Here is a 143,120-nt window from a genome sequence, read left to right as displayed (position 1 = left end):
GAGCGGGAGAGGGATAATGCATCTATCCTTGCTGTCCTTGACCTTTCAGTGACCGTTGATACCATTGACCATGGTATCCTTTTGGGCCTGTTGTGGGATCTGGGGCTGGGCAGCTCAGTCTTGCACTGGTTTGCCCCCTTTCTCCAAGGCTTGTCCCAGTCAGGTTTGATAGGAAGCAAAAGATCCAGCCACTTGTTTGTTGTCAAGACTGCTAACATCGGATGTTCTTGCTTGCCATATATGAAGAAGCAAACCTGTTTTATTTAGCCCGTATAGCATTTCTAGAGTTAAGGCAGATAGCAGTAGTTTAAGGGGTGGGAAAGTATGCAAGTTAACCATAACAATGTCTGGGCACAGTGTGGCCAAGGTCAGCTCAGCTGCAACGGGAGGGGCACCTCACGCTTCACATTAATTGGAGAATGTGATTGATGACTGTAAAATGAAGGAGTGAGTTATGCTTTGTTACAGATGCTTGGGGGAGGGAGGATTCAGTTTCTGGCTTAACTTTGTTAGTGCCGAAGCTATGTAGAATAATAAAAGATTATTTTAGAGGAAAAAGCCTCAAAATTCTTTGAAAATCTGCTTTCTTTCGGAACCATGTCATCAAGCCAGAAACTGAATCCTCCCTCCCCCAAGCATCTGTAACAAAGCATAACTCACTCCTTCATTTTACAGTCATCAATCACATTCTTAGACCTAAGAGAAGCATACTACTGGGTGAGAATAAAAGAGGGAGACGAGTGGAAAACTGCCTTCAACTGTCCTATGGGGAGCTATCAGTTCAAAGTCATGCCATTTGGACTACAGGGGGCCCCAGCTGTATTTATGCAGTTGATTAATGAGGTTCTACATGATCACTTGTACAAAGGGGTTTTGGTGTATCTTGATGATATCCTGATATACAGCACAAACATGACTGATCACATAAAGCTAGTGAGAGAAGTGTTAAAGAAACTATTGAATGCCAAGCTGTATGTCAAATTGTCAAAATGTGAATTTCACCAAACCCAATTAGACTATCTTGGCTACCGAATTTCCAATGAGGGTATTGAAATGGATCCAGCCAAGGTAAAAACTATAATCGAATGGCAACCCCCAAGGACTCGCAAACAGCTCCAAAGCTTTCTGGGTTTTGCCAACTTTTATCGTCAATTCATCCCTTCTTTTGCCGAGATTGCCCTTCCTCTTACAGAACTACTCAAAACAGGTAAAGGAGGAGGGAAGCCACGACCGGGCCAACCACTAGCATGGACAATGAGCTGTCAAACAGCTTTTGAGAATTTAAAGAGACTATTTGCCGCTGAACCGGTTCTAAAGCACCCCTGCCCAGGGGAACCCTTTGTGATTCAAGCCGATGCCAGCGATGTGGCGGTTGGAGCAGTGTTACTTCAAAAGAACAAAAATGGGATCCTGCAACCCTGTGCCTACACCTCTAAGAAATTCACTGAGAGCGAGCGAAGATGGGCAATCTGGGAGAAAGAGGCCTTTGCAATTAGGTGGGCGCTATTGAACTGGCGACACTATCTAGAAGGGAGCAAGGTACCATTTGAGGTATGGACAGATCACAAAAACCTGGAGGCACTGAAAACTCCCCGCAAATTGTCACCAAAGCAAGTACGGTGGGCACAGTACTTTAACCGCTTCAACTTCACTCTAAAGTACATACCAGGAGGAAAGAACTTTCTAGCTGATGCGCTATCCTGGTTACCCCAGTACAAAAACGAACGAGAGCAGGTTAACAAGGCAATTATTCCCAATCCACAAACTGCCGCTCAACTTACGCCTCGCGGGGTCCCCAGTCCTGAAGACCCTGGAGTGAAGAAAATAAAACGAGAGCTCCTCACTGACCAATGGTTCAAAGATAATCAAGCATCCCTAACATGCAGAGATGGCTTGGCTTACAAAGGGGGGAAGTTATATTTGCCAGAAGCGCTCTGTCTTAATGCTCTCAACCACAGCCACGATGTAAAGCAGGCTGGACACTTTGGATATTTGAAAACCCTACACCTCACCCGCCGGCAATTCTGGTGGCCGGGGCTGAAAAAGGATGTGGAAAACTATGTAAAAAGTTGTACTGTATGTGCCACAATGAAAAGAATCCCAGGGAAAACTCCTGGGTTACTGCAACCAGTGGCAGACCCTTCTCAACCCTGGGAAGAAATAGCTATGGACTTTATAGTGGACTTACCTGAAAGTAGTGGAAATACTGTCATCTGGACTGTGATAGACCTGTTCTCGAAACAGGCTCATTTCATCGCCTGCAAAGGACTCCCATCTGCCCAACGCCTGGCCAAATTGTTCCTGAAACATATCTACCGGCTGCATGGTGCCCCTAAGCGAATAATCTCAGACAGGGGGGTGCAATTCACAGCGAAGTTTTGGAGAAATTTCCTTACATTGATTGGATCATCTCAAGGGTTATCATCTGCTTTTCATCCAGCCACCAATGGGGCCGCTGAAGCCGCTAACAAAATGGTGGAGCAATATCTTAGGTGCTACGTTTCCTACCAACAGACGAACTGGACTGATCTCCTCCCTTTTGCGGAGGTGGCGTACAATAATTCCATGCACAGCAGCACCGGCTACACGCCTTTCAAAGTAGCCACAGGGAAAGAGTTTAACCCAATACCTGAATATCCTCAGTTGCCCTCCGCCTCACAGACACTCAATGGGTGAGAGGGTGGGAAGGAGTTTGGAAAAACACAAAAACTGCTTTAAAAAAGACTTTTGAAACCTATAAAAAGCAGGCTGATCAAAAGAGGGCTCCCCAAAGAACATTCCAAGTTGGGGAAAAGGTCTATCTGTCAACTAAATATCTACGCCTCAAATTGCCCAGCAAGAAATTGGGACCAAAATTCTTGGGGCCTTTCCCCATAGTAAAGGTCATCAACCCAGTCACAGTACAACTAAAACTCCCTAAACTGTTAGGGAAAATTCACCCAGTTTTCCATTGTAGTTTGTTGAAGCCTTATCGGGGCTCCACTTTGAGACCTCCTCCAAAGAAGGCACCTGGACCCCTCGTAGTGGCAGGGCAGACCCACTATGAGGTGAAACGTATTCTTGATTCCAGAATCTTTAGAGGGAAATTACAGTACTTAGTACAATGGAAGGGATACCCATTGTCTGAAGCCACCTGGGTGACGTCCAGTGAAGTGAAAGCTGACAGATTAGTCAAAAAGTTTCATGTTAAACACCCCAACAAACCGAAAAATAACCCTTAACCTATACTTATGTTTATATTCCAGGGTTTGTTCTTTTTGTAAGGAGGGCCGGATGTCAAGACTGCTAACATCGGATGTTCTTGCTTGCCATATATGAAGAAGCAAACCTGTTTTATTTAGCCCGTATAGCATTTCTAGAGTTAAGGCAGATAGCAGTAGTTTAAGGGGTGGGAAAGTATGCAAGTTAACCATAACAATGTCTGGGCACAGTGTGGCCAAGGTCAGCTCAGCTGCAATGGGAGGGGCACCTCACGCTTCACATTAATTGGAGAATGTGATTGATGACTGTAAAATGAAGGAGTGAGTTATGCTTTGTTACAGATGCTTGGGGGAGGGAGGATTCAGTTTCTGGCTTAACTTTGTTAGTGCCGAAGCTATGCAGAATAATAAAAGATTCTTTTAGAGGAAAAAGCCTCAAAATTCTTTGAAAATCTGCTTTCTTTCGGAACCATGTCATTTGTTGTGTGCCGCAAGGCTCAGTATTCTCTCTACTCCTTTTTATCATCTACATGAAGCCTCCAAGATCATTCACCACTATGGGATGAAGTATCATCAGCTTTATATCTCCATTCTGGGTTAACCAAGTGTTGCTGTCGCTGCCCTCTTATGATGCCTGGAGGCTGTGGAGATGGAGACAAATAGGCTTTGTCTGAACCTTGATAAAACTGAGGGGTCATGGGTGCCTGGGACTTCGGGATCTGGGACTTTAACATCTGCAGACAGACCCCATGGGTAATTTTGTGGTCTTCCTAGACTCATAACTGCTGCTCAAAGAGCAAGTGGAAGTTGTAGCTAGGAAACCTTTTGAGCAACTTTGTGGGCCAGTTGTGCACTTTCCAGGATCATGAATTCCTGCACTCAGTCACTCATGTCCTAGTCACCTTGGACTACTGCTATATGTTGTACATGGGGCTATACTTGAAGAGCATTCGGAAGCTACAGATGACAGCGCTGCAGTTAATTCTAGAGGCACCTAAAGTGGTCATGTAATATAGCTGTTATTCAAGCTGCACAGGTTGCCAGTTTGCTTCCGGGTCCAAATTAAAGGTTATCACCTTTGAAGCCTTTTATGTCATGGGTCCAGGCTACCTGAGGAACCAAGGGAATTGGCCCATCCCACTCATTCCAGCAGAAGGGGCATGTTGTAGACCTGTTGGTCAAGGAATTCTGGCTGGTGGGGTCCAGGAGAAAAGCCTTTTCTGCCATGGCTCCCACTCTTGGTAATATTGTGTGCCTCAAGGTGAGATCTGTCCTTGCCCTCTTGGCCATCTGAAAGAGCCTCAAAACCTGTCTCTATCACTGGTGTGGGGCCCCAATGGGGATATTCCAGCCTGGAAGTGATTAGTGGGCTAGGAAGATCCCACCCTCACCCTGTTGTGTGCTGGTTCCTACGTTATTTAATTTTTGTGAATTTTATATTAATGTTGTAATGTTTCTGTCTCTGCTTTTATGATGTTGTAAGCCTCCCAGGGTTGCCTGACCATCAGATGGACCACATATACTTTTAATAAATAAATAAATAAATGAGGTACATAAGAGAGCCAGTTTGGTCTAGTGGTTAAGATTAAAAACTGGGCAACTGTGAGTTTTCTATTCTGGATGGGTGACTTAGGGCCAGTCATTCTCTCTCAGCCCAACTCACCTCACAGAGGTGTTTAGGCAATAACTCTTCAAAATCTTCATCAAATCGAGAAATAGTATCGCATAGGCTGGAAAAGGCTAAAGAGAGAAGTAGGGAAAAGAACGGCCACTGAAATTGACTGAATAGATTACTGGTGAAATCTTACCCTTAATTCAATGGAGACTGCCTACAAGGAAATAGGTCGGTCATTTGCACGCAACATACTCCAAAATTACTAAGAAGCAGCAAGAAATTACCGAAATCACCAAAGGCATTTGTGAACTTGACATAGCCACTCACAAGCTTCCCAACTGTGCTTCTGCACAATGGGTCATACTGCCTTTACTATCCCAGTCCTGTCAATCATGTCTATTTGGAGCAGATAATTCAGCAGCCGCTTCACAGTCGATTTGATCAAATGTCACACAGTGAGACACTGAAATTACCCGCTGTCAGAGGAAATGCCTCCCCCTCTTTATGAATCCCTACTCCACACAAACTTCCTTTCATTACTGCAACGTTTCCTTGATCAGCTGTATTTGCAAACAGCAGCCTGGGCTTCTGTGAGATTTGGCATTTGTTATAAAGATTAGCATTTGGGGGGGGAAAAGACGTTTGCCACCAAATTTAATTCTGAATAGGAGTGTCACTCTGCTTTCAAATGTTAAGTAGATCCTCCAGTTATGCAACAACCTATTTCATCCTAAATTTCTGAACATATTTTAATAGTGTCCATTTCTAAAATTTACACATAATTCCCAAAATAACCTTTTGTGAGAAATCACATCTAGTGAGCATATTAGGAGCACTTTCCTATTATCTTTTATCTGATGCTGCACCCTTTCAATGGCACATGAAAGGACCCCTTCATACTTCTATGTCTATGTCATCCAGGTCACAGTTATCCCAAAGGTGCTTTTTCACGAGGTCATTGGACTTCCCTGTTTTTCTCTGAAGACATTTCACTTCTCACCAAAAAAGCTTCCTCAGCTCTGACTGGATGGTGGGGAATGGAAGGATTTATATTCCTTGCAGACAGCTGGTTATTTGCATTCTTTTAGAGAGTCATTGAGGCCACCTGGAGGTTTTATCTATGTCATCAAGGTTACCTGAGTAGTGCAAATAGGTGTGGAATTTTCTGGGAACTGCTGAAAGGACTGTGTTGTAGACTGGAGATAGATGATGTCGTATCCCTCCCCCTCTATGGACAAGATTCAGCAGTCCATCTGCATTTAAAAGACAAAGGCCACTCTTTCAAAGATAGCAAGTCCACATTTTGGACAGAGAGGACCACTGGTTTGAAAGAGGGGTCAAAGAGGCCATCTATGTCAAAACTGAACAGCCCTCTCTCAACAAAGGGGGAGGGATACGACATCATCTATCTCCAGTCTACAACACAGTCCTTTCAGCAGTTCTAAGAAGGCTTCACACACATTTGCATTACTCGGGTCATCCTGATGACACAGATAAGCCTTCAGGTGGTCTCAACGATTCTCTAAAAGAATGCAAATGACCAGCTGTCTGCAAGGAATATAAATCCTTGCATTTCCTATCATCCAGTCAGAGCTGAAGAAGCTTCTTGGAGGAGAAGTGAAATGTCTTCAAAGAAAAACAAGGAAGTCCAGTTGCCTTGTGCAAAAGCACCTTTGGGGACTTCATACCTCCAGTGTCCATATGGAGATGTCCCTTAGATTAAAGACTAAATAAGATGGGCTAACTCAGTGGTGGTGAACCTATGGCACACGTGCCAGAAACGGCACTCGGAGCCCTCTGTGGGTACACGTGCCGTTGCCACAGCCCTGCCTCCCCCTGTGACCCTGTCCTCACCAGCAGCCTCACTGGAGGAGAATCACCCCCGGGTGCGGCCCACATGGAGCAGCGCAGCCAAGGACATAGCTGGGCAGCAAAGACACAACTCCACCCTTGCACCCCATAGCATGCAGATGCTGCAGGGTATGGGCGGAGGGCGTGGCTGCCATGGTGCTGCAGGGCTGCCTGGGTGATCTGCTGTGGGCCATGAAGGCGGTGCGTGTCCCTGCAGATAGGTGGGGCAGGGGGCGGGTGGGGGTAGAGCAGGCAGAGTGGGAGGCGGAGCAGGGGCAGGGGGCGGTTTTTGGGCACTCGGTCTCTACAAGGTTCGTCATCACTGGGCTAACTCATTAAGGTTCTAGTTTGGGAATAAGAGCTGGTTGATTAAAGAAGGAGAAGTAATGCAAATAGTATAAAACTAAAAATAAAACTAAAATAAACTTAAACTATAAAATTAAAAGTAATATAAAAGCTTGAGAATCTTGTTTATGGATGCTGACCATTTGGACATCCAGGACAAGTATTCCCCCCCCCCCACTCTGTTTTTCCTCTCCCTCCCTCTCTTGTTTTTTCTTTTTTATAAGAAAAAAATAGAATGTGGAAGATAATCTTTGAAGCAGGCTCATGAAACAACAGAGACCCTCATTAAATGCAGCCTTGGTGTGATGCTCTGAGACTAGACTTGTCCATAAATAGCATCCATCAACATGCCATGTGAAAGACACTTGAGGGTGAAAAATATGCTCAGTTTCCTGAAAGAAAAAAAAAATGGACAACAAGCTAAACAATTTTATAGCAGCTTCAGTCAACTAATTGGTTTGAGGCTAAGCTCAGTGGTACTTCTCTGCATGCGATGCAATTACATTTGCATTTTAGTGGAATTATCGTAATGGACAGAATTCTGCTCTGAGATTCCCTATGGTCCTGGTGAGAAATGAAATGTAATAAGTAAAAGAACCGTTGCATGCCAATGAGTCAGGGGAGAGGGCAATCCATTCACTCGCTTCTGAGATCATTAAAGAGTCCCTTGATCCCCAAAAGAGGAACGATGCAGGGAAAATGTAATCGGGAGAAAAATCAGAGCATAACCATTTGGAAAGGGAAACAGAAATGCGTATAGGTGCACTAGCTTAATAGTACATGAAAATTCTGCAGGTACTAAGCAAAATTTCATTTTCTAACATTTTCTCTTGCACCCTTAGCACGGTTAGCAGCCCTTTTCTTCTTTTCTGTGGCCACTGTGTTATAAAACCAGCCTTCCCAAACTGATGTCATCCAAATGTGTGGAGCCTCAACTTCCCAAATCCTCAGTTTGCAAGTGGAAAAAGGGGTAAATAAATCATCACATGTTTATAGGGGCAAATGAGTTTGCTACCACCATCTTTCACTAGATGGAACTAGACCACCAATAGCTGCTAGACAATTGCAATTTGTAACAGCAGAACTTAAGCTAGGTAGGAAAACAGATCCAGGAAGCTGCATTGTAATGGCAAAACACAGAGTACTTCAGAACTCAAGCAACAGGAAAGAAAGGTGAAAGAATATAGACACCTCATATATTTCGAGTATAAATGAATCATTATGAACTAATGTAAAATTAATAAATGTGGACTAGGTGTAGCTAGGCTATTATGAGTGGCAGGAATGAGACTAACATTTCAGAACATGTCTGAGTAAGGTTATGTAAACTCATCTCCTGTATTAGAGAGATAGGCAACATGATAGCCATGAGCACCAAATGAATCCAGCTGACCTGCTGCAAAGCAAACTCAGCCTTTAGCATTATCTTTATTTACAGGAGGCATCTGAGCTTCATCTCACCCGCTAAGTGAAAGCAATTGGAGGTTTAGAATCCTATGCTTTGTTTCAGAGCATGCTGACCTATCCAGACAAAAATCCAGTTTTATTCTGATCGCATTTTCTAGGCATGTACCGAAAGAGCCAATAAGGCAGGAGTAGGCATTCAGTTGTTCCTGAATTCCATATCCTGTATCCCTCACTGTGGTAGCTAGAGTGTCTTGAAGTTGTAGTTGAGGAACATCTGGAGGGCCAAACACGTTCCCCACTGTAACAGGCTGGAACAGTCAAAAGAAAAATCAATAACTAGAGATAGGAAGATCAGAAGAACTATGGGAACTAGTGTTGCCAATGGATTGTACAAGTTCAGAATGTAAGTTAGGTCATTCGTACAGTTGCACAAACTAGAGAAATAACAGAATGCATGAAATCCAAATGCCAAGATCTAAAGGTGGTTTTTCTAAGTGTATTATGCATGGCCGTCTGTAATATAAATGGGAGAGCTTTGCATAAATAAAGGGAACTGAAAGAAATGAAAGGCTTTGATTTCCAAAACAAGGCTCTTCTGGCACTGCATCTTTTTGAATCTATTTTCAAAAATATATTACATGTCAAAGTATTTTTAAATGGAAAATAATCCACAGCAAATCAAAGTTGGAATCAAAGTTTTACTTTTAATTTTGGAAGGCTTAGGTTATCCAAATCGCTATAGCATTAACAATTTCAAGTTTATATGGTATCATACTGCTGTATCCTGCCAATATCTACATTATGTAATGCATTATTTGCATCATATTATAATAAACAACTTGGGGAAAAAATCTGGAAGTTAATTTGGCAAGGCCAGCCCTAGAAATTTTGGTATTGGATGTAGAATAATTCAAATGCTGTCTTTGACAAAAAAAAAGAGAGAGAGAGAGAAAAAAAATAATAAATGTATGATATCCAAAATAACCAGTTGAGATTTATCCTCTCCTGGCCTAATGCTAGACTGAAATTTGAAGCCTTAGAATAAAAATCTAGGACGTTTGTCTGTATATGAGTAAAAGATTTATTTGCATAATACCTCCTAGCTCAATCCTTTAAATACATCTTAAAAACAATTTATAGAAATATATAGTTGGATACTCCCTGTGCAATGAAGCATATTAGCTGTAAAATCTCTCACTCTGGAATCATGCTGAGAACAAAGAAAAATCCATTAAGTGGAGGAATTGCATTACTTAAAAATACAAATAATATCATTCATCATTGCAGAGATATTTAAACTAGGGACACCCACAGCCTTGTCATTATACCAAATACTAAGTAAAAATAATTCTCAATTGGATACAACATTGGAAGTGGTTTCATGTGGCCCACGAAGCCATCCTGAAAACAGTGAAGGAACGGCCCCCACTGCCTTGGCCCTGGCCCAGGCCAGCTGGGAGCCAATGTACAATTTTGTGGTGGCCATCTTGGCACTTGCCCTGGTGGACCATGCCTTGGCACTTGCCCCAGTCCCACCCCCTTCTTCCAGAGACCCTCAGATCTATCCCACTCCTGCCCAGGCCCCCACAGGCCCCCTTGGCTCGAATGATATAGAACTTGCTATGCCCATCCAGTAGGCCACACCCACTCCACACCCACCCAGTAGGCTGCACCCACTCTGGCCACACCCACCCGCCCCCCCAAGGGCAACCGCAATGCTGATGCTGTTGAGTCCTCGAGTCAATAGCGAAAGAAGAGCACACATTCTGTTGATTCTAATAGCCTTTATTCTCAGCAGCTCTCTCCGATACAACTCAGAGGCTCGCAGGCCTCTCTGTCTCCTTTTAATAGAATCCCCGGGGAAAAAGGTAACAAACTGGTGTGCTTCTGCGCCTTGCGCATGCGCGCAGGCCGGCACCACTTGCAACAGCCCGGGACCATTGCAACGTCCCAAGCCTGCTTTTGCAGGCTCAGGACACAACAGATGCGGCCCTCAGTGAAATTGAGTTTGACATCCCTGATATAAAGCATGGCGATTCTACCCTTTGTTTTTTACATTTACAGTTCCTATGAGCCGGTGAGTATATGGATAAATTCATCGATTTCACCCTGCTTCCCCCTGCACTTTAAATGGGAGATAATCATATTTACCAACTTCATTAAGATCGCCATGGATAGCATCAATATTTTTTTTCTGTGGAAGAAGCCAGGGGATTAATATTACCCTGGAATTCTTCTTCCTTGCTGTCCTGTAAATCATAATCCGGGTGACATGACGTCCCAGGAGGCTATGGCAGGAAACGGCTGCAGTAGGACATGGGATTAAGTCTGGTGAACCCACAAAGGATGCAGCAGAGGGGGAGATGACATGTCAGAAAATCGTCTTAGTTACAGAAAGAAATCAGGAAGAAGGTGAAGAAGGGAGAGGGATTGCCACCCACAGGGAATCTATCATATTTTAGAAATATTTCAGGAAAAAATATGTGTGGCATCTACAGCGGGCAAATCTTGTTTCTCTTTATTCAGAGATATCAGTCTCATCCTGATAAGAATTTCTTTCTATAATCTGTCTCTATCTCATATGCACTATTACTGTACATTAGCAGAATGGTAGAGATTGGGAAAACCCATGCTGAGAAATTTTAGGGGGGGGGGAATATAGGCATCTCCAGTAAGTAATTTCCCTCTGGCAAGATAATGACTTGAGCTTTAGATCAGGTAAAGAGTAAAAGGAAGGAAGCAACCTCTTCTCATTAAAAAAAAGATGGTCCTGAGAATCCTGGCTACTGCATGCAGTATATTGCCATCATGACTAGTAGCCAGGGATAACTTCATCCTTCATGAATTTGTCTTAATTGCTTCCCTTTTAAAACCATCCAGAAATTCCTTAGGCTCACCATATGATCTTGAAGACGTCTTTCCTTTTATCCCTTGTGAACCGTACATGGATTAATTAGATAATTCTGGGCTCTAGAATTTAAGAAGAGAAAATATAATCACTCAAATATATAATCCCTCATTTTTGCTCCTCCACCTCAAACCTTTTTGTGGCCTATTTTTAGATTTTTAAACCTGAGGCCACACTCCAAAAAAAGAAAATTGGTGAGGGTCAGGACAAAACTACATTTGATTTCATTTTTATTAAAATTAATTCATTGTAACTGATTGTATATGTAAAGGTATGACTGATTAAATGTGAATGAAATGAGATTTCATTTTCTCTTGCCTCTACCCTCTACTTTTTGGGAGCACAGTCCCAATGTGCCACTCACAGGCCACATACAACCCCCTGCAACCCATATAGCATCATTACCAAATCCAAATTAGCTTTGATTTTATTCAAGTCAGCTTTGACTTCTGTCAAATCAGAAGGTAAGAAGAACCTGATTATTATAGTTATTTACATGATGGTCAAACCTGACCTGGAAGATTTTCAAAAGCCCAAGACATACTACTTGACTTGTGTTACTGTATTGTTGCTTAATAAACTCCCTCACAGGTCTCACTGTAATTGTCACTTTCCCCTTTAATTTCTATCACTGGGAAGAGCCAGTTAATAATACACAGGCCCTACCAAAACTCAACCTCAGGGGCCAAGGTCATAATTTCCAGAAAGTTTTGCCAGAAATCTAAGTAAGAAGCCACCTTGTTAAAGATAAAGCTATCACAAAGCAAGATGGGTGAAACAATGCAGCCAGAGAAGCCGATTCAAAAACCATTTCACACAATCCATCAGAATTTCTATCTGAGCTGGCAATTCATTAACAGAGTGGGGTGTCCCTTCAGTTTGACAGACCCATCCTGGTATCTTGTATTTCAGCTAATACTTTTGTTTTGATTATTTGAACTAGTTTGGGGGGAGGGAGGGGAAGAGAAAGTGAGAGATGCTCTGGCTTCATAGGTAAAACAAATGCTTTTACAGCTCAAGCTAAAGATAATAAGGAATAATGGATGGTGTAATTAGACCAGTGATTGAGATGTATCTCTGTGGATAATTTTGTTTCCTCTTCTGTGTAAACCCACTGAATCTAATGCCAGGTTCCCCTTTTTTAATCCAGCCTCCCTCCCCATCCATGTATCAGTAAGTGAGACAGCTGTCTCTTCCTCTGCTAATACAGTCAAATCCGTTTCCCAAACTCCTCAGCTGCTGGGAAAGCCAGAGCTTGCAACCCAGGTCGCAGCCAATATTAATTATATCCAGCCGAGTAAACATTGGGCCTTTTATTTTAATTAAGAGGGATGATTTAATTGTGAGGGAAAAGATGGGGAGAGGGAAGGTAAGAACATTTAGACAAAGTTTAGGTGATCCAAGGTCTCCTAGTGTGCATGGAGGAGAAGAATGGGCTGTAGAAGAGATCTTGATTGTTTAAATATTAATTCAACCCAGTCCCGATGGAAGTGGTCCTCTATGCAGTTCACAGAGCTGGTATGCAGGACTGTTAAGCCGAAGGAAAAGACTGGTTAAAACAGTGGTTCTCAACCTTTTTAATGCCGCGACCCCCAACCGGTTGTAAGTCGAGGACTACTCAACTGGTCGTAAGTCAAGGACTACTCAACTGGTGCAGCACTGTTTGCAGAATGGGAGTTTTGGCGGGCTCAGCAGGGCAGAGACAGCCTGGACAATTCCTATTGGCTTTTGAAAGCCAATAGAATTAGACTCTATTCAAGGAAAAGGTGGAAAAAAATGGTGGACTGCGTTGTTTGGCGACCCCTGTGAAATGGTCGTTCGACCCCAAATGGGGTCCCAACCCACAGGTTGAGAACCACTGGGTTAAAACAATACAGAACCATCACTCTTGGGTCCTACAGGTACCATACATTAGATCACAAATCTCATCAACCTGGAAGATATTGGGTTCTTCCTCACATCCTACTGTACTAATCAAAATACTAACCATTTTCAAAGGATATATCTTGATAATGGCATCTTCAACTCCTCTGACCATCTTTCAAAAGGTTGTTTTCCCTGATCCCCTAACTGTCTTGCCATATGACAGATCTACCTCAGTGAAGCTAGTGAGGACGCTGTCAGAGACTGCAGTCTTCTAGCCTTTATTGACCAGTTTTGGCTGCTGTGGGCATGCCTTCTCCCCTCTGTTGTCTGGGCACTGCTTTCCAGGTGCTCCCCTCTTTCTCACTAGGCTGACCCCTGTAAACAGCGAGTTACCCCTCCCTTGGAACTTTCTTCAGGCTGAGGCATGGAATGATGGATGCTTCCAGATAAAGGAGAGCCTCTTGAGTCCTGCTTTACTAAACAGCCTCAACCCAACCTGTGGGTTGGGTACTGCACCTGATCTTCTGGGGTGGATGCTGACAATAAAGCAGGAGAGCAACACCAGCTTTGATAGGCAGAAAGGATCCAATCTTGCAAGTCAGCTATTTTGAGATGAGGTTATGGCAGACAACCCAGGGGTCTAACCATCAGTTTAAAAACTTGCCTCCTCCTTAAGGAGAGTGATCGATAATTAATGTTTCTGCTGGTAGGTGATTCCTCAGGAATCTGCTAGGTGCTGGCTCATTGCTGGGGCGGAATATGCCACAACAACAAGGCATGCAAAATATGCCAACATAAATTGAGCTGACCTTTTTGACTGATGGAAAATGCATTGACACAGCTGTGAGGAACAGCCCATAATTGAAAATCTGGTAGTCCCTAGCTGGGAAGAACTGTTGTACTGTGAAAGAACAGAGCTCCAGGAAGTCTTCCTATACTTAATTTAACTTCTTGCTTCACTCTAGTACAATTATTTTGTTGTTTATGAGTCTTTATCATTCATTTAAGAAATCATCTACCCATAAACTGATTTCCCCAGTTACCAATTCTGATGTTCATGATCTGCCACAAAACAGTATGTGATCCAGGTTCTTTTGTCTTCTTACATCTAAAATGAGTTTTCAAGATGGGAAGTGTGAATGAGGGTAGAAGCAGGCAACTTTTTGGTAGTATTGGGATGCAATTAATTTTGGAGGAAGGGAGGATATTGGGGGGAAGGTGACAACACAGAGTGAGCAGGTGTATCATGCGTAAGGGCATGAACTTTTCTTTTGGGAGGAGCAAAGGAACTGGAAGTATTTATTAAATTTCTATGCTGCCCATCTCACTAATATAGCAACTCTGTTTGGCTTACGGGATAATAAAAAATTCAAAAGTGCTAAAAACAAAGAATAGAAAGATTAAACATTAAGGACCAAGTTGATGGCCAGCCTGGGGGTGAGAATTTTCTCTACCCCATCAGCCACTCCCAATGTAGCAGGCCCCTGTCAGGGACCTGGACCAAGTGGCAGAGACATGTTTTTAGGCTTTTCTGGAAGGCTGAAAATATCTGATGGGAGAATATTCTAGAGCAGTGGTTCTCAACCTGTGGGTCGGGACCCCATTTGGGGTCGAACGACCATTTCACGGGGGTTGCCAAACAAGGCTGTCCACCATTTTTTTTCCCTTTTCTTTGGCCACGCCCCTGGTACCCAGTGATGTATAAGTGGTTGGGGGTCACCACAACATGAGGAACTGTATTATGGGGTCGCGGCATTAGAAAGGTTGAGAACCACTGTTCTAGAGGGCAGGAAGCACAATGCGAAAGGTTCTTGTCTTGGACTCCACCAGCCAAAAATATTTTGCTGTCGGAATCTAAAGTAAGCCCTTTCTGCCAGAACAGGTGGAGTGAGTTAGTCCTATTGGGATAAGGTAGTTCCTCAGATACCCTGGACCCATGCCATAAAGAGTTTTTAAGGAGATAACCAACACCTTGAATTGGACCCGGAAGCGAATTGGCAGCCACTGCAGCTTATGTGCCAGTGGTTTCACATGTGCCACCCAAGGGATCTCCAGAAGTGTCTATGGTTCTGGGTTCTGTACCAGTTTGTAGCTTCCAAATAGTCTTCAAGGATAGCCCCATGAAGAGCATGTTGTAGTAATCCAACCAAGAGATGACTAGGGCATGAGTGACTGTTGTGCAGGGCCTCACGATCCCGGAAAGTATTAGGCAAATGCCTCAAAGTATGTCTCCTAAGGATATACTTCTCCTTCCAAAGTATACTCTCTTTTATTGATGTTTTTTAGCTTTTCACAGAACTCTTCCTCATGGTTATATTAAAGTTGTGTTAATGTATGATCCACTAGTCTTTGAGATTGTGGAAAAATTTGCTATTGGCAATGATGCCAATGCTGTCTTTGCAGATTTTATGCAGGGCAAGTTAAGGAAAGTGGGCTTCTTTGGTTTCATTTCTCTTCCCACTAAATATGGCCATTTTGCAAGAAAATATATCCACTAGTCACTCTTTTAATGTGGGATGGGGCCAGGAATGAGACCAGTGGCCTTGGCCATCTGTGTGGTGGACCAGTATAACCCTGGCCAGAGCATATATTAGCTTGAGATCTGTATGTTAGAATGTTTGGCATTTAAAGGGTTAGATGCTGTTTTCTTAAGAGATGGCTTATGGGTAATGTAGCTTAGCTAAAGCCAAACAAATATCACTTGTATTCTAGGAATACAAGTTTATTCTGGATAAACTTCTGGTTTATGCAGAAGTTTATCCAGAATATAGATAGCAATATAGACTCATTTCACAGGTAAATTGACAATGGAATTCCACTCTTCTGCATAAACCGTGCATTAATGTTTGAGGATTCCTAGAAAAAAAGTGATATTTGTTTGGCTTATTCCACCGAGTTAACTGTCTGTCTCAGCGGAATCCAGCAGCTTATTCTGTGTGGCACAGAATAATCTGTCAAAACCTGCTACCAAGAGAGCTGATCACAAAGTGGATGTAGGGTGTCCAAGAAAGCAGAAGAGGCTGTCCCCTTAGTCTCTGTTCTATAAATTGGTCTAGCCCTGGTACATTAGCTGCATAGTGGCATCATCCTTCACACTTTCCCCCCTCATGAGTCACAATTATGTTTGAGTTAAATAGTAGAATAAGAGACTAACTGGTTTTTTAAATTTCATGTATGGAAAAAATCATGGAGATGGAATTAAATATCCTGAAAAAAATTGAACCTTAAACCCTTCAGTCCGCACATCTTTATAGGCCAGTCAAGTGAGAAAAAATAAAATAAAAGCCACTCTCCATATTCATTTATACATCTTCTGAAATATATGGAAAGGATTGAGCTGTACACTTATCAGAAATAATACAAAATAAGAATTTGGGGAGAAAGAATGAATGGATAATTATGCAAAAACAGAATACCAAATAAGTTCCACAAATGGAACTATCCTAACTTGAACAATTCACAAAACTGTAGGCATAAGATTCTATCAAGCCCTACAAAAGAAGAAATGCTTCTAATTTTAGGATCACCTTTATATATCCAAGTATGTATTCTGAAGCCTCAGTCATGTACAGCCTCAAAATCTTTAAAGTATCTCCTCAAGTTCTCACTAAAATTGAACTTTAGTAATAAAAACAGACAATATAATGACCTATTTTAGGAATAATCATATGATTTTTCAACTGGGAACCAGGATCTCCTACTTTTTGACTCAGATTTTGTGGTATTCTCAGCTAAATCTTTATCACTACACCCCATTCCTTCCCAAATCTAAAACAAGTTTCTTTGGCTTACCTTTAAAGCTTAGATAACCTTGGACCAGTTTGGAACTTTTTCTTCCATTATATCCCTTCTTTTAGGAGCTTACATTTTCCATTCCTATTTCCATTTCTACTATATTCGGCTTACATCCTAATTGAGAGCGGTATGAATGGGGCTTATTTCCAACAAACGGAAGCAGAAATGTGCGTCGCAATACTCTTGGGGAAGAACAGGAATGGTTGTAAAAGAAAACTACCTTCTGTAAAACCTTAATTCTGTCATGACTTGTGTAGCTGAAATTCTTTTTCTGTTCTTGGTGGAGAATAAAAGAAGAATGGGCTCAGAGCTGAGAATCAGAAAGGCCAAGGCCATTGCTTCTCCTTTCTGTATAAAATAGAATTCCTTTAATAGTAAAGTAGAAAATAGTAAATTTGAATTTAATTGATACTTGAGACTGAAATCACTCATTCATATTCACAGGCAGAACACTTGTAGAATTGAAATCTTTCCATAGATTATTCAATAGCTGAGAATTATATTTTCCAATATTTCGGGCAAATTTTTTTTAAAAAAATATTTATTATTGATGTATTTATTTTGCTGCTTTTTTTTTGCTCCTTGAGAAATCTTGATCCAACAATTTAAAAGCCAAAAGTCATTCTTTGCGATTCTCTAACTCTTTATTTCTCTACCCTGCATTTTTTCATGGCATTCCCCACTAAATTATATTGCAAAATTGCACACAACATTAAACCCATCTGTACACTATATGATTTGGGGCTCAGGAGGATTCGGGTTTTGACAGATAGCTAGACTGGTAGGTTTGATCCAACAGTGAAAACTCACTCTGGCTTTATAGAAGTGTTTTGTGTGGCAGCAATCAAAGGGAGCCAAGTATCAACCCCTTTTTGATGAGAGTTTAGCATTAAATCTCTTTCAAAGGAAGCTGAATGCAAGTTCAGTGCTGTTCTAGAAGAGTGCTAAACCTGTGTTCAAAAGGAGACAAATTCACCACTCTTCCCAAAGAATGGTACATTCAGGTTCAAAAGCTGCTTAGCAGTACCGTATATTCCGGCGTATAGGGCGACCCGGCGTATAAGACGACCCCCGGGTTCGACGCCGGGTTGCAAGACGATCGACGCCGAGTCACAAGACGATCGATGCTGAGTCGCATGCCTAGAAAGTCGTCTTATACGCCAGAAACTACCGGTATTTCCGGCGTATAAGACGATCGACGCCGAGTCGCATGCCTAGAAAGTCATCTTATATGCCGGAAACTACGTTATTTCCGGCGTATAAGATGATCGACGTCGAGTCGCATGCCTAGAAAGTCGTCTTATACGCCAGAAACTACCTTATTTCCGGCATATAAGACGACTCGGCGTATAAGACGACCCCTGAGTTCGGAGGCTGTTTCAACACTCTCAAAAGTCGTCTTAAACGCCTGAATATATGGTACTTAATACAAATAGGAGAGTTGTGCCATGAAGCATCTGAGAGAAAGAAGCCTCTTCATGTTGCCCTCCACCACTGCTACTCTGTTGCTGCTCAGATTTATCCTCAAGCTGAGGATTGACTACATAATGTAATAATTATTATATTATTTCCAGTACTGCAGGAAATGCACTTTGCATTTCCTAAGAAATACTGCAACGTTATTCCAACTTTTTAAGTATTGGAATGAAAACCCGGCAAATATTACCGTATATGCCGGTGTATTAGGCGACCCGGCGTATAAGATGACCCCCGTCTTTGTCGCCGAGCCGCATTCCTAGAACGTCGTCTTATACGCTGGAAACTACCAGTATTTCCGGCGTATAAGACGACTCGGCATATAAGATGACCCCCGTCTTTGGCGCTGAGTTTAGCGCTTGCGGAAGTCGTCTTATACGCCGGCATATACGGTAACTAAGATTTGGCGGGGAAGGGCTTTTCTTACACATAATCTGACAAAGCTTGCCTCTTTTTCTACCTTGTCGCTCCAACAATTCCATTATTCTGCCCCCAACCGCTACCTCTGTTAGCTTAAAGTTAGCTTGAACTATTAATTTTAACTGGTGTTAAAATACTGTTATCTTCCTTTCAAATACAACCTTTCCCAGCCTGTCATTTTCAAGAACTAAGCACTGCTAAAAATGTCACATCCCATTTTTTTTCCCCTGCACCTCAGGAGGAAGCCCATGACATGGAAGCTGGCTGCAGACTGAACGAACAACTATTAGCCTGGTAAGCCCAGCATGTATGTTTCCTCTCCTCCAGTTCATACCAATATATTGCTGACACCTTTCCTATTTTTCCTTCCTTGAAACGGGCCAGCTTCTTGGCCTCCAACAGGCAACCTTCGTCATCTCACAGCAGAGAGCAAAATGCAAAGGCTGCCGGCCAGAGAGAAAGGAAATCAAAGGACAGGTTCTGAAGCAATCTTCCCTTAATCGATGCTCCTTTGCCCTGGGCACCTGAAGCACCAATCTTCCCAAGGACAGAGGGAAAACAACGTGGAGAAGACAAATGATTCAAAACAGTGAGAATTAGGGGCAGGAAAGCAAGGAGAACAGATGCTTGTCTTTTTTCACCTACCCCTTCTAAGTGAGAATAGCTATTGATTCCTCTTCCATTTAATGTCCCCTGAGAAGGTCTGATTAATGTCCAAAAAGCATCTGGCAATCCCTAACTAACTCAAGTTTGGGGATGGGCAAAGGCAAGCCCTAGTTATTTTGTCTTCTCATGCATTATATGGGATGGACCCAAGAGGACTGCTCCCATGACTCAGAAGATGCCCTTTGCCAGGAGCATCTTTTGCTCCCATACAGTATTACTAAAGACCATTCCCAAGGCACTTGCTTGAAAGAGTGAATTCTCACCTCTGATGTCTCACCTGGCTGCATCGTATCTTTGGGTCTTCTAGAGTTATCCAACCACTGCTTATGCTAATGTCACATCAACAATGGCGGGATGATGCTATGAAAATGTTATATGTCACTACCTGGGGGGGGGGAAATGATCTATTTTTGAGCCAAGATGTGGCTTCTTCTATTTGGCAACCAAAAAGTGCAGCCTAGTGGTCCAAGAAGGCTTTAGGGAGGGGCCATGCATAAATGCTAAAGGAGCTGCTTTGCCCACAGAAGACATGCATCTTTAGCTAAGGCAGAAGCCCCAGAACCACTCAGCATGTGGCAGTCTTCCTGTGACCAATTCAGCACAGTTTTATTACAGAAAAGTTGCCATTTTTTCCTATTTCACTTGTATTTACATTGCTTTTACAAGCCTGACCTCTTTTAGCTTCATTTCACAACAATCCCTGTCAGACAGATTTGTATTACTGAAGCTGAGGTTAAAAAGTCTTTTCCCCAACAGCCTCTCCATGGCATCACGCCCTAGATCAGGGCATTTCGAACTTTCAACATTTCCCAGAACCCCTGACCTAGAGGCAAAGCACCAGAAAGTAGAAAATTAGCTATGTTCCAGTCAGTTTCCCTTTCTTAATCTTTCATGCACAGAGATTAGGGGATCTTAGATTAAGGTGACATTCAGCATGGCTTTGTGAAACAACGATTTTCTGAGAGCCCACTAGCTATTACTTGACATGCTGGGAAAACCAGGTTATCCTTTTAAGTCATAACACATGGTATCCATTTGTTTGGCACAGAATATTATGTGAGCAGAGCAATGGTGTTGGATTAATTTCAGTTTAGGATTTAGGGAACTGTGTGTGATTCCAGTTCTTGATTGTAGACTAGGCAGCAGTTCATTTCTTCCAGAACCTCTTCTTTTTACTCATTGCACACTGCACATACTTAGACAGACATAGAAATCTGTCTTAAGCATCAGAACTTGGGTTTTAAACTAGCTGCTTTGCCGTGGAATAGCAAAAGTTCTTGAGCCATTCCTATGGCATATTTCCAGGCTGGAAACATCCAGAAGATGGGGGCAATGAAGCTGTCTGTTTATTATACTGTACTGCATTGCATTGCATTTATCCTATTTATATAGCCACCCATCTGTCTGAGATACTCTGGATGGCAACACAAATAAATAATTACATTAAAACTAAAACCACACTGAAGTTCAACACAAGCCATTAGACACATGCAGCCATGCTGCAGCTTTCCAATTAAAGTCCCCGATGCCTCCAATGTCTTGGGAAAGAGGCAGGACTTCACAACCTTGCAAAAGGCCAATAGAATTAGGACTGTTCATATTAGGAAAAATCTTTCTCATTCAGCCTTGAAGCTTTCTTGCTGGACCAGTCAGGTACCTCTTAGGCCAGTGGTGGTGATCCTATGGCACAAGTGCCAGAGGTGGCACTCGGAGCCCTCTCTGTAGGCACACATGCCATTGCCACAGCCCCACCTCCCCCCGCAGCCCCCTCCTCAGCAGCCCCCCAGGAGGAGAGTCACCCCCGGGTGTGGCCCGGGCAGAGCAGTGCAACCAAACACATGGCAGCTGGGCAGCAGATGATGCTGCAGGGTGCAGGCGGAGGGCATGGCCGCCATGGCACTGCAGGGCCACCTGGGCGATCTGCGGCAGGCCGTGGATGGCCCTGAGAGCGGGCAGGGTGAGGGTGGAGCAGGGCGGGGGGGCGGGCGGAGCGGGGGCAGGCTGGGGGCAAGGCGGTTTTGGGCACTCGGTCTCTAAAAAGTTTGCCATCACTGTCTTAGGCTAACCTACATCCCAGGATTTTGTCAAAAGAATGAAATAAAAAGGAGAACCGTGCAATTTTGAAGTCCTGTAGAAATAGTTGAATATAAAGATATGTATGTAAACATTTGTATAAATGACTGCTTCTTTTTATTATAACAAACCTACAAGCATCCATGTTAGCAGATTTGGTTTAAAAAATTACGTCACCATTAGGTAACATCTTTCTATCAATGAGGAAAAATTTCAAAAAATTTTCTCATCATTTAGTAACACTCGTAGCTACTCTTAATCAAGGCCTGGCCATATGGTAGTGGCATTTAGATTTTGATCCATTGCTTTTTTCCTAGGCTGACTCCAATGCATGCAATTCTCACTTATATATGAATCCATATTCTAAACATACTAATCTCTCCACAACATGAAGAAGTACACAACATGAAGAAGTACAGTTGTACACCTTCAAGCGTCTTACTTCTAAGTTTCCAAGTATTGCAAAGCATACAGAGAGGAGGGAATGTGGTGATGTGTATTTGCAGCCTTTTCCCATGGGTGTGTCGCACTGGTTTCTACCCTTCTTTGACCCAGCAGAAAACTATCAACATGACACTTGCTGTCCTATTTCCCATCTTTCTTTCCTCTCTTGTCTCCATCCCTAATCCTAACAGTGACCTGACATCCCTCCAAGGTAAAGAGAGACAAAAGTTAATTGACTTTGCACACCTTGAGTGCTCATTGGACGAGAGAAAATAACTTTAACGTCAATACAGCTAAGGATAACTGAAAATTACCTCATTCATAGACTTCGTTTGCAATGAACGAAAGAATCATCATGGAGGCAGGATAGAAAAAAAAGATGCCACCGGGAAGTGTTTGTTAAGTGCAAGTGTGGAAAGAGCTCAAAGGAGACTTCTCAAGAGGTTAGCAGCTAGGCCATCTCATTACGGATAAAAGCCCAGGAAGCACATACTATGGATCTCTTCAGGAAGCTGTCTTGAATCTAAACTTTTGCATAATTAGAATTGACAGCATAGCAGTCAAACTTGCAAATGACCAAATCACACCGATTAGTAAAACAGGGATGCATGGCAAAGGACTGTACAAGGGGCTTTCAGATTGGAGACTAAACAAGAAGGGTAAAGCAGGCCTGTTGGGGAAAACAAAACAACAACCGTCATCTCACTTTATACTTGGTGTCAGAGTGACATCACTCAAGGAGAGAATGAGAGAATGAGATGGAAGAGCTCAGGAGCAGGTTAACTATGACACGATCCAGCACATGGCTGCCTTAAAAAGGCGACATTCATTGTAGAATTTCACTAAAGAATCAGCTCAGGATCACCCCCTCCTCAATTTGCTGGAACCTGTTACAAAAACTGGCTTTGTGTATAGTTTGTGATCATATCTTCACAAAAGACTCAGAACTCTTCCTCAGAGCTGGGGAAAGCAACTTAAACAATCTGCAGGCAGTTGGAATCCTTCAGGAAGGAAAAGTTACAGCCTTTGACTCATTTAAAGTTTGAGGAGGAGGTGAGTGAGAGGAGACTGGCGGTAACAGCTAAAATTATGCCCGATGTGACAATTGTGGGGAAATTGGCAAGTAAGAAAGCCAGGCGGTTAAAGAAGACACTTCTATCTAGTTAAAATGAGGGCTCCTGAAAACTGCCTCCTTGCACAGCTCTGAAGGTATATTAAACAAAGGGCTAAACGATAAGATGACCAACAACGAGTAGTCATAAGAGCTATGAGCTATCTCTGATCCCCCAAATCAGGTGTATCCATATCCTTGACTTCTCCAGTCAGCAGGGGAGGGTGGAGAATAAGGTACCTGTTTGGGGGAAAGAGGGACAAAGGCTTAACTTGACTTCAGAGTAACATCTTAGGAACCACTCTTCAACACCAGTGGAGCAGAATAAAGACCTGGGCAGGCCCAGGACAAAAATCAAAAAAGGACTGGATATAATCAGCATAGAATGAAACTATTCAGTGCAATTGGTATAATTCCCATCCTTGTGTTTCATGCATCTGATGGGACAATTGGTGGCAATATTTAGAAGTGCTCTAGGAGCTGCCCGCAAAGCTTTGTGTGTGTGTGTGGGGGGGACTTCTGCGGCTTAGGCTCTGTGTCCCTGCACAGGCTGGCAGTCAATACGAAAGATGGCTTGGCTTGTGGCCCACAGTGAACCTTCAAACGACCTGCCTCTAAGATTTCCATGGGATCTCTTGAAGGCTGAATCATTTTGAGGGGGGGGAGAGGTTAGAGGCAGCAGAAATAAGTGCTGCCGAATTGTTGCATCTCCCCCATGAGCTTTAACAGCCTTTTCGCAAAGGGCAACTTGGAGAGTGATGGACTACCCGGGTCCTGCAGGCTGTAGAGTTATAGTTTTAAACATTTGGGTTGCTTGGCGAAAATCCGGGCAAATCCCAGGGGTCTCGGAGAAGGTGCATTCGCGCGCTTGTGCAGGCGCGCGCTTGTGTGGACATGCCTACACCTTTTTCCAATCAGAGAATCTTTGGGGCGACCAAAGGAAGTAAAAGTGGGGGAGAGGATGCAGCTGAAAGAGAGGCAGAGATTAGGGAGAGAGGAGAGGGGCGAGGGAGAGGTGGGAACTGGAAATGGCCAAAGGGAAAGAAAAAGAGCAGCATTCCTCTCTTCTCCCTCCCTCCCTCCTCCCTCTCTCGTCCTTAATGCATAGCGGGGGGAGGGTCTCTATCCTCCCTCCCCCCTCCCATTTGCACGCCAATCCTCTCCAAAGCCGGGTGCATTAAAGCGCGAGGATTTTCCGAGCGGATTTCCTTGCCCGTCCCTTCGCTGCCATCTCTTAATTCCCTCGGGCGCCCGCCGCACCGTCCTCCCCGGAGCGGGCGGAGATGCCGGGCGGAGAGACCCCCGTGTCCCAGGGGTGCCCAGGGGAGCCTTCGGAGGCAGCAGGCGTCTCCGGCATCAGGTAAGAGAGGGGAAGTGGGGTGGGGGCCGTTATTCCTGTCCAGGAGAGGAGAGTTGCCCCGAGCATCTGCAGAGGGCTTTCCCCGCCGACTTACTAAAGGGAACCCGAGCTCGCGGGAGGTTGCAACCGGCTTGCAACTCGGCTTCAAACCTGATCGGAAGGGCCCCCGTCTCGACGCGCCTGGAAGAGAAGAAGCGTTTTCTACTTGCAAGCTCAGGGGCATTCTCGGCTATTTTGCCTGCCAGGCTAAGTCTGAGGGGCGAAAGCAGAGCCCGCAAAAGTGGACGCGCCTGACTCTCCGCCCCCCCCCCCCGCCGCCCCCAGCCCAGCCTAGTCCTAGAATAAGGCTCAGCCCTAAGGAGCGCCGGCGGGCAAGCGGGTCTGTGGGGCGTTGTCGGGGGACCTGAAGAGGCGCTGATGGGATAGGAGGAAGGGAAGCAGCCAGGTTTGCCCCATGAGGACTAGCTTCACTCTGCCGACGCTCCTGGCCTGCTCTTTGCACACCCCGAGATGTAAGTGGGAGAAGAAATGCCATTGTCTGGCTTTCCCTGAGATTGGATCCAACCGTTTGGAGTGAACGCCGGCTCTCCACAGGGACGGCCAGATGCGACTCTCCCTCCCAATTGGGCTTTGTCTGCTGAACTAGTTGTATGGCCAAAGGGGATGTGAAGCAGACCTATTGCGGATTCCAAATGGACAAGTTGGTGCCGGGGAAGGAACATTAGCTTTTCCAAACATCTGGACAACGCTGGAGAAGCAGAGAGAGCCCATCAGCTAGAAAAGGGCTATCTGTTTAGAAAAAATAAATAAATCAAGAGGTGAGCTCCATTTGCATAGAAAGATGGTTATCTCTGTGCTGGTCACCCAGGAATGTTTGCATTAACTAAGTCTGAGGTCGTTTTGACCGAGGTTAAATAATTAAATAGGTTAACAAGACCTCAGCTTGCGCTGTTTGATTTTTATAGTACAACAGTTAATAGAGTTTGCAAATGTTCCTTGAAATCTAACAGTGAAAGTGACCTTTCATAGGGATCCAAGCAGTTTTCAAAGTTTGACCTGTCTTTCAACCTCCTTCTGAGGATCTCTAGGTAACATCTCAAGGCTGAGAAATCTTAACAGGGATAGCAACTGGTGGGTGTTGGCGGGCACGTCAGGAATTATTATCAGAGTTCCATGGGGCAATCCTAAAACACCTACATACCAGAAAGGAAGTTAATATGCTTGCCCCCCACCATCTCCTCTAGCAGCATAGGATGCACTGTTCCACCCTAGTTTTGATTCTTTGGGAAGCAGATAAGGGGACACCTTTCTAAACAAGCCATTTGATTACAGCAGTGTTTCTCAACCTTGACAATTTTAAGGCATGAGGACTTCAACTCCCAGAATTCCACAGCCAGCAATGCTGGCTGTGGAATTCTGGGAGTTGAAGTCCACATGCCTTAAAATTGTCAAGGTTGAGAAACACTGGATTACAGTAACTTATTAGTTTTATTTTCTAGCAAAAGTTATATGAAGCCCAGTGGTATTCTGATGGGAGGAGGAGGAGGGGGGGAGGGGAGGGGAGGGGGAGGAGGAGGATACCAAGAGCCAAGAAAAAGCATACCTTGGACATACTGATGCCCACAGACATTATGTTGCTCAAACTTGAGAAAACAGGTGATATATTTTCTGTGTAGTTTTGATATTTTTACTTTCATTGCATTCATTGTCATCTGGATTCAACCTTATTCTACCAGCCAGACCTTTTACAACTGCAGTCACTTTCTAGTAATCAGCTCACAATTTTTCTTTTGTTCAACAATTATAAAGACTCAGGAATCCGAAGAGATTCTGCAAAGGAATCAACATTCAACATGACAGGGAAAAAAAAAAAACATATTGCCATTTCAACTTTGAATCAACAGACCAAATTCCAGGCCAGCAGACAGTCCAAATGGGAAGCACTAAGAGAGGAAGCATCGTAGGTGGTTCAGAGGCCTGCATGAAGCAGGTCCCAGTTCAGTTTCTGGCTTCTCCAGGTAATGTCCTTCCTCTAAAAAAAAAAACAACCTAAACTAGCCCTCCTGACTTGGTTCCATTCATATATGTTAGGATTCTAACTCCCAGGCCATGCAGGCTTCAGATTGTCTTGCAAAGCATTAGAGGTGTGCAAATTAATTGTTAGAACATTCCAGAAAAGTCTACATCATTCTTTATCTGCCAGCCATTGCTGGTAAAGCAGACAGGAAACATGGGAAGATGCACTAAATCTATTTTGTTGTATCTGGTCAGATACACTGGGTGCCACACACACACCCCAGTCTCAACTGTCAGTACCTATCATCCATCCTTCTCTCCCCCCATCACAACTGATGAAATTTCTTGGATGAGAAATGAAACGTTTTGTTCTTCTTAAGGAAAAAAACAGTCCACTTGCCTTTTAAAAAGCACTTTTGAGACTACTTTATTATAAGGTTACACTAACAAAATCTTGCAAGCCTGGAGGCACAAACTTCCCACTACCACTTTTAACCATCTGATTAATTAAGGCGGGTCCTTCTTAAGTTTCTTTCTCTCCTCCGTCTTGTTCGCTCATTCCCTAGGCAGCACCTCTTTCCTCCCTCCCTCAAAGTCAAAGTCATATATTTCATTACAGTATCCCTCTGAAACATACCATTCTGGGGGAGTGGTTTCCAGAAGTAAATCCTCTTAATTAGAAGCAGGTTGAGGTGTTCCTCACACAATGCTCTAAAGCAGGGGTAGTCAACCTTGGCTCTTTTATGACTCGTGGACTTCAACTCCCAGAATTCCTGAGCCAGCTAAGCTAAAAAAAGAGCCAAGGTTGACTACCCCTGATCTAAAGGAAACAAACCTATTTCAGAACTGACACACCCAGAACATTGTGAACCACTTCCAGTTTGAAGGATTTACCTTTGCAAACAGCTGAATCTCCCGAACAGCAAAATGCGGGAGGAAACTCAGCACGGTACAGAGGGCAATGGAATTCTGAAGTTTTCCAGAATGTTCCATTCCCAGGTCAATGAATTTGTGTGCATTGCTATACCTAGGACATGGTACTAGAAAACTTGCCAGCCACATTTTAGCTTTGCAAGTTGTATGGACTCAGTTCAGCTAATTAATATGGGATTCTATAGATCATACACACCAACAAAATTGAGTTAATCGAGTAAACTGAAGCTAAGTTAACTAGAAGTTATCATCTGTAATTTAACACAGCACCGTACTTGAGCAAAATGGTTCAGATAAGATTGGCGGATGTGGGACTGATTGGGGTAGATTGTAGGAGTGAATACCGAAAAATAATTTTACCTTATTTTACTTGTCTATAAATTAAATTATTGTATTTTACCCCAATTTCATTTTAAATTGTTTTTATAGGATTGTATTAATATTATATGTTTGGAACTCTGTATTTTGATATGGCCTATGGGCTAATCAATAAACTAAACTATCTAATCATTCTGTATAGCACTACTATTATCTCAACAAATCTGGTGGATGCTAGATTGGGAAAGGCTGGGGAAGACAGTTAGGACCGTGGTCTGACTCTGTACAAAGCAGTTTCTTATAAGCCAAAACAGAGCCAATAGATGAAAAATCAGTGTCCCTCCATATCTACCCTGCTTTCATAACCAGCTGTTTCTCCTCTTAATCCTCTCCTTGACATCTACCCTGCCCCTCCCAGCCTGCTTTCATCAGATATACTCCCTTCTGAACTGCCCAATGCACACAGCGGCCTTGACTTTAGCACCTTCACCAGCTATATTCCGTCTGCATGGCCAGAGTCACAGAGGAAAATATATTACTTTCACTGCATCAAACCCTCCGGGACTGTATTCTTGTCCCTCGTTCCTCTTTCTCCAATTCTTCTCCCCCCCCCCACTTTCTCTCTTTTTCACTCCTGCTCTTCATTTCCAACCATTTGAAGCCATTCCTTCTGACCCAAGCCTCCATCTCTTCTACTTTGACCAGTGCCTTCCATCTGCTCTATAACCCAGGATTTATATACTTTTCACTGAGCTGCCCCATGAAGAGTCTTTTTAACGGAGAACTTCCTGGGCAACAATATTGATGGCAATCTGCCATTCCCTTCTTCCAAAAGATCCTTCCAACTTCCCAAGCTAACCTACAACCTTGTGGTCTCCTTGTGGTCTCCGATCCATGGAATGATCTTGGTCTCGGCTCCATAGAATAATCTTGTTTAGCTTTTGGGGGATCAGTCAAAGTCAGTTGCTGCTACTTCCAGTATTGCTACGCATCTTCTGGAGGTATTTCCAATCACAAGAGCCCTCTTAAGATAAAAATATCCAGGCATTCTGGACAATTTGTATGTAAGCGATTGACTTGCCAACCAAATCACACGACAAGTAGCAAAATTCTGTCTGGCAGTCTGGCAGATACAGCCCTGTTGCATGGAGAAGCAGGAAGTGAAGAAAGGGAGCAATTGAGATTGTATATTAATGTACTTTACTTTGATTTTTTTTGTGATTTCACGGAACTTGTATAGCTTTTGTCTTATTTATCATTTGAAGCAAAGTAATCACTCTTTGATCCTGATCTGAGGTTGTAATCAAGTTGATTGACAGGAGACAGAGATAGCACTAGAAAAGCCCATGCTTGTTGCCTGCTTCAAACCTCGTGTATATTTTTTGTATATAAAATCCAATCTTCCTTTTAAAAAAAAGCAAAATTAAACGTCTAATTCTTAGCTAGCCTTAGAGATAAGATGTAGGCAGTTCCTGAGAATATAAGCCAGCACAAGACATCCTGTTGTTTGAGGCAAACACTCTCATAATCCCACCATCCTCACATTGGATGCTAAGGTCATAGCTGTCTGGACTCTGGTCCTATTTCCATTGCCTCCTTCCTAAACTATTGCAAAAAAGCTATGGAAGGAAGGGGGAAAAATCTTCTCCTTTAGCTTTGGATTCCCCTGATATCTCTGCGACATTCCTCCTTTGAGGGTGCTTGAATCCCTTTCTTTTTATTATGCTATCCCTTTGCGTTCTGAAAAAAAAAAAAAAAACCGGGCAGGAGGGCAATTACAGCAAACATCAGCAGGGGAAGCTCCAGACAGGCACTTAGAGGAGAGCCAGATGGAATCCCAGCATGTCCAGGATAAGCTCCAGACTTGTCCTCTACAGGCTCCAGCTATAGGATCAAGCCAGCTGGTTCACCGGAGAATGGTAGGGAGGGATAGTTGCCAGAAAGGAGACTGAACCATCAGAGAAACAGCCATAGAATGCATGACAACACAGAAGGGAAAAGTCAGCTATTGTGTGTACCCAAGTAGATAACCTAAAGACCGGGAACATTTTAAAACCACAGGCTTCCTCTAGCACAATCTTCCTCAATCTAATATTTTCCAAAGGTAGCAGAGCACCCTTCCTTTACCTCCAGCCAGAGGACCCATTGGTTGGATTGATTAGAAGTGATGGGAGGTCTAGGACAACCCGTCGGATGTCCAAGGACTGGGGAAGTTTGTTTGGGTAGAACTGCCTTCCTGGCAAATCATTCCTGTATATCTATTCCTCATCAGAAGTAACAATGATAATGGCAATAATGGATCTCCTGACTGGGAGCAAAAGCTGGCTGTTGACAGGCACAAGTTCAAAGGTGGTTTTGCAGCAGATGTTAATGTATTGTATTCAGTGTGTATGTGTATGAAAATGACAACACGGATGCACCAACTTTGACTTGGCAGTAGTTTAGCTTGTTCAATATTTGTGCTTACATGTGAAGAAGAAACGACATATCTGAAGCAGAGGTAGAAAAGCTTATTTGCTTAAGAAAGCTATATAGAAGGTGGAATTATATATATATAGAGAGAGGGAGATGTAGGTATTTAGCAGTATTTTTCCTACCTTATAATGTCTGAATTTTCATTATGCCCCCAAAGAAAGATTTTTGTAAAGGAGAACTGTTACAATTTGGGAAGGCCAAAGCTGAATGTAGTCATCCTAGAACAGTTTGGCTGGCTGTAATTAAAATCCAAGTTGGTTATTGTTAAAATCAAAGAGGAGTATGAATTAATAATGAAAACTTAAATAATAAGAGTGAAATCAGGTATGATATATATACAATGAAACCTTATACAGAGAATTAATAATATATATGATCAGGGCTTTTTTCTCATAGAATGCCCAGAACGGAGTTCCTGCACCTTTTTTGGATGGAACCTTGTAGGGTAGGCAAGGTGGGTTGTATGACGTGTCTCAGTTCCAGCACCTTTTTCTTTTACAAAAAAAAAAGCACTGTATATGATCCAGATCAAAATAGCTAGCAAAAACTGCACTGCTCTATTGTTTAAGAGAAATGTCTCCAGTTATAAAATGTAAACGTGTAGTGCAATGGCCATCTTTAACTGATTGTCAATAAAGGACTGGTTCCAAGGAAGGAAGGGAGGGAGGGGGAGGGAGGGGAGGAAGGAAGGAAGGAAGGAAGGAAGGAAGGAAGGAAGGAAGGAAGGAAGGAAGGAAGGAAGGAAGGAAGGAAGGAAGGAAGGAAGGAAGCTTTTGCCATAGTAGAAAAGCAGAATAGAAAATTTGAGTGTCCTCACTATGAAAACTATTTCTGTGCTCCTGAAGAAAGTGTTACGGAATGGAATGGAAAAAGAGAACAGAACAGAACAAAATAGAATAGGCCAAGTGTGATTAGACACACAAGGAATTTGTCTCCGGTGCAGAAGTATAATAATATTGTAGTATAATAACTGTAGTATAATAATACTACAACCATACGACATGGGAGAATATACTTAGACAAAAGACAGAACTGTGAAGATTAGGTGTTCAGCAGAGTGATGGCCTGGGGGGGGGGGGCAAACTGTGTTTGTGTCTAGTTGTTATGGCATACAATGCCCTATAACAGTGGTTCTCAACCTGTGGGTCGGGACCCCATTTGGGGTCGAATGACCATTTCACGGGGGTCACCAAACCATGCTGTCTGCCATTTTTTTTCCCTTTTCCCTAGCTGTCCTACTCCCTCTTATTGGTGGCCACACCCACTTGGGGGTCACCACAACATGGGGAACTGTATTATGGGGTCACGGCATTAGAAAGGTTGAGAATCACTGCCCTATAATAACATCCTGAGGATAGGAGTTGAAACAGATTGTGTCCAGGATGTGAGGGATCTGTGATTATTTTCTCAGCTCTTCTTCTGACTCGCATAATACACAGGTCTTCTATGGAAAGCAGCCTGGTAGCAATTGTTTTTTCTGCAGTCCTAACTATCCATTGGAGTCTGTACCTGTACTGTTTAGTTGCTGTACCAAACCAGACAGTTATAGAAATACAAATGACAGATTCATAATTCCTCTGTACAACTGTATCAACAGCTCCTGGGCCAGTCTGAACTTCTTAAGTTGACGCAGGAAAAACATTCTTTGCTGTGCCTTTTTAATGATGGCTCTAACGTTAGGTGTCCATTTCAAATCCTGGAAGATTATAGAACCCCAAAACTTAAAGGATTCTACTACTGATACCATGCTGTCAAATATAGTAAGAGATGGTTGATTAGGAGGGCTCCTCCTAAAATCCAGTCTCATCTCTACAGTTTTAAGCATGTTCAGCTCCAAAGTGTTCTGACTACACCACAGGACCAGTAGTTCAACCTCCTGTCTATATGTGTCTTGGAACATATGTTTGCAAGAACATACTGCAAGTGCATAAGCAATGCCCTGCTGGACTGAACCATTGGCCCATCTAGTTCAGCAATCTGTCCTCAGAGTAGCAACCAATGGAACAAGGAAGCCCATTCACCTCCCAGCAGATAACCGTCTCATGTCATAAAACTTAACCACTGTTGAACTGTGGTGGAACAGTGGTTAAATTGCAGTATTGCAGGCTATTTCTGCCAACTGCCAGCAGTTCAATTCTGACTGGCTCAAGGTTGGCTCAGCCTTCCATCCTTCTGAGGTTGATAAACTGAGGAGCCAGATTGTTGGGGGCAATAAGTTAACTCTGTAAATCCTTAGAGAGGGCTGTAAATCACTGTGAAGTGGTATGTAAGTCTAAGCGCTATTGCTATTGCTATCCCCAAGGCTTCCATTGACTAGCCCAACTTTTTTAAAAGTCAGCCAAACTGATAACTAGCACCACACTTTGTGGTTATGTTTTATTATTTTATAAAATGTAGTGTTTCAATACTGTTTTGAAGAGTTGCAGGATGTATAACTGGGAGCATAGCGTATGTATACAGATAGCCCTCAATTTACTACCATATTTGAGTGAAATTATAGTTCTAAGTCGTTGTGGCCCTGATTACACCTGTGAATATTTTTGAGGTTACAGATCAACATTAGTAATAATAAAAAAGATTGATACGATTAATGTGCCCCAGTTTTTACCTGAGGAAAAATGATCATTCCAGCCCATTCTTATTTTTCAGAGGTTGATGGCAGCGAAAATGATTGCAGCCTTTTTCAAATTGCTTTTGAAGGACTTGGGAGTCAAAACGTCAATATCGAAATTCTTCCCCCACCCCAATGTTTTGCATCCCTATTCTTTGCAAAATGTCCTTAAATAACTTTGCAATATCAAAAGTGTAAAGTTATTCCATCTGCAGCAGCAGATGGACGAATGGACTTGCAATAAAGACCAAGAGGGGGTTTTCTTTTGAGAGAGAGAGAGAAGTAGTACAAGAAATTATTTTGTAGTTCATCACTAAAACCATGCATGCATACCATCGCTCTCTCACACACACAGAACGCAATTAATCCTTCCATGCAGACTCCATAGAAATAAAATAAAAATAATTACGCAGTAATAGGTGGAAGGAGTTTCATGAGACATACATGCAATACGCGCAGTTGTAAAATATTCCTTGGACAGGGAATATGCTGCAACTGAGAGAAACACTGCATTTTCCAGTGAATGCTGGAATTTCTGAATGCTCCAGAAATAAAGAGTGACTGTGGAAAAATAACACTTTCCCAGAGAAATCTTGTGAACCTGGTGCCATGAACAGAATGTGATTTTATAGCACAAAAGCCCTGATGAGGCAAGACATTTTCTCCCCTCCTTGCGCCTCTACACTTCAGGCTTCTTTTGTTTCACTATTTAGCTCTGCTCCAAAAGAGCCTGACCTTGTTCAGAGGGACTTCACACAGAGAACGATGCATCCATTACTTTTGTTTTTTCTCTGAATTTTTCTTTGAAGTTTGCACTGAGCTGCATTCACCTGTTTCTTCTTATCTCCAATCTAAAACAATTTGAATAGTTTTGCTAGCAATTTCCCTTAGTCTGGATGTTTTTATGTGCAGTATTTTCATTACAAGGTGCATTTTGTGTAGAATATCCATCCATCCATCCATCCACCCATCCATTTGTTCATTTATCCTCTGAAATTCATGCATCTCTAAATGTTGAGCTATATTGGTGTATTATTTTAAGAATATGTTTTTAAATCAAACCACACTAATTTCTCCCATCCCTGCCATGTCATATAAGGATTGCTCTCTTGAAAGCTGATATCCTGTCGCTTCCTGAAAGTGGCTTAGTAAAAAATATTTATTTATATTTCATGTTTCTAAATCACCCATCTCCCTCATGAGATCTGCACCACCATGAAGTCACACAATCAGAAAGGGGGGGGAGCTTTATTTTCTCTGCTTGTCATTCACTCACACATATTCCTGCATGATTAGCCCAAGTATCTCCTCCCCACTCTCCTTCATTGCTTCAGTGTCCTCACTTCCAGAAAATGAGTCACCATTCAGATATCACAGCCTTCCCCAACTCAAAGTCCCCCAGCTGCATTGACATGTCTAGCCCAGCAACTATCTGGAAGGTACTCAACTATCTGGAAGGTACTAGACCATCTCTCTCTCTCTCCCTCCCTCCCTCCCTCCCTCTCTCTCTCTCTCTCTCTCTCTCTCCCTCCATCCCTCTCCCTCCCTCCCTTAAAATCCCCAACCATTCTTATTCCCTGGTGTCCATGTGGCTGCTTAGAAGAATGTAAAAGGAGAAGGCAAAAATTCATAGCTCATTTGACAGGTTGCTTTTCAACACAGTTTCTTTCATGATGGTTGATATATTAACCCAACATTATGCATATCATGAGATTGTAGAGATTTTAGACAAAGAAAGGAACCTGACCTGGTTGTGACATGGAAACTCGTCTTGAGCAACTGCGGCTTATTAGTCACCAAAACATGGTCACCCCCCCCTCAAAAGGTTAAAAAAAACTATCCCTAACAAACCAAAGTTAGAGATATTAAGAGCTGAGGGCAGAAGCTGCAGAAGGATTTTGGGGTCTAGAAGGAAAGCAAGTTTTAGATTTATTGTGACTGTTTCACTCTTAGGGGAAAATGCTTTGGGATTTTTCACTGCCTCCAAAGCCAGGAGAACCTGATCAGCAGCTCCATTGTCAGTAGTCAGAAGTCCTGAACTGGATCCTACAGCTCCCCTCACAATTCATGTGCTCCCCTTAGGGAAGCGTATCATACAGAGAGAACTCCAGCCCAAGGGAATTACTATTTTTTCCCAGTTCAGGAAATTTAGTTAAACCTAATGATATTGGCCAACAGTTTTGTTAGAACAAAAGACAGAGAACCGATTTTTGGCCAAGGAATTGTAGACGTCCAGGGGTTACAGTTGAGCAAGGGAAGGATTGTACCATGATCAGAGTCTCTTTGAACATCTTGCTTGCAAGATGGCCTAAGAGATTAGGGCAAAAATGTTCAGAGGAGATAAAGGAAATACTGCTCTGTGCAGTCAGCCATTAAATGATGGAAGTTGTTGCCTCTGGATGTAGCAAGGCAATTATTGTGGGTTGTTTTAAGGAACCTGAGGAGAGCAACTCTCATTCTTAGCCCTAAAACTAGGAAAATAAACCTCTATTGACAGGGATAGTAAATTTATTACCTTTCTAGGTGCATTGAGACAAACAACAGGTGAATGTGATGCATCTCTGAATTGTGCTGGATTATTTGAGCGGCAGTTTTTGAAGAAAGCGTTATTCACATGTGGATTTTGATTTATTTATATATTATTTTGGCTTGTATGAAACTACTGTACATTTCCAAAAAGTAGTGGAGTAGAGCGTAAGTGCCTCTAAAGGAAGAACTTTTGTATATCCTCATTTTAAACAAAAAACCTTTCCTGGACATGCATCTGCCAATGATTTTTAAATGAAATATCCTGGGGATGGGGGAAAGTACTGTTTAACTTTTAATCTGCTCAGAATGGCAAATCTTAGTGGGTGCTGAAATGAGATTTGAACCCAACTCCATTCTATGTTTGCCTTCTTCTGTTGTAGGTTGTAGCCATCCCAAGTACTCAAAAAGACAGGAAGCCATCATGGAGTCTACTAACTTCCCATTGTTTTGGTTCTGGTCACTGTGGGCCTTAGGATCTGGCCCAGGTTGGGTACGTAGCCAAGCAGCCACCCAGCCACATTCAATCAAGATAGAAGGAGACATCACTCTTGGAGGGCTGTTCCCTGTGCATTCCCGTGGCCCAGCCGGAGTACCTTGTGGGGAGGTGAAGAAAGAAAAGGGGATCCATCGGATGGAGGCCATGCTTTACGCTCTGGATCAGATCAACAGTGACCCTGATCTGCTTCCCAACATAACTTTGGGAGCCCGGATCCTGGATACCTGCTCTCGTGACACCTATGCCTTGGAACAATCATTGACTTTTGTCCAGGCACTGATTCAGAAGGACACTTCCGATGTGCGGTGCTCCAATGGGGAGCCACCCATCATTGCCAAACCAGAGCGTGTGGTGGCTGTCATTGGGGCCTCTGCCAGCTCTGTCTCTATTATGGTGGCCAACGTCCTTCGCCTCTTTGCTGTAAGTAGAAGGCAGGCCTTTCACACGACATCATTTGGGGGAAAGGAGGTTGGTCAGCAAAGAGGTGATAGTAGCTACAGCTTCCTAGGTAACATCTGGATTCCTGTCTCAGGAGATGATATTTAAGATGGTGGCCGTCCTTAAAGGGTGCATTTGGAAAGTCGCTGCCTGTTTGGGAGGATACTGCAGGGCACTCAATTGTGGTTCTACAAAAAAAAAAAATGAAGTGTAAAATTTAAAGCACAGGAAAAAAAATATCTGTAGGAAAAATAAATATTTTCATCAATAAAGATGGAAAGAGTTGTATTCTGACCTATGGCCCAGAACAAGTTGGGTAAACTGGGCCTGGAGAGCAGAAAACACATGGAAGATATGATAGCATCATCAAGTACTAGAAAGGACCACAAAGAATAATAGTTCTCCATCATGCAAGCTTCCAGATGGGTTGGAAATTGTGATTTCCAAAATTCCCCAGGTAATATAACCACTGCTGAAAATTCTGGCTCTACACAAGACAGATTCCCCTGGGATTATAAGGGAGGGGAAAAAAACTCCCTAAGAATAGTTCAGCAGTAGAACCAGCTACCCAAAGACATGCTGGTTTCCCCTTCACTGGATGAGTTCAGACAGAAGCTAAATAGGCATCTATCTGGGATGTTTTAATCTGGATTCCTGCAGGAACCAAAGAGCTAAACTCAGTCGTCTCAAAGAGCCCTTCAAACTTAGAACAGCTACAATTTTATACTTAACCCGAAGTTTATTAAAAATGATTTTAATAGCAATTTCTAATTATTGCTAATAGTTAGCAATATTTGAGGCCAACTTTTTAAAAAATTATTGGGCCTCATCTGTCTTTTACTTCATTTACATTCTAATTTGGCATGGTGCATTTAACAAAGGGTTCTGTGCGTAAGAAATTCTTAGGAACCCAGCAATGGCGCAATCATTCATAGCATCCTAAACCATAATGTGGTTTCATTTAAGCCCCAATGTTTGCAGCAAGGAAGCTCTGCAGGGACATTACCAAAAACTGAATCTCCCTCCAAAATTGATGAAAAAGCAGGAAGAAAACTAGTCTGAGCGGACGACACAAAGGCTTCCAAAAGAGATAAAACCTTGAGGAAGCCTTCATGTCCAAGACTTTTTCCCCACTGGGGAGCATCACACTGTATCCATGGAGATCAGATCTCTACTGAAATTATGGAAGTGTCAGAGCTGCTCATTGTGGTTTGTGTGGTTTGTGTGTTTTACTCTACAAGCCAGCATGTTGCCAGAATAGAGCTACTGTTAAAACCCAGTTGGCTTTAGCACATGAGACAGGAGGAATGTCATCTTTTCTTGTGCTCATGAACACTTTTTAAATGCATCCTACTTCATGCGAAACAATGAAACCTTGAATTGGTACTGAGGCTGACTCTGATGTCCCCATCAAATGAAGTAAGGGAGTAGTTAACCAGAGAAAGGGACATTTAGCAATACATCCTGGAATTCTTTCTTTCTGGAAATATGTTGCATGCCATGCCTATTGAGCAGCAAAGATTTTTTAAAAATACTTTTAATATTTTAAAAATGATAGTATTTTTTTAATATTTCTGGACCTTTTAACATTTTGTGATTTCACTTTTGAATCCACTGCTGCTTATTTATTAAGATATTGTGAATATAGATAGATAGATAGATAGATAGATAGATAGATAGATAGATAGATAGATAGATAGATAGATAGATAGATCGATCAATCTTTGGTTATTCGGGTTTTCTCCCGCATAAAATTGGAAGTGTCTTGGCGACGTTTCGACGAAGTCTCATTCGTCATCTTCAGGCTGGTGCTTTCAGCTTCGAAGGAGCACAAAGCTGAAAGCACCAGCCTGAAGATGACGAATGAGACTTCGTTGAAACGTCGCCAAGACACTTCCAATTTTACGCGGGAGAAAACCCGAATAACCAAAGACCTACATACAAACACCCACGAAAACCTCAGAAAACAATATATATATGTATGTATGTATGTGTGTGTGTGTGTGTGTGTGTGTGTGTGTTGTGTGTTTTTCTTTTAATGCACATAGTTTTAAATGTTTTATCTAGTTTTGTTTTGTCTTTGTAATTTTTTGGGGGGGGGGAGTTTATATTTTAACTTTTTGAATAAAATAAAATGTAAGCGATAGAAGAAAAAGAAAGAAAAGGAAATAAGATATTGTGAAAATGGATCTAAGATATTTATTTGTACAGGGTAAATGTTGTCACACAGTTATGGCAATTATTGCTTTGTTCATGACTATTAATGGGAGCCATATAAATGCCATAAATCAGTCAACAAAGAAGCTTAAGCCTCACTCGGGTCATTACTCCCCATCTCTTAAGAGCATTTTTGCTTTGTAACAAAAAGCTACCATTTAGCCTTAATATTGTGTCAGTACTGGGAGGATTCGATAAAACACAATGGATTAAAATAAAAACAGGGAGGAGGACAAGATGTGAGCTTGGTGAGCCTTTGATGGTACAGTACAGAAATATTTTTACAAAAGAAATAGGTTCTGCAGAAGGACTAAAGGGATAAGGAAGGGCTGGAGAGGAAGGGTGGAGGCTAAGGATAATTCATCACTTTTAACCCGTGATTTTCTTCCACTTCTACAGATTCCCCAGATAAGCTATGCATCCACAGCACCAGAACTCAGTGACAATAACCGCTACGATTATTTCTCCCGTGTGGTGCCTCCTGACTCTTACCAAGCTCAAGCAATGGTAGACATTGTTAAAGCACTAGGCTGGAATTATGTCTCCACCTTGGCCTCTGAGGGCAACTATGGCGAGAGTGGGGTCGATGCCTTTGTGCAGATCTCCCGGGAAGCTGGTAAGAGGAGTTTGGGAAATGTCTGAAGCCAATGATGGGGGTCAGTAAAGCTGCTAATTTCCTGGAAAAACAGCCCATGAACAGACACATGAAAACTGCTTGAGGTTGTTCCATGTTCAGGGAAAGGGGATCTCTGCATGGCATCAGAGATTGGCTCGTATTTTTGCAGTGTGCAAATGCAATGAAAAAAAAAGTCCCACACCTGAGCCCTAGGCCAAGTCCACACTGAAACAAATGAGCTTTTGATTCTGGATTAGCTGTGCTCTGGATTGCTGCCAGTGGAGAAGGAGAGGGTATAGACAGACATGATGGAATGTGAGATCATGGTAGCTCAACAGGGCAAGTTACATGCAACATAAACCATTTCTTCCATATCTACTGTTCGATAGCTGGGTCACATTCATCACATTTTAATCTAAAGTAAAATAGAGTTGTGGGTTTGGGGTGCAGCATATCTTCTGCTTAGCCTCTAGGTCAGTGGTTCTCAACCTGTGGGTCGGGATCCCATTTGGGGTCGAATGACCATTTCACGGGGGTCGCCAAACAACCCAGTCCGCCATTTTTCTCCCTTTTCCTTAGCTGTGCTACTCCCTTTTATTCTATTGGCTTTTGAAAGCCAATAGAATAGATTCTCTTGAATAGAATCTAATTCTATTGGCTTTCAAAAGCCAATAGGAATTGTCCAGGCTGTCTCTGCCCTGCTGAGTCCGCCAAAAGTCCCATTCTGCAAACGGTGCTGCACCAGTTGAGTAGTCCTCGACTTATGACCAGTTGAGTAGTCCTCGACTTATGACTGGTTGGGGGTCACGGCATTAAAAAGGTTGAGAACCACTGCTCTAGGTCATTATGTGAACTCAAAAATATGGTCATTGGAGAGGTTATGAAAATATGGGCAATTGAGATTGGTTAACATGGGCTGAGCATTTGTATTGGTGTAAACCTGGTCACCCTGTGAGTTTTTGCTCTTTTTATCCCATGACTGATCCCTGACTGATATCAGTAGCAAACCACTTCTGTATTGTTACCAAAATACCTACAAGGACACATTAGTTATTGGGAATCAAGGTTAATTCAAGGAAGATGCTATTTTTATCTCTTACATACACAAGCCACTAATTTGTGAGATTCCTCCTTTCCCCAAATTATTTTTAGGAATAAACTATTGGTTTTCACACTTTCTGTTGGCAGCAAATATTTTGCAGATTTATTTGGCTTCCAGGATCCTTTCCCTCTCCCCACAGTGAGCATAATAGAAGATTTAAGGGTAAAATCTAACACAGTGGTATCTTGGTACTGAACTGCTTTGAAACTCATCAGATTTGGTACTCAATGCATTTTGACGTGACACTTTTGTCCTGGTACTCATTGTTTGTTTGATACTCAATGCACAAGTTAGAACTTGTCAGTGTCGGCTGCCTTGTGACTCACTTCATTATTCCCTATGGGGAAAAAATTGATACTCATTGTTTTGCTATTCATTGTGTCTCCCAGAAACAATGAGTACCACTGTATAGCCTTCAGGTGTTAGGTCTATAATTCCCAAATTCCTAACCAGCAAGGCTGTGCTGCATGAGAACTCAGGAAATAGTAGTACAGTATTCATTCATGGATAGCTTTCTCTTTGGAAGTACATGCACTCTGAAATTCATGAGGTATGTACTCAGACATCTTTCAACTGCCTATTGAAGATGTATCTTTTCATTCCCTGTATGAATGTTGTTCAAAAGATGAGGGGTGTTGAAAAATTCAAGTTGGCTGTTGCAACCAGGTGATCAAACATTCCATTTTAAATTGCTTTGAGATTTGCAGTAATATGAAGTGGCATATTAATAACAGGGCATCCCTGTGTATCATACAGGGAATGCCTGGGTGAAAAAATGGTCTTCAATAGGAGCTGAAAGATGTATGAGTACATACCTCATGAATTTCAGAGAGCAGGTGCTACAAAGGGAAATGAATGCATGATGTAAGATGACATGCAGTGGTCCAGGCACAGACAGTAGATGTTCTATCTGTATTAGTTTGCATTGTTTAGGTTGGGGAGTTGTTTAGGTTGGAGAAAGGGCTCAGTTTTTATCTGGGTACCTGTCTCCGTAGCTTAAATAGACTTTAGAAAGGAAGGTCATAAAGTAGACCATATTTTCCTTCTTGACAAACTGGAAAAATATGGGCTGGGTGATCCACTACCAGATGGATTCAAGGTTGAACAACCATCACCAACATGTGATCCTCAATGGGTTTATGCCCACAGAGAGTATGCAATGGGATACCTCAGGGTTCTGTCCTGGGCCCACTAAGTCTTCATAAACGGCTTAGATTAGGGAGTAGAAGGCATGTTTATAAAATCTGTGGATGACACAAAGCTTGGGGGAGGGGGGAATTGCTCTGAAGACAGGCTCAAAATCTTGATAAACTTGAACAAGATCCAAAACCAGATCCAAATGTTGTTCAGCAATGAGTAATTGACCAGATACAAAAGTCAATGCAGTTTTGGGCTGCATGAATAGAGATCTAGGCTCAAAATCACACAAAGTGATAGCACCCCTCTATACTGCACTGGTCAGACCACACCTGGAATTCTGTGTCCAGTTCTGATCAGCACAAAACAAAAAGAATAGTGAGAAACTGGAAAGAGTGCAGAGAACAGCAACAAAGAAGATAAGTGGCTTGGAAGCTAAACTCTATGAAGAGTGGTTAAAGGAACTTGGTATGCTTAGCATAAAGAAGAGAAGGCCAAGAGGAGACATGATAGCAGTCTCCCAATATATGAAGGGCTGTCACAGGGAATGAAGAATAGATTTAGTCTCTCTAGTGCTTAAGAATAAGACAGGAATCAATGGGTAGAGCTTTATAGTAAGCAATCAAAACTTGAACCAAGGAAGAATTTTCTGACTATGAGAGCTTAGCAATGGAACAGCCTGCCTCCTAGAGCTGTTGGTGCTCCCTCACTGAAAGTTTCCAAGAAAAGATAGGACAGCCATTTGCCCAAAATGGTATCATATTCCTTTGCCCAGTCTGCTGCAGGTTATCTTTCAGTGATGACAGGTTGGAGAGAGTATTAATCCTCCTCCAGTAAACACTTTACTCACTTTAAATCCCTCCCTCTCCAAGAATCCTCATTTTATCTCTGAATAAAGAAAAGCACAGGGGATATGTCAGACCCCATTTGGAATACTGTGTCCAGTTCTGAAGACCTCACTTAAAAACAGATATTGATAAGACTGAGCAAATCCAGAGAGGGGCAATAAAAATGGTGCACTGGAGAAATGGAATATGAACAGCCTGGAAGACAGAAGGGGAGTGGAGGACCTGATTGAAACCTTTAAATATATTAAGGGTGTGAATAAGGATCTAGAAGGCAGTATTTTCAATATTAAGCAAAAATCAAGAATACGGGCTGGGGGAGGGGGCATAACCATAAACTGATAGTTAGTTCAAAAGTAATGCTACGAAGTATTACTTCACAGAAGAAGTAGTGGAAGCTTGGAACCAGCTTCCAGCAGAGGTATTAGGTCAATCAACGATTACTGAGTTTAAATGTGCTGGGGATAAACTCATGTCCAAATAAAAAATAAAAAATTAATTAAAAAGAAAACAAAACCCACAAGAAAATAACCTCAAAGGTCAGGCTCAATGGACCACTAGGTCTTCTTCTGTGGTGAGTTTTCTCCATGTCTATATATGGTGCATCTAACCTAGTTTGGAGCACAGGAAATTCTGAAAAGCCTCTAGTGAATGTGAAGCTTTCTTGAACCCATTTTAGCAACCAGCATAGCTTTGGGCTGTGCCCAGGAATATGAAACATCAGCAAAGAATCAGGACAGAACAACTGAGAGATAGTTCAAAATAATAATCTTTGGGACTGAAGAACAGAATAGGAACGTAGGAAGGAGTCTTATTCCAGATCAGATTACTTGCCAATGTAGACCAAGGTAACATAAAGCAACCATCAGCTTTCAGGATCTCAGGCACAATGGAGCTCACCATGATCTGCAACCAATTTCTTTTTAAATAGGAGATGTTGCACCTTCTGTGTATAAGGCAAATACCCTCTAAACCAAGTTTTCCCAATCATTTCCTAAAACTTTTTCCTACCTGGCAGGTGGAGTTTGCATTGCCCAGTCCATCAAGATCCCACGGGAACCCAGGCCAGGAGAGTTTAACAAAATGATCAAGAGACTGATGGAGACTCCCAATGCCCGTGGCATCATCATTTTTGCCAATGAGGACGACATCAAGTAAATGCTCCATCTGCTTTTTTTCTTTTGTACATTTGTGTTCTGGCTTCCTTCCAAGAGTTGCGAACATGTTTCCTCTTCTGTTTCATCCTGACAACAGCCAGAATGGTGGGTTAATCTGATCCAAAATTATCAAGGGAACAGGATGGCTAAATCTGAGATTATTTTCATCTTAGTATGATATGCAAATAATAATTCAGGGAATGGTTAAATTAAATTAAATTAAATTAAATTGAAAAGATGGTTTGTTCTTAGCCTGACTAGTTCAACTGATATGCAAATATGTAGTCTGTTTATGGTTCCTAGTTAGGCCTGATTAGATCTTGTGGTCCATCCAAATCTCTTATCAATCCAGAGAGGTACACAACAAGAGTAGCTAAAAAGGAATAAAATCGAACCAAGAATTAACTAAACTATGATTAATTCATTCATGAGTTTTAGACTAGATCAAAAAACTTGATCAAAACACATCATGCAAAAAGTAGGCAATTTCAAATCCACAGTTGGCCTGCCAGCTCCTATTTTTTAGCTCCCAGATCACAGCAGATCATCCTGCTGAAATCTGTCAACAAAATCACTCATTTGCAACTACATAATTTTCAGCAAGTTTTCGTAAAATATTAACTCTGTCTTTAACTGATGCTAGATTTAATATACTCCCACAACCCTCAACACACTACCATTTCCCAGAGTCTTTCCACCATTAGATATGTCTCTTGCTTCCCCCCATAAATATGTAAATAAATTGCTGCTCACCTCCCAAGCTGGAAAAAAGGTGTCTATTCCTGACTCAGCGCAGCATGTAATAGTATATAGTCCTAGCCTAGCATTAACTGCATGATGACTTATAGCCTAAGTTCTGAATTCACTAGTTACACTTTCCCTGTGGCTGAGTTGCAGCAGTCTCCATTCAGTCTTGAGTTTGCAGAAGACTATTTCAGTATGAAAGTTCTTCTCCCCACTGAAGACCCCTATCTTGCCTTTAGTAATTTGGTTCCTAGTCCCTTGACTTGCCTAGGTAATGTTAGACAGAGCCTAACAGATTATACAGATCTTGAGGTTTTCCTGGCATCAGTTGGAATAAGGAGCAAAACACCGATATGGCCAAAGTAAACTCAAGTTTATCTCATGCAAGAGCTGGGGATAAGATGTCCATGCAACACAATATCATAGGGACACAGCAAAAAAAAAAAAAAAAAGGTGACTGACAGAGCATGTTTTATCTTGCTTAGGGATTAGTCATGAATGTCTCTCATTTTTCCATTGCACCCCTGCAGACGAGTGCTGGAAGCTGCCCGCTTTGCCAATCTGACAGGGCAGTTCCTCTGGGTAGGTTCCGACAGCTGGGGCTCCAAGATCTCCCCCATTCTGATGCAAGAAGAAGTGGCTGAAGGAGCAGTGACCATCTTACCCAAAAGAGCCTCGGTTGAAGGTAACAAAGGCTTAGACAGAGCAGAGGAGAGCAGCAGCGTGCAGTATGGGAGAGTGGAGAGAAACACGAACTGGCTGAAGTCACATGACACAGCTGGCCCACTCTGCCATGACTCCAAGATCCACTCTCTTTCCTGAGACCTGGTAGAAAATGACCAGCATTGCCCTGGGCAAACTGGTGGCAGATATCCCTCAGAATGAATGTCACTTCTGCATTTGTTATTCTTCCTGAAAAGACAGGGTGGGTTTTTTTCCTACCTATCTCTATCCCTTTTCTGCCTGTTTCATTACTCCACATTACTGATTAGATAGTAAAATAATGGGTGAGAGGGGACTCATATTAATACCCATTTTACAGGGTCACCTACATTGACCACCAGAGGAAAGTTTAACAAGAGCTGGGGATCAGAACCATAAAAATCACAGTCACCAACAGAGGGCAGAAAAGTAACTCTTGCAGCTGATGGCCAGTTAGAATTAGAGATCCTTAATCTCAGACTACATGGACAGACTCAACCACAGTTTCAACTGGGAAATTGTAAGCATCTTAGACCAAGCTAAATCTAAAACCACTAGGAATTTCTGAAAGTTTGGCATTCAGGCAAATCAGCCATCAGCAGACACATAGAAATAAGCCACATTTATACACCATTGAAAAAGGACAATAAAAAGGCTAAGAAGGAAACAAAAAGACCAGAATGCATCCTCTCCAGCAGCTTACACCCAGATAAGTAGGGATGAACACCAAACAATTAAGTAGAAAACAATATCATAATTAAGGGTAACTATCAAGGAGAAAACCACACCAGCAATGCTGGCAGGGCAAGCTGCTGTAATTAAACAGGGAGCAAACTCCGTACTCACTAGCACTGAAGAAGTTAGTCAAGTAATGAAACATCCACAAGCAAACAGCCAAGCTCAGAGAACACAGAGGATTCCATGATTAGAGCTTCGCTATCCAATATGGTGGCCTTAACTTAGTAGCATATGTGGACAAGCCTTCCCAACAGCTTGCAACCCAGATGTGACAGTCCTAGTTTAAACCAATAGTTATCTTCTTTCCTATGTTTGCATGACATGGCTATGCATGGGAGTTTAATTTCAAAGTGCCATGCTTGGTTTGGGTAAAACTAACCCTCTATAACTTACAGCTGGCACAGTTTAACAATGACACATATGTCCCAGTTGCATATGTGTCAAGCAAACAAAGTAGATGTTTGGAAAATGCAACCTTAAATAATTATTTTCCCTGTTCCTTCATTTCCTATTGAGCATAGCTGCATATTAATTCATTTCAAAAAGACATTTCATTCTTAAGCTCTGCTCTCTAAGAGCCTGTGAGGGTTTTAAAACGCATTATTGGCAACTAATCCATTTTAGAGTGATAGAGAAGCCATGATTTAATAGACTTAAAGCAACTCTTCAGAGCTGGGAAGACCAATGAGTGGGAAGACAGATGTCTTCCTTCCTGTTCTGCCCCAGACAGATACTTGTGCTTAGATATTTCAATCTGCTAATGACTGAGACCGAAAGACTTTGTTAATGTCTCTAAAATAAAAGGATACATTATGGTGACAAAATGTAACAGAGAATAGGATTCTCTCAAGGGAACGAATTCTGTAAGATAAAGTTTGACTGGCAGGAATGAGTAATGTTCCATTCTCCTGAAGTTTCTGCTTGATAGATAAAAATCACCATCTCTACATCCAAGTACTTGATGACTGGATGCTGACATACATTCACACACATCTGGCATGAGAAATAGCCACACAACATACTCCTTTGCTCTTAAAAGTGATCCACCCTGAAAAGCCAAGAAGGAAAACTTTTTTTCATATGGAAATAACACTGCAATTGAGAGATGAAGCAGCTGATCATGATTCAACTTCAGTAACTACCTTAAAAAAAACATTGACAGTTCTTTGAAAAAAAAATGACTGCGCAGCTATGATCCTCCTCCTTGTTCTTTTTCCAGGTTTTGACCAATACTTCACCACCCGCTCCTTGGAGAACAATCGGCGCAACATCTGGTTTGCTGAATACTGGGAGCAAGACTTCAGATGTAAACTGACCCGCCCAGGGTTCCAATATGATGAAGGCAGCCGCAAATGTACTGGTAGGGCTATTCCTGATGTGCGGAGCGAGGGAGGGAGGGAGGAGTAAAGCAAGGGGAGTTAATGCACAGAATAATTGCTCCAATGAATAATTCCCCAATTACACCCTAATCCCTGGTTTTGAGGTGATTGTGGTAGAAAACATCACAGAGCTTCAAGGCCTAGGCTGTTGTTCAACTCCACAGGAAACAGAGGAGATTAGACTTCAAGTGTCCCCCCTCTCCTTATGACAGAAAGAAAGCAAGGAGTCCCTGCCTCCTCTCCAGGTGCTGTTTTTTCCTGGAAAAATGTCCAACTCAGCCTCCTTTTCTATGCTGTTTTTAGTTGTTTTAGTGACTCCTTCAGTAGTCAGAATCCATTTGTTCCCCTTGATTTCTCAAGCCCATCTCCAAAGTTCCCCAGTATTTCCCACATCCACTTCTCTTCCACTGAACTGCTGGCAATTGAAGGTGCATGGTAAAGGTGCATGGCGCCTTGCCCAAAAAAAATTAACAAAAGTTGACCAAGAAAATTAGGTTCAGCCTCCCTCTCTCAACAACTGAGAAATTATCAGTCGCTACACAAATTGTTCAAGAAAGCAGACAGGCAAGATTAAAACACTGCAACTGCTTTGGAAAGAAATCCATCAAAAGTCAGGAGCTGGCAAAAAAGGAAGGAAGAAAAAAAAGAAAGGAAGGAAGGAAGGAAGGAAGGAAGGAAGGAAAGAAAAAGAAAGAAAGAAAGAAAGAAAGAAAGAAAGAAAGAAAGAAAGAAAGAAAGAAAGAAAGAAAGAAAGAAAGAAAGAAAGAAAGAAAGAAAGACCTGCCAATCTGGCTTAGCATCAGTGTCCTAAAGAGTGGGATGTGGAGAAGGAGGTTTTCAGGGTTTCATAGACAGCCTCGTGAATGGCTATTATTCTTTACATGAACTAAGGATATGTCTGTTTACAACGGTAAGCTTAGACATCCATAAGTACAACTTGCACATCACACATTGCCTTGATCGTGACATGTAACCCGACCTCCATTCCCATGTACACAGTTTGTACTGACAAAGGAAATCCTCTCCTTGACGTTGCCCTTGTCTCATCCCCATTTAGTGCGTAGGAGAGCTTTAAGTCCTGATTAGTTGTGCCTGTATGAAAGCAGATTTCCCCTCACTCTAAGACTCTCCAAATACATCCTCAAGGCATATAACGTTTGTCATCATTACTTGGATGCAATCCGAGGTTATGTTTTGGAAGGGTTGGAAGTGTTGAAACGCCTTCTCCTGCCAACACTAGCCAGCTTCCACCACAGCCATTTCTCCCCCATCTTTGCCTTCCAGATTTCCCCAAAGGGAGAGCAGAATTGCTCTATTTTAGGTGGGAAGAAGGAGAGGCATACATTTGCAAGGGATTTAACGTTCTGGGATGGTAAACGCACCACTTCAAATTACAGGTGCATTTGCTTACTTTTGGGGAAAAAGTTAAAATCTCTGCAAGTCACAAACCTAACCAAACAGCAAGTAGATTTGGAGGAATATGGAGATGGCCTGAAGAAGGTATTCAACAGCCATTATGCAAGCATCCAGCTCAGCCTAGGTCAGGGCTAGGCAACCTTGGCTGTTTTATGACTTGTGGACTTCAACTCCCAGAATTCCTGAGCCAGCCAGCCTAGATCAACAGGACTGGGGTGGTGAGTTAAAAAATCAGGATTGTCCTGCTTGGATTCTCGTTACTACAAGTAGTCCTTGACCTATGACCACAATTGAGCCCAACATTTCTGTTGTTAAGTAAGACAGTTGTTAAGCATGTTTTGCCCCATTTTACGACTTTGCTTGCCACAGTTGTTAAGCGAGTTACTGCAGTTGTTTAAGTTAGTAGCACAGTTGCTAAGTGAATCTGGCTTCCCCATTGACTTTTCTTCTCAGAAGGTCGCATAAGGTGATCTTGGGACATGACCTTGGGACACTGCCACCGTCATAAATATGAGTCAGTTGCCAAGCATCTGAATTTTGATCGTGTGACCATGGTGACCCTGCAATGGTCATAAGTGTGAAAATCAGTCATGTCACTTTTTTCAGTACCGTTGTAACTTTAAACGGTCACTAAAAGAATTGTTGTAAGTCGAGGACTATCTGTATAAAGAGGGGTGGAGAGAGAAAGAGAGAGAATCTCTGTCAAGCTTTGAAGATTGAGGTCAACCCTTTGAAATAGAACAGGACAGGAAAATGGACATCCCAAGAACTACTGCAACTCTGTTATTACAATATAAGATATGATAACAAAATAGTGAAAGCCTAACAGATTTTCTCTGTTCCCTTTTATACCAAAGACAATCAGGGCAGGGTAATCCTGATTTTTTTCCTCACCCCACTCGCATCTAACCAACTCAAACTGATGTTGACATAAGAATTGTTGAATCCCCTTTTAAGCCCATCTCCATACTCTTCTATAGTAGGCTGTGCTTTAGTGTTTTAGCCTTGTACTTTTCAATTTGTTTTTTTTCTCTTTAGTATGGATGGAAATTGATAGCGGCACCCTATAAGGATCCATCTAGCCTAATTTCTTATTCTGAGCTGGGTACACACATTCATTTGCTTGATATAAAGAATAGAAAACTTGACTATCATAATAAATTCTGTTCTACTTCAGAATGGAGGAATGCACAAAACGTTTTGCTTATAGTAAACTAAATAGCATCAAACCTTCCCCCCCCCCTTCTAAGTTACATTGTTAATACAGCCAAGAACAGGGGATGCAATATAATTTATGAAAGAAATTACAATGCTGCCCAAATATGAATCATTATTTGGGTAGCTATTTTTCTTGGAAAACAAAGTTGGTATGGCTCTGATGAGACAGGTAACCAAGTTATCACAAAATAGAAAAGAACATCTAAAAGGCCAGAGAAATTAAAAGAAGAATCTTGCATCTCAAGAAAAAAAAAAGCAGAGCAAGAGATAGCTGAGTCTTTCTGGGGAAGAAATAGCAATATCAATGCACTTACTTATATACCTCTTCACAGTGCTTTACAGCCCTCTCTAAGCGGTTTACAGAGTCAGCATATTGCCCCCAACAATCTGGGTTCTCATTTTACTGAACGAGGAAGGATATTATAATAATAATAATAGTAGTAAAGTTGGAAGGGACCTTGGAGGTCATCTAGTCCAACCCCCTGCTCGGGCAGGAAACCCTACACCATTTCGGACAAATGGCTGTCCAGTCTCTTCTTAAAAACTTCCAGTGTTGGAGCATTTACTGCTTCTGGAGGCAAGCTGTTCCACTGATTAATTGTTCTCACTGTCAGGAAGTTTCTCCTTAGTTCTAGGTTGCTTATCTCCTTGATTAGTTTCCACCCGTTGCTTCTTGTCCTGCCTTCAGGTGCTTTGGAAAATAGCTTAATTCCCTCTTCTTTATGGCAGCCCCTGAGATATTGGAATACTGCTATCATGTCCCCCCTTGTCCTTCTCTTCGTTAAACTAGACATACCCAATTCTAGCAACCATTCCTTATATGTTTTAGCCTCCAGTCCCCTAATCATCTTTGTTGCTCTTCTCTGTAATCTTTCTAGAGTCTCAACATCTTTTTTACATCGTGGTGACCAAAACTGGATGCAGTATTCCAAGTGTGGCCTTACCAAGGCATTGAAGAGTGGTATTAATACTTCGCATGATCTTGATTCTATCCCTCTGTTAATGCAGCCTAGCATTGTGTTGGCCTTTTTGGCAGCTGCCGCACACTGCTGGCTCATATTTAAGTGATTGTCTACTAGGACTCCGAGGTCCCTCTCACAGTTACTACTATTGAGCATGGTGCCACCTATGCTGTACTTGTGCATTTGGTTTTTCTTGCCTAAATGTAGAACCTTGCTTGGATGGAAGGCTGAGTCAACCTTGAGCCTGTCAGGATCGAACTGCTGTCAGTGGGCAGAGTTACCCTGCAATACTGCATTCTAACCGCTGCACCACCCAAGCTCAATTCTGTAAGCAAGGCACTAGAGTCAAAGAAAAAGCTTTCACAGCCAGAGAGTATTTTAATATCATGGGGTATTCAGAATTGCCAGTGGCTTTGACACACTTTCCCCACTTTTCTTCAGGAGATGAACGAATTGGCCGAGAATCAACTTATGAGCAGGAGGGGAAGGTGCAGTTTGTGATTGACGCTGTCTATGCCATGGCCCATGCCTTACACAACATGCATATGGAGCTCTGTTCAGGCCACATCGGGGTGTGTGACAAGATGGACCCCATTGAAGGGCGAACCTTGCTGCACTACATTCTGGGGGTCAACTTCAATGGTGAGATTGGCAGAGGATCAGCTTTTCAGCCAAGGTGCCGAGTTGTATCACTCTATGTCATGGATAGTATTCTACATTTGCACACATGGAGACCTGAGCAAAGGTTTAGAGCAGGGGTAGGCAACCCAAAACACTCAAAGAGCCACTTGGACCCGTTTCCCACCAAAAACAAAACACCGGGAGCCGCAAAACCCTTTTGATATCTAAAATGAAGATAACACTGCATATATCCTTTTTTACCTTTCTTATAGGTGTGTGTGTGTGTGTGCGCACGCGCGTGTGTGTGTATGTATGTATGTGTGTGTACACACACACACACACACACACACTAAAAAAAAAGTAAAAATATGACTCTTGGGAATATCCATACTATTAAAACAATGATCACCAAGAGAATGCTTTAAGAGAATAAAATTACATACACACACAGGTTAAAAAAAGGATATATGCAGTGTTATCTTCATTTTAGATGTCAAAAGGATCTCTCTCTCTCTCGTCTCTCTCCCTCCCTCCCTCTCTATCTGCCCTTGGTCTGCCACTCCTCTTCCCCCACTCTCTCTCTCTCTCCCTCCCTCCCTCCCTCCCTCCCTCCCTCCCTCTTTCTCTCTCTCTCTTTCTCCCCTCCCTCCTATCTGCTGCTCACCTGGCAAGCTTCAAGCTATTGTCCAACAAGATCAGGGGTAAGCAACCTCGTCTCTTTCATGACTCATGGACTTCAACTCCCAGAATTCCTGAGTCAGCCTACCTGGGCTAGCTAGCTCTCTCCTGCCCTTCCTGCTTCCTGCAGAGACGCAGCAAAGGGAGGAGCTCCGCCCAGAAAGCTTTTCAGCTCCTCGGAGAACACTGTGAGTACACTCTCTTTTACACATACACACACACAAAAACACAAACACACAGAGAGAGAGAGAGAGAGAGAGAGAGAGAGAGAGAGAGAGAGAAGTAGGGAAGCGCAATTCCTCTCTCTGTCTCTATCTCTCTCTGCAAAGGCAGAGGAGGCTGGGAGCCAGAGGGGAAGGCTCAAAGAGCCGCATGCGGCTCCGGAGCCGCAGGTTGCCGACCTGTGGTTTAGAGCAATGTAGGGCTGTGATCATGAATTGGCAGGCAAGTACAAATTTGCAGTATTCAGGGCAGGAAAGAGTGAGAAAGCTTTACCCAGATTCTGCAGCTTTAGATCACAAACCAAGGGAAGCTACATGTTGAGGTGCAAACCAACAGCTCCAGGTCAACATATTTGTTATGCCCATTTTGTAGGCATGTCATACTCAACATGTCCTATCCTTGCCAATAGATGACATGTCCATCTTCTAGAGAGATAGATAAGTGGAGAAAACTGATCTGGAGTTTTCTGTTTCCATCAATGCTTGCAGCAGGAAACAGTCTAAAAAAAGTTTCACAGGATTAGACCCTAAACCTCTTGTGTCTCACATCACAATAGCAAATCAAGTTTTCACAACAGCTAACCAAACCCCTCTGAGGCCCCCAAGTAGATGACCTACCACATTTGACCGTGGAGGCTGCCTACAACTTTTCTTCCCGCTAGTCTCTGTTGGCCAGTATCCCTTAGCATAATGTTGTCTTATCTCCTTTAGAGAATCTCCATCTTGAGGGATGTCAGTGTCTCCCTGTAATATTTTCCTTTCTGCAGGCAGTGCTGGGACACCGGTAATGTTCAATGAAAATGGAGATGCCCCTGGGCGCTATGATATTTTCCAGTATCAGCTGACAAATACTACAGCCCCAGGATACAAGGCTATTGGCCAGTGGGCAGAATACCTTCGATTGAATGTGAGTGATGCAGCATAGAATCAATCAATCGTCGTTGTCATCGTCTTTAAATCATGTTTATACCCTTTCTCCCCACCATAAAAATAAGGTGGAAAATATGATTCCTCTCAGCAGTAGATTTCCCAGCCTGATCTTCTGGGGCAGGTGGATCACCTCTGAGTATGTGGTTGAGTTTTTAGCTCTCTTTACTTTTCAGAAGTTCCTTCCTGCTCTGCAGTAATCAACACTGGGTACTTTGGAGTTTTGAAAAAATACAATCAACTGGGACTTCGCCTTGCTGAGATTTAATGAAGTCTGTTCCTGGCCACAACATCTCTTTCAGTTAAATGCCACCCAGCATTCCTAGAGTATACTGTCTTACCTTACCTTACGTATTTATCTATTTAACACATTTATATAGCTGCCCATTTCATTAACCAATAGTTAAAATAATATTGCAATTATTAAAACACTTTAAAAATAAATTAAAAACAAGACAAGTAAGATAAGAAAAGCAAGATTGCATGAGAACATCATCTAAATTGTTGCACAGGCTCCTCATGAGATCCCCACATTTTCAGAGCCTTACAAAAGGCTAATAGGAATGAAACTAATCTCATCTCAGGGGTGGATGAGGTAGGAGCCACAGCAAAAAAGGCACATGGTTTGGGTCCCATCAGATGAAGCTCTTTAGCCGATGGGACTTGTAACATGACCTTCGTGCTGGATCTGAATGGTGAATGGGACATCGTTGCATGTTATTTTAAGGTACCAAATTGAGAACTATCAAGAACAAATGACAAACTGCTATCCACTCTTGGATATATTCCTTCTAGTGCATTTCTATGATAGAGCATACCTGATTGGCTGCTTATGGATCTGACCCCTTGATAATTAATCAGCCAAAGAACTGCTATTAAAGTCTTTCAATATCGTAGTGCCACTGCACAGTGTGGGCTTTGTGGAAAGGTCTTGTATTCCAACAATTTTGGAACATAGCAACTGGATGATAGCAAATAAAAAAAAATGCCAAAGAAACAAAAACATATTTTATTTGTATTAAAGGAGCTCATTTCAATATGTTTTCCCTATTAGAAACTTCTCCAAAGATACATAAAAAATATCACCCAAATGTGATCCAAATTCAAAAGAAGTCCTTTCAGACTTTAATTATAGTGTACAATTCAACCTATACCTTCACTTCTCTGAATATATTCAGTTCCAGATCATAAAATTAGACCATTTTCATTATACTCTTTTACATCCTTTCCCTTGTCTTAGGTTTTCAAATGCACAACATATTGATTCTTCTTTCATTTTCATTTATTAATCCATGCTTTTCCCTTCTTAATCTTCTTGTATTCCAGCTGGCAATTTTCCATGTGATATGTATGTCACGAAATGTCCCTGTAAATATTCTCTCTGCTGCTGATCATGGCTTTAGTCATTCAATGTTTTCACATAACGCTGTTCAGTAAGATAGAGAAGTTTTAGATAGGTTGTCTACCCTCGTGATTCCAAAATGCCGTGCTCCTGCTGATGGTGAGGATGGTAACAGAACAGAACAGAACAGAATAGAATAGAATAGAATAGAATATCTTTACTGTCACTATGTATCTTACAACGAAATTAAGTGCTGTTCAGAGTGCACACTACACACTAGTAAAGTACTAGTGAGGTTTATTTTATATAATATTTTATTAGTTTTCCACATTTACAATTCATAAGTGCTTAGTAAACAATATGTTGTCTAGGTCCATTTGTTTTACTTAATAATGCACATCAAATTTCTAATCTCTACCCCATTTTTCCAGCCATTGATAAAATACATCCCATATTTGGAAATATTCTTCTTTTTTCTTTAATCCTCAGTGTAAATCTATCCATTTGTGCAAAGTCCAGTAGTAAAGTGCTAGTGAGTTTTGACCAGTTTGCCACTAGACAGTCAAACCCCAGTTTACACCAATCACGTTCATGATGTTTATCGAGACTGCCTTACAAGTCCATTGGGGCCACATCCCTTCAACTAAGAGGAACCTGCAAGGTATTGAAGCACCGATGTGATTCCCTGGGATAATTGGCAGTCACTGTTCTCTGGCTTTCTCTGATTCTCCCTCAGATCGAGGACATGCAGTGGTCAGGTGGACAGAAGGAGATCCCCTCGTCAGTATGCAGCCTCCCTTGTAACTCAGGAGAGAGGAAGAAGATGGTGAAAGGTGTTCCTTGCTGCTGGCACTGTGAGCTATGTGATGGCTACCAGTACCAACTGGATGAGTTCAACTGTGAAATGTGTCCCTTTGACATGCGGCCCAATCTCAATCGTACGGCCTGCCGCCCAACCCCCATTGTCAAGCTGGAGTGGAGCTCTCCTTGGGCCATTCTGCCCATCTTCTTGTCCATCCTGGGCATCCTTGGCACTGTCTTCATCGTTATCACCTTCATCCGTTTCAATGACACCCCCCTTGTCCGAGCTTCAGGCCGTGAGCTGAGCTATGTCCTGCTCACCGGGATTTTCCTCATCTACACCATCACTTTTTTGATGATTGCTGAACCAGGTGTCACCGTCTGTGCCTTCCGGCGCCTCTTCCTTGGCTTGGGCATGGCCATCAGCTATTCGGCATTGCTGACCAAAACCAATCGCATCTACCGCATCTTCGAACAAGGCAAGAAGTCTGTGACTCCACCCAAGTTCATCAGCCCCACCTCCCAACTGGTGATCACCTTCAGCCTCATGTCTGTGCAAGTGGTGGCTGTGGTCATCTGGCTGGGGGTGCAGCCACCCCATAGCATCATTGACTATGAAGAACAACGTACCCCCAACCCAGAATTTGCCCAGGGCGTCCTCAAATGTGACATGTCAGACCTGTCTATCATCTCCTGTCTCAGCTACAGTATTGTTTTGATGGTGACCTGCACCATCTATGCCATCAAGGCCCGTGGCGTGCCCGAGACCTTCAATGAGGCTAAACCCATTGGCTTCACCATGTACACAACGTGCATCATCTGGCTGGCCTTTGTGCCCATCTTCTTTGGCACAGCTCAGTCAGCGGAGAAGGTGGGAGCAATCAGGACAAGGAATGGGGTGGTACAAGGGACGATGCGGTTTAAGTACAAGTAGTCCTCGGCTTACAACCACTTGTTTAGCAACCATTTGCTCAACAAATTACAACAGCACTGAAAAAAGTGACTTATAACTTGTCCTCACCCCTACGACGTTGCAACATCGCCACAGTTACCTCGGTTTGAGACCAGAATTTCCTTTGCTGAGCAAGGCAGTTGTTACCTGAGTGCTCAATTGTATGCTCTTTTTGCCAATGTTGTTAAGTGAATCGTGTGGGCATTAAGTGAATCCAGCTTCCCCTATTGGCTTTGCTTGTTGGAAGTTGGCTGGGAAGGCCTCCCCAATGGCAATCACATAACCTCGGGATACTACAAACACATGCCACTTGCCAAGCACCTGAATTTGGATCACATGACTGTGGTGATACTGCAACACTTGTATGTGTGTGGACTGGTTGTAAGTCACTTTTTTCAGTTGCCATTGTAACTTGGAACGGTTGCTAAACAAATGATTGTTAAGTCGAGGGCTGCTGATTAAGTTATGATGTCACTGTAACAGGCAAAGCTGGCAAAGTCAGACCTGTCCAGTTTTTTTCATTCTGTCTATTTCGGGAATGTTAAGGGGCTGAATTAGGTGCTTTCAGGAGCTAATGGCACCTTTTTAAAATCATTAAACCCATTCCCCAAGTGGGAAAAAAATCATCCCAGTTTTGGGAGGCTGAGGTTCACAGGAATGCTGGTTGTGCCTTGAACTTTTGCAAGGCTTTGAAAAAAGCTATTTTGCTTCTTAGTTTTTTTCTCAGATCGTTAAAATAGGGTGCTGGGGATTGCAAAGACATTTTACACATTATGAAACAAGTCTGGGGGATTCCTCATCTGTTTTCTGTTTTAGTGGCATTTACCTGCTCACTTTCTTCTGGAAACTCAGGACAACAAAATAGACATTCTCTAATTTTTATCCTCTCAAGAATAGTTAAATAAGGTTGATTGGGCTGAAAAAAAAAAAGAACTGTCCCCAAATCGAAATCTTGTGGAAAATGAAAGGACTCTTACGAATTCCAGAGGGTTTTAGCAGAGAGATTTATTGCGCAGGTTCAGAAGCAATAGCAACAAGCAATTCTGAATACCGAGGGCGGGTTCAGGCTTCAGTTTTATACTTTCCTTTTCTCAGGAACAAAGGAATACACTTTGTAATACATTAGGTTCGTTTCTCACGGGTATACAATGGAGAGTTTGCTACATACATTGTATCCAAGTGTAATGCGCATTAGGTTAGTCACGTACTACTAATGCAGCACTGTTCCAGTAATTATGCAGACACATCATTATTCTAGTGATTGTTCATTATTCCACATTACCCCAATGAACCCTATGGTCAAGCAGGGATTTTTAACCTTACCCACCCACCCCCCTGTTGAGCCACCTGCAAAAGAGAAAGAGAGAGGGAGAGAGAAACAATTGGGACATTCCCATTTTGGGTCCTTCTCATAACAGACTTTATTGATAGACTTTTTTCATATCAAATATGCCATGAATTGCAGAAAGTTGGAAACCTTCACGCCTTTTCCTTCCTAGGCTCATTCTGTATCAGTAAAGAAGTCTTTTTAGGGGAGGAGCATCAACACTTTCAAGCATTTCCTACCTGATGTCTAAAATAGTGGCATGCAGCCTCTCGGCCCTCAGCTGGAACTTGCATTCATCAGCTTGACCCCTCAAAGGCTATTTTCATGATCTTTGAGGAAGGCCTGAAATAGGGATGGATGTGCCACTGAGCACATTCTGATGGTCCCATAAAAGTACATTGCCATGTCTCCCATTACTGGCATAGAGTTCCCTTGCTTTTGGCTCAGTGCACCTTTCAAAGCAACTTGGGCAAAGAAGGTGCTCCCATCTTATGTCCTCACAGCAGGCTGGTAGGTTTTTGTTTAGCTAGGGTAAAGAGTTGTCTTCAGAGGAATGTTCAACTGCATGGTGTTCTAGAAACTGAACTGTATGAATAAGCAAACAAGTATTACTCCTTAAAGCGGTCAGGACTACCAAGCTCTAGCAGGTGATCTCTGGTGTTTTTGTATTAAGGGCTACTGTGAAGTTGTAGGCATTCTAAAGCAATGTTTCGCAATCGGCTAGCTGGGGAATTCTGGGAGTTGAAGTCCATAAATCTTCAAGTGACAAAGGTTGGGGAACACTGCTCTAAAAGTTCTACCTCAGAAAAGTTATCCCAGTTCAGAATGAAGGCCCCAGGCATGCTCATTAATCTTGTCCCATTTCCTTCCAATAAAGATAAGTAGGCAGGAAGGTAAAAGACCATTTCAATCAAACACCCATCCCAGATAGAGTTTACTTCCCTCCACCCTCAAGATCTCAACCCTCATTGACCTTGGGATTCTAGATCTGGCAATGGCTTCTGTTTTGTTTGTTTGTTTGTTTATAATATATCCTGCCTTTCTTAGTTTTACAAATAAATCAAGGTAGTGAACGTATGAACACCTTCCTCCTCCCATGTTCCCCACAATAACAATCCTGTATGGTAGGTTGGGCTGAAAGAGAGTGACTGGCCCAAAGGCACCCAACTGGCTTTCATGCCTAGCTGAGCAGGCTGGGAATTCTTTATGTAACAGTCTGGTTTATATCTGCGGCAATTACATAGATATTGAGTAGTTTACAATATGGGAAGAGAGCCATGTTAGTTTCTGATAGCAAAAAGTCAGAATGACTGATGGTAGATGCTACTAGATTCCTCCTGGTTTTTCAATAGCTTACAGTGAACAAGAGCAAAACCAAAGGTATTCAATACTTATGCATCCACAACAGGACTATAATAAATCAAATTATGAAGGCATAAAATAAAATGAAATAAAACCATCCTATCACTTGCTGTAAAAGTCCAACATATCTAGAAAATTTCAAATGCAGGAAGCCTGGCATTAAAAGTAGAGTTCAGTTTTGAAAGAGCCATGAGCTGTATGCCTTTCTTGTTTTGTTTGTTTTGTTTTGTTTTTTGGAGTGATGTGATCTACATTGTTATTTATGAGATTTAGATCATATGATAGCATTGCATGACCTCCTAACTGAACATCAAAAAAAAAAAAAAAAAGATTAAAAGCATGATGGTATGAGAAAGTCATGCTCTGGCTCTATTGCAGGATCTGCATATTTAATATATTTGCATACTATATTAAATTTAGTTTTACCCACTTTTTTTTATAGTTGGTGCAAATCCTAATGATTTGGATAGTTTTATTGCTCAGTGTGTACCACAAACTTCAAAACTGGGTTAACACAATAATCAGGTGAAGTATTTTCTACAAATCCAGCTTATAATAGCCTAAAAATCATACTTCGCAAATCATTGTGAATGGTTCACCACATGAGTAAATTAAGGCCATGGTATAAGGGCTGAAAAATGTGGATGACTGCTAGATGACAAATGAATGGTTAGAGCTTATTAATAATGCTTCATGCTGCCATTTAATAGTCTTCTGTTATTCTTTCCAGCCAGATATTGGATCCCTGCAAATCCAAATGAAACATTATTGCTTAATAGAATGCATGATTCCAGGCATTGTGTCATAGGACATAAGACATCACTTATAAGACATTATCCAGAACAAGAAAGAAATACAGCAGCTCAATTTTCTCTTGTAGCATTTCTGTTATAAAAGAGAGTATTTTATTTTCTCTTTTAAATGTATTTGTTTATGCATCACATTAAACTGTAATGTGGTCTGGTCAATGTGGCTTAGTGTGTGGTGCAAATCCTGCCACTGTCTTTATAAATCATGGTTTTGCATGCTGTTTTAAATCCACATAGTACTACTTGAGTCATTGATTAAACAAATAATGGCTCATACTGGATGGGGTGCTTAATAAGGAGACTTAGACTCCAATCCATTCAACAAGAGGTTGAAGGACAAGTAGATGTTATCATAAGCATCCATCACATTACATTGCAAATCAGGAAGACATTGCACACGCACACGCTATGACATGAATTATGTCATTGCCATCAGTCAAAAAATCCTCAGCTAACACTCATTCCATAATTCATCTCATTCTGCATGCAACTGATTTAAATTATGTAATCATGCCTTTGCTCAATGGCACTCTTCCCAAATATCATGAATGTTACAATTGCTTATAACATACGATTCCTCGATGTGTTTGTCTCTGCATAAATGAACCCCTGGGGAGGAGGAATTTTGAACTGGATTGCTGTTTAGGGTTGAAGGAAAGGAAAGATTTTTGTTACCCTCTTGATCTGGTGCTTCGTCTGCTCACCCAGCTGCTTTTCTTTTTACAGCCATGCTAGTGCTACAGTTGTAAGTGGACAATTTTTAAAGGGAGAATGACCTTCCAGGAAAGAATTAAACCTCCCTTTCTTCTGGGCTGAAAATTACATGGGGCAATAGGTTGACTTTGCAAATCACCCAGAGAATGCTGAAAAGCACTGTGGAGTGGTATATAAGTCTAAGTGCTATTGCTATTGCTATTCAACTCCTATTCATTTGTTTTTTAAAAAATGCCAAAGGTTTTGTTACATCCCTATGCAGAGTAATCATTCCTTTCCCTTGAAGTCTTTCCAGGGGCAATTCTATCTGCTTATTTATTATCCCACCTTTATTATTTTTATAAATAACACAAGGTAGCAGACATAAGATACTCCTTTCTCCTCTCGTTTTCCCTACAACAATCATCCTATGAACGTAGAATCATAGGGCTGAAGTTGGTTGGGCTGAGACAGCACGTCTGGCCCAGTCACCCAGCTGGCTTTCAGGCTTAAGGGTGGCCTAGAAGTCACTATTCTCCTAGTTTCTAAGCCAGCATCTGACATTGTAGACCATGGGTGTCAAACTTGTGACATTATGTGACGTGTTGTGACTTTTTTCCCATTGCCGGCAATGGGGTGGGCGTGGTTTTGGTGTGACGCATCCGGCCCATGGGCCAGCAGTTTGACACCCCTAGACCACAGGTCGGCAACCTGCGGCTCCGGAGCCGCATGCGGCTCTTTGAGCCTTCCCCTCTGGCTCCCAGCCTCCTCTGCCTTTGCAGAGAGAGATAGAGACAGAGAGAGGCAATTGCGCTTCCCTGCTTCTCTCTCTCTCTCTCTCTCTCTCTGTGTGTGTGTGTGTGTTTGTGTTTTTGTGTGTGTGTATGTGTAAAAGAGAGTGTACTCACAGTGTTCTCCGAGGAGCTGAAAAGCTTTCTGGGCGGAGCTCCTCCCTTTGCTGTCTCTGCAGGAAGCAGGAAGCAGGAAGGGCAGGAGAGAGCTAGCTAGCCCAGCTAGGCTGACTCAGGAATTCTGGGAGTTGAAGTCCATGAGTCATGAAAGAGACGAGGTTGCTTACGCCTGATCTTGTTGGACAATAGCTTGAAGCTTGCCAGGTGAGCAGCAGATAGGAGGGAGGGGAGAAAGAGAGAGAGAGAAAGAGAGAGGGAGGGAGGGAGAGAGAGAGAGAGAGAGAGAGAGAGAGAGAGAGAGAGAGTGGGGGAAGAGGAGTGGCAGACCAAGGGCAGATAGGGAGGGAGGGAGAGAGACAGAGAGAGAGAGACCCTTTTGACATCTAAAATGAAGATAACACTGCATATATCCTTTTTTTAACCTGTGTGTGTATGTAATTTTATTCTCTTAAAGCATTCTCTTGGTGATCATTGTTTTAATAGTATGGATATTCCCAAGAGTCATATTTTTACTTTTTTTTTAGTGTGTGTGTGTGTGTGTGTGTGTACACACACATACATACATACACACACACGCGCGTGCGCACACACACACACACACCTATAAGAAAGGTAAAAAAGGATATATGCAGTGTTATCTTCATTTTAGATATCAAAAGGGTTTTGCGGCTCCCGGTGTTTTGTTTTTGGTGGGAAACGGGTCCAAGTGGCTCTTTGAGTGTTTTGGGTTGCCTACCCCTGCCCTAGACCAAATTGCAAACCACAAGACCAACCATTTACAGTTATCCTGAGCTTTCCCCAAGAAAGACAGAATACAGATGTTTAAACCAAGGATTCCTTGCTCTCCTGTCATTTGGATGTCATCACTCTTCTTGATTAATTCCTCATGGAATTCTCAAAGGTTATCTGTGTCTTTGCCTCAGTACATCCATTAATAAAGGAAAGAGTACTTTTGTAACTTAGAGCACCTGTGAGGTGCATCTTTGCCTGATTAGCTCCTCTGGCCTGCTCCCTCCTTTCCAATAAACGCAGGAGATGCAATTTGAGGGATGAGAGTTCTTGCTCATTTATAGTTTTAAAAGAAACTTGGGGGGGGGAGTGTCTTCTATTTCAGTTCAGGAGGTAGTGGAAGGCAGCATCCATTAGTCACCTAGGCTTGCAGGGTAGTGAACTAAAGAAGAAGCTTTCTAGAAGGTAACACCAGGCAGACTCAGAAGTTGATCCTACAAACCAGTAGTGGAGTTATTGAAATAGAGCTCCCAGCATTCTTCACCGTTGCTCTTGGAGGAGATGGAAATTCAGTTCAGAAAAAACAATGGAAGGCCATTGGATGCTTGCTTCTGACAAGCCTACCAAAATACATTGAAACCAAAGGACTTCGGTGTGTTTAGTGGGCATAGGAATTTTAGAATTGCTATAGAAATAAGTGAGCATGTATATGTTCAGTAAGTGAGCAGATGACAAGGATTACAATAATTTTACTAAGGGTATTTACAAGCCCCTCCTTTCTCAGCCAATGAATGCCCCTTTGGACAATTGTAAGATCAAATAGTGTAGCTCTTCTTGGACTGCATAATTTTAGATCTCCAGTTTTGACGTTTAAAATTGAACAATTTCATGTCACTTCTGACTCTTCCCCCCCCCCCATCAACCTAAAATGATAAAGGCTGGAATAAGTTTACAGCTTGACACCATGGCCAGCTAGGAGGCTGATTTAGAAATATAATCACAGTTAGCTTTGGTTAGTTATCAGGTAATGGATCATCTCAGTAACCAAGGAAAATTATGTCCGAGGAAGGCAATGGGAAACTCTGTGTTTCATGCCAAGAAAACTCTGTAAGGCACTAGAAGTCAAATTTGACTCATAAGTGACTTAACTTGAACTTACATGATCCTGGTGATTGCATGCCACAGTCCAGATCTTCTGCACTAAAATGCAGTCCTTGGGCCTTCTTAGCAAGCATCCTATGTGTTTCTCCCTCCCAGATGTACATTCAGACAACAACCCTCACCATCTCCATGAGCCTGAGCGCCTTTGTTTCTCTCGGGATGCTCTATGTACCCAAAGTCTACGTCATCATCTTCCACCCAGAACAAAATGTGCAGAAACGCAAGCGCAGCTTCAAGTCAACAGCCACAGCTGTCAATGCCTCCACAAGGCTCTCACAGAAAAGCGCTCAGAATGGCGAAAGCAAAGATGAGAAGCAGGACAGTAAGTAACCCAAAAGTAGGTATCACTCTTATTTGCTGTTTGATGACCCCACCTGATGTGCCTCCAGTTCACCTCTACTTGCCCTGTAAGTACCATCCCTTCCTTTCCTTCTGATTCGCCCATCAAATATTATGCCCCCCCTTTCTCCCACCACCACTGTGCCTTGGAGAAATGAAATCTTCAAAAAATTACATTCTAACCAATTACCTTCTTGAAATGAAACCTCAGTATTAGTGAGAGATATTCCTACAGGGTCCTTCAGTAGAGTAAACAAAGGTGGCCAAGAATGCTGATTCAAATGGTGCCTTAAGCTTTATTTTGTATGCTCAAAATAAAAGGGGGAAGAAAAAAATGTAAGAATGTGTGCTCAGAGAAGGTGACAAGTATCTAGCAAATACCAAAGAAAAAATAGAATTGCTCAGCCCATTTTTGCTTCATCAGGCAATTGTAAAATTCTACCGAGCTCAGGTTTGATAGAAGGGATATTTGCTTGGAGCCACCTCCGAGTTGTGTTTGCTGGTGATAGATAGATAGATAGATAGATAGATAGATAGATAGATAGATAGATAGATAGATAGATAGATAGATAGATAGATAGATAGATAGATAGATAGGATGGGCTGACAGACAGACAGATAGAAAGACAGACAGACAGACAGACAGACAGACAGACAGACAGACAGACAGACAGATAAGATAGATAGATAGATAGATATAGAGATAGATAAAGATAGATAATTTTAGTTACAGTAATAAAAACCAATGCAAACAAAACTCAGAAGGAAATTAAAAAGAGAAAATGAAAATGCAAAGAAAAAAAAGTAAAAAGGAATCAGTGAAATAAAGAAAAAAAATCTCCAAATTCCTTCCAACCTAAGATATTATGAAATAAATATTAATACATACATACATACATACATACAAACAAACAAAATGAGCAAGGAGTCAAAGGCATCATAAATACCAAGATCAAGAACCACCAGGGCCCCGATGTTTGAATTTTGACTACACCGTCAAAAGTCCCAAAGCGGTGGAGATGGCGGCTACTTTGTAGCCGTCCTCCTGAGAAGGTGTCAGATCCGCGGAGCACAGCGTTTATCAGCTGGCCCGCGGCTCGCAATCCCCTTCCCGGGCGAAGGGAAGGGGTAGAGATCGCATGAATAGAGGTAGAACCTCTTAACTCTCCCTGGATTTTTATTTTTAGGGGGGTAGAAAGAGGGTTCCCTCGGAGTTCATTGCCTTCTCCGCCTCTCAGCTGTCTTTGTTTCTTCGGAAACAAAGCGAGACGCCGCTACCATCTCCGTACTTAAAGAAACCGTGAGTAATCTTAAACCGGACAGAACTGTTTAAAGGATTTTATTTATAGTTTAGCTTTATTTTATTTTTTTTAGTTTATTTAGTTTATTTAGTATCTGCTGATTTTTTTTTTATTTTTTTGAGCTTTCTCTTTTTTTTTTGGGCGGAAAAGTGAGAGTGAAAGTAAAATGGCGTTTTGAAAGTTTTTTTTTCCTTTAAAAGACGGATCGGCTGAATTGTTGTTTAATATTGCTTTTTTTTTACTTTTTTTACTTTTTTATTCTTGGGGACTTTTAGATTGATCTTATCTTATTCTATTTTATCTTATTTTTAATTTTTTTTTGGATTATTTATTTTTATTGGTATTTTTAAGAAGAAAGGAAGATAAATTAAAATGGCTTCAAAACGACAACCAGCTACTGCAGCTTCTAAAGTAACTTCTTCTCCTGCTACTTCTACTGTGCAACAACAACTTAAAATAATACCCTCAGTGCAGCAACCTAAATCTACTCCACCTTCACCTCCCCCATCTGGCACATCAGCACAAGACATTAAAGAAATAATGGTAAGTGCTGTCTCACAGTTTAGGGAGGAAATGAAACAACTTTTGGATCAGAATAAATCTGAAACTAAGGAGGAAATGAAGAAAGAGATGAAGGAGCTTTTAGAACAGAATAATGCTATTTTGAGGGATGATATACTTTTAGCTCTATCTGGAATGGCCTCAGTGGTTGTGAAGCTGGACTCCAGAGTAGAGGAAATTGAAGAAACAGTTGAACTTTTGGATTATAAATTTCAAGATATGGAGAAAAAAGTGGAGACTTCACAAGATGATATTCTTATGTTCCAGTATAGACAGATGGAATATGCTTTGAGAATAAGGGGTCTGAAAGAAGATAAAACTCAAGATTTGATGGAAATGGTGATTAATGACTTGGCTGTTATTTTGAATATTGATAAAGAAGAGTTACGTGGGGATGTGGAAAGAATTTATAGAGTTAATTCTTGGATTGCAAAACAGAGGAATTTGCCTAGAGATGTGGTGATATATTTTGCTAAGAAGTCTTTGCGAAATCAGATTCTACAAACTTTTTATAATAAAAGATTTCAGATTGCTGCCCAAGATATTATTATTTTAAAGGAAATTCCACCTAAAATTTTAAGAAGCAGAAAAGATTTTGCTTTTTTAGTAAATGAACTTAAAGCAAGACAAATGCCATTTAGATGGGAGATTCCGATGGGCATTGTTTTGAGCCATGCGGGGACACGTTATAGACTTAATACAGTTGCTAAAGCTAAGGAATTTTATAAAACGGTCCTGGGAGCAGGCTCTCCTTTGCCCATGATGCATAAAGTCTTGAGTGACAAAGAGATGGAACAGAAATCTGAAGGTACAGGGATGATGACTGCTGGACAGGTGGTATGGATGTCTCAACCAGAGGTTAAAGAACAGAGAATGACCCGTGCAGCACATAAACGTAAAGAAAAAGAACAACAGAAAAAAGAAAAAGAAAAAGAAATTGAAGAATCTACTCAGCAAATTGCTTCAGTGCCGGTGGGAGGAGCAAGACCCAAAAGCTCTGCTACATATTCATCAGCAGCAGAATTTGAGCGGATCTTCTCCAGGCTGAAGGCCAAGGGAGATGGCAAAGCTCCTGTCCTGGAATGTTAATGGATTAAACATTCCTCAAAAGAGAAAAAAAATTTACCACTATTTGAAACAACACAACAATGATATTATTTGCTTGCAAGAAACTCATATTACAGCTAAAGATCAAAAATATTTAAATAATCCTCGCTTGGGATCTCATTTTGTATCTCCCGCCCCTGGGAAGAAAGGGGGTGTGGTAATCTATGTTAAACAGAATTTATCTGCTACCTTGTTAGAATCAGATCCTTATGGAAGATATGTTATGCTTGAACTTGGTTTATATGGCAAGAAAATTCTTATTGTGGGGTTGTATGCACCAAACCAGCAACAGGAGCAATTTTATAGGTTACTACATCAGAAAATAACTTTGTTGGACTATAGATCCGTGATTTTAATGGGAGACTGGAATGGTGTCTTAGATATACAAATGGACAAAAAAGGCTCTTCTACCTTTTTTAAACAGGCTAAATTACCTAAAGCCTTTTTTGACATGAAAGAAGATTGGGAATTGAGAGACTATTGGCGTGAACGTAATCAAGAAGAAAAGGATTTTACGTTTTTCTCAGATAGACACCAATCTTTCTCAAGAATTGATTTCTTTTTGATCACAACAGATTTATACAACAGGGTGAAGAATGTAAAAATTTTTCCTAGGACATTGTCCGATCATAGTCCAGTTTGGATGGAACTGTTTGTAGAGAAGGAAGATAGGAGATCCTGGAGGGTGAATGAGAATTTATTTAAACAAGAAAAAAATGTTCATAAATTAAAGGAATGTTTAAAGGAATATTTTACTTTAAATATGAACAAGGGAACATCAATGTCAATGGTCTGGGATGCAAGTAAAGCTTTTATGCGTGGTATTTTGATAAAAATGAATAATTTGCATAGACAGAAACAGATTCAGAAACGGAAAGACTTGGAAGAGGAGATTAAATTAAAAGAGAAACTTTTAATTTCAAATCCCTTAGATGAAAAGATTAAAGGAGCTTTAAAATTGTTAAAAACACAATTTAACATGCTGATGGCTGATCAAGCTGCAACTAATTTGCTATTTATGAAACAAAATACATTTTGTAATGCTAATAAACCAGGGAGATGGTTGGCTTATCAGTTAAGAAAAAAACAGAAACAGAGGAATATAGATAAAATAAATTATAATGGTAAATTGGTTTATCAGAAAGAATTGATTAAGAAATCTTTTTTAGAATACTATCAAAAATTATATAAGGGTACCAATATTCAAATTACAGATATAAATAATTATTTAGGCAAAGTCAACTTTCCTAAATTAACAGAAGATCAGGAAAAAAAGATTAACGGTTTAATTACTAAGGAAGAAATTGTTACAGCTATTAAACAATTGAAATTGGGCAAAGCGCCGGGTACGGATGGGTTGACATCTATTTATTATAAAGCTTTAGTAGAAGAGATGATCCAACCGTTGTGTGAACTGTTTAATAATTTATTACAGGGGTTAGAGATCCCTCCATCCTGGCGTAATGCATTTATATCATTGATTCCAAAAGATAGTCAAGATCTTACTTTGCCTAAAAATTATAGGCCTATATCTCTTTTAAATGTGGATTATAAAATTTTTGCAAAAATTTTAGCTAACAGGCTTATGGGGATCTTGCAGCAGTTTATACATAGGGATCAATCGGGTTTTATAACTGGAAGGTATATGAAGAATAACGTTAGACAAATTATTAATTTATTAGAGTATTTAGAAAAGAATAACCAAGTCTCTGCAGGCTTGATATTTTTGGATGCTGAAAAAGCCTTTGATCAAGTGAATTGGCAGTTTATGCTGTGTTTAATCAAGGAGATGAATTTTGGACAAAATATATTACAAGTATTATCCAATATATATCAAAAACAGACTGCTCAAATTATTGTAAATGGGGGTTTGTCAGAGGCTTTTGTAATAGAAAAAGGAACAAGACAGGGATGCCCGTTGTCTCCGTTATTGTTTGTTTTAACACTGGAAATTTTGTTGATTAAAATTCGGGAGTCTCAAGAAATAAAAGGAATAGAAATTAATAAAAAAGAATATAAATTAAGAGCCTTTGCAGATGACTTGGTTGTTACTTTGTCTCAACCTGTTTCTTCGGTGGTGAAATTATTACAATTGATTCAACAATATGGACGTGTTTCTGGCTTTAAAATTAATAATAATAAGACCAAAATATTAGCTAAAAACATGACTAATGGTGATAAACAGGCTCTAGTTAACTTAACAGACTTTGAAATTGTTGATAAGGTAAAATATTTGGGGGTTACATTATCTGCTTCTAATGTAAAATTGTATAAAAATAATTATGAAAAGCTGTGGATGGAGGTACAGAAGGATTTAAAAAACTGGAATAATTTACAGTTATCCCTTATGGGCAGAATTGCAGTTATTAAAATGAATGTCCTGCCAAAGTTTATTTTTTTGTTCCAAATGTTACCTATCTTAAAGAACGAACGTAATTTAGATGAATGGCAAAAAGGTATTAATAAATTTGTTTGGGCAGGGAAAAAACCAAGGGTGAAACTTAAAATAATGCAAGATTTTCGTGAGAGAGGTGGACTCAAGGTACCAAATATGAAATTGTATTATGATGCTGTAGTATTGACATTGATTAGCGATTGGGTGAATTTAACAAATACAGAAATACTTCATTTGGAAGGCTGGGACCTATTTTTTGGATGGCATGCCTATTTAATATTTAATAAAAAAGTGGATTGGGTTTTTAAGTCTCATATTATAAGAAACTCTTTGCTAAGAGTGTGGAGAAAGTATTATAAAAGTGACTTCAAAATACCATTATGGGCTATACCTCGGCATGCCATAGAAGGTATAAGGAAAGGGGTAAATATGGACAAGGTCTCTTACGTACAGTTATTAAGATGGGATGGCCAAGACTGGCAGTTAAAATCTTTGGAAGAATTAACACATGAAAACTTAACTTATTCATGGTTCCAATATAGACAAATAGTGGATAGATGGAAGATGGATTGTAAAATGGGCTGGCTTAGAGAAGATGAATTTTTTTAAAACAAGTAAGAGATCAAAGGCCAACCCATATTAAGAGAGTTTATGGGGTTTTAGTGGAATTAGATTCAGAACTTGAACTAGTTAAAGATTGTATGATTAAATGGGCACAGAATATTGGTGAAACGATTTCAATGGATACTTGGGAACTTATTTGGATAAGAAATGTTAAATTCACACAAGCGCAAAATTTAAGAGAGAATTTTTATAAGATGTTTTATAGATGGCACCTTGACCCAAAGAAAATGTCCATTATGTACCCTAATCTACAGCCGAAATGCTGGAGATGTGGATATTTGGATGCTACCTATTACCATATTTGGTGGACGTGTAAGCATATAAAAGCTTTTTGGATTAAGATATGGTGGAATATTCAAAGAATTTTTAAAAGAAGGGTAAAATTTACTCCGCAATTATTTTTACTAGGTATTGTTATTGACTGTGATGCTAAGGAGGTTATATTGATGTTAAATTTGATTACAGCCGCTAGGTTGTTAATAGGACAATATTGGAAGAAGGAATCTTTGCCTACTTTACAAGAATGGTTTCATAAAGTTTCGTATTTGGCAGAAATGGCAAAGATTTCGGCTTTCTTAAAGGAGCAATCTCAAGAAAAATTTTTTGCGGTATGGGAAAAATGGATAAATTTTATACAACATAATTTGGATATGGAAAAATATTATTTAGCCTTTTTATAATTTGTAATGATTGTTTTTTCTTTCTTTCTTTCTTCTTTTTCTTTTTTATATATATACATTTTTAATGTATTATTATTCATATATTTTTTTTTTTTTTATATATATATATGCTTTATTTTTCGTCTACTTTCTTCTTTCTTCTTTCTCTCTCTCTCTTCTCTTTTTATTTTTTATTTTTTTTCTTTTTTAGTATATATTATTCATTTTAAAGTTTATGTTATGTATATTATTTCTATATATATTATTACTGTGATTTTTATTATTATTATTAATTATTTTATAAATTGCAAATGTTATTTTTAAAATATTTGTTAAATAATCCTATATTCAGTTCTGGGAAGTCGGGGGGGGGGGTGGGGTGGTTGGGGAGGGGGGGGTGGATTTTTATTTGTAAAACTTTTGAAAAATTTCAATAAAAAAAAAAAAAAAAAAAAAAAAACCAGACATCCCAATCTGGCATCCTTCAAGTTGTTTGTAAATAATGGGAAGTGAATTCCAGTACCTTGGAAAGGCATAAGCCTGAAGAAAGATATTGTAAATTATCCCAAATCCCCAAATGAACAGAAATATGTTGATAATAGGCACAAAAGTGAACAGAAAGACTGGTCTAAGGTGGATTTCTGCATATGTTTGTTAGCTTCATTAACTTAAACTAGGCATTCCACTTTTCTTTCATACTGACTTGTAAGGCAATTTTTTTTAAAAAATGCTCTTCCAATATAAACATGCATTGCAAAGAATAAAATCCCCTTCTTCATTGTAAGTATAAAGAGATAAAAAGTTAAAAGATGAATTACCAGTATGCCTTGCACATCAGCCGTTTAGCTGCATTGACCCCAAACTGCTTTTGTTTCTCAAATATTTTCTACTCACTCTACATAATTATGTTGGTTTCAGTGCTTCCAACTCCTCCTTCCCTCCTATCCATATATATGCAATCAATTCAGGGATAGGAAAAAACAGGGAATCATCAAAATGAGAAGCTGTTTGTTGGGGGTTATACATCTGGCTGCTCTAATTTTGATAATCAAGGTGAACCAAAATACAGATGGATGAGAGAGAAAGTGAGTGGAGCAGCGCAGGGAGTTTTACCGGCTGTCCCTAGTTCATACAAAGCTGTGCAATCTTGGTTGTAGCAGGATTTACACCCTTACCAGGGCCATTGTTTATAAGCCTTGGTAGATTGGCTGAGTCTTTACTCCAGATAAGAACTGGGCCTCCCCCAAATTCCTCCCTCTCAAAGGGGGAAGTGGGATCCTCTGACTCTTGTCCTTTTTGTGTCCCCCCACAGGTTTTCCTAAGGTGATGTACATCAGCTACACAGAACTGACCATGGTGCCCACATGACGGAAAAGGAAAAAGGGCTTATTTGGGGGGGGGGAGTGGAGAGGGCAGAAGGGAGCAAGGAAAGCGGATGGGGAAAGCTTTTGGGGAATGGAGTTCATGTGAGGATTCATGGGTGGGCACACATTAGGAAATAAACCTGTATTTTTACACTATTTGTCTTTTATTTTTTTTTAAAAAAAAATCCAGTTTCAATTTGCAGAAACCAAAGGCTCAGATGCATTCAGGATCCCAAAACTAGGATCTGTGATGATAACCTTGCAGAACATTAGCCACTGAAATAAACTATTGTCCAATTTGTTACTGGGATAAACTATTGCGCTGTCAAATTACAGAGGTTTACTTCAGCAATTGTTTTAGAGCAATTTATCCTGAAGGTCCAAATATTGGAAGAGAGATCTTGCCCTCTCTTTTCCTGCTTCCTTATTGCAAAGATGGAACTAGATAGTGCTCTAATAATAACTTGCTAATAGTTATTTTAAGGTTTATTTATAAGAGAAAAACAAAAATAGTTGAATCAAATAATTTAATCCTACAGTTTGATACCTGTGTCCAAGAAGATGTGGATTTTAATCTGTGCTATGACATTCTGTGAATGAATGAATGAGTGAATGAATGAATGAATGAATGAATTTGCAATCATAAAACAACAAACTAAGAAATGCTATAAAAGCAGTATGTTTTCTTGCTCCTTGGTCATTTTATTATACTTTAAAATTTATTTTTCTGATAAGAACCTTGGGATAAAATATATTGTCCTTCCTCTCTGTGATGTTTAGGTTCATAACATTCTTTTATGGTAGCCTAAGTTAATACAGCATGACTGAAATGATGGCTGAATAAAATTTCTCCCGTCATTTCACAAAACATGGTCATTTCAATCTTGTTCTAGAATAAATACTGGCCTTATCTTGGCTGAGTTTTGGAAAGTTAAGAAAAGTTGAAATAAATAGTATACTGTAGGTCTTTGGTTGTTCGGGTTTTCTCCCGCGTAAAATTGGAAGTGTCTTGGCGACGTTTCGATGAAGTCCCATTCATCATCTTCAGGCTGGTGTTTTCAGCTTCGTGCTTTGAGCAGCAATGTGTGGTCTTAGCTGTTTCTTCCTTTTAACTGCCAGTGGGGGTATGAACTGATTGGGTGGGAGCTTGGCTGTGTTCTGATTGGGTGGAGGTGTGTTCTGAATGGTTAGGGACTTGGCTGTGCTCTGATTGGCTGGGGGAGTGTTCTGTTTGGTTGTGCTCAGGTTAGTCTGAGTTGCAGAGGGGTTTAAGATTTTGGGCTGCCTTGCTATTTTTTGGCTTCGCGTTCGTGGTCGTGCCCTCCATGAAGAGGAGACATGACCACGAACGCGAAGCCAAAAAATAGCAAGGCAGCCCAAAATCTTAAACCCCTCTGCAACTCAGACTAACCTGAGCACAACCAAACAGAACACTCCCCCAGCCAATCAGAGCACAGCCAAGCCCCTAACCATTCAGAACACACCTCCACCCAATCAGAACACAGCCAAGCTCCCACCCAATCAGTTCATACCCCCACTGGCAGTTAAAAGGAAGAAACAGCTAAGACCACACATTGCTGCTCAAAGCAAGAAGCTAAAAACACCAGCCTGAAGATGACGAATGTGACTTCGTCGAAACGTTGCCAAGACACTTCCAATTTTACGCGGGAGAAAACCCGAACAACCAAAGACCTATATACAAATACCCGCGAAAACCTCAGAAAAATATATATATATATATATATATATATATATATATATATAATAAAATATAAAAATGAACACTAGAGTAATAAAAACTAAGGAAGTTTTTAATAGGTTAAAACTATAAAAGTTTTAAAAAGCGCCAAGCTTTCGCCGTCACCTGCCGGCATCCTCAGGGCTGGCGTGCCAGAGAATGAGAAGGTCTTTTTATAGGCGTGCCGAGGTTTGCGCTCGGCTCCTTGATCTTGTTATGGGGCCTGATTGGTTCAGCCGTATGTAGTTGGCCTGCACTTTTTTTCTCTTCTTAGTTGTATTTTTATCCTCGTCCGTCTCCAGTTCTCCCAACCTCAGATTAGCTGAATGGCAATTCCAGTTATTTCGGTTGCTTTCATGTTCCGATCTCCCCTCAGGCTTGGGTGGTGGTGGACGTTCCAAGTTCCTTTCTCCACCCCGTTCTGTCCGGTTGCTACTTTTAGAGTCCCATATATTTCCGGTCTCAATGCTTTCGGTTTTAATATGTTTATCATCCTGGTAATCCCGTAAATTGTTACGAGTCTGGTGTAGCGTGGGGGGGTATTCCGCATGGTGGAGGGGTCGTCTCTTGTTCGTTGTCATGCCCAGCTGTCTCGCACGTGTCTTACTCCGAGTGCTCAATACACATACATACATACATACATACATGCCCTCTTTGTGTACACTCACACACATATATGCACACATACACAGAGAGAGGAAGAGGGAGAGGGAGGGAGGGAGAGAGGGGGGGAATACAGTATGTATATACCACACTTGGAATACTGTATCTAATTTTGGTCACCACGATACAAAAAAAGATGTTGAGACAGAGTGCAGAGAAGAGCAACAAAGATGTATAGGGGATTGAAGGCTAAAGCATACATTGGAACTGGGAATGTCTAGTTTAATGAAGAGAAGGTCTAGGGCAGGGCTTTTCAATCTTTTCATCCATTGTACCACTTTTAGGATATGGCAATATCCAAGTACCACCAGTCACTTAGCAAGGTATCAAAAACCTGATGACCCATCCCCCCAAAAGGAGAAAAGTGATAAAGTACAGGTAGTCCTTGACTTACAACAGTTCACTTAGTGACTGTTCGAAGTTACAATGGCACTGAAAAAAGCGCCACCCAAGCCACAGCCGAGCAAGACATCTGCCTGCCCGCCTGGCGGCACTCTTCCTCCTGTCCAAGGTTTCCATTGTTGTGAGCATTTCTGTTGAGGATTGGCAACGGGGGTGGGGTGGGGGGTGTTTGGTTTTTATCCCCCCCCCATCTGTTGGGTGGTTGCTGCAGGTTTTGGTCACTTCACATGACCCTGGGACACTGTGACCATCATAAATATGAATCAGTTGCCAAGCATCTGAATGTAAATCACAAGACCCTAGAGATGCTGCAACATTCCAGTTGATCGGCACTTCTTCTGGGCTCAGCAAAAGCACCAGGATCAGCGCTGAGCTCCAGCTGGAGCCTGGCGCTGATCCTGGCGCTTCCACTGAGCCCTGACAGTCCTGCAGCTCCAGCCATCTCTCGCTCAGGCTTGTGCCGTGCTGCCACCGGTTCAGCTCATTTTCCTCCCCCGCTACTTTTCTAGGATGGTCGCGTACCACCTGCCAGGTGCCAATGTACCACAGGTGGTACCCGTACCACTGGTTGAAAAGCCTTGGTCTAGGGATGTCATGATAGCAGTCTTCCAATATTTGAGAGCCTGTCACAGAGAGGAGAGAGTCAGCCTATTCTCCAAAGCACCTGAGGACAGAACAAGAAGATATGGATGGAACAAGATACATCCAACCTAAAATTAAAAAGAAATTTTCTGTCAGTGAAAACAATTAACTAAGATTGCCTCTAGAAGTTGTGGGTGCTCCATCACTAGAGATTTTTAAGAAGAGATTGGACAGCTATTTGTCCAGAATTGTATAGGGTCTTCTGCTTGGACAGAGGCTTGGACTAGAAGAGCTTCAATGTAACTTCCAACACTGTTATTCTGTACTCTGAATAAAGATGGGAGCCCACCAAGAATTACCAGGGTGGTGGGCTAGATTGAAAAATGTCTTGCAAGATGATCAGGGCAAGTCCCTTTCCAACCTATTGCAAAGAATTTGACATGGGAGTATCCAAAGAGCCCTAGGAGTTGAGTTCCAATTATTCTAAATCTAGGATATACAACAGGATAACTGACCCAGCAGTAGGTTAAAGAGTGACCTTCTAGGTAAATGTGTTTTAAAAAACTGTAATGCAGACTTGAACACTCTTCAGTGTAGATAGCATTTTTGTATATGCCAACAACATCACAAAGGAAAAATTTGGCCTTGCCACATCATTTCCTCAGTCACTTTTCCTTTTACTCATTGGCCTCCTCTGATGCGCTGCCCAGAGACACTTCTAACTTGACTGCGGATGCTCTCTCTCCACAGCTAAGTCCCACATCACTCTGCTAAGGTTTGCAGGTGCAGCCAAAGGTATAACTCCTATTGTTGCAGATCAAGGAATAGTTCCTCACTTGATGAGATCTCCAGAGTCTCAAAAGTCATCAGACCAAATATGGAAGAAATCCTGGAGAAACCTCCCATGGATTGGAAAAAATGCCTCTTCTTAGGTGTGGAACTTCCAGCAGTTCCTGGATCAATCTGGCCTTCTTCCCCTTGTGAACATGCAAGAAATTTATCCCCCATCCCTCCATTCCAAGTCTTGCAATTAATTATGGGGGGGGGAACAAAAATTTATGGCTGAAAACCAGTTCATCATTTGTTTTATTTATTGTTCTAATCACCCCATTTTATCTAATTAACTATTCAGTTATAGTTCTAAAGGTTGCAACATCTCATTAGAGCAGCTCTGATGTGAGGTATTTATAATTTAGCATCCATTACTATTTTATCATTTGAAAGGAAGGTCATGAGGAATGTTTTCTTTATAGCCAGATGGATGGAGTTAAAAAAAGAAAAGAAAACAAATGGCACTCTTGTCAACTTGAATCTCCCCAAATAAAATGATTACTTATTGGATTGGATTTATATCCCATCTCCTCCAGCAATTTAAGGTGATGTACAGAGTTCTCCCTCCTCCAATTTTTCCCCACAATAACAATGTGAGGTGAGTTGCCAAGAAAAAGCATAACACTCTATTTATGTCACCAGTAAGACTGAGCCTCTAGCCTAACATTGTCTGTGAGAGGCAAATGGCTGAGGCACATTTTTCCTCTAGCAACCTAAGATGATGTAAACCAAAAATGTCTTGAGGGGAGGAGCATGGAAGATGTCTCTGCAGGAAGAAAATCCAGGTCTTTCCCCCTGAAAGTCAATAGGAACCATCAATCTCAACTGAAAAAGGACAGGATGCAAAATGATAACACAGGGTTTATTCCCATACTACAACCCCATCGTGATCTTTGTTGAGGGTTCCACATCAGCCTCATCTGATCTCCATGCCTTGGGCCAAGCCATACATCACCCAGCAATCCCTGGCTCTCCCCACAATGTAGACGGTAGTGCCCACTTAGTTCTTCAACAGATCAGTTGCCAGGCCGATGAATTGGCTCAAAAGGTCCATCAAAACATGCCGTCTGGCTAGCAACCAGATGCCTCTGTGTATGAAAACAGTCTGCAAATACAAAGGGTTGCCTTCATGCTTTCTAGGCGATGGGCTCTGTTATGTCCTGGGCCTGCTGGAGCATTCAGCAGGTTCAGAAATGTTGCAAAGGGTCCCGGGCAGACCTGGTTTTCCTTGGCTGACTTTGTCCGGGGTTAGGACACTATAAAAGGCCTGCACAGCCGTTTTTGCTGTTGTTGGTTGTGGATGAGAACAATAAAGAAGATTTGTTGTTACACTATGCATCTCCTCTTAATGCCTCCAACCCGCGAATTTAACAGGCTCTAAATCTCACCCATCCCATGTGAATAATGTTGTGTCCTGAGCCTGCAAATGCAGGCTCGGGACATTGCAAGGCTCCCAGGCAATTGCAGAAGCTTCCCGGGACCAGACTGAATGGCGCCGGCCAAGTGCGCATGCGCAAGGTGCGAAAAGTGCGTAGAAATGTTGCCATCTTGTCCGGGGATTGGGAACGTATAAAAGGAGGCCTGTGTGCCTTTGCTCGTTGTTGTTGGAGTGTAATGAGCACAATAAAGAGCTGTTTCAGAGACATGCTTATTCTTCATTCGCCATCGATCCCAGGACTTAACAAATAATATAGTAAAGAAAGCCAACTCTCTGTGGCTCTTTAGACAGACCTGAAGCTGTAGTGCCATAAGTCATGGAAGTTTCCTCTGGCCCTCTGGACTGATATCCTTCTTGAGTATTTAAGAAAAATAACATTTCATGGTGAGAAATAGCTACACAGGTGTTCTTTCCAATGAATGCAAACTTGATTTTAAAATACTCCCACTTCTCACACATTGTAAAATTAATTAATCAATCCCAGGGACTAAGGAACATATAAAAGGCCTAAGAATTCCTCAAGTACCTTACAATGTCCTTTTAATATTAAAATTAGTTCTACAATACGCAGACATGTTCTAAAATAAAAGGCTTTGGCCATTATGAAGAAGCATAAAATGATGAGTGGAAGAACAAACTGGAGCAACCCTGAGGACATGAAAGCAGCATGAAAAGGAGAATGTCCTTTTGTTATTACAGAAAAGACTCAAAGGTTAGTAGCCTGGGCATGTTCTAGAAGGCTGTTAACAGGAGTTGAAAGAACCACAAAATGGAGATTCAGTGCTGGCCTCTAGGAAATAATGGAACAACAAAGGACCCTTCCCACCATGGACTGAAGAGAGACAGAAGATGGGAGGGGGAGAGAAAAAAAACTTTTTGCCTATCAGGAATGGGTTTTAAAAGAAGCGAATGAGCAATTTGTAGTCAGATCCTTTGCAGTCATTCCCTCTCAATCAAAATAATCTGCTTTTAACTCTATTTGTTGTTGTTTTTATTGATTTGTATAATAGCCCAGAGTTTCTTGTTTAAGAGGACGGCCATATAAATATCCTAAAACAAATAAAATCCACTGCCTCTTTTTATATCCAGAATGCTTTCCGTCAAAGACATTCCAGGTTTATATCACCATGTTCTACATCAAATGCAATGAAATCTGATGCTTGTGTAAAACAAGTAGATCTGGGTCATTTTAGCAGGCAGAACTTTTTAAATAATAAGAAATAGTGTTGCTAGGTGATCTTATCTACTCCCAGCCATCAAATCTTCATTGGCAGCTGCCTTATCATGTCCCTTCTGATCGTGTTGGCTAGGTTTGTACAACACAATAGGGCAGGGGTCTTCAAACTTGCCCTTTTATGACTTGTGGACTTCAACTCCCAGAATTCCTCAGCCAGCATGCCTGCAATAGGGCTTTGTTTGGCCCCTACTTTGTACAAAATGCAAAGTAGGCCACTATGGCTTATTTAACAGACCATGTTTAAAACCATAGCTTAGCACAATGGATGAAACCAGCTTGTCCCTTGGGATCCTTTCTCCGTGCTTGAATCTTCCAAAGATTTTTCCTTGTGTTCTTCTCGTCGCCTTCTTCAGAACGATCGGAATTAAGCAAGTCTCACCAAAGGTTCATCTTCAATCATGCTGGGGAAAGCTGCTGGTTGACCCCCATTTCCAGAAGGCCAGGAACCACTGTATCTCAATCTCGGGGTTGCCCTCTGGAGATTCATCTGTTCCCAACATTGTGTGCCTTCTAGAAGAATTTTTGAATTTGGGGGGGGGGGATTTATGGGGACTGATGCCATATATTGTGCTTGGGCTTTATTCATCTTACTTTCCTGTTGTTGTTGTTTAAAAAAAATATGTTTGCCACTGAGAATCTTGTAATTGTAGTAATATACAACTTTGATTCACAAATAAATCAATCACCTGTTTGTCGTCCCTTTGGGATACTCCAGACAAGAACCAACCATGAGTACTAACACTATTTTTATTATAAGGTTCAGTAACAAAATCTTGCAAATCTGAAAATATCTCCTCTTTCCCTCACTTTTCATCTCCCAAAAACTACTTCTGAGATGCTTTCTCTATCTTCACCCCTCCTTTGGGCTCAGGTTTCATTTATTAGAGCATTGCCTAGGCTTGGCTCTTCCTTCTGTCTCCCAAGGTCATTCTCACATGCCATCACAATATTGGACCTGAGGAGTGAAAAGCCTGGAGCTGGTAGCTGTAATTTGCCCAAACATTGTGTTTTCTTAGCTATTGGTTGGAGCAGCATCAGAACAGATGGTGTATTTGTATAATCTGGAATTCCGGCCCCTCAAATATCAGTTGACTTCACACATATTTCTTTTAATTTTGGTTTGAACTACTATATATCAGTTCACACAAAATGCTATCCCAATTACACGTATTCAAGAGCTCAAAACAGACCAATAAGATTCCTTTACTGGAGCTTAATATATAACAGATATTTTGGCAGACACTTCTAATGAAACCCAGTTCTCTTTTGCTACTCTTTGTCAATCATTCCCATAGTCCTTCCCCATGCCATCAGAGTGAGCATTCTGAAGGTTTTTAGGGCATACTCGAATATTTCATTGTGTGATCCAAGCAGAAACCGCTCACCTATAGACTTTCCAAAACTCTTAGTCCAGCTAATAAATGTTGCCAGGGTAGCAACCCCCCAAACACCTTTTTTTAAAAAAAGGAAACCTGAAAATAAAAGCAAGCTTGACTGCAATCAGATAGAGGAGTAGCTTCTTTCAGGTGTAACTGGAGGAACATTCCGGTCTGCAACACTTGATCCGCATCCTGTCTTCCAGTTCAAATGACAATCATGTTGGAGATATAATTGGGAAGCAGGCATAATTGAGGAGAGGAGAAAATCTGTCGTCTGGCTGATTAACAATGATAGAAATATTGGTAGCTGTTAGACTGGTTCCCAATGCCAAACTTCAAATGCAGCATTTGTGATGGGAATCTACGTAAAAAGCAAGAGATGTGAAGCCTCAGATACATCTAGAAATCAGCCACAAGGAACCTTTTTCTAAAGTACCAAAGGTACAGTAAGCATGTCTTCCCTTCTTGTATGCAGACAAGTTAACCCAGGGAACAATATTATATCTTAGGAAAAGGACTAAGGCAGTGGTGGCGAACTTATGGCACGGGTGGCAGAGGCGGCACTTGGAGCCCTCTCTGTGGGCACACGTGCCGTTGCCCCAGCCTCGCCTCCCCTCACAACCCTCTCACCAGCAGCCCACCTGGAGGAAAGTCGCCCCTGAGTGTGGCCCACACGAAGCAGCGCAACCTAGGACATGGCAGCCAGGCAGCGTAGACAAGACTCTGCCCTCAAGCCCCATCCCGCAGTTGATGCTGCGGGCGCGGGCAGAGGGCGTGGTCGCCACAGCGCTGCTGGGCTACCTGGGCAATCTCCAGTGGGCTCTGGAGGCGGTGAGTGGCCTTGCGGGCAGGCGGGGTGGGGCACAGGGTGCAGGCGGGGAATGGGGTGGAGGGGGGTCAGGGCCAGTTTTTGGGCACTCGGTCTCTAAAAGGTTCGCCATCACTGGACTAAGGTTACAACTACCAAACATCCTTTCCACTGAAGCACCAATATGTAGGCAATTTAAGGTCATCAAACTCTTTGTCCTTTTTCCAATATAAGGAGCTAGTACGGTCACTTGCTTCTTTTGTGAAGCTGGGCGGTCTGCATCTGCTTCCTATTTCGATAATGCCAACCCTTTTATCACCGAGAGATGTGACTCTCAGATAAGACTCAAAAGGTGGGAGGACAAAAGTCAAAGCCTGCCTTCTGAATGAAAGAAAGATGGTTATTTATGCAACCCTACTCAGTAGAACCACCTACTGAGCGATTCTAGGGGGCTTACAGTGTGCAATCCAAAATCAACCATTAAAGAAAACAAATTACCATAAAAACAATTGCAGTCTAACTCAGGGGTAGGCAACTTTGGCTCTTTTATGACTTATGGACTTCAACTCCCAGAAATTCTGGAAGTTGAAGTCCACAAGTCACAAAAGAGCCAAGGTTGCCTACCCCTAGTCTAACTGAACACTTCCCTCTGACTCAAGCCCCTTCAAAAGAGAGCTATCTTCTCCAGTTTTCCAAATGCCAAGCAAGTGGGAGCAAAGCTCATCCGAAGGGGCACCCTGTTCCAGCCATGTCATTCGCTGATTCCTATCCCCAAGCCATTTGAGATAGATAGCCTTTCCTGTTCGCTCAGGAAAGAGAGAGAGCAGGAAAAGAAACAAAGTAAAACCCAGCTCTTCCTTAGAGCAGCACTGAGATCCTCCAAGGGATATCAGGAGCCAGTCAAGAGGATGAATTTCATGAAGTGTGGTACAATACTACCACCACGTGGTAAGAGGCTAAACTTTGCTTCCAACAGGTTGCTCTGCTATAAAGACCAAACATTAACCTATCTGAATGAAGCAATAACCTAGCGATATTAAAGATAGTATGAATATTTACATTTGTCAAATTAGGTATTCGCATTTATACAGTTATAAAGCTTTCATATTTTATATAGGTTTGAGCATTTATATTTATCAAATTTCATCAGCTTCCGAATTTTGTGAATGTTGGCAATCCCAGACAACTCTTTTTAAGTATGAGTACTCATTAGAAATCTGTCAACTAGAATTGAAATTATAGCTTATTTGGGATCAGATATGCAGAAAAAAATGTCAGAAGAGGGAGTCAAGTTATTCTCCAAAGCGCCTGAAGGCAGGACAAGAAGCAACGAATGGAAACTAACCAAAGAGAGAAGCAACCTAGAACTAAGGAGAAACTTCCTGACAGTTAGAACAATTAACCAGTGGAACAACCTGCCTCCAGAAGCGGTGAATGCTCCAACACTGGAAGTTTATAAGAGACTGGACAGCCATTTGTCCAAAATGGTATAGGATTACCTGCCTATGCAGGGGTTGGACTAGATGACCTCCAAGGTCCTTTCCAAGTTTTTATTATTATTATTATTATTATTATTATTATTATTATTATTATTATTATCATCATCATCATCATCATCATCATCATCATCTTTTATTCATTAAACATGAACCTTAGTCAACTGAACATTCAAATTGACTGGCACTGATGGTTGACATGGGTTGCTACCAGCATCCTAGGTGTCAACCAGGTACTTCCTTAAAAAATAAAAATAAATAAATAAATAAATAAATAAATAATAATAATAATAATAGTCTGGAAAAAAGAGACAGGAATTACAAAATAATGAAACAAACATTCTCTTACAATTAAGTCCACCAGGTAAATGAGAGTTAAAAACCTCCAAGGAATATTTTATTGATTTTATTGATTTAAAAAGTTCAACAACGATGTGAAGAAGTAAAGTACTAGACACAGATTATAGATGAGCAACACTCATCTGGCCATAAAACTGTGTAAGAGTGACAGGAAAGAAGAACTCAAAGAGGAGAACTCGAAGCTTAATTCAAAACAAGCAAGAGTGAAAGGTGAGGGAAGCAGAGTAGTCCAAAATACAACACACATACACAAACAGAAACATATATCTGCACACACAGTATAACAGTCCCAGTTAAATTCAATTTCCTTCTTCTTCCAAGGATACCAGAAGGTGGCCTAAACTAGAGATGCTGGCCCTTGATCTGCATCACATTATAGACACAGGCAGTAGCAGCTTTTCAGGTTGGGAAGGGAACATTGAAGTCCATAGTGCTCAGGTACACCAACCAATTTTGTAGTGAAGGTTTTTCCTGGGGGGGCTGCAAAAAAAAAAAGAGGTTCAGAAGTTAGGAGGAGGACTAAAGGAAGGGAGGACGTCTTAAAATTGAAGTTTTACACCTAGGCACATTCTACTTTTTGCAGCATGGACTATTAACAGCATGTTGTTACTGCTTCAATAGAAAATATATAGCAATCTCACAGCTCTGGGGTCTGGGGCCTCCTTCTAAAAGTGCTAAGGCAAGATCTAGAAACACAGCTGGAAAACAGAAACGGGATTGCCTGAAACAGGAGTAGGAAACTGGTGCTCCTCCAGATGTGGAGGAAATACGGTGACGAGCAGATCCAGACAGTGCTGCCAAAGGCTGCTATGATTTTTTTTTTAAAATGTTATGGGTTCTCCATCCCTGCACAGTGAATTATCACTGTCGCTAAAAATCTCAGCATCTTAAGGATACCTATGGCTATTATTTCAATCCCCTCCTGGGTTTCAAGGCTTGATTTGCTTCTTTTGAATGACTAGCAACTCAGAGGCGAAGAGAATTGCCCTCAACAGAGACAGAAGCAAAAGAATCTTGAATGGGTGAGGCTGTACGGGATTCACCTTCACCATTACGTTTCTAAAATACATTTCTAAAATCTATTTCCAGGCCAAGTTAAGGCCTTGATCTTTTGCCAGAAGTTACAGCAGTGACAGGTGTGTAGTAACCTTGTAGGAAGTCACATCAACTGTGCCTTGTTGAGTCTTTACTGAGAGAAGACGAATCTGCCCATTGGCTGGATATCCTGATTCCACGAAGAGGCTGCAAGTTGATGACAGCTTCAAGTAACTGAGCAGTCTCTTCTCCGGCTGCCAGTCGATTGCAAAACTGGGGGAAGAGAGGAGAAAGGGTTAAAATATAAGAGAGGAGAAAGAAAGAGGGTCTCTGCTTAGCACAGTATGCCTCATGAAAATGGCATGACTGCATGCATACACGACATGAAATGCTCAAAGTACAGGTGGTCCTCGGCTTATGACCATAATTATGCCCAACATTTTTCTTGCTAAGCAAGATGGCTAAGTGAGTTTTGCCCCATTTTACGACCTTTCCTGCCACAGTTGTAAAGTAAATCTCTGCAATTGCTCAGTTAGTAACACGGTTGTTAAGTGAACCTAGCTTCCCCATTGACTTGGCTTGCCAGAAGGTCAAAAAAGGGGATCATGTGATCCTGGGATACGGCAACCACCGTAACTGACTCATGCGATCATGGGGAAGATGCGACGGTCGTGTCAAAATGGTCATAAGTCAATTCTTTCAGTGCCATTGTAACTTTGAATGGTCACTAAGTGAACTGTTGTAAGTCGAGGACCACCTCTATGGAATTGGGGCTATGCTAGGAGTCCTCAAATCTATATTGTATTATAGAGCCATGCTTTGCTCTTGCTCTTGCTCAGTTATGCACCTTCAAGTTAGTGCAATCCAGTGCAATTGCCTGGATTAATAATCCCTGTAATTTTCTAGACAAGATTTCAGAAGTAATAATAATAGAATAACAGAATTGGGAGGGACCTTGTATGTCTTCTAGTCCAACACCCCCTGCACAAGCAGGAGACTCTATACCATTTCTGACAGATGGCAATCCAGTCTCTTCTTGAAAGCCTCCAACGATGACGGTCCCACAACTTCTGAAGGCAGTCTGTTCCATTGGTTGATTGTTCTCACTGTCAGAAAATTTCTCCTTATTTCTAGGTTGAATCTCTCCTTGATCAGTTTCCATTCGTTTTTCCTTGTCTGGCCTTCAAGTGCTTTGGAAAATAGGTTGCCCCCCTCCTTTCTGTGACAGCCCCTCAAATATTGGAGCACTGCTATCATGTCTCCCCCTGGTCCTTCTCTTCACTAGAGGCCAGTTCCTGTAACTGTTCTCCATATGTTTTAGCCTCCAGTGGTTTGCCCTTGCCTTTTTCTTCCAGGACTTAGGCTGAGGGAGAGGAACTGACCCAAGGCCACCTAGCTGGCTCTGGGCCCACCCAAGGCAGCCCTAGAATCACAGTCTCCTGGTTTCTAGCCCAGTACCTTAACAACTGGACCTGACTGGCTCTCCCAAGTGTTTTAAACCCATCTGAAAACATGAGACTGCACAATAGTTGCCACGGCATGGAGAGTCACAAAGAATAAGAAAAAGAGGACCTTGAAAAAGAGGGCAAGGCAGATGTGAGCTCAACTTTGTTCTATGCTACAACCAAACGCCATTTTTCATGGCAGAAATGATGCTTCCAGAAATCTGCAGAACATGCTTATCCCCTCCCTCCCCCCCAGTGAACTACTCCTCCTCTCTTTTGATGGCTTCCCGAGTTTAAGAAGCCAGGGCAAAATCCCTTTTCCCGTGTTTTAAGGTAAGAGTCCCCAATCTTTCTGGATTTGGGAGCACCTATGAATTTTTTTTTTTTAAAGATAATTTTTATTAAATTTTGACAATTTTACAAAAAAACCCCAAACAATCTTCCCCCCAACCTCCCCAACCCTCCCATTCCCTCCCCCGACCTTCCCAGAGATGGATATAGGCTTAATTAGAATTTCATCAAAAAATCTTAAAAAAAGATATAAACCATAAATAAATCTAACATTAGTTAAAAATCTAAATACATTAATTAGAAAAATTATAAAACGATTAACAATAGTATATATATAAAAGAAACATGAATACAAAAGATAAATATTTAAAAAAGAAAAGAATGAAAAAAGGGAAAAAAGAACAAAAAAAAGAAAGAAAAAAAACCAAAATATTCCATTTTAAATATAAATTGTTAAAAAAACTAAATAATATTTTTTTATATCTAACTTATATTGTATAAAATCTATCCATTTTTTCCATACCACAACATACTTCTCTTGCGATTGATCCTTCAAAAAGGCCGAAATCTTTGCCATTTCCGCCAAATAGGAAACTTTAAGAAACCATTCTTGCAAAGTAGGCAAAGATTCCTTCTTCCAACATTGTACTACTAACAACCTTGCAGCTGTAATTAAATTTAACATCAGTGTAGTCTCCTGGAGCACCTATGAAATTTTGGGAGTCTGCTAAAGCCACTCTGTCTAGATGGCTGCTAGGGAAATCTAAGCAGTTACAAGGCCCTGATTTATCCAAAAGCTGCCTGCCATCCCTCTTTGCTCCTCTTGCGGCAGGATAGTCTTGATTTTTTTTGTCCCTTTTCTGAACCAGTAGATTATTTCCAAACAGTCACCCATCCTTGTATTTTCAAAGAAAGCTTCTGGGCTCATAGGTATTGTCGTAAAGAAAGATGATGTTGGAATCCAGTGCTTGGTAATGTGCCAACCTCCTATTATTATTTTTTTTTTAAAGCAAAAACCAGAAAGCATTTTCAAGCCTAATGAAAATCAAGAGGCGATCCATGAGAACTCTGGCACAAGTTCTCTTTTGCAGGAAGGTATACTGGGAAATAAAATATTGCCTTCAGCCACATTCCCTTTTCCTCCCTCCCTCTTCCTATGGCAAGAATCAGGATTCTAGAGAAATTCAATCCCCATTTCCCCAGTAGTTAAGCCCTTTTTAGGCAAACTTTAGTAGGGATAAAAGTTCTGTTTCCTTGATTTGAAACCAGTCGTTTCCTTCTCCACTTTGGTTGTAGGCAGAGCAAAGAAGTTAACCTCAGTCACTTGAACTGTGTGTTTTATGAGAGGTAGTCAGTGAATTTCCGGGGGGCCATTTTGTAAAAAAAAGAAAGAAAGAAAAGAAAGCAGACTATCCATTTTTATGTATCTAGGAGCATTTGCCATAAGCCAGTGTGCTGTAGTGAATAAGGTGTTGGCCTAGACCAGGGGTAGGCAACCTTGGCTCTTTTATGACTCGTGGACTTCAACTCCCAGAATTCCTGATACAGCATGGCTCAGCTTGGAAACTCTCCCTTTCCCCTCAGCATGGCTGGCTCAGGAATTCTGGGAGTTGAAGTCCACGAGTCATAAAAGAGCCAAGGTTGCCTACCCCTGGCCTAGACACTAGGAGATTGTGAGTTCTAATCCTGCCATAGGCATGAAACCCAGCAGGGGGACTTGGCCCAGTCACATACTCTCAGTCCAAACCACCTCATAGGGTTTTTATAGGGGAAATAGGAGGTAGAAGGAGTATTATATATCTTTCCTGCCTTATTTATTAAAAAGATAATAAAGGTGGGATAAAACTCCAATAAATAAACAATAAATAAATCACATTTCTGGAATAAGGCAGAACCGCTCTCTCAGTCTTGTACCCAGCACTTTTTAAGTAGAAAACCCCTTGGGAGGAAGCTAAAACCTGCTACAAGCCAAGCTGGGAATGAAGCTGGAATTCATTATAAACCAGGCAAATTTTCAAGGGATGGGGGGGATGTCTTACCCTTTTCCCAACATGCAGTGCTCAGAATCTTCCCTCAGATCACCTTAGGCCAGACATGTCAAACTTACGACATCACGCAACGTTATCGGAACAGTTTTGCCACTGCCGGCAATGGGGTGGGCGCAGCTTCTGCATGACTTGTCCGGCCCATGGGCCGGCAGTTTGACATCCCTGCCTTAGGCCCTAAGGAGCAGGCAGCAACATAAATGAAGGTGCTCACCAATTCTGCAATAATTCGATCTCAGCCAAAAGCTCTGCTTGTTGGGAATAGCTGTGCTGCAACTCCAAGAGGACCCCTTTGATGGTGCTGCAAGTTCCCAGGGGAAGTTTGCCAGGGAGAAGAAAAGAAGGGCTGTCACTCTATATGGAGAAGAGAGAAAGATCAGGATGGTGCTCCGATCACACTGAGGCCAGTAGAACTCAGTCCCCACTTTTCTTGCCTGCAAAGTGACATTGCCATCCTTCCCCCAGTGTAAATGCAGCTTCAGACAACGAGGAGCAGAAATCTCAGGCTGAGGTGGAGAAGTCAGCTCCACCTCCATGTCATTCTCCGAGACACAGATCACCTTTACCCCTTGCAAGCTTTCCAAAAGGCATTGGAAATCAGAGACTCTGGGTATGATAAATAATAAAACAATAAAAACATAAAGTCCAAAATAGGAAAGGGAGAAAAAGAAAAGCATGTACAGCTAATTCTCAAGATCATTCACAGTGGAGGGCTTAGGTGGATTCTTCCCCCACCCCCCACCCCCTTTTTTTTTAAACAAACAAATTTTAATCCATGTTTTGCAATCTGCTACACCATTTTGTTCAATGGAGCAGTTACAAATAACTACAGAAATAAAGGTCACGCCCTTATTTATTAACTTCTGTGGCTTCTGGAATGAAAGCAGATAACATTCCCACTATTTCAAGCACTGATCGCTTTTATCTGCAATTCAGATTGCATGCAACGGGTTTTCTAAAATAGCTGTATGAACAATTAAATAATGCATATATTTGCCTTTCTGCCAGGATTTCCATTTTTTTGCCCCATTGCCTCACACATCCCTGAAAGCAATACATCTGCAATTGCCAATGCCCTATTTTGTATTTTGTCCAATAGCACGTGCAAGTGCACTAACGTGCCTGTCATCCCTGTCACATTTTAATGTTTTTATTTTGCTTGTTCAAATTTGTAATTTTCGTTTGACAAATAAACATTAAACTCTTCCCTTTCTCTCCTCACCTCTGCATTTTCTCTTGCCAGATCCTGGCTTGGCTCTCTTGCTCCCCAACCTCTCCCTGCAAGCATTCCAGTTCCTTCTGCTGCTTCTGCAACCTGTCCTGCAATTCAACCACCCGTTGCTCTAGTTGCTGCTGGCGCTCTCTCAAGAGCTCCTGTGGGGGCAACAGGAAGCAAAAACCAGCCAATGAGTTCCACTGGCTGCTCGGAAAGAACCGAGATGCAATTAATTGATCTGAACAGCCCCACCTGTTCTTTCAGGTTCCTCTTCTGGGCAGTCCTTGCTTTTTCCTCTACCTCTTCTTTCTAACAAGGAAAGGCAAGATTAGACTAAGTAGATCCCATAGAAGAGAACATCTGCTGCTTAGGGCTGATCAATGGAGACCTTGATGCTCTCCAAGCATGATTGTTTGCTGGCAGAGATTTCATTACTTAATGAGATTACCTCACCAGTGCTATAACAGCAGCACGGATAATATTTCCTTGCTGAATAACAAAATGTGAGCGCTGATTATGTTACTGTACCTTGTTGGCTAATGAAGCGTCTGCAAGCAAACAAACCATCTCAGAGACCATCAAGGATGCCATGGAGTGAGTAGAATTATAGCAGATTGGCTGGGACAATCCATTATCCCCCAGCACATGGACCACTACCAGCCCTTGAGCCATTCGGAATTGGGCTGCGGAAGTAGTGGGCGAGCACGCACATGCCTCTCCACCTGTGTGAGCAGGTGACTGCGTGCATGTACATTATATTTGCGTGAGCATGTGCATGCTTGCCCGCAGCTTGCACAAATGGCTGCCACTCACGCAGAACCATCCCCTCTCCCCCCCATCCCCACCAATCCGCAAAGCCAGAAAGGTTGGGGAACTCTGCATTATGCTTATTGTACTGTAGATATAGAAAGACCCATCATTCATCCCGTCATACTGAACTTGCCTGTGATCTAATGTGCACACATGATTTTATTTCTGCTTCTGGCAAGAAAGACAGATGAATTATTCACCTTTCTCTGACTATTCAAATCTAGCATCACCGCATAAAATATAAGCTAGCATTTTTGTGAAGTCTACTGATAATAAGCAAATAATTTCCACTGCCAGTTGGGACTCTACAATCGAATCCTAGGTAGGCTTCTCCGGAAGGATTATATATATCATGGAAATCAGTTGGGTACAAGCTCCAGTTAATGGCCACAAGCTCCAATGGAAAATAAATTAACAGGCAGGCTTGCCATCTTCAGCTCTGCTCTGTTTTAAGCATTGCTTCTTTTAATTGAAGCTTAAATTTAAGTATTCACTTAAACCAGTGATTCTCATATATGTATGTATGTATGTATGTATGTATGTAGGTCTTTGGTTGCAGGGGGGCTTAAGATGGTGGGCTGCCTTGCTATTTTTTGTCTTTGCGTTCATGGTCATGCCTCATCTTCATGGTGGGTGTCAGTTTGCTTCATGTATGGATTGGAGGGGTTTAAAGTGGCTAATGATGCAGCTGAGGTCTGGCCTCTGGTCCGTGGTCGTGCCTCATCATCGGTGTGGCTTTGGGTTTCCTTTTTGCGTGGATGTGTGGTGGTGACATCCTGTGTGGTTTTTGTGAGTGTGGGTCTGGTGTCATTTTTTGTGTTAGGGAGTCGTTTGTCAATAAGGGCGGGTTTCCAAATGGCTGGTAGGCGGGAGGTATCATCTCATTTGTTCATGCTGTGTGGGAGTTTTGCTATCTCCATGGCTTCTCTGATTATTCTGTTATTAAAATGTTCAGTTTTGGCAATAGTTCTGGTATTTTTAAAGTCAATTTCATGTCCTGTGGCTTTAAGGTGTTGGACCAGGGAAGATATTGGTTCCTCTTTTTTGACTGAGTTCTTATGTTCTTCAATGCGTGCACTTATTCTTCTGTTGGTTTGTCCGATGTATGTGTTGGGACAAGCAGTGCATGGGATTTCATATACTCCTTGATTTTCTAACTCAATTTTATCTTTGGGGTTTCTTAGGATGGTGGATATTTTTCTGTTTGTGCAGAATGCTGTTTTGATGTTGTGTTTATGGAGGATCTTGCTGATTCTGTCTGTGGTGCCTTTTATGTATGGAAGGAGGGCTTTGCCGTTTTCTTGTTCTCTGTCTTGGATTTTAGTGCGGGTTTCTTTTTGGATTAGATTTGTAATCTTATTTCTTTGGAATCCATTGGATGTTAGTACATTGGTGAGAGTGTGTAGTTCAGTTTTTAGGTGTTGTTCGTCAGCTAAGTGTTTTGTTCTGGAGATGAGTGTCTTGGCTACGGAGTTGATCTGTGCTGGGTGGTGGTGTGAGAAAGCATGCAGATAGCGGTTTGTGCGTGTTTTCTTCTGGTAGATGGTGTGTCCTAGGGAGCCATTGCGTTTCTTGTAGACTAAGCCATCCAGGAAGGGAAATTGGTTATTAACTTCTCAACATGTATACACCCAGGAATCATGCTTCTATTTTTAGTATTGTTTTTAATATATATATATATATATATATAAAACCAATAAAAACATAAACACCAGGAATATAATCAACTAAAAAAGTTTAATACCATCACAGATCACCAAGCTTTCGTCAGATACTTCTGACATCGTCAGGGTTAATGCTGGTCTATGGGAGAGTGCTTTTATAGGTGAGTCGTCATTTGCACACGGCAAATTTGCACACTCTCCCATAGACCAGCATTAACCAGTTGATTATATTCCTGGTGTTCACATTTTTATTGGTTATGGATTCACCCAGGAATCACGTTTTTATTTTCTATTATTATATATACACGTTTTCTGAGGTTTTCGCGGGTGTTTGTATGTAGGTCTTTGGTTATTCGGGTTTTCTCCCGCGTAAAATTGGAAGTGTCTTGGTGACGTTTCGACGAAGTCCCATTCGTCATCTTCAGGCTGGTGTTTTCAGTTTTACTCTTCGAAGCAAGAAGCTGAAAACATCAGCCTGAAGATGACGAATGGGACTTCGTCAAAACGTCACCAAGACACTTCCAATTTTACACAGGAGAAAACCCGAATAACCAAAGACCTACGTACAAACACCCACGAAAACCTCAGAAACCATACACACACACACATATATATATATTGATATATATATATATGTGTGTGTATAGATAGATAGATAGATAGATAGATAGATATTGATACAGCTATACAGTGCTTAAATATTCTTGATAACTTGGGTGCTGGCAAATGTTTGACCACCACTCTGAACCTCAATTATCGATCCCCCCAATATCACTCCCAAGTCAGAAAAGAACCTTTGCTCGGTAGCGCTGTAGAGCCTCCTTCAAAAGCCGAGCCCGGCTCTGTACCTCCTCCTGCTTGGCCAGTATCTGAGGCACAGCTCCCTTGATAGCTTCCACCTGTTGCTGGTAATCGGCTTTGAGTGCCTTCCACTGTTTTTTGGCTTCTTCCATTTCTTTCCCTACAAGAGACCATAATCTGTTTTTGAGCCTGACGTATCCCAAGAGAATCCAGATGTCAGCTGGGATTTTCAAACTACCCATAACCAAGAAGATACATTGGTGGAAAATAACATTCTTAATAAGATGGTACTAATTAAGGCCTGTCATGGTAGTTCCACATTATTTCTAGTAACAGAAGCAGTAAATTTCTCAATTTGCTATGCAGGATGCTACTGCTCTTTTATCTGCTTGGGGCGTCACAAAAGGATTTGACTGACCAGCAAAGAAGCAAAATGCTGAGTTCCGATTTGATGTTGTAGCAATATACACGCAGGAAGGCAGGGCTCTGCATTCCGTGCCTGATTTTGCCCTGCAAGGGGCCCTAAACAGGCCTAAAATTGCCCCAAAGATGTGATGAAAAAGGAGGGGTGCCTCGTCGATCACAGAGAGATGGCAGTTGAACCATTTGATCAGAGGAAATCCCTCCAAACCAGCAGGGGAAAGACTGGCTGCACTTCTGTGTCCAGTCTCCAATTACTAACAACCGAAGAAAGAAGCACTAATTAGCAGATTGTAAATAGCGTGTTTGGAACTGGGTGACAATATTGATCCTTTCTTTACTATTTTACAACTGGATTTCCTGGAAAAGGCTCCAGGAAGCTAAAAATCTCCAAATGCGAAGAGGAAAAGGGATTGCAGCCCCACTCTTCCACAGGAACGGAAGCACCGTTTAAATATTTTTTTATATGGAGGACAGAAACATTTAACATTCAAGTGGAAGTAATACAAAGCTATAGTTTTGACAATTTTGAGAACTGAAAAAATTGTTAAGATTTTCTCTTTGAAAAAATACTGGGGTGAAATATAAGAAAACAACCTTCTATTTTAAGAGTCGGAAAATGAATATTGAATGACATCTAGTGGTGGACTAGAGTAAAACACCACAGCTGCAATGATCAATACAGACCTCACAGGGAGCCTAGAAACAAATAACCCACTTTCTTTGTAGTTTGGTGACTTTTAACTCAACAGAGAACAGCTGGCAACAGGGAAAAATATTTTGGCATACTTACTACAGTGTGAAAATCTAATTGTTTTGAAGCCTGTTGACTTTCTTGGATTTTAAACTGAGCTCTGACTTTTAATCTTAAGAATTATTTGGAGAGAAAGAAAAATTTGACTTCTGACTACATTTGTCTGGGGGAGGTTTTTGGATTGCCCTTAGGGTGGTTGAACATTTTGAACATCTTGGATTGTAAATTTTGGCTGATTGACAATTTTTGAACACCTGAGAAGGACTACTACAAAATATTGCTTTCTGTGGTGGATTTATATCCTGGAATTTATTGGATTATAAAGGCTGTATATAAAGACCAGAAGAATCAGATGAGACTTTGTTTTCTGGACATTAAGATTGGTGGTATAAGACAAGATTAGTATGCGGGGATCACAACAGTTCTGACAGAATATCTGGAGCAGGGAAATAAAATAGATCCTTTATATCTAGCTAAAAATAGTAGGGAAACATACTTAATACTCCCATCTGAAGCCCCCAGCCAAGTTTACCAAGGATTTGTAGGAGTGACGCCTCAAGAAGAAGTAAACATTTTTCAAAAGGAAGTGCACTCTACGTTACAATTAATTCAGGAGACAATTATTTCACATAAAGAAGATGCAAGAAGAAATCATGAGATTAAAAACAACTTTGATAATATAAATGAGCAAATCTCTAATTTAAACTCACAACTAGAAAGTTCCCAGAAAACAACTATAAAGAATGAACAAGTCAGAAAACAGAAGATGAACCAGAGGAGATTGATCTGAAAACACAAGATATAAAAGAAGGGAAACATAATTTGGCACAGACAAATAAAAATCTGCACAATTTAGCTACAACAATGGAAAGGGAAAGGGCACTCTATTCTTTAGGTTTTCAAAATATACCCGAAGATAAGGAAGACAATTTAAAAAACAGATTATAAAGCTGTTAGGGGAAATGTCAGAAATTGGGGGACAAAAAATGAAAAGAGAAACTGAGGGAGAAAAAAAGTGGGAGCTGTTTAATGAATACAACTGGGCAGAATTCTCCCTCAAAAATACCCTACTTAAAATTGTTTTTCCCATTCCAAGCAGTATTTACAAAAACAAAGGAAGAATATGTTGGCAATTTAATTACTTTGGCCTGGAAAGCTAACTGGCAAAGAAAGAAAGCTAGAGTTACTAAAAAAACAGAAGATTTGATATATCAGATGGGGTATTATATAAGCCAATATTTGCTTGAATATGGACAAAAGAATAGATAACACATATAGATTTTTATAATAAGATATGATTTATAACTAGAATAGCACTCTTTTTATATGGGAATTATAAAAACACTAGGATGGTTTGTATAAATGAAACGGCTAGATAAATGTAACTAATTTTGAGAAAATCATAACTGACAAAGATATTTAGAACACTGTTGGGAAATTAAACTTAAGTAAGAGCTCGGAAAACAGGACATTGATTTAATAAAGAGACTTTAATTGAAAATACAATCTAAATATAAAGTGGTTAGAAAAGAGGTTATAAATTGATACTATTGCTATTTGTATAACTCTAGATAAATATGAAGACGTAATTTTGTGTGTATTAATAGTAGTAAGAATTGTATTTGTTTAATGTTGAGAAAATGGAAATCAGGGGAAGAAGAGGGGATCAAAGAAAACACTGGAGTGTGTAGCATTGGATAGATTTATACTGAAGTTAAGATGCAACATTGAGTAACAAATGTATCCAAACATCACGCTTGTTTACTAACCATTTATGTTTTGTAATAATAGAAAATCAATAAAATACTTATTAAAAAAAAGAAACAAAATGCTGAACTAAAGAGGCTTTGGTGTGATCCAGAATGGATCTTCCCACAGACATGTTTCCAAACTTCCAAGAAGGATGGATGTTCATTTAGTCAGAGTTAAATCACCATGCACAATATGCGAACCCACACCAGATGAATAAAAGTACACACAACTAACTCAAAACCTTTCCTAGTCCTCCTAAATTGTCTCTGAAAACAGTGCTCAGGTGTTACATGACACAGAGACAGAGATTATCGCAAGAGAGAGCCCTATGGAAAACAGACCTTTTTTTTGATCCTAGATAGGAATTCTAGAAGATCAAACAAGGATTGAGCCATCCATTCTGCAGGACTACTTCATTTTTAAAATGTTATTTTTAAACAGAAGCATCCTTACCCAGACTACATTTGCATCACACCACTGCATGTAATCTGCTGAGCCCTGATACTCACGAACAGCAGAGTCAGAGGCATCCTGGATGCGAGGTGCAGAGTCAAGAAAATCCAGAAGGAATTTAAGCACTTGTAGTTGGGTGTACATCAACTTCTGAGTCTTCCTAGTGTTCTGGAAAACATGTTCCAAAAGTGGGAATGGAAGTAGCTCTTAAGAAACTTGGGCAGAGTCATTCATCTAGAATTGAAGATAACATCTTAAAGAAAAATGAGGCTATTGCTCACCACTGAATGCTCAGCCAAGACCTGGGCTGGTAATTCCAATTTCGTTTCACTTGTGGTTTGATCCTCATACGTTAAAATATCTTTGATCTGAGATAGAAGCCTGAAGAGGACATAAACAACCATGATATACAGAAAATAGTCATTTCCAAGTCTTTTAAATCTCTTAAAAACACTTTTACATGATTTATCTGCTATGAGGATTTTCCATACTGACTATAGTTTAGTAGCCAATCACCACCCTTAACACATGGAGACAAAGGCCATATAGTGTGTATGGGGCCTCATCACATATGAGGGTGAGGCAGGATTTCTCATCACGTATGAGGGTGAGGCAGAATTGTAATTCTACTACAATTAAAATTGTAGTGTGTTCTCATGCATTTCTACCTTAATATGCAGAAAAATGTGCTGTTAGTTTTCAGTAATTATGGCCAAAGGAACCAGAGGAAGTCAAAAAGAGAGCTTGGAAAAAACATGCAGATTGTCCGCTACTGTTCTCATGCATTAGATGTCTTTGACATCTAATGCATGAGAAAGTGACAGTTCCTTGTCACTTCCTAACTGAAGGGAAAATCCAGACTATAACTAACTAATATAATATAACTCTCCAGTGACTGCACATTATACTAAGTATGTGCAACAAGGAAATGTGACTGTCCTTATTCCCAACGTCACTGTGAAACTCCCAGCCAGCTTCTGAGGCAGCCTCACTCTATTAAAAAAATAGATTAAAGCATTTTCTAAAAAAAAAAAAAAAAATGCAGTAGCTGAAACTGTTTTACGCACAACTGGAAAAATATCAGAATACAGAATAACAGAATTGAAAGGGACCTTTGGGGGGGGGTCTTCTAGTCCAACCCCCTGCACAAGCAGGAGACTCTATACCATTCTGGACAAAATGGTTGTCCAATCTCTTCTTAAAAACCTCCAGAATTGGAGCAGCCACAACTTCTGGATGCAAGCTGTTCCACTGATTAATTGATCTCATTGCCAGGAAATTTCTGTTTAGTTCTAGGTTGAATCTTTCCTTGATAAATTTTGATCTGTTGCTTCTTGTCCTGCCTTCAGATGCTTGGGAGAATAACCTGCCCCTCCCTTCTCGGTGATAGCTCCTCAAATATTGGAAGATTGCTGATTGGAAGAATCAAAGAAATGTTTTTTTTTCTTTATAATCTATTCTCATTTTTACAAAATGCTACATGTATCTCATTGTGCCACTTAACAATCCCAAAGTTATTGCAAGAAGAGAATACCAAAATATGAAAGCTGTGGTTTTTAGAGGATAAAGAATTGAAGGACCATCATATTAACTTAATTAGATGAGTATAATAAAGCAAAACAAAGCTAACATGAATGATGCTTGATCAAAAAAATGTACAGTTTCCGCAGAAGATTTTGAAAAGATTTTAATGAAGATGGTAGAGGACAGGAAGACCTGGAGGAACATTGTCCATGGGGTCGCGATGGGTCGGACACGACTTCGCAATTAACAACAACAACAAATTGATTGTAAGGGTATTTTGCTTCTGGAACACAATTATCTTAAACAATTTAAGAATATTAAGGGATACTTCCTGTTCTAAAAATAGGAGGAACTGGTATCAAGGAATTTTATTTTTCTACAGGAAACTGGTTTTTTTTAAAGTTCAATAAGTAACAACTAAAAAGTTATTAAAATCCATCTCTGTATTCTGAAGCCAAGAATTTCAATATCTCCGTATCTAAGGGAAGTGATTTGAACTATATTTCAGTGCCAAACTCCATAATCTTACTAAGCAAGGCTGCCAAATGCAGGAGTATATGGAAATCAGACATAGGAGCAAGGAAGTCTCCTACGCCCACAACCTAAAGTTACCTAACTCTTTCGCCCTCTCTTCTACATCGTATCTTCTTGGATCAGTGTTTCTCAACTTTGGGAACTTCCAGATGTTGGACTTCAACTTCCAGAATTCCTAGCCAGAATTTCTGGCTGGGAATTCTGGGAATCGAAATCCACATATCTTAAAAGTTGCCACGGTTGCAAAAGCATTTGCTCTAGGCACCTTCTGATTTTTCTACTTCGGGTAAAATGCATCCCTGCGGTATAGGAAAATAGGGAACCGCGTTTCTATCTCCATGCGAAGGAGATAACATGTACTTACTTCACTGCGGTCGCTTCCACCTCCATCGTTTCTCCAACTCCACCATCCACGGACGATTTAATCGTTCTTACAGCTTCCCGCCTTTCTTCCATGGTGCCGAACTCACCAATCCGAGCTCGAAAGGCTAATACGCCCAGCCCAGAAGATCTGAACTGCAATGTGATTGGACAGAAGAAGTGAGTTGGTCGAAATGAGCCTGACTGTGCGAGCAGACTGACGTCTCCTCCATCTTGAGAAGGTCGGAAAAAGGCGGGTGATCTGTATTTCTCCAAAACACTTGCGAACAGGCAGAAAGAGATTACGTAATTACGGCTTCAGGAGCAACGATATGGGAGCCGGAAATGGAAACCCAAAGAATGTTGCGAAAAAGCATGATATTAATTGTACCTCCGGAGGGGAGAGAAGCCGGCTTGGGAATAAAATTCACAATAAAAGTTGCAACAAATATGAGAGCAGGAGCAGCATTTTCAAGTGGGATATGTCCAGGACAAGGTTTTTCACACAGCTTGGATCTACGCAAGAGGCAAGCACTTTTATTTTGACCCTCTGTAGAAAAATCTACAGAAGATAAGCAACCTGGAATTAAGGAGAAACTTCCTAACAGCCAGGACAATCAACCAGTGGGACAGCTTGCCTTCAGATGTTGCTGGTGCTTCATCACTGGAAGTTTTTAAGAAGAGATTGGATGGTCACTTGGCTGAAATGGTATAGGATCTCCTAGGGTGGGGGCTGGACTAGAAGACCTCCAAGGTCCCTTCCAGCTCTATTCTGATTCTTTCATAGCTATGAGAACTGTGTAGAGCAGCGGTTCTCAACCTATGGGTCGCGACCCTATTTGGGGTCGAACGACCATTTTACGGAGGTCGCCAAACAACGCGATCCGCCATTTTCCCCCCTCAGGGGGCGGTGCCGCGCATGCGTGCCGCACATGGTGATGCCGCGCATGTGCGTTGCAGCGCGGCGTGTCCGTGTGACGGGGGTCGCCGTCACACAAAGGTTGAGAACCGCTGGTGTAGAGCAAGGGAGATTTCACTAATGGATGTCTAAGCTGCATTTTACATACAGCTCAGTGCTACAGGTATTTTTAAAGTCCCAGATTGTATAATCAAAGGATGTTTTAAGTTTCAAACTTTCCCAATCAGATGTTCTCTATATACCACGGACTACAATTCCCACTGAGGCTGGGTCGGAATGATTAGCAGGCCTAGTGATTAAGATGATAATAGAACTGAGCTATAAGAGGTCTCTGAGAAATCAGAGCTACTCTGCGTCTCAACATAACCAGTGAAGTATGCCTTCAACATATTTATTGCACCCAGCCATGGTAGTTTATTCAATAAATCATGGCTACTTGAACCCTGAGTTATAATTCCTTAAGTAGATGGGCAATTATATAGATTTTTTTAGATAAGTAGTAAGTAAATGATACACAACTGACCAGAAAAACGACGCAAGAAAGTGGTGAAAACTATGCACGAATCCACATAGTCTCAGCCACCTTCCACCAATCGGTTTGCCAGTTTCATGAGTAAAGAAAAAAAACTCCTATAAGAGCCCTGCCTTTGTCGTTGCAGACGTTGATTGGCTGGCTTACCTGTCTGTTGCCATACCAGCCGAGGGTGCTACTGGATTTATTGGGAGGCTTTAGGGAACGGACGAGAAGCGTTTGGTGCAGAAGTTTTGCAAGCTACGTTGAGTAAGGTTTGAGATAAAATTTGTGTTATCTGAAAAACTGACCTGCGTGTAAGATTTCCTGATTGATTTAGATTTTGTAATGTTTCTCTTATGGTCAAAGATTATATGGGATAAATGTTGTGTTTAGGGGCACAAATCTTTTATATACTGTATTTGCAGAGTGCCTCATTACAGCCCGTGGTGTAAGAGGTTTTTTTTGCACAAGGTCTTGCTAAGACCATCCTCCTGATTTGCTTTTGAGTCCAAAATTCAGGGCTCCGTATTTGGAATAATGGGCGCAGTTTGAGTTTCTAAATCTCAGAACGGAGAAAGCGAAGGCAAGAATCTTCTTCTACAGAAAAAAAAGTTGTGAAAAAGACTTTTCTTTCCTTGTCTTAAATTGAAACCGAAGGATAATTGGGGGGGGGGGTGTAAGATTGTCAAAAGCAATGTGGCGGCTGAGTTAATCGATAATTCAATGACATACAAGTCTCAAACTACCACATTAAATAGTTCCTCTCTTTTCCCCTTAGTATTTATTGTCTCGTGTTTAAACTAATACAATTCTTATTATATCAATTAAATAATAATAACATTCTTATATTTATCAATAATTTTTAGCTTATACATATCCTGGTTATTTTAACATTCAGTCTTTATAGACAATGTCCTAATTAGTTTTCTCAATTTTTAGTTTCTCATTAATATTTAAATTTAACATTTAATATTTATAGTTTCAAAATTTTAAGTAACCAAAGTTCCCTTTATCGCAAGTCATCACAAAGTCTAATATTCAGGATACATGTCTTTTCTATTTGAATATATTCTATTTCTCACCATCTTACATCATCTAATTAATAATACAGTATAACATTCTTATTTTCTATTAATTTCCAAATGTCTTAAATTTAGTAACCAAATTTTCTCTTGTTTCAACACAAATACTTTCTTTTTCTCTTAATGTCTATCTTATATTTAAGCTAGTACAGTTCTTATATCAGCTAAGTAAAAACAGGTTTATTATATTTATCAATAGATTTTTAGCTTATATATATCTTAATTGCTTTTTAACCTTTATAAACAAATCAATATTCAAATTTAACTTTTAAAATTTATACTTCCAAGTTTTAAGTGACCAAAGTTTTCTTTATCTCGGTTCATAACAAAATCTAGTATTCAAAGTACACATCTTGTCTGTTTTGAGTATATTCTATTTTACTGTAATCCTCATATTGTTTGAGATAAAAGAGGCCACCCAGTCACCATTTTTTTGGAAGGGCTAACAAATCGTTTCTCTATTTTTCTATCTTGGCGCAGTTGTCCTGAAATGTTTATCTTCCCTTGGGTCTGTTCTTCTTGATTCTCAGGTTTCTACTGGTTTATATAGAAAGTTTTCTCCATTTTCAATGTTGTCAGTCCCTTTTCTGGGTTTTCCGTTAACTGTGTTTGTTGATCAGTTGAATCTTCTATCATAGTATTTGATTGTCCCACTTTTTCTATTATATTCTTTGTAGTTGATTCTTTAGTTGTAATCAGTTTGGGTTTGTATATCTAGGCTGACATCTTGTTCTTTTCTGTAGCTTCTTATTTCATCAGAAGCTGTAAGAATAGTTTCATCAATTGCTTTCAACATAAAGAGAATCTGTACCTGATCTTCATCCATATTCTCTTAGTAGTATATTTGGTTAAAATCTTTACAATCAGAGAATGAAAATAATTTTGTCACTGAGTATAGAACACAGCTGGGCTTCTCAAGCTGATATCTGCCAAGGTTGCAAAAGTCTTATCTATAGTCTGGGCTTCAAACCAAGTCTCTATATTAGACAATAACAAGTTGTAATATCAGGTGTAGCCACAAGATGTCACCCATACCATTTAAGATTTTTTTAAGTCCAAAATTTTTATAATCTTTTTTCCAATTTTTTGTAAGTAACAACCCAGATCTTCAATAAGAATAAGAAATCTTTTAATCCTCAAATTTTAGAAAGATCAAAATCCAATTAGAATCACGTTATTCTTTCAGCGTTTTAAACTCCCCTGGATAGTCAGTCGCCACTTTTTTTAGGGACTGGAATAGAATTTCCCTCCCCTCTCTCCACAGAGGGGAAAATACTTTGGGAAGCTTATACAGGTAGAAAAAATAGTTAGGATTGAAGAGAGGTTCAGATCTCACCCAGTCTCATCCGTGGTGCTTTATAGGTGCCTGGTGGTAAGTTTGACTTCGGCTGTCTGCAGCTTAGTGACGGGTCATATTTCTATAGCCAGTCTTTTGTCCACCGGTTTGGAGGACTGCCTCGGATTGAGCGGAAGGGGTACTTTCGACCCTTTCCAGAGTCCCCCAGCAGTGCGAAATCGGACGTGGAAGACGGAGCTTGCCTTCCAGTATCCGCATTGGCAAACCGGGAATCTCAGTAAACTGTTAGGTTTCTAACAGCGATTGAATAATATTGCTGTAAATGTCTATTACTCTCAATTCTAAAAAAAGAAAAGTTACGAAGACTCTCATACAATGGCCACTTTGTGTGCATGGATGGCACTGGATATTGGGAGGTATTGCTTTGAAGTTCGTTAGAAGGTGGAAAGTTCAATAAGTAACCCTCTGAGCTGAACTGTGGCATTGTAGGATGGTAGACTTGAGAAGACACTGCTTGGAGCCAATTTTTTGCTTCCTGAAGGAACATGCTCCTTCTAGGGATCTTTGTTCCTTTGAAATCAGCTCATCTATTGGAGTGATTTCTGTGAAAGGAGCAGCTGTATTGTGTAATGCAAATGTATTTAAAAATTTTTGTTGCATAGAGACAATTTAAAAGCTTAAGACTGTGCTATGACTTTTGGATATATAAATGTGTACACAGTGCTTTTTTTGCAAAAAAAAAAAAAAAAAAATGCCAGAACTCATGCACAGCTCTGGCTCCAGCTCCGGCTCCCTTTAGGGAGCAGGGGGGGAGGGAAAGAAACCATTTTAGGGAGCGATTTTGTGGGGAGGGGGCAGCGGCCCGATCCTGGCTCCAAAGGCCTTTTCCAAGCCTTTGAAGCCCAGATCCATGGCCGCGGAGCGATTTTGCAGCCCCCCCCCCAGCGGCCCGATCCGGGCTCCAGAGGCCTGGAAAAGACCTCTGGAGACTGGATCGGGCCGCTGGGGGACTGCAAAATTGCTCCATGGCCATGGATCTGAGCTCTAGAGGCATGGAAAAGGCCTCCGGAGCCTGGATCGGCAATGGGGGGGGGGCACGAAATCGCTCTGCAGCCATAGATCCAGGCAGCAGAGGCCTTTTCCAGGCCTCCAGAGCCCGGATCGGGCCACTGGGAGTCTACAAAATTGCTCTGTAGCCATACCTGTTCTTACGCTGGCAGCTTAGAAGAAACCAGTTCTTCTGTTCAAAAAAAGGTGCCAGAACGCTGTTCCATCCATTCTATGACAAAAAAGCCCTGTGTGTATATATGTGTATATTATATATGTATACATACGTATATTAAGTGTTTCTGGTGAAACCAGTCTAACAGAGCACGGTCTACCCAAATATGGGATGGAGTATAGGGTATGGCTACCTGATGAGACCTAAATAGCTTGAAATAGCTATACTAGTCTCCCTTCTTTGTCGGCAAAATGTAAATATAACATATATGTATATTATATATATTATGTAAATATATATATATATATAAAATGTGTGTGTGTGTGTGTATATATATATATATATATATATATATATAATTACTTTAAAAATGTGGATCCCAGGTGTATTCATATCAAAAGTGTAAAAATCATCGAACTCCGGGATAGGTATAAAAACAACTGTTTAATGCAACATATGTATATATGTGTATTTGTATGTTCAGATTTTAAGATAAGTTCTGTTTCTATTTTGTCAGCTGTCAAACTGAAAGAATCTGATCATACATTGTGCTTAACTAGTTCTCTGTATTTAATGCAGGTGGGTCATTTTCTACCAGAAGAAGCCCTTGCCTTTTCCACGGGCTCAACTCACACTTTCTCAACCCAGTATGGTTCCGGAAGCAAAACCTGATGTTGTCCACCACCCATATTGGCCTCGGAATTTGGAACTCCAAAATTACATCCCAAATGACCGACCCTTATGGCAGCTCTTGACATTCTTCTTCTCTATTTTAGGAATTCTCTTGCTATTGACTTGGTTCGTAGCAGGTTGGCGAAGCAAGACATGGGGCCCTTTTGGAACTTGGCGCACCTTGATCATTTGCTGGTTTACCATCTGTGCTTTTGTTCATGGTGTCATCGAAGGCTGGTTTATCCTTTACTATATGGAAATCCCAGGGGATCAATCCATTCTCTCGCAGTTCTGTAAGATGTGTGTCTATCTGGTTTCTGTCTTTGATTTTTGGGGGAAAAAAATGATGCTGCAGGTTAACATGGGCAGAAAGTGGAGGGTGGGCAGGAGGATCTGCAGGAGCAAATGACATGTCGATCAACCCTTCTATTGTGTATTTGAATCAGATTTCAGAACACAAATAGGTGATAGTTACACTTGTGTAGACAGTCTTTGCTTACCAACAGTAACTTGGACCAGCAAATTCAGTGTAACTGATGTGGCCATAAGTCATTGTCACATGACCACAACAACTTGTAACGGGTCTTCAAACTTGGCCCTTTTATGACTTGTAGACTTCAACTCCCAGAATTCCTCAGCCAGGCATGCTAGCTGAGGATTTCTGGGAGTTGGTCTACAAGTCATAAAAGGGCCAAGTTTGAAGACCCCTGACTTATAATAACAGTTCCTGCTGTCCCAGTTGCCTTCTTTAGATGAATCCTGAATGGGTGTAGCATCCCTCAGTCACATGATCACCATTTGCAACCTCCTGGTGGCTTCCTATTAACATTTGTTGGAAGCCAGCAATGAAGATTGCAAATGGCGGTCACATGATAGCAGGATGCTGTGATATAATTGCAAGCCAGTTGGAAGTACCTGACCCACATGAACCTGACCATAAGGCTGCTGTGATGGCCACAACTACAAGGACAGTTTTAAGTTCTTCAGCACTGTTGTAACTTCAAACAGCCAGTGAACAAGTGGACATTAAATGAGGACTACCTATGCAATAAGAGTGAGAGGAAAATATAAAATGTGCAGATAAAACTGGATTCAGCTGTTATAACACTGGAATAGTTTAATGCTTCTTCTATGCTCTCCATATAGAGCTCTATCCTTTTTTTGTGCATGTGGATTATTGATTCTTAATACTTCATAAGAAAAGTCCCACATATAGGAACTTGATATGATATTTGTTGAGATTTGTTAATCCATGGAGTATCTTCAACCTAATGTTTTCCACATATGTGAGAGAAAATGAGAAATGAAATCCAGCATACCTGAAAGTTTTCAAAGTGGACAAGTTGGTTTATATATTTATATTAATATATATACCTAGAAAGCTGCATTTTTTGCAGAAGTGATAATAGTATGTCAGCTGAAATATCATTACCCATAACGGTTCCTGGGAATTGGAGCCAGCAGTACAGAATCTGCAGTATCAAATCACTTAATCCTTATAAAAGTCTAGGTAAAAAACATATAGCTATAATGCTATGCTTTGAAATTGTAACAAGAAGGGAAGCAGAAATCAGATTAGAAAAATTACGTTTTATATTAGTCACAATAATTCACTTTGCACATCTGGCTTTGCCATGGTTTGCTGAATAAGCCATAATGAATGGGGTACACATACAACACACTAAAACCTTCAGATTCGACAACTACATCTGAATTTAAGAGTGTTTGATTCCTTCTAGTATTATCAAAACTGCAAGAAGTGAAAATGTATGTTTCTTAATATTTGCATTTGTTACCAAAAAGCACGATTTTAGGCTAAAGTAAGTCCTCGTGTATTTAGAAAGTTTTATTGGTGTGATAGCATTCATGTGGTCTTCATAATCTCACATTCATTATATGTTGCCTTCTACAATAGTAAGTACTTTGAAATTTCAGAATAGATGTGTTTGGATTAAGGAGTTGGAGACAGGTATCACTTCTGCACCTCTAGGTGTTCCAAGCATCTATTTGCCTTTTATCTAAAGAGTGGTGCACAATTCTATTATAATTAATATTTAAGAAAAATACAGGGAAATTCACAAACTGTCCCTACTGCAGTTCCCATGAATTTCTTTTTCTACTAATTTCTCTTTATATCTTCCAGGGAAGGAATATAGCAAAGGTGACAGCAGATATATGATGTAAGTGTTAACTTTAAAATGACAGGCAAAGGTCTGGATATTTCTGCAAAGATTCAGCAATTTTGAACACAAGTACCTCATCTGAGTACGGGGATAGGGAAGGGATGATTTGACATAATGCAAACATAAATATAGCTGAGATGTTCAAACTTTTGCATGAGTTCTCTTAATATATTTTCTGTTGCCAAGACAGTTTTTTAATAGGGTGAGTACAACAAAATTAAAGGAATTCCTGCATTTCTTTTAAGGATCCTAATCTTTTATATTTCTAAATTATTTTAGAAAAAAACATCCCATTGAATTCTATTCATGCCTTAAAAGAGCATATTGGGGAATAATATTTGTTTTCCAGTCTCATATTTATGAACTTTTGAGATGAATATTATCAGTGGGGTTCCCCCAGCTCAGTGGAAGATCTGGTTGATGAGCATGACTATTTTATCTGCAAGGGATGGCTAAATTCTACTTTTCCCCATTTATTTTTAATTCATTTTTTTTCTCTTTTCCCCTCAGCCATAGTAATTGAGCTTGGGAAAATAAAATGGGCAAGGCTTGAATGGAAAAAACTTGCACCAGTTCAATCTCCTCACTTGCATCAAATTCTGCAGTTTGGCCTGAGGTGGTTTTATTATCTTTGTGTATTTTCATGCATCAGGGAAACCAGGATGGCATTTAATTGGTTTAGCTCAATAAGAGTACAGTTTGTAAGCATTTATTTGTGGCTTTGAATGAGGTGCATTCCATTTTCTACTTCATCAAATAAAATGAAACATTTTCCTAAATTGGTATCTATCTGTCTGTCTGTCTATCATCTCATTTCTCCCCCTCCAGTTTGAATGTAGTGAACTGTAAGAAAGTTGGGATGTTTTGGGACTGAAGGTGACATTTATTTCATTTTTGTATCTGCAGATCAGATAATTTCATAGTTTGCCTGGAAACCACCAATGCCTGTTTTTTGGGTCCCTTCAGTCTTTGGACTGCAGTCGCATTTCTTTCACGTCAGTCCCATCGATACGTGTTGCAGCTAGTGGTGTCAGTAGGTAGGTATGCAAGATAGGCAGGTATGTCAGGATATATAAATGTTAATGCAATCTTTCAAAAGCAATTAATTTAATATTTTTATTCTTGGTTAATGTTCCATACACCTGACTGCATTTCTTTTTTGGCTTGTCCACTTTTGATCTTTTCTTCCTACTTTAACCAGCCATGTTGTCTATCTCTAACCATAGGTCAACTATATGGTGACGTTCTCTACTTCTACACTGCATACCGTGATGGCTTTTGCCATGGTGAGATGTGGCACCCTATCTACTTCTGGTTTTATTTTGTCTGTATGAATGGTCCGTGGATTATCATTCCCTCCATTCTCATCTGGGATGCCTGGAAGCACTTCAGTGGTTGCCAGAGAGTAATGGATGCCAACAAGGTCAAGAAACATTGAAGTTTTGCACAGGAGGTCATATTGGATGGTACTTCCAGCCATTCAGAGGTTGATCTTGTATTCTTCCTGTTCCTCTGCACTTGTTTAGATATTTTCTGTGGTTTTTCTGTTTGGTGGTGGTTATTTTCTTCTTTAAATATTCATAGCTCTTAAGCTATGATCTTAAAATTAAGACTGCAGTTTTATCTTCATGAAGGTTTTTTTTTTTAAATCGGGAGATTTTATTTCTAAATAAATGTTATTAGGATCAAGTGACTCAGCTAATACTAGTCAGTATTGAACTGAGCCCTGCTGTAGACCATATAGCTTTGTTTCTCTTGATACCTGCAGCTATGATCACATCTAGCATTCAATACATTGAAGTATAGAGACTCTGCGGGAAACATTCAGTCTTATTCTCAAGATCAAGTAGAAGGTAGCGTTAGAGGGGCTGGTAACTTGCTTCTGTCCACATAAAGCAGTGGTTCTCAACTTGTGGGTCGGGACCCCATTTGGGGTCGAACGACCATTTCACGGGGGTCACCAAACGCAGTCCACCATTTTTTTTCCCCTTTTCCTTAGCTGTGCTACTCCCTTTTATTCTATTGGCTTTTGAAAGCCAATAGAATAGACTCTCTTGAATAGAGCCTAATTCTATTGGCTTTCAAAAGCCAATAGGAATTGTCCAGGCTGTCTCTGCCCTGCTGAGCCCGCCAAAAGTCCCATTCTGCAAATGCTGCTGCACCAGTTGAGTAGTCCTCGACTTACGACTGGTTGAGTAGTCCTCGACTTACGACCAGTTGGTCGCAGCATTAAAAAGGTTGAGAACCACTGACATAAAGTGATTCAGCTACTTGCCTTGAAGATTATTTTTGTTCCCATGAAGAATTAGTCAGTGAATAGCTTAAACTGGGAAATAGTATCTGACAGCTGTCACTCAAGAATTATAAATACTTCGAGGTAGCGCAAAGAGGAAGCTATCAGATGTCCATATCTGAACTATGCAGAATAGTATCACCACTCGTTTTATTGATAGCTTTCTTTTCCTTTCTTTTCTTTTTTCTTCAGTTATTTTTTCAATTGCTTTGGGATTGTATATCTGCAGTAAAAAAAAAACCTACTGTAAAGATTTGTATATAAGTAGACAGATCTGTTGCTTTAGGGGCAACTATTTTCTAATGTCCCAATTTATCACTGTATCCCAAGCTCCATTCCCTTGAATGCCCTCTGCACAGCACTAAACTCTCTTTATTTGTAAACTGAGGTGTAACATTTTAATAAACAATCTCCGTATTGTATGGGTTGGCTGAGGTTTCAGAGAAAACAAAAACATTGTGATGGAAATTTTCTCTCTAAATTGTATAGAATATTTTGTTTCCTCTGAGTTGTTTAAAATGTGATCAGACTATAGGACTTCCAGTTTTGTACAGTAGCAACCAGTCGCAGGCTTGCAGATTCTCCGCACTCCTGCAAGCGGCCATTCCATTCGATTTGGGGAAAGCCTTCTAACCCGACAGGAGTAAGGCTGGCTGTATTGCATCAACCAGCCCAAGCTACTTGCAACCAAAGTCCAAAAGCACTAACCAGCACAATGGTGAAACTGGGTGAGGAATTTGATCTTCTCTTTTTTAGTTTACACTTAATTCCCTGGAAAAGATCCCCAAGAAGCAAAATACCTCTAAAAGGGAAGGGGGAGGATTTCCGCCCTACCTTTATACTAATGGGAGCAGCAAATTAATCTTTTTATGGAGGATCAAAATATATGGAAGTGAAATAAATATAAAACTTGAAACTTAAAACTTAAATCTGGATAAATCTAAAATTGTTTTAATGGTTAAGACTCTCGTTTCAAGGATAATTGTTCATTTTGGAAATTGAAAAATGAATAGTTACTGACATCTAGTGGCAGATGAAGACTATGACAGCTATGACTTTAATATAAGACTTGGCAAAATCTGGGAAAAGCTATCTATGTCTGTGACCTTTAAAGCTTTAACAACAAAGAACAGCTGTGACAAAAAAAGACAATAATCTGGGCTGTAGACAAAGAGAATTATAAATTTCAGAACAAAAAGTCTTTTTTGAACTATTTAGATTACAAGTATCTATCTAATTGGGACTCTAAAGCTATTTACAGAGAAAAGAAAGAGGAAAACTCAAATCCTTGGCTAGGGACACGTAGAAAGAACATATCAAGAAAACATAAATACATCACAGGAGGAGATATATGGTATACTGCAACTAATTCAAACAACAATGACTTTAAAGAAATCCAAAACAACTTTGAAAACATAAATCAATCTATTTCCAAGTTAACTCTACAACAAAAAAATTCCCAGAAAACAATAATAGAGAAGGAGCAGATAAAAGAGATAAATGGATATAAAATTGAGAATAGACACTTTAAGATGGAACTTAACAAAACAAGGAAACATGATTTAATCTTCGTGGAAAAAAATCACAAGAATTGGAAAAAAACAATTTATCCATTAAGACTACAAAATAAATCTGAGGATAAGAAAACAGATCAGATAAAATGGACTGTAGAGATGTCAAGAACATTGGAGAGAAAGGAAATGATAAGAGAAGCAGAGAGAAAGAAAAAGAAAAAGATTTTCAACAAACATGGAAAGGCAGAAGTCCCGTACAAAGACACTTCCCCTGATTTATTTTTTATATCTATAGCAACATTTACGAACATACGGAAAAATCTTTTTGATTCAGCAAAATACATTGATTAAGACACTGGGCAAAAGAAAAAGACTAAAGTGGAAACTAAGAAAATAGATGATGGGACTTATCAGAGATAATACTTTAAAAAGAAACATTTGTTTGAATATGGGTAAAGAAATAGAAAAGTTTTGGAATATATATGTCATTCTAAGAGGGATCAATTTTCTAAATATATGCTTTTTTCCCTTTTTTGTTATCTTGATATGATTAATATAAAAAAGTTGAAATGAGTTAGATAAAGGAAATGTTTTAGATATTTAAATGTGATTGAATTTAAGAAAATTATAATGAATAAAAATGTTTTGAATAAGAGTTAAAGGACTAGATGATTAGATGTATTAAATGGAATGTTTAAAGACTAAACATATTTTTAATTATGGTTAAAAAGAATAAGAAATTTAGGAAATAAATACATATTAGCTTAGGAGGGATTTATACTTTAAGTCAGTGATGGCGAACCTTTTAGAAACTGCCCAAACTGCAACCCAAAACCCACTTATGTATTGTCGGGTGCCAGGTGGATGTGGCCCATTGGGTGGGCGTGGCTGAGGTTATGTCAGACTGGGTGTGACTAAAAAGTTCATTCTATATAATTCCAACTTTGTGAGATCTTTTTTTTTTCCTGTGAGAAGTTGAAATTGATTGATTGAATCCCCTTTTTTTGCACATGGCAAAAAAGGTTTTATAAAACCCAGCTGTAGGCCTAGGACTGGGGCGACGGCGCATGTGCCCACAGAGAGGGCTCTGCGTGCCACCTGTGGCCATAGGTTCGCCACCACAGCTTTAAGTAGTATGTTATTTTTATGGTTCTTTACTCTTGCTTTTCTTTCTTTTTTTCTACTGTTTTATCTATTTCTTAAGAAACGTAAAAGTGTGAGATGGTTCATATGGAAAAATAGAATTAAATTCTTAAATGTACTTAATTTTTGAGAAAATCTTAACCAGTAAGAATATCTAGAATTTGGTGAGAGAAATAAATTAAAATAAGGACTGTAATAGGATCTATGATAAGAAAACCAGAATGATTGGATAGAAAAGAAATATTATGTTGATGTGATTATTACTTTTAGGACTATTGGGAAAAAATTATATATTTAATTGTTATTTATCAAAGCAATAAGAATTGTATTAACTCAATGTTTGCAAAAGAGGATACTTTGGGAAAAGAGGAAATCAACTAAAACTATTATGTACATTATGAATTATAGAAATCAATTGTTAGTGATTGTTTTACAAATGTAACCCAGACAACACACTGTTCACCAATTATTAAGTGATTTATATTTTTAAAAAATCAATAAAATATATTACAAAAAAATGTAATCAGACTATAATACTAGGGGAGATTTTAACTGTAAAGTTTCTGTTAAGTATTTGGTTCTTGAAGGCATTAAGCGAGACAAGTGTTGAAACAGCAACAAGTTTATTTAACTCTGAACAGAAAACAGCTCAAATAGATGCTATGCAGCTATTTATATGGTTAGCCTCCAGGCGGCAGCCAATAGGTTTAAAGTAACAGTTTCCCACCCAAAACCTAATTATCAGCCTGGAGATATCAAGTCTCGCTTAAATAACAGCAGCCATTACATAACAACAGAATCTAGGTCAGACATTCAAACAAGTGATTAGACATTAAGCAAGTGATTCAAAACAGTTGTGACCAATATATTACACCCCTTCCCCCTAGATAGTTCAAACCCTTAACTGTTGGATATAATCTTGCAGATACTTAAGTGGCCTTCTTGATCATTCAGAACACCTAAGGGTTGCTGGGGTGTCATGGTCTACCTGCTTGCCTGCCAGGCTGGGTAGATCAGGACTCAGGTTCAGTGGAGTTGGTTTGACTCGAGTCTCTTTGGCTGGCCAGTCCCAGTCGACCCAAACCAAAGTCCACTTGTGCAGCAAAGTCTGCAGAGCTGTCTCTCAGTGCTGTTTGCCTGTCCTGTTCAGCTGAGGCAGTCTGTGTGTCCGGAGGAGGCTCTACTACGGCCATTCCCCCATCTCCTTGAGGCAGTGTCCTGTCGCAGCATGAAAACCCTTCTGTTGGACCGCTGTCATGTGGGCCCTGTGTGTGGCCCTCTTGGGAGTCCTGAGCCGGTGACTGATCCGCCAGCCACCAATGCAGCTGATCAATGTGCCAGCGAATGACTTGCCCATTTTCGAGGACCACCTCGTAGGAAAATGGCCCTGACACCGTTACAACCACTGCTGCCATCCACAAAGCCCCTTGCCCGTAATTCTGGGTCCAAACCCAGTCACCCACTTGCAGACTTCTGGGCGCCTTTGGCTGTGCAGAGTCCGATGCAACTCGGTTGGGGTGGAGCCTTCCAGCTTAGTGATCAAATGTCGGCCCCAACGTAGCTCAGTTGGGCTTCTGCCCGTGGCTGTGTAGGGAGTTGTACGCTGGCAGAATAGAAAGTCTGCCAATCTGTGGTGCCAGTTTCCTGTGACAATCCGTTTTAGGGACTCCTTAGTTGTGTGGACCATGCGTTCCGCTTGGCCGTTTGAGGCCGGGTGAAAGGGAGCCGACGTGGCATGCCTTATGAGATTTGTCCTGAGGAAGGACTGGAATTCTGAAGCAGTAAACTGAGTCCCATTATCTGATACTAAGATGTCTGGAAGCCCATGTGTTACAAAGATTCTGCGCAGTTCCTGGATAGTCCTGGCAGTAGTTATATTGGGAACTGGTGCAACCTCTAATCGTTTCGAATGGCTATTGACCACTATTAAAAACAGCTGTCCCTAAAAGGGCCTGGCAAAGTCAATGTGGATTCTTGACCATGGTGTGTGAGTGTCCTCCCATCAGTGGACAGGGGCTTGCGGCATCTCCGGTCTGGACTGTTGACATGTGATGCAACCATGTACTTGGGCCTTGATAGCCTTATTTAGCCCAGGCCACCAAAGGTAGCTCCTTGCGAGTGCTTTCATCCGGACTATTCCCGGATGGCCCTCCTGCAGAGACTCAAGCATTCTGGGTCTTAAATGAGCTGAGAACTATGACCCTACTTCCACAAAGGATGCACCCTTTATGAGCTGAAAGCTCATTTTTTCGCATGAAAAAGCTCTGAAATTCTGGGCCTGGACATTTGTCTAGCCATCCTGTGTGCACCCAATTCAATACTCAGTATTTTGTCAGCTGCCATCTCAGCAGCTATGTCCTCAGCATGAAGGGGAGATTCCGGCAGATCCTGGATAGCCAGGATGCGTGCAGCTGGAGCTGGATCTGGCTCTACATGTGATAGGGGCAACCTACTAAGGCTGTCTGCATGGCCCATTTCTCTGCCCGGTTTGTGAGCCAGCCTGTAGTTGTAGGCTGACAGAAAAATAGACCACTTCAACATTCAAGGTGACAGAATCTGGGCTTTCATAGTGAACAACCCTAGGAGTGGCTTGTGATCTGTAAAGACCGTGAACTGGTGACCATACAAGTAGTCGTGGAATTTTTTAACTCCAGCCACGATTGCCAAAGCCTCCTTATCAATTTGCGTGTAGTTGCGCTCTGCGGACAACAGGGTCCTAGAATAGTAGGCGATGGGAGACTCTTTCCCATCAGCCGACAAATGGCTCAACACAGCCCCAACCCTATACGGAGATGCATCACATGTGATGCAGACTGGCAGCCTTTCTTTAAAATGCGTGAGGACAGCAGTGATTTGACTGCTTGGAAGCTCTTTTTGTGGATGCTGGTCCACTTCCACTGGGCTTGTCTGTCCAAGAGCCGGTGTAACGGCTCTGCCACAGCAGCCTTGTTTGGAAGGAAGGCATAGTAAAAATTAAGAAGGCCCAAAAAGACCTGAAGCTCTCCCTTGGACTTCAGGCTTGGGGCCTGCTGAATCGTTTTCAGCTTTGAGTCCACTAGATGGATGCTATTGGCATCGATGCAGAACCCCAAGAACTCCATTGACTCAACCCCAATCTAGCACTTTTCTTTCTTTAATCTGAGTCCCGCTGTGCAGAACTGCTGAAAGAGGGCTCTAAGCCATTCAGCCAGGACCTCTGCGGTTTCTCTGGCGATGAGAACATCATCAAAGTATGGGCAGGCCACTGGAATGCGCTTGAGCATTTGCTCCATTACTCCCTGGAAAATCCCTGGGGCTACACTCACCCCAAACTGTAGGCGCTTAACCTTGAAGGCCCCCCAATGGGTGACGATGGTTTGGGCGGCTGCCGTGGCCTTGTCCACTGGCAGATCTTGGTAGCCTGTGCCAAATCTAATTTGGCAAACATGCAGCCACCTTGCAATGATGCCAAAATATGGCTGACAACTGGCATTGGGTATGCGTGCTGCTGAAGTGCCCAGTTAATGGTACACTTGTAGTCAGCGCATATTCGCACTTCCCGGTTGACCTTTAGCAGCGTTACTATGGGGGTCTCCCACTCCCCATTGTCTATGGGTTCAATACCCCCTGACTGATCAGCTTGTCCAGCTCTGCATCGATTTTTTCTTTTAAAGCAAAAGGCACTCAACGAGGCTTGATCCATATTGGCGTTACCATAGGATCAAGCTTAAAGGCTATCGGAGGACCCTTGTATTCCCCTAGGCATGAACTGAAAACATCTGAGAATTCTTGGCAGACTGAAGACAAATCCACCGCTTGTGTCTGATGAATGCCAGTTACTTGAATGCCCAATGCGTCGAACCAATCGAGCCCTATGAGGCTCGTGCGTTGGCTTTCTACCACAACAACATCAAGTGAGCCTGCAAACCCCTTGGAATTCACTAGAAGTGTGGCTTCGCTCTTGACTGCCACTTGGGAGTTTTGGAACTCAGTGAGCATTAAATTAGATGGCCAAAGTTTGGCCCATCTATTGCTGCAGCTGCATATATGCCTAAATGTTCCTATAGAGATGATACACATGGCTGAGCCTGTATCTAGTTCCATCTTACATGGAACTCCCTGAAGCTTGACTTGGAATTGAAGCTTCGGCTTAAGAGGGTGATGGGCACCAATGCAGAGAATGCTCCTTCAGCTGGTGCAGAACCCTACTCGGTGTTGCCCTGGGGCCCCGGTACTTCCTGTGGACAGTCCCTCTGGCAACCTCGACAGACAGCAGCAATGTGGCCTGACTTGCCACACGCCCGGCATGTTGCTGTATGGAAACGACATTCCATGCGTTGATGGCAGCCTCCGCAACCCATGCACCTAAGGAACAGAACTGCTTCGTCAGCTGGCCTCGTTCCCTTCTCTTGATGCCTCTGTAGCTTGTCGACTTCGTAGTCTAAGTCAGTGTCTTCCCTTCGCTTGGCATCCTCATGATGGACTGTTTCGGTGCTTGACGCGCTTTTGGAGGGCCACAGCACTTTAATGGCCCCTCTGGCGGCTTCATCTGCCATGACCTCCTTCAAGGCCTCCTGTAGTGAGAGAGTCTCCTTAGCGAAAAGTTTTTGTTGAAGCTCTTGATTCTGGAGGCCGCAGACTAGACGGTCTCTTAGTCTCTCCTCCAAATCTGTGAAATTGCAGAGTCGGGATGCTTAACAAAGAGCGGCGATGAATTCTGTGGCCAATTCGACAGGTTGTTGCTCCCGCTGCTCAAAAGCGTGCCTCCACACTATCATGGATAATTTTGGCTCAAAATGGTCTCGGAGCCTTTTTTTTCAAATCCGCGTAGGTGATGGACTCAAGCGGTGTCTGGGCAACTAGGTTTTCTGCAATGTCGAAGGTGGCGGGGCCGCACATGCAAAGGAGGGTCGCGACCTTCAGTCCATCTTCGGCGACCTGACCAGTGCGCAGGTAGTTTTCTATGTGGGAAATGTAGGACGCCCATCGTTCCAGGTGGTTGACGTCGAACTCTTCATGTTTCCCCACTATCGCCATGGTGAGTTGCTTGTGTTTCTTGTTGCTCACATTGCCTTGTGCTGCTGGCTTCTGCATAGGCCCTCGGACAGATCCTTAGGGCATGGTAGTCTCTAGCGTGGCTTGATTGGCAGACTGGGGGGGGGGAACATAGTTCCTGTGCTGGCCTCACCTCTAGTGATTTCAGTTTCTTATGATGAAGCTGCATATCCCACCTTCATCGCCACTGTTAAGTATTCGGTTCTTGAAGGCATTAAGCAAGACGAGTGTTGAAACAGCAACAGGTTTATTTAATTCTGAAGAGAAAACAGCTCAAATAGCTGCTGTGCAACTATTTATATGGTTAGCCTCCAGGCGGTAGCCAATAGGTTTAAAGCAGCGGTTCTCAACCTATGGGTCACGACCCCATTTGGGGTCGATCGACTATTTCACGGGGGTCGCCAAATCACGCTGTCCGCCATTTTTTCCCCTTTTTCCTAGCTGTTCTACTCCCACTTATTGGCTTTCAAAAGTGCCGTTCCTGCCTCCCTCCTCTTTGCACATGCACAGCTTTTTTCTATATAAAGTTAGGAAGTTTCGGTTTCAGAGCACGTGATGGAAAGCGATACAGAGGACAAGCGGCAGAAAGCAAGAGAGAAACAACCAAAAGCGGTAAGTTTCCCCTCTGGGGGAAAGGGGTTAGCAAAAGGGTGCCACGAGCTTAAAAGAGATCGCAATAAAGAGGACGGTGAGCATGCATAGTGTCCACCCAAACACACACCAAGTCTTGTTGTGGCAACGTTAAGCCACGACTTACACGCCTCCTTTTAGTCTGCTTGTTCAAATGCCTTCGCAATAAGCCGGCAAAATCAAAACTCCCTCTCTCTCTGGCGGCATTGAACCCACAGCAATGGTATGTATGTGTGTGTGTGTGTGAGAGAGAGAGTGTGTGTGTTTAAACAGCAGCAACAAACAACAACAAAAAGTATGTGTGTGTGGGGAGAGGGGAGATAATGATAAAGGTGACAGACCGGGTTTTCAAGCCGATCTCTTTCACAGTATATCCAGCCCGACCCCATTCAGAAGAAAGAAAGGCTGCAGCCGGAAAGAAACGGGAGAAAGACATCTGCACCTTTTGTTACACTCCCCGAAACCCCCCTCCTATTTCTCTGGCCTCTCACGCAGATCTGGTCAGGGAGCCATACAATTCCGGGAGGGGAAAAGGGGCGCAGGGATATTTCCAGAAACGAGCGAATCCAGTACACACAGCGACGCCCATATTCTCCCCGGCAGATTCTACCTCTCGCTGCAAGAAAATGTGTTTAAAATTTCTCTGCCCCTTTCTTCCCCTTTAAACCCAAGACCTGCCTCATTTGCAGACTAGAGCGCTTCCCCGATTAGCCCAGCTTAAAACCTTAAAGCTCGGGCGTCCCTCAAAAGCCACTTCTCCCGACACCGGGATCAAAGAGAAAGCCGTTTAAACTTTACCTATTATTTTCCCCCACCTCGGAAGGTAACTTAGGTTCCTCCATATTGCATTCACCCAAGCCAAGCCACCATCTGAAAATGGGCCCTCAGGTTGGGCATTGATTGCCGCCTGCAGTGAGGGGGGGGAAGCAAGGACCGCCTTACCTGAAGCCCCTGTGCATCCTTTCTGGAGCCGCCAACGCCGCCCGCTCCAGTTCCCCACTCTGCTTACAATGGGTGCTAGCTAGGCAGACTCGCTTCCTCCTCCGCCGCTGGCAGCAGTAACTCCAGCCTCGCTGCCTCACAAGCCTTTTTGGCCTGATAGGATGCAATGTGAATCTGGAACTACATAAGGGAGGCTCACACAGAGAAAGCCTTCTACCAGCTCGCTGCCTAGTGCGCTCTGGGAGATAGAGTCCGGATCGAGTTGTTGGCCATAGGCAGCTGTATGTCAAGGACTACCTTTCCTAAAAAGCCCTGCGCACCCCCACTTTCTCTGCCGGGTTTTTTTCTCCCCCCCCCATCCACCAGCTCGAGTACGTTCGCGTTCCCTGAACCAAAAAAGCCGCGCTCAATATATTCAGCCGGGCGGGAGGTCTGGGATCAGCGACGGGGCTGCAAGGCTGGCCATTCCCTTCTTTTCCGTGCTTCCCTTTTGGTGATTTGCACAGCAGGAAATATTATCTTTCTAATTTTATTTAGGGTAAGTTTCCAGAATCTGGCATCTGCTTTTCTGATTTAATTGCATAGTGGCTCTTTCTGTGCACGTTGTTGACTGAGTCCTAGGCCCACTCCACTTGGGGCTTTATAAATAAGAGCCCTTGGTCCTTTTTACCCGTCACTAATGTTCGGATCTCATCTTCAAAATGTCTTTCCCTGCAGCGAATGAAATTGATTAGCATGATGTCCTTGCTGTGATTATAGCATGGATATATGAATTTTCAGAGGTAACCAATCAACTGTGTGTAAACTTCCTCTTCATGGTCTGGATCAGGGAAAAATGGAGTTTTCCTTTGGGAAACATTATGGTGGCTAAATGAATGAAAACGGAGAAATATCTTCTACTCATCTTTGCATAAAAAGTTAAATAATCTTATGCTTGTAATATTGATGTCCTAAATGGCAATTACACTAATAGAATGTTTTATTTTCAACACTTTTTTAAAAATGTTAATAATTTTAATCATATTGTTAAACATTACTTCACTGAAATCTGCATTGAAATAATATATTGTATCAATAATTATAATAAAAGGGGGAGGAGCAAAAAATTACCATCCCATACATTCAGTGAGAAGAAGTGTTCCCCTGCAGTGGCTAAAGAGCCTGGGGTATTATGATTTGATTCACCCAGCATCCAAAACAAACCAACAAATCTTATCTTGGTTTTGTGGTTATTAAACCATGATTTACTGTGGAAGCTGCTGTTATGGTTTATTCAGCTAATAGAATTCATCAGGTGCCTGGTTCAGCATAAAGGGGAGCCCTTTGCAAGCAGCAGTGATATAGTATTACTAATGGATTTTTGTTTTTTAAGCATAGTGATAAAATCCTTTCTGGTCTGAAGGCTTGTTTTAAAGGGTTTTCTTTTTTTTGGCTTTGTTCTCTTCCAAAAGAAGCTTGTGGTGCATGGTTTACACTTGGCAACTTTTTCATCAGTAAATCTTGGCTTAGGTTGAGACTCTTTTGACTATTTCAAAAGTAATTCCAGTCACCTTTGTAGTTTTCCTAGAAACATCCAGAGAAATGGTTTTTTTTCTAATTACAACCTATGTCATTTGGGGGTGACCATGTCCACCAGATACAGAGCTGCAGATACCCAGAATTGGTCCTGCAACCTTCCATTGTCTCCCACTGACTCAGATCCACTTAAAAAATATTTCTCTACTCTACTTTTTTCCAAGTACAAACAAATGCTCAAAGAAATCAGCTTGGACTTTGGAAGGAGGTGGCATCAGTATGTTGATGGCATTTTGCTTGCCTTGTGTTTGGCCCAGAATCAGTGTCTGAGATCAGTAAGGGATTGGGAGGGAGCCAGTCAACTAGCTGAGCTGATTGTGCAGTCAAATGGTGTCAGTCTGCTTTCCTTTCCTCCTGAATGAATCTTCTTCACCTGGATGCCCTCTTGATGTGTGGATTAGAATTTGTCTCAGCTGATGCTATCAACTGGTGATCTGGAGATACAGATCTTTGATACAGTTTTGGTAACTTCTGCAATGTGCTGCCTATGACTTCTGGTTTGTGGTTTGGTGATCTCTGTGTTTTCTTGCAGATGTTTCATTATCAAACTAGAATCCTAAACCCTGAAAATCTTCTCAAAAGTTGGGGGTTGTCTTATACGCCGGAAAATACAGTATTCCATTTCTAGTTTAAGTTTCTGTTACTACTAAACCTGTTTTAAGACTTTATCAATTTACAATTTCCATAATCAAATATTGTTTTACTTCAACAGATTATCACTTCAATTATCTCTTCCAGATATGTTCAAGTTCTTAATCTCTCTTATCCCTCTTTTAATCACCAGTCTCATTTATATCTTCTTCCAATAATAACTAACAGTTAAAAAAAAGAAAAATGTTAAACCTTACTTCATTTCAATTCATTACACAAACTTCAAATCACATCCAAATAATTATTTACATTGCGATACAGAACAGTAGCAAAATTACAGTTATGAAATAGAAACTAAAATAATTTTATGGTTGGGGGTCACCACAACATGGTGGCCACGCCCACTTGGTGGCCACACCCACAGTGGCCACACCCACTTGGTGGCCACACTCCTGGGGGTCACCACAACATGGGGAACTGTATTATGGGGTCACAGCATTAGAAAGGTTGAGAATCACTGAACTTAGTTGGGGTGGTATAACTAATGTGTAAACTTCAGTTATGCCTTCATCTTTCTGAAGATCTACACGCTGGTGAATAAATACTGAAAAATCAATGAAACTATATTTCTGAAAAAGTGGAAATAAGAGTGGTTCATTAGAGAAGCAGGATGGGTGGAGCTGTAGATTACTAGAGCTACTCAGGTACTCTAGTCGAGATGGAAAATACATCAGGAATGAAGTTGGCCCTGTTCTTTTATCGTCGGTTTTCAAAACAACTCCACAGATATTCACCACTATTGCAAACTCCACCTTCTATATAAAGGCCCAGATTGGAACCTAGCAGGAAGAGTGGCCTTCCCTGGAATCTGAACCAGCCATGGCCGGGACACTCGAGAAGCAGAAGAGTAACCTGAGTGGCAGTAGCCGTGACATTCGAGGCTGCAGGAAGTTCCAGTAAGTTCCTTATGAGATCCTGCGGTCTCAAGCGGGTAATTTGCCAAGTTTTGCGGAAGTAGCTTTACCCGGTTGGCTCCGATATATATCTTTGTGTATGCACGTAAAGCCTGAACGCTTCTCGGGTCAGATTTAGACGACTGTAGCTACTCCGCCGACGGGCAAAAAGCTCTCCCTTCCGTGTAAATTGTGCGTCCTTCTTGTTTTCCACCGGGTGGTTGCCATTCACCCAAAGGTTAATGTTAAAAATAATTTTAAGAGGAATATGCGTAACTTGCGTATCATCCAGTCCCTCTCGGGATCTAAGTCCTTGGCTTATTTGCTGTCACTATTTCGAGGAGGCGCGCAGCCAAGACCATAGTTATTCCTAAATTCCACCTTGCGAGCTCCTTCCTTCGGAGACTCCGCTCTTTCTTGGCGTGCCCAGAGGGCGGGAATGGAGACTCCCGCATGCGCGGCCGCCTTCGCTGGGCTGAAGCCATTGGGACTCCGCCTCCCTCCCTCTTTTTCTCCTTCCGATGTTCTCGCTGCTACCGCCGGCACCCTCGCCAGGTTTGCGAAACCGGGAGCCGCTTCAGGTACGACCCTGATACAACTTTCCTGAAACCTTTCAGATTGCAGTCCTGCCCCGGCTGATTTTCCCGCAGGCACCCCATAATAGGCAGCTCCGGGGGGGGGGTGCTGTCGCCATGGAAACAAGACAGTCTTGATGCTTCTCCATCGTCTTTTGGCCTCTCCTTTCTAATGTTGTGGTCACCATGGAGATCTGGTGGTTTTTGCCTCCCTTGGAAGGTGTGTTCCCTCCCGATCCTCTTCGCTTCTCTCCCGGGGGGGGGGGGGGAGGGAATCGAAAGCATCGCTCCTTCCTTCCTCTTCCATGTAATAGGACAGCCATGACTGTCTTCCCGTAACATTCCTTCAGCATTATTCCATTTTTCTCCTGCTGTAGACTGCTGTAAAGCATTATCTCTCATTGGCAGAATAATAACATATTATAGAGAATCTGACCTTTTGCCCCTCTATCATTTGGGCTGCTTTAGGCAATCTTTGTGACAAAAATAGGATGCTCTTTGGAGAGAAGAAATGAAAGAGATCACATAAGGCCCTATGGAGGCCTGAATTTGACTACAGTAATTTAGATATGCTGTTGTAAGCCTGGCTAACTTCCTAATTTTTTTTTTTTAAAAAAAACCCTGCCTTTTGCCCAACTGCAATATGAAGATCACTTTTATACTGGAGTGCAGATGTTTTTACGCTGTCTTCCAAACCTGATTCCTCCAGATCGTTAGACTAATAAAGGCAGAAGAGGCAGGGCAGGCCTGAATCAGGTTTGTTACTGCTGTTCTGAAATCAAACAAAAATTTCAGGCCTTCATTTACCCCTATGTTGTAGTTGCCAGTGTGTGTGTGTGTGTGTGTGTGGGGAGGGAAACATCCGTGCTCCTCAATTTAAAATCTAACATTTCTTTCCTCTAGGTGGATGTGAAGTGCCATTAATAGTAGTGACTTGTCATTTGTTGTTTGTCAGAGCCTGTTGCAGAACTCTTATAATACATTGGGATGTACATTTTCTGTTCTGTCTGACTGTTGTCTTCACTTAAATTTATCAGCCTTGTATATTAGCCTATCAGATCTGGCAGAGTAGGCATTCTGCAGGGACCATTGGCTATGAACTTACGTTTGGTGGGTCCCAGGAGAAGTACTTTCTCTGCTGTTGTGCCCACATCATGGACCATTCCCCCCCCCCAAAAAAAATTAGATCAGCTCTGCCCCTTTTGATATTTCAAAAAGTTCTTAAGACCTATGTTATCAGGCCTGGGATTCCCAGGCAACCTAGCTTAGACTTGCATGGTTCCATTGTTGAGTTGGCCATGTTTAGCTCTCTTCCTTCATCTATGGTTTGTACCTTTGGCTTCTGTTAGTTATACTAATATGGATTTTTATATTTGATATTTGATGGTTTAACATCTGTTGTTGTACGCTGCCCAGAATTGATTTGGTGAGATGAGTTACTATATAAATTTGATAAATAAATAAATGTATAACAAAGTTAAAGATGGTCATTTTGAATACATGAATGTGATGCTAGCAATTTGTAGAGCTGAAACCCTGCATATTGAAAAATGGAGCTTTATTACGCTGTTTCCCATTGTAAAGCCATCTCTGACTCTTAAGTTCTTTGTACTCTTTTGACTGCAGGCACCCAGTTACCAGCTCCCCTGAGCGGCCAGTGGCAGTGTGGGGCATGGCAGCAGTGTGGCAACAAGTGTTGGCTGTAGATGCACGGTGAGACTCCTAGTTTGAATGCATAGGTGGCTTGAACAACAAGGAAAAGGAAGCATGCCAGTATAGTGTAGTGGTTAAGATGCTAGTCTGGCATCAAGCGGGACCCCAGGTTCATGTATATTGAACCATGAAATCTCCCATCAAACTAGCTGTTCTCTCTCAGCCCATCTTACCTCACAGGATGGTTATTCTGGAGTGAATTGGGAGAATTATCTATATTGTCTTGAGCTTCTGAACAAAAAATGCAAGATATACTTCTAGCACACATGCTTACAAATAAGTCAAGTATACGGGACAGGTTGTTCTTAATTGCTGTCCAGGGAAGTAAATTATTGAGAACACAGCTTCATAAATCTTGAGATTTTATTCCTATGAACTGATTATAGTTTAGTACTATATTATAAGCTTAGGAATTAAGTTAACACTGAGGACATGGCCTGAGAAATGGGGGGGGGAGCTCTCTGCTATCTTGATTTTTGAGAACAAAGTGTTATCATTTTGAGAGAGGGAAGATTTATCTGATTGGGAAGGAATAATGAAGGAGTTTTATTCTAAATATGTCTGTTTTTCTTTTAGTGAAGTTAAACGCATACTGACATGTGATTACAGCACTGTACTGAGATGAGCAGAGGTCTTTGTGCTGCAGAGAATTTTATACTCTCTCAGTTAGTGGAAACTCAGAATGATGCTAAGCAAAAGAGGTTAAATTCAACAAGGGTACTATTGGCTGAGGTTTCAGGCAGCTAATGCATCATCTTGTCTTGCAGATACAACGCGTACCGCACCCCAAACTTCCCTCAGTTCCGTACACAATACATCCGCAGACGAAGCCAGTTGCTGCGGGACAACGCTAAAGCAGGCTTCGACCCCTTGCTTCGTAAGCAATACCTGCGGCTACGCAGTCAGCTTTTGGCCCAGCGCTACGGCCCACTCTCAGAACAGAGCAGTTTTCGAGCCTACAGCAACAGCATTGTCCGAAGCAGTCGCACTACACTTGATCGCATGGAGGTACTCAGGTTTTTGCATGTTAAAAATAGTCTGATGGTAATCAGTTCAGTATATCTGATAGGGATAATGAAGTTTTTTTGAAAAAATCAAAGCTTTGAAAACTTAATTGCATTTAATCAGTCTTGCATAATTCTGATTCTGTGTTTCAAAGAGGTTTGGTATAACAAGAAAAAAAGAGTAATCCTAGACCGGGGGTCCCCAACCCCCAGTCCGTGGACCAGTACTGGGCCAGGGCATGCCAGCAACCGGTCCGTACAAACAAGCAAAGCCCTATCTGTGGGATGCAGGCAGCACACAAAACCATGCCCCCTCCGGTCTACAGAAAAACCTCTCTCCACGGGACCAGTCCCTGGTGCCCAAAATGTTGGGGACCTCTAGCCTAGACCATTGGAAAGAATTAAGCAATTAGTATCTTGTTTCTTAAAAATTACAGGTAGTCCTCAATTTACAACCACAATTGAGCCCAAAACTTATGCTGCTGAGAAATTTGTTAAGTGAGTTTTGCCCCATTTTACGACTTTTCTTGCCACGTTTGTTAAGTGAATCACTGCAGTTGTTAAATTAGTAACACAGTTGTTAAGCGAATCCGGTTTCCCCATTGACTTTGCTTGCCAGAAGGTCGCAAAAGGGGATCACATGACCCCGGGATGCTGCAACCGTTATAAAAGTGAGTCAGTTGTCAAGCATCCAAATGTAAATCACGTGACCACAGGGAGGCTGCAAGTGTAAAAAATGGTCATAAGTCACTTTTTTCAGTACCATTGTAACTTCAAACAGTCACTAAATGAATTGATGTAAGTCGAAGACTATCTGTATTTGCACTTTCTTAGGCACAAGAACTTGAAAATGTCCAAACAAGAATTGGGGAGATGGAAGGGAGAGATAGAACTTGGTCGATACCGTGTTACCTAATATAGCACTGAAGTTTCATTTCTGTTTGTTTCCAATCCAGAATCCCTGGGGACAAGCTTTGCTATTCTTCCCTTCACACAGTGTTCCTCGGCATTGTGTCCTCCAACCACTTTATGTCTTAAAACGTAAAAATTATGTGTTGTAACAATAGGATTTCGATGACGACCCAAGAGCACTGGGAGCCCGAGGACACCGCCGCTCTGTCAGTCGAGGTTCCTATCAGCTGCAGGCTCAAATGAACCGAGCTGTCTACGATGAAAGGTATAATGGCAACTAGAGAACAAGGGCCCGTGTTCCTCTCAGTCTGCTCACTTGCTGCGTGTTACTTTTTTTTTTTTTTCAACTTTTAATCAGAAAAGGCTGGTGATAGCCAATGTTGTGACTCCAGTCCATTTAATCAAAGAATAAAGGTTCTTTAGTTTTGTCTTGTCTCTGCCCCATTTCTGTTGAAAATTAAGGTCGTGATCTGTCAATTGATATTATTCTCTTCCTTAGGTCCCCAGGTAATGTTGTCCCCACTTCGGTGGCAGAAGCTAGTCGTGCTATGGCTGGGGATACTACACTGAGTGAAAACTATGCCTTTGCTGGCATGTATCATATCTTTGACCAACACGTGGATGAAGCTGGTGAGTAGAGGAAGAATATCGCAGTCAACCACATAAAGGCACTGCTAAGCTTCTTCCTTCCTTCTGTCTGTCAATACAATAAAGGGCATGTATATTACTATTTGCAAAAAAAAAAAGGAAGATGGATACTAAGTACTGATCAAGTCCCTTATCCAAAGAAGAGGTTATTATGATTCAGGATAGTCCAATATTAATCTAATGATTTTTTTTTCCTCTTCTCCTTTTCCTCAGTGCCTAAAGTTCAGTTTGCCAATGACGACAAACACCTACTAGCGTGCTGCTCTCTAGATGGCACCATTTCAGTGTGTCAGTTAGTACCCACTCCCCCTGTGGTGCTTCGAGTGCTGAAAGGACACAGCCGTGGTGTCTCGGACTTTGCTTGGTCTCTCTCCAATGACATTATTGTTTCCACTTCACTTGATGCCACAATGCGCATTTGGGCTACAGAGGATGGCAAGTGTATCCGGGAAATCCCAGATCCAGATGCTTCTGAACTACTTTGCTGTACTTTTCAACCTATGAATAATAATCTCACAGTGGTGAGTCAAGTAACAGGGATATGCTGCTCTTTACTCTCCTGAGCAAATTTTGTGAGATATTGGGCCTTTGTCATCCAGCTTACATTTGGCTGGAGTTTATTACTCAACTTTATTCCTATGATGAAAGTAAGGAATGCACTGAACGATTTAAAAGCATTGATATATTTATTCTTCTCTAATGTGAAGGAGGGGGCAGAAGAGCAAAGGGGTCTAGTTATAAGAAGTTAAACATTAAATTATCCAAACTAAATCTCTCTCTCATGAAGACAGGGGTGGAATGTTTATAAGAAAACTACCCTTCTAATTCGGTTTACAGGGAGCCTGCCCATCACAATCCTAACTCATGAGAGTTGTAATCAGATGACCAACCTGATTTTACAACCTTCTTTTGTGGCATGAATCACCGTGATCATTAAGTGAATCACAGTTGTTAAGCAAATGCCGCAGTCATTAAGTGAACTAGTGGTTCCCTATCATTGTGAATGAAAATGAAGTGAATGCTGATTTGGAGGGGGGGGAGAACATCGTAAAATGTGATCACATGACTGCAGATGCTGCAAATGGTCATAAAGGCAGCCTGGTTGCAGAGTACCCAAAGTTCAGTCACGCAAGCGTGGGGTGGGGGTGGGGGGAAACCTGATCATGGAACTTCAAATCCAGGTCATAAGTACCTCCCAGGTAGGTCCTTTGGAACTTCAAACACTTGCTAAGCAGTCAGTTGTTAGGACGACTTGTATACGTTGCTAGTTCCTCATCTTTTGCTTACTGCAAGTTACAAAAATGGTTTCTTTATCTACCCACCAGGTGGGAAATGGAAAACACAACCTTCATGTGATGAACATCTCGACGGGGAAAAAAGTGAAGGGTGGCTCAAGCAAGCTAACCGGCCGGGTTCTCTCTCTTTCGTTTGATTCTCCTGGGCGCATCCTCTGGGCAGGAGATGACAAAGGCAGCATATTCTCCTTCCTCTTTGACATGGCCACAGGTGAGTTTCCAAGAGGATCTTACAGAGATTGGCTGCAGCCCAGTTTGGATCGGAGAGTTTCTGCTTCATGTCATTTTTGCAGGAAAACTGACCAAAGCCAAGCGCCTCATAGTTAATGAGGGAAGTTCTATCACCAGTATCTCAGCCCGTTCCTGGATCAGCAGAGAAGCACGCGATCCCTCTCTCCTCATCAATGCATGTATTAACAAGCTGTTGTTATATAGGTATGATCCTATTGCACCAAAAGACGTGTGCTTTATTTGTATATGCGGAATATTAATAAATCCCATGTAAAGGGTAATACATGCCTGTTATATGTATATATGTGTTTATACCATTCCTTTTACTTTTCTTAACAGGGTAGTGGATAATGAAGGAACATTGCAGCTTAAGAGAAGTTTCCAAATACAACAGAGCTCACATCCTGTCCACAGCATTTTCTGCCCCCTCATGTCTTTTCGTCAAGGCGCTTGCATTGGTACGAGGCCTGTGTGGCCATTCTGCCATTGGAAAAAGAACGTAGCAGAGCCAGATCTTTCCTCTGTGCTTTTAATGTTTCCATTTCTTAACGATTTCCTCTTTAAGTAATACAGAGTTTAAAGGAATTGAAGACCCCCTCCTTTATTAAGGGCCTGTAGTTCATGAAGGTTTTATTCTAATAATTTATTTTTGTGCTTTTCAGTGACAGGAAGTGAAGATATGTGTGTATATTTCTTTGATGTGGAACGTGCCACCAAGGCTATCGTTAACAAACTTCAAGGACATAGCGCTGCAGTCTTGGATGTCAGCTTTAACTGTGATGAGAGTCTCTTAGCCTCCAGTGATGCCAAAGGGATGGTTATTGTCTGGAAAAGAGAACAGAAGTAGCATATTTTCCTGTGATGAGAAAGGAATAATGCATATGAGACACAGCTATGAGGACGACCGGGATCCTGAAAGAGGATTAAAAGATCCAGTATTTCTTCCTATTGTTGGTTTATAGCTTCTTCATCCTGGAACATCCTGAACATACTTCCATAATACAGTGAGACCACTGCTTTTGTCCTTTTCAGTTGGTGAGATTTTGTACAGCATACAAAGGATTCCACTTACCCTGTGAGATGTGGCTTAATGGATCGCACTATCCAGATTACTGTTCTTTTGCTAAAAGAGAATGTAGCCAATTATGCTACAGGAACTGCTTATGAATTGGCATAATAAAGTTTAGGACTTCAACAATTCTTTTCTAATTCGAGAATGTGAAAGCTAACTTAGTTTCGGTCCCATGTTTTCCTAGATAGCACGAAACTGCTTTACTATATGAAGAGAGCTCCTTTCCCTCCTGGAAATATATTTACACAGCATGGGTTAAAGTACCACAGTCATTACTATGTAACACAAAAGCTATTAAAGATGAAGAAAAACACCTGCCTCCATTAAGAAGGATCAACCCGTTATTGAATTTGTGGACTTCTGCAGCTTTAAATTTGTGCGTAGACTGCCTTTCAATATAGAATTTATGTAGTAGGATATTTGCTTTAGCATGTTTCTCAAGAGCAAGTTGACTTAGTATTTTCCTAATGTAACCTTTGTGTATGAAAGCCACAGATATGAACAGAGTATTTAATTTCACATTTAATTCCATGTTACTAATAAGCTGTCTAGAATCTACCAAAATAATTAGCATATTCCTGATACCGCAGAAACAAATTTTCTTAGAAATGAAGTTCTGAAATGGATCTACTTAAATTACAAAAAGCATTTTTTGTTACATCTTTCACAGCATGCATGAAACGGGTGTAAGTGGGAGGGTTGTTGTATTAAACTTTCTGTATTGTGGTTGTTATAATTTTTCTTTGGCTTTGTTCTCTCCTTTGCATAAGAAGAAACTGTAAATTAACTGTCAGTGGAAAAAATAGCAGGTGGTATTTAATCATAGGTTTTTCAGGCAGGTACCTGGCAGAAAGGAATAGATTGAGAGGTAACAGTAGTACAATTAGGTAATCTTATCAAGAAGCATGAACTGAGCTAAGGGGATCGTATCTATGGACATGCAAGCCAGTCACATCTTTGTAGCAAGGAAATTGCAAGGCGTTAGGCAGAGTTGACAGATTTTTGAGTACAGTTGACAGGATTAAGAGATTATATGGTAATGGTGCCTGAAATATATAAATCAGTTTAACTCTAAAAGGAGAAGTATGTTAGGCTGAAAAAAATACAGAGTTAACAGAATGTAAAGTAGCATGAGACTTTCAAACAAACTGTAAGTATGTTTAGGGTAAAGGTATGTTTTTCTAACAGGTAACACAACTGTATTTTCTAATAAACTATAACTGCAGTTGACTATTTAAACTGCTTTTACTTAAAAGCTGGTTATCTTTACCAGGGGATGGGGGGGTGGGGTGTCATCAATGGTATATTGCTTCATGAAGTAAGGAGTTCACCCCATGACACTCTGTATAGGCTTTGTTTTGTCTGTCTTAATGGACCAGACTGTTATGACATTCTATGTACATAATATGTACCAGGAAAATTTAAACACAAGAAGAAATCAGTGGTCTCCTTAGTTACTGGAAAGGATGTACTCAGAAGAACAATGTCACAAGGTCTGCTGATAGCATACGTTGGTACGCCAGAGATGATTTATCTTCCACAATAGCACAACTTCTTTTCAAAGCAGTATAGATGGTAGCTCTCAAACATCATGTGGACGCAAATTCTACAACACAATGTGTTCAGAATCTAATGATTGCATTCACACAACATGCTAAGGTGGGTTATGTTTAGCCTTGGTTAATGTTGCCATGGCCTAACAAAACCAGGCTCTTTGATTAATTTGTATTTCGGTATACTGTACAACTCTAGAAAAGAGAATTAATAAATCAGTCACCTGCCCTAAATATCCTGCCTCTCAGGGTTTAGTTCTGAGATGGTGCTATCTCTAAAGTTATTTTATTCCATACAGAACGTTATTAATTCTGATTACAGATTTTAAACAAGTACTGTAATCCTAACCTTACCAGAAGTCTTTGGTGATGTTCCAATAACCTGGAAGTTTCAAAACTGGAACATTTGCAGAATGATCAGAATAGCGTCAAATAGCTATTTCAAGTATGAGAACATTTCTGTTTGCAGAGCATTAGTTTTGCGTTGGTTTTTTTTTTTTTTTTTGCAGATTTAAAACCCTCTATATATTTCACTTTAACTTATCTTTAATAGAGGTGCCCAATTCCCTAATTATCTTTTTCTGCATCAACTGTTAATGTATAGTTTGAAGATAATAGAAATCAGTACATTTTTAATATGGTCAAATCATTTTTGAAAAGGATTATTTTCTGTGAACTTGGATATAATACCAAAGTGTGTTAATGATTATGCATATGTACATGCTGCTTTTATCAAGGCAAGCGTATGCCTGCCCCGACTTAACTCTTACAGTCTCCAAGCTCTAAAACTGTTGAATTTCAGCAATACAAAAATCATTTTTCTCAGCATTTCTCCTTTTAATGAATTAAAGCTATAAAACATATTGAACTTCTTGTAGGCATAATGCATCTATTTGAAACAGTTCCCACAAAAGTGCAAAAATTCAGCCTTAATTTCTCTGCTGAAAATTCTGCATCACTATCATCCCCAGAGGTATTTTTTTTAAAGTAAAAAGTATGGTCCCCAATAAGGAAAATGTGACTACAGTACCTACTAAAATGACTGTATTCCGATACAGATAATAAATTATACCCAAATATTTAATATTTTTTAAAAAACCTATCAAAATGTACTCTCATTTTGCTACTCTTTTTGAATGAAGTTGGTGAGCCACCTAAGTCCAGGCTCTCATTTGAAAAAAGGTACATAATATCCCTGAAATGTTTTTCTTTGTATACCTTTTTATATTTAATGCAAATGTTCAAAAGAACACTGAGATCTAGTATCCTTATTTTCCCTTCTATAGGGGAATACACCTTGAGCAGTTTTAAGCACCCCATTTTATTTGTTTACTATTTTCTTCCTAACAGGATCAAGCAGCAAAAATTTTATTGCTCATCGTGCTTCAAAACAAAAACATTACCGCTGGATATACGCAAGCAAAGATTGGATAGATATTTGTCAGGGATGCTTTCATTTTGATTTGGGACTGAGCAGGGGCTTGGACTCAATGGTCTAAATGTTCACTTCCAATTATATTATTCTAATGTATAAAAACCAAAGAAATTAAAGCCTCACTTTCTTGTGCCAAACATAAATGTTCCTGTTCTATAATATCACTTTTTGTATTTATAAAAACTGAAGTCCAAAAGCAAGTGATTTGATTTGGCAACTCTGATTATATGTTTCTCCTATTTCTGTTAGACTAAAGCTGTTTCTAAACTCTATTTTCTTTACATTACTGTAGTGAAAAAAATTTTTTTAAAAGGAACAGTAAGTTATAAAACACAGAATAAAGAATCCAGACAACTAATTCAGTTCAGCAGTCATACTTCAAGAACTTCTTAACATCTTCAAAAATACAACTATCTCCAGAAGCTAGTTTTTGCCCCAACCCATTAAAAAATTATAAACATTTTCTTTAAAAACAAATTCATTAATTAAAAAGATGACATTGTTGCTTTTTCAGGTTGCATAGAGCTTAACTCCATGATGGTTTCTAAGTGCGACTTCAAGTAGCAATTATGTAAAAATGGACAGCAGTCATATGGCACACTGAGGTAATACAAAATCTGTGCACAGGAAGAAGAAAACGGCTTTGATTTCCCACCTACCAGTAAGGTGGTTAGGAAGTGCTTCTTACAGAAAATTAATATTTTTGTCCTTCAGAATAAAACCTGAAAAATTAGCCAGTTCCTTGTCTTCGCATTTAAGGCTTTAAACAGTAAGCTGTAGTTGAGGGTTCAGATAAGATAAGCACAGACTTATGAAAGGAGTTCTGTTCTATGCTGTAGTTTTTCCAGCAAGCATCTCAGCAGCAAGATAAAGTCAAGCAATCTGTCCACCTGCTGAAGAGACTGTCCCACACCCATGTTTCCATAAGAATCAGAAGCAGCCAAGTCAGTGCCATAGAGCCCAAGAAATGTGGATTACTGCCCTCTTGCAGTTCTAGGCTTTATCATTTACTCTTCAAGCAGGTAAGTTCCTGACTCTTAGCCTCTGTCTGCAATCTTTCAACAGCCAGCTTGGGCTTCCAATCCAGGCTTCACAAGACATCTTCCAAGAAAAATTAACTAGCAAAGAACTAGAAAAGATATTTTCGACAAGACTCTGTGCCACATTTACACTCAATTCGCATCCGCTTCTTCGGTGAGCCAGCCAGACTTCCCACAAGGCCAAAATTAGAGTCCATCCTTGTGCTTTCTGCATTTACTGGATCCACTGTGGAAGACATTTATCTAGCATCAAATTTCATAACAGATGTCTCTACATTTGATAACAAAGCTTATTTGCTCATTGACTAAAGTTCAAAAATAGTTATGTTCCTTTAACTCTTAACATATTATTTTAAGAGACAAAACCAGAATCAATTTGCACATAATATAGAAATAATATTTTAGAGCAATAGTTCTCAGTCTTTTCTTTACCATGGATCTCCTTTAAATACTTTCTGTGGCCACAGACCTGACCACAGACCCCCAAAATTTAACTCAAGATTTAAATTATAACATTTCTTCAAGCCTTCACAGATCTCCTATGACAATATCAGACCTCCGGGGATCTATGGACCACGGGTTGAGAATCATTGTTTTAGAGCAAAGAATAAGTCCAACCAGAATTTAGAATAGTTAAAAATAAGAACTTCATTCCTAAATCTTATCTCCCAAGTCCACTATAGCAAATCACAAGTTATCTCAAAGTTTCCCTTTCTTACCTTGCATATTATAGTCAAATGTGAGTTCTTCACCAGTTCTGATAGATCGAGTAGCAAAAAAAGCAATGCGTGGCAGTCGTTCATCCAAATTTTCAATAAAAACATTGTATACCTGTAGATTGGGGTTGCACTGGAAACACAGAATGCAAGGTTGAGTGAAAAATGAAACAAATATTATTCAGTACAAGACTCCCTTATTATTATTTATTGCACTTACACTGTGATTAACAAAATGTGAAATGTTGCCATAATAGGCAGCATCTACTGTGTATACATCTTCTACGTAGTCCAGGTCAAACAGATAAGTGGCACCCTGTCGGTCATAAATCTGACCCCGTCGTTCAGCTTCTTCTGATGTGATTATCTGTTAATGATGTGGAAGAAATAAAGATCATAGAAAAAGTCTACTTTTGCTTATGATTCTTACCATTCTTCTGCATTTTTGGATTTCTATTTTTTTTCCTTCAGTTGTTTTGCTGTGCTGAATATATCCTAACACATTATAAATGTGTTCTATGTTCAGTTATCGCTTTGATTAATGCAAACACTTGAAAATACTCCCAAATTTCCATAGGATATAAATGTTTTATTTTGATCATCAAACTGTTACAGTTCAAATGTAATGAATATGTTAGACAGGCCTGTTGTGCTAGTTTCATCCATTCAAGCTCCTCTATGCCACAAATCCAGCAGGAGGCTCCAAAATATCTAACTACTACTGAAGTGCTCCCCTTTATGGATTATTGCCTTGTCGTGGCGAAGGGGCTTGTGTAACTCAATGAAGCTATAAGCTATGCCGTGCAGGGCCACCCAAGACGGACAGGTTATAGCAGAGAGTTCTGACAAAATGTGATCCACTGGAGAAGGAAATGGCAAACCACTCCAGTATCTTTGCCATGAAATAATTAGTTAATATTCAAGTATGTATAGCTTTATTTGTTGGTAATAGCTTACCTATTTTTAAAAAAATGCCTTTTAATGACATGATCCTTGTACTATTTTACAACAGTTTATACTAATAAAAAATACAAAATGCACATAACTAGCAATCTAATGGACAAAGGAAACTTAAATGTTATAGACTTGACAATAGAAAAAGGATCTCTTGATTTAAACAGTTGTAATCGTTTTCAGATAGACAACAATGACATGACACAAAATGGGAAAGAGAACTAAGACTTTAGTGAGAAACTTTACTGGTAGATATACCAAACCAATGTCTGGGTAATAAAGTATTAAACACAAGATCTATGTATTAACTTTCCTTTTCTTTCTAGTTATTTAAACCATATAAATTACAAGGAGATCAAACATCTTTCCCCAGAAGCATTTGAAATTGAAATTAAAAATTATTCTTATATGAGACTATAACTTGTTAAACCATGGTTTAACACAGTATGAATTCAATCTGCTCTGAATAAAGTATTGTAATTATGCAACTATTACCTATTTTTCCTTGGTAAGATTTGGAGCAGATTTCATCTGGATTCAGAATCATAACACAATTTATGCATCATATTGGCTTAGTCTTACCTCTCCAACATATTCCATGACAAAGCTGTGCTTGCGGATCTTCTCCAATGTACGTACACCCCAGCCACGTCCATTATCTGTCCGGAAAATGCAAAGGTCATAACGAATGCCCCTCTGTACTACACGGTTTGGGCAATCAATACCACAGTTGCAGCGAGAATTGCACTCATAGATGGGCATGCCAGCCTTGATCTTCACTTGGCCCAACTCATTATAGGCAAATTTATGGTGTGAGGTACCAGGACAGCATCCTCCTGCTGCTTCTGACAGACAGTCTGAACATTCACAGCCTACAGCCACCTGGTTGAGAGTGATACCCTCCCCAACTTTATACTCATTGATGTAGACAAAGTCCCGGGGAGGCCCATCCAAGTCTACCTCGTTTTCTACCACAATTCGTCCCTTGTGGTTGCGTTTGGCATTGAGCTCATATTCCCAATGCTGCAAAGCTCGCCTCTGTTTGGCCTTCTGAACCAAATAATTGGAAATTCCTTGATCAAGTAAGCGCATATTCTTTTTGAGCTTGCTACCACGCCGGATCAATGCCTGTTCTAGGTCTCTGTGGAATTGCTTGAGAATGCTGATACATCGCAAATTCTTTCGGGGCTCCCAGGTATTATCTGAATCAGGATAGCCCCGCCACTTCACCAAATAGAATTCCTCATCCTGAAAAAATAACAGAGCAAACTGTAAGTCTATAATATTATAATTTTCTTCCCAGAAAAAAAGTCCAGAAAATGACATTTCCTACGATTTCATCATTAAAACAGAAATCCAATCCAGGTATACTACATAGCATTTCCATCATCCCATCCTATCACTCCCAATTTCTTAAGGAAAAGAACACTGGTTAAAAGGAGAACGGGAAGAAGGAAAGTATAAATTATGAAAATGTCAATACACATACTCTTATCAACAGAGACCTACAGAAGACTAGATCATATAAAAGTCATGGATTGAAGTTATGGGAAAATCCAAGAAACTCACCCGGATTTTCTTATAATCACATAGATATTCTACTTCAAAATCACTGAGGTTTTTTTTGGTAATGCCCAAGGAAGAGCAACACAGCTTCTCCAATCTACAAATATCCTGGAGATTGGACCAAGTTGACTTGCAGCAAACAGTACAATCTATGGAAGATAAGAGTAGATATTCATTGTTAAAATGTAGTTTACTTTCAAAAAATATTAAGAGGTTATCTGAACAGCCTTGCAAAACATACTAACCAAAATAATTACAGGAAAGATTCCTTCTTTATATTTAGTCTAACACATATTACAGAGAGATAGAGAATAGAACAAAAAATATTTCAAAACAGCCACATGACAAGAATCATTCACCACACTACAGTTTTTAAAATAGAAATGGCCATAAGAAACATCTGATTTATTGGTAAATTCATTCATGTAATGATGATATGCAGCAAATTAGCTGCTCAGGGTAACAACAAAATGACTTCCCAAATGATAGTAGATTTTGACATAAAAGCAATTATGAGCTGTATTCAAATCTAAGAATTAAATAATTTGAATCTAAGAATTTAAATACACCTAGATTTTGTATTGTTCAATTTCTAAATCTTAAATATTATTAAAGAAAGTAAATCTTGCTAGGTTTACGTTTGCAAATTGCTACATTTGATTATTCACATTTGAACTAACAGCAAAAGTTGTATTATTTTTATTTATTTATATCCTTCATTATTTTTATAAATAACTCAAGGCGATGAACATACACAATACTCCTTCCTCACAAAGCTGCGAAGCAAGTTGGGTTGAGAAACAGTGATTGGCCCAAAGTTACTCAATCAGCTTTCGCTCCTAAAGTGAGACTAGAATTCAGTCTCTTGGTTTCTAGTCTGATGCCTTAACTACTAACTAGACCAAACTGACTATACACACTTTTTCACAGCTGTCATTCTCAGAATCATCTCTTTATAATCCAGACATTCCCCTGGTGAATAATAACTGAACTTTAGATATTCAAGTCATTTTTATACAGAGCCTAACATATTTAAAAACTAGAAAAAAATATTTCTCATTTTATAAAGAGAGAACCTAAAATAAAAGTATATCTTTTTAGGGAACCTCTTTCAGATAATTATTCTTTGTATTGTACATAACATAACTGTTTTTACAACCCACTGTAATTTCCAAAATGGGCTAATATCCTAGAAAGACTGTCAAATAAAATTATATAAATTTTTCTTTCCAGCACTTTAGTTCAAATTCAGCATTCTAGAATTAAAACAACCAAGTCCTACATTTATCAAGATTTAAGAAATTTAGAAAACCATCAAGCTGCTTTATTCAAATACTTTGTTCACTTACAGAATCCTAATTATTTTTACAAAGCTAATATCACTAGATGAAGGGCTAGCACCAACTTCAGATACATAAAGGTAAGATCTGATTATAATCACCTGTAGCACATTGTCATCTACAAGCTATAAAATGCAAGATATCTAAGCTTGGTAGTGACAACTATATTTTAAAGAACAATCTTGTACCAGCAGCAGGAATCTACATATGTGAAAATGTAAGCAAGATGAGGGTCATATCTACATGTATTAAGACAGTGATGGCGAACCTTTTAGAGACTGAGTGCCCAAACTGCTACCCAAAACCCACTTATGCATCGTCGGGTGCCGGGTGCGCATGGCCCATTGGGTGGGCGTGGCTACAGTGGTAATGGCAGACTGGGTGGGACTAAAAAGTGCAATCAATCAATTCCAACTTTGCAAGATCTTTTTTTTTCTGTGAGAAGTTGAAATTGACTGATTGATTGAACCTTTTTTTTTTTTGTACATGGCGGCGGAGGCCTAAAGCGAAACGGTTTTATAAAACCCAGCTGAAGGCCTAGGACTCAGGTGATGGCGCGTGTGCCCAGAGAAGGCTCTGAGTGCCGCCTCTGGCATCCGTGCCATAGGTTCGCCACCACTGTATTAAGAGATGCCTCATCAATAGAATTCAATTCACATTTAACACAGCAAATACTTTAGCATGCAGTGTGTGTTTGTGTGTAGAGAATGTTTATGTATATACACACAAATACATACACTGTATGTTACATTTACATTTATTTTAAATATGTGCTATTCATTCTCCAAGACTTGAGCAGTTATCAGAAACATCCTAAAGAAAAACATTTTGATAATAAATTTACTGAACAAAATAATTTTAAAAAGCTCAACAGCATCATAAAAGATTTTTTTTAAAAAAAGACTAAGTTATGTATCAGCCAATTCATTCCAGCAGTCAAAGCATGTCTTCATCCTGTGCAAGATCGAAAAGCCAAGTCTCAAAGTGCTGTTCTGAAACCCATAAGCGAAAAGATAGACTAAGTCTCCATAGAGAGGGAGTTCCAAAACATGAGGGTGATTTAAAAAAAACAAAACATTTCCTAGATACTGTAAGATGGCATTCTCAGAATTGCCATACTAAAATTATAAACTGAACGGAAGTTTATCAAGAAGTGCATAGTACATTTGTTGTTTCTACTAAAATGCATGAATATAAATTGAATAGTGTAACTAAGAAAAATAAAATAACTATCATAAATTACTTAACATCTCCATGTGGTTTCAGTTCTCCACAGAAGATTTGTGGATCTTCGATCAGGATACCCACAAGTTTAATCTAAAGTAGACCTGTTTATGCAGCACTGCATAAACTAGTGTATTGATTTCTAAAGCCTCAGTTTCATACAAAAATTGAATTTTTCGATGGCATGTCTATCTATTCATTATGGGTCTGAAAGTCACGCTGGAAGTCTTTTCAGCTGAAAAGCAGCCTAAGTATGCTTTAGGTTTAGGGAAAGAGCATTAAGTCTGAGAGACTAGAAGTCTGAAATTATTATTGCCTTCAATAACTTCCTTCTGTGAGGAAAACTTATTCCAGAACAAGGTTTCCTTTCAGCAAAGCGAGGCGCTCTTCGACAGGAAGGGAGCACTGTGCGGCACAAAGTTGTACTAGGAACGGGAAGCACATGATGAAAGTATGCATGGGCGCTACAAAAGGTGAGGCGGGTAAACGAAGGAGTCAAACCAGGCAAAAGGAGCCTTTTTTTGAAAGCGAAGTAAGGCAATATTGCCGGGGATCCAACAGAGAAATCCACTGTAAAAAGTCAACGTGGAAGGAGTCGCTTTCGCGGCGCGAATCAGTGGGAGTCTACGCTTCTCTCTCGCAATCCTTTTCTCTTTTTCTCAGCTCACCGCGCGATCTTTACCTTACTCGAGAGGCGGCGCGAGGCAACCGGTGACCGCGCCACGTACGCCGGCTCGCGCGCTCTTCTTCCTCTTCCTCCTCCCCTCCCCCATAACGGTCGTTGCCGAAAGCCGCCTCAGCCACGCGCCCCTCAGAACGCGGCGGAGGCGGCAACGGGCTGCTTCCCTCGAGGCAACTCCCGCTTCCCGTTCGACCCAGTTCTTTGCCGCCTCGCGCCGCCAGCGCCCGGCGCGCTCTTGCTAGTTTCGCTCACCTTTTAAATTTTCCGCCATCTTGAGCATTTTTTTTTATTTCCCTCCACCCACCGAGGCTGCCAGAAAGTTTTCATCTCACAGAAAGGGAGCTCGGGGCGGATCCAGGGCAGCCTCCAAAGTTTCGCCTTTTGAGCAACGGGCTTTCGGGCCAATGGGGAGCGCGGGGGTCCGCTTAGGCCCCACCCCACGCCTTCAACTGGTTTCTTTCCTGACTCGCTTCGTTTCCTCCCGCCGGGCAGTAGGCTCTGGTTGCAGTTCGGCGCGAACTGAAAACAAAACTTGGCACCGCCTCCCAGTGCTGTTCAAAGCCGGAGCGTGTGGTAGCTTGGGCTTTTTAAAAAAAACTTTGGTCTCTAAATCTTTTTCCTTTTCTTGCTCGTACTTAGGAGGAGATATGAAATAGAAATAGGGTACGAAAAATAATGACTTCATTGACAGTTTCTTTTGTCTCCTGAGAAAGTTGCACTGGAGTACGAGAGGATCTAAAAGATATAGAACAAACATTTAGGCATTTATGCTGTAATAAGGAAATGGGGAGGGGAAGGGTTTACATTCAAGTTATCGATCCTAATCGTTTATGAGAAAATTTTTGGAGGTCTTTAAAAAGCCAACTCTTGCTTCTGACTATTCCCTTTTTGCCATAGAGCCAAGGAAAAACCTTGAATTTAGCTGCCATATAGAAGACTAACTCAACAATTGGGGCTGGAGAAAGGAATATTTTGCAGCTAGAGACACCACTTAATTTAATTAAGCACTGTTTTTGCTGCTGAATTTCAGTGGGGACTGTTAGGGACTACATGTTACATTGTTGGTTGTGGGTGTCTACTTTTTTTTCCCCTTTACAATCATTAAATATTTTCTAACATCCATCTATTCTTAAAAGTTACCATTGTTTCTTTAGTACTTCTCAGTTCCAGCACAAGTAATGAAAGGTACACATTGCTGATCAGTACATTTTCCCCTGATAATTATAAACAGATATCAAATGATATATTTTATTAACAAAGATAATATTTAGTAATTACCAAAAGTTGTCTGGTAGCAACTTAGTATTGCAAAATAGTATTGTAGGCAGAAAGCAGCAAACAAAATATTCTGTATAGAATAGATAAACTTTTACGCTATATAGGTAGTCTTTGACTTATGAGCACAACTGAGCCCAAACTTTCTGTTGCTAAGTGAGACAGTTGTCAAGTGAATTTTGCCCCATTTTATAATCTTTCTTGCCAAGTTGTTAAATGAATGACTGCAACTGTTAAATTAGTGTAACAGTTGTTTAGTGATTCTGACTTACCCATTTAAAGTGGGAAAGAAATAGAATAACATAAAATAAAGAAGAATAAAGTAAAATAATAATAATAATAATAATGAAAAACCACTAAAAGCAAAAATCATGTGTCTGCATAATCTCTGAAAGAAAGCTGTGTTAGCCAAAAGCTGTATTTACAGTACATGAATGACCAATGCATATTTAGAAACATTGTATAAAAGTAAAAACTGCCTTCATTGTATTCCCATGAGAAATGGACCTAACAGATCTGTCCTAAATAAATCCATTGGCAAGCAATCAAATCCTTGTGGTAGCCGTATATTTAAAAATTCGCCAACGTGCTTTAGTCAAGCCCTAGCCCAAGATCTTGCTTATCTGAAGTTATTCAGACAAGAGGATTGTTGCCTTCAATATGTTGATGATGTCTTAGTAACTGGCCAAAGCAGGGAGGATTGCTTTGAAAACACGTCCAGACTGCTCCAATTGTTACAAGACTGTGGTTATAGAGCATCCAAAAAGAAAGCACAATTAGTTCAAGAGACTGTAATGTATTTAGGCTATGAACTTTCACAAGGACAAAGAACTTTGGGCCCCCAGCGAAAGCAAGCTGTGTTACAGATTCCCATCCCACAAACAAAACAGGAAGTTAGAGCCTTTTTGGGAATTACAGGCTTCTGTAGAATTTGGATTCCTAACTTCGTTCTCACAGCTAAACCATTGTACCAAGCTTTAAGGGGACCAGAAAAAGAACCTCTTTTGTGGCAAGAGGAACAAACCCAATCAATGAGACAATTGCAACAGGCTCTCACCACAGCCCCCGCCCTAGGACTACCTGATATATCTAAGCCATTTTCACTTTATGTGGATGTAAGACAAAATGTAGCTTTAGGGGTCCTTACCCAAAAACAGGAAAGTTGGAACTGCCCTGTCGCTTATCTGTCAAAACACCTGGACATTTCTTCACAAGGCTGGCCCCAATGTTTAAAAATTCTAGCAGCAGTTATGCTATTACTGCAGGAGGCAAACAAGTTAACCTTTTCAGCTCCAGTGACTGTTTATACTAGTCATGCCTTGCAGACAATCATTGACAATAAAGGACATTTATGGATAAGTAATCAACGAATGCATAAAATACAGGCTCTTTTATTAGAAAATCCACAAGTTACACTGCAACAATGTTCAACTTTAAACCTAGCAACTCTAATGCCAATTCCTGGTTCAACCAAACCTGTTCATGACTGCATGCAAACAATAGAACTACAATATTCTTGCAGACCTGACCTTACAGACCAACCCTTGCATAATCCAGACTATCAATGGTTTACTGATGGTTCTAGCTTTATGGATAAAGGATGTAGATACTCTGGTTATGCAATAGTTTCTCAAACTTCTACTGTTGAGTCAGCACAGTTGCCTAGTTAAGCCAGGAGATAGAGTGTGGGTAAAGCACTGGAAATCAGATCCCTTGAGCCCAAGATGGAAAGGACCGTATACTGTTGTCATGTGTTCTCCTTTGGCAGTGAAAACCTTGGAAGGAAAGTCTTGGATCCATTGGAGTAGAGTGAAAGCAGCTGCACCTGCAGATCCGGTGACCTACAAGGTGGACAAGACTGACAAGCCTTTGGTGTTGAAATTTACAAGAAATACAGCAACGGGTTCCCAAGACACGGTGTGATCAACAACCTTGCTGAGACACCCCAGGAAGCTGTCTCTCTACGCACGGTGGAAGATATGAGGATTCTACAGCTCGTAATATTTGTTAATTATTTAATATGCACACACATTCCTACACAAATCAGTACAATGGCTACACGAGATGTCATAATGCAGAAACCCTCTAATAAAGAATTATTGAGTAGCATACACCAAGAAAGAGCAGAAACACAGGGAAACCAAGGTTGTCAAAACTGTATCAAAACTACAAAACAAGGAAACCAGATAACCAAGACTTTGATTTACCATACAGTTAAACCAGAAGGGTGCCAAGATAGTTCTCCTGACTCTTGTACATACAATAGAACTACATATAAAGTTTGTAGAAAAGGTGTCCAATATCAGTGTTATAACCCGAAGTCTGATCCTGATCGTTGGGCCTTACAAATCAAAACACATAGAACAAGAACTAGCTATAAGGACCAGGCACTCTTAGGGATCTCCCAATGGAAATCCAATCCACACTTCAGTTTTAGCGTCACCTTTGATGTTTGCAAAGCAACTAATTATTGGACTTCAACATATGGTTGCGGAGGGATCGGTAATATTCACAACTTTATCCCAAAACATAAGTACTTGTGCCCACCAGATGGATGTGCGGTCAAATGTAAGAGGTGGTCATGTATTAAGTGGCATACCCAAGACCCAAAAGAGATAGACCACATCTTGTTTGAAAAGAATGAAACAAAAGCAAATTCCTGTGGAACGGATAACTGTAATTTGGTGATTCTCATAGTCAAAAATGGCAGTTGGTTCCTGGAACAAAATAGGTGGGAAAGTAAGAAATGGATGTTTGGGATAGGAATAGATACAAATGGCTATGACCCAATGTCAGAAATAGAAGTCAAAATTATAACTGTAACCAAAGGACCAGAACAAAAATCATTATTTTGGTCATATTATGAGGAAATGGAAAACCTACATATTCCTGAAGTATCTAGACATGTAACCAATACCTTTGTTAAGTTAGCAGAAGACATTGCCCATACTTTAGGCGTGTCTAACTGTTTTTTGTGTGGTGGAACAAACATGGGAGAAAGGTGGCCGTGGGAGGCACAAGAGTTAAATTATACCAAGGTACTAGAAATGTCTAAAAATAATAATTTAACTTATACAAGTGGGAAAGATGGTGATTGGGGTCTCACTTCCAACTTGGTAGGACACGTATGTTACTCAAGAAACAAAACAGAATCTTGTGTAGCAGTAGGTGACCTCCTATGCACAGGGACATGGGAAAATGGTAAATGGTGGTCTGGAACCAATGAGACCACTGCTATGGACCCTGGAATTAACAATGCTGCTATGACTATGAAGGTTTGTAGGCCTGCAAGTCTTGTTAATTCTAGGATGTATTTTAATTCCTTGCTTGATCCCCTGTCTTATAGCCATGATTCAGAGGATCTCAGAAAGTACAGCCCAATTAACAGCAAAACATGAAACAATGTTAGCCTTATGGGAATATAAAATGGTACCTTCAGGAGATCCGGAATCAGAGGTAGAATAATGGAAGTTTAAGCTGGAAAACTTCCAAATGGGGGGAGTAAAGTGGGAAAGAAATAGAATAACATAAAATAAAGAAGAATAAAGTAAAATAATAATAATAATAATGAAAAACCACTAAAAGCAAAAATCATGTGTCTGCATAATCTCTGAAAGAAAGCTGTGTTAGCCAAAAGCTGTATTTACAGTACGTGAATGACCTAATGCATATTTAGAAACATTGTATAAAAGTAAAAACTGCCTTCATTGTATTCCCATGAGAAATGGACCTAACGTGTGAGAAACTATCTGAATGTTACACAAAGTAGATTCCATATACAATGTAAGATTCCATCTATGCTTCCTTTGTTCC

General features: G+C 40.9%; 5 protein-coding genes across 16 annotated transcripts; 3 read left to right on the top strand and 2 right to left on the bottom strand.

The window, feature by feature from the left end:
• The first annotated feature begins 24,347 nt into the window (after nt 1-24,347).
• On the top strand, nt 24,348-71,529 carry GRM6 (glutamate metabotropic receptor 6). Of its 5 annotated transcripts, none has more exons than XM_039340234.1 (12): nt 24,349-24,537; nt 26,347-26,555; nt 35,800-36,335; nt 38,970-39,186; nt 43,289-43,424; nt 44,702-44,856; nt 46,831-46,971; nt 51,028-51,228; nt 52,874-53,013; nt 55,112-56,047; nt 63,217-63,442; nt 71,419-71,501. In XM_039340234.1, exons 1-12 carry the CDS (start codon nt 24,461-24,463, stop codon nt 71,472-71,474), a joined length of 3,030 nt encoding a protein of 1,009 aa, XP_039196168.1. In that variant the 5' UTR covers nt 24,349-24,460; the 3' UTR covers nt 71,475-71,501. The 5 variants fall into 5 exon arrangements, with proteins under 5 accessions (XP_039196172.1, XP_039196168.1, XP_039196169.1 ...); XM_039340235.1 differs by having other exon boundaries at nt 24,350-24,537; nt 63,217-63,457; nt 71,419-71,529; XM_039340237.1 differs by lacking the exon at nt 24,349-24,537 and adding an exon at nt 25,253-25,355.
• A 10,906-nt stretch (nt 71,530-82,435) lies between these two features.
• Nucleotides 82,436-97,752, bottom strand: LOC120306633 (ZW10 interactor-like). 2 transcript variants are annotated; one of them, XM_039340228.1, is made up of 10 exons: nt 97,513-97,751; nt 95,372-95,471; nt 95,147-95,258; nt 91,705-91,871; nt 88,689-88,745; nt 88,443-88,594; nt 87,655-87,826; nt 87,435-87,574; nt 83,553-83,712; nt 82,436-82,884 (listed from the first exon to the last, which is right to left on the bottom strand). In XM_039340228.1, the coding sequence occupies exons 1-10, from the start codon at nt 97,602-97,604 to the stop codon at nt 82,804-82,806; spliced, it is 1,233 nt and encodes a 410-aa protein (XP_039196162.1). In that variant the 5' UTR covers nt 97,605-97,751; the 3' UTR covers nt 82,436-82,803. The 2 variants fall into 2 exon arrangements, with proteins under 2 accessions (XP_039196162.1, XP_039196163.1); XM_039340229.1 differs by lacking the exons at nt 87,435-87,574; nt 87,655-87,826 and having other exon boundaries at nt 97,513-97,752.
• On the top strand, nt 97,726-107,414 carry LOC120306634 (3-beta-hydroxysteroid-Delta(8),Delta(7)-isomerase-like). Of its 4 annotated transcripts, XM_039340230.1 has the most exons (6): nt 97,726-98,035; nt 99,087-99,208; nt 103,122-103,507; nt 105,358-105,394; nt 106,304-106,434; nt 106,624-107,414. In XM_039340230.1, exons 1-6 carry the CDS (start codon nt 97,841-97,843, stop codon nt 106,833-106,835), a joined length of 1,083 nt encoding a protein of 360 aa, XP_039196164.1. In that variant the 5' UTR covers nt 97,726-97,840; the 3' UTR covers nt 106,836-107,414. The 4 variants fall into 4 exon arrangements, with proteins under 4 accessions (XP_039196164.1, XP_039196165.1, XP_039196167.1 ...); XM_039340231.1 differs by lacking the exon at nt 99,087-99,208; XM_039340233.1 differs by lacking the exon at nt 97,726-98,035 and having other exon boundaries at nt 99,094-99,213.
• Nucleotides 107,415-119,573: 12,159 nt separating this feature from the next.
• Nucleotides 119,574-128,773, top strand: WDR13 (WD repeat domain 13). Of its 3 annotated transcripts, none has more exons than XM_039340224.1 (10): nt 119,574-120,075; nt 122,274-122,360; nt 123,128-123,368; nt 124,432-124,541; nt 124,776-124,906; nt 125,138-125,445; nt 126,250-126,430; nt 126,513-126,654; nt 126,790-126,908; nt 127,113-128,773. In XM_039340224.1, the coding sequence occupies exons 1-10, from the start codon at nt 119,999-120,001 to the stop codon at nt 127,295-127,297; spliced, it is 1,581 nt and encodes a 526-aa protein (XP_039196158.1). In that variant the 5' UTR covers nt 119,574-119,998; the 3' UTR covers nt 127,298-128,773. The 3 variants fall into 3 exon arrangements, with proteins under 3 accessions (XP_039196158.1, XP_039196157.1, XP_039196159.1); XM_039340223.1 differs by lacking the exon at nt 119,574-120,075 and adding an exon at nt 120,104-120,653; XM_039340225.1 differs by lacking the exon at nt 119,574-120,075 and adding an exon at nt 120,732-120,867.
• Nucleotides 128,774-129,563: 790 nt separating this feature from the next.
• SUV39H1 (suppressor of variegation 3-9 homolog 1) lies at nt 129,564-139,604 on the bottom strand. Of its 2 annotated transcripts, XM_039340226.1 has the most exons (6): nt 138,285-139,593; nt 134,790-134,935; nt 133,803-134,468; nt 132,487-132,633; nt 132,270-132,399; nt 129,564-131,776 (listed from the first exon to the last, which is right to left on the bottom strand). In XM_039340226.1, the coding sequence occupies exons 1-6, from the start codon at nt 138,310-138,312 to the stop codon at nt 131,640-131,642; spliced, it is 1,254 nt and encodes a 417-aa protein (XP_039196160.1). In that variant the 5' UTR covers nt 138,313-139,593; the 3' UTR covers nt 129,564-131,639. The 2 variants fall into 2 exon arrangements, with proteins under 2 accessions (XP_039196160.1, XP_039196161.1); XM_039340227.1 differs by lacking the exon at nt 132,487-132,633 and having other exon boundaries at nt 138,285-139,604.
• Nucleotides 139,605-143,120: the final 3,516 nt, after the last annotated feature.

This window comes from Crotalus tigris, unplaced genomic scaffold, assembly GCF_016545835.1.
Source record: "Crotalus tigris isolate CLP2741 ecotype Arizona unplaced genomic scaffold, ASM1654583v1 scf7180000017742.2353718, whole genome shotgun sequence".
NCBI classification, from domain to species: domain Eukaryota; kingdom Metazoa; phylum Chordata; class Lepidosauria; order Squamata; family Viperidae; genus Crotalus; species Crotalus tigris.
Note: the sequence above shows the minus strand (reverse complement) of the source record. Positions and strands in the feature narration are given on the sequence as shown.

Excerpts from the sequence above, each read along its gene's own strand:
- WDR13 (XM_039340223.1), top strand. The coding sequence starts at position 120,526 with ATGCGCGGCCGCCTTCGCTGGGCTGAAGCCATTGGGACTCCGCCTCCC. Across the intron at positions 125,446-126,249 it reads TGAATAATAATCTCACAGTG|GTGGGAAATGGAAAACACAA; the intron begins GTGAGTCAAGTA and ends TCTACCCACCAG. Across the intron at positions 126,655-126,789 it reads AACAAGCTGTTGTTATATAG|GGTAGTGGATAATGAAGGAA; the intron begins GTATGATCCTAT and ends TTTTCTTAACAG.
- LOC120306633 (XM_039340228.1), bottom strand. The coding sequence starts at position 97,604 with ATGGAAGAAAGGCGGGAAGCTGTAAGAACGATTAAATCGTCCGTGGAT. Across the intron at positions 95,472-97,512 it reads GTGGAAGCGACCGCAGTGAA|GCTTCTATCTCAGATCAAAG; the intron begins GTAAGTACATGT and ends TGTCCTCTTCAG. Across the intron at positions 88,746-91,704 it reads TACAGCGCTACCGAGCAAAG|AAAGAAGAGGTAGAGGAAAA; the intron begins GTTCTTTTCTGA and ends TTTCCTTGTTAG.
- GRM6 (XM_039340234.1), top strand. The coding sequence starts at position 24,461 with ATGCCGGGCGGAGAGACCCCCGTGTCCCAGGGGTGCCCAGGGGAGCCT. Across the intron at positions 36,336-38,969 it reads ACGTCCTTCGCCTCTTTGCT|ATTCCCCAGATAAGCTATGC; the intron begins GTAAGTAGAAGG and ends CCACTTCTACAG. Across the intron at positions 56,048-63,216 it reads CAGCTCAGTCAGCGGAGAAG|ATGTACATTCAGACAACAAC; the intron begins GTGGGAGCAATC and ends TCTCCCTCCCAG.
- SUV39H1 (XM_039340226.1), bottom strand. The coding sequence starts at position 138,312 with ATGCTCAAGATGGCGGAAAATTTAAAAG. Across the intron at positions 132,634-133,802 it reads TCATGGAATATGTTGGAGAG|ATAATCACATCAGAAGAAGC; the intron begins GTAAGACTAAGC and ends CATCATTAACAG. Across the intron at positions 132,400-132,486 it reads CACATTTTGTTAATCACAGT|TGCAACCCCAATCTACAGGT; the intron begins GTAAGTGCAATA and ends CTGTGTTTCCAG.
- LOC120306634 (XM_039340230.1), top strand. The coding sequence starts at position 97,841 with ATGGGAGCCGGAAATGGAAACCCAAAGAATGTTGCGAAAAAGCATGAT. Across the intron at positions 99,209-103,121 it reads AGTTTTGCAAGCTACGTTGA|GTGGGTCATTTTCTACCAGA; the intron begins GTAAGGTTTGAG and ends TATTTAATGCAG. Across the intron at positions 103,508-105,357 it reads ATCCATTCTCTCGCAGTTCT|GGAAGGAATATAGCAAAGGT; the intron begins GTAAGATGTGTG and ends TATATCTTCCAG.